At 44.2% G+C, this 144,179-nt stretch overlaps 1 long non-coding RNA gene across 1 annotated transcript; it reads left to right on the forward strand.

The window, feature by feature from the left end:
- The first annotated feature begins 30,662 nt into the window (after nucleotides 1-30,662).
- Nucleotides 30,663-92,424, forward strand: LOC109283577 (uncharacterized). The gene is made up of 6 exons (XR_002090800.2): nucleotides 30,663-30,725; nucleotides 66,604-66,660; nucleotides 66,940-67,020; nucleotides 88,471-88,528; nucleotides 90,346-90,400; nucleotides 91,178-92,424. It is a non-coding gene; the product is annotated as an uncharacterized LOC109283577 (long non-coding RNA).
- Nucleotides 92,425-144,179: the final 51,755 nt, after the last annotated feature.

Raw genomic sequence — 144,179 nt, forward strand, 5'->3', positions numbered from 1 at the left:
ACCAGGGTAGGATGGAAAGATGTTGTCCTATCAAAAGTGTGGATGTAGGTTGAAGAAAGAGTGAAATAAGGATAAAAATGATGGCATAAAACTGCTGTATGCCAATGACAGAGGAAGCGGTAAGGAATAAGAAATAATAGAATGAATAAAGCAGAAATAGTTTGGGTCATCATATAAAATAGATGGAGGGCAGTGCCAGGGAAGTTTCTCTCCCACTGGGAGCAAGGGGCTTGTCTAAAACTCTCCCTTTCAAAGAGGCAGCCCTCTTGCTGGGCCACACACTGTTCACCTAGTTCTCTTCTATCCCTTTCTTGGCTGCTGAGGGGGCCAGCTTCAAAAGAAGTAATAATACCCAAGTAATGGCATAGTGGTTAGAGCACTGTACTGAGAAGTCAGAAATGCATGATTAAAACCTCATCTGGGTGAGGGCAGCCTAGAACTTCTGGGCATTTATAGACATGCTGGGGGGGGGGCATGTTTAATTAGCAAGTTCTGTTAATTAAAAGTGTCCAAGTGTTATGTGTATCAGTGTCCCTGTGCTGAAAAATGGTGGCAGGGCACTTTCAAACTCAAACGAGGTTTAGTTTACAGCACCCCACTGCCATTTTTCAGCACAGGGATGCTGATACACATGACGCTGGAGGCTGCTGGAGCTTGTTAATTTCTGCGCTTTGACGCGCTGGATTTACAGCACTTCAGAGCAGCCTTGCTGCACATTTGTAGGAGCCCCTAGTCTCTTATTAGCTAAACAAATGCCCTAGCTATTCAGCTATTGGGGCTAAAGTGTAGGCGGGTCATTGTCCTCCTCCATTTAATATCTGTAAGCCAGGGGTTTTTGCCTGGCTACACTTCTGAGGCTTACATACATTTATGCCTCCATAACGAGTGCATGTACATGGCCAGTGCACAGCTTACTAAGCACAGTCAGTCTCATGGCCAGACCTAGGATTTTGGAAAGGTGGAGTACAGGTGGTCTTGTGCAACATCACACAACACAACATTTTTCTCCAGTTAAAGAGAAACTGAAAGATTTACTAATATGCTAGAGGTACAGAGCTATATTGTTCAGCTTAAGATGAAAGCAATAACACATTGTAACTTTATAGGAATATGTATGAAATATGTAGGTTATACATTAAGTTTAAAAAGCACAACAAAGTAGGCCAAAATAATCAAAAGATACTGTTTTATTAGTCCTGAAGTTATCATTAAAAGTGCATCTCATTCAGATCCATAAAACAAAGGCTAGACTCCTTGAGTTCTTGAAAGTATATCTAACACTTCACTGTCAGTCATTTTGACATCTGAGCTAATGTGCACATGAGTTTAATATTACCATGCCTGAGTTAAGGTTTTTAAGCTAGAACTAAAAACAGTGAGCAGGGCTATGAAATAAATGATTGATATTATCAAGAATGACTAACAGACAGAAAAACTGGAGAAGAAAGGATAATTTGATTAATTGGATGTTAAGACTAGTAAAAGGGAGAGGGTTAATAACACTTGGAGTAAAGAGAGCTTACCAGTAATCAGGAACATTATAAGATCCATCAAATCAATTGACTTCCTCAGCATTGCTTGAATAGAAATGCTGATGCCCCTCCCAGGCAGTTGGTTTTAAAATTTGAGTGGAGCAGGAAAAGAAGGGGTGTGCAACTGCACCCCTGCACCGCACCACACCCCTTCCCCTCCACCCACTCTGATCTGCCCCTGGCTAGTCTAAATGCATAAAGTTATACATAGACAGTGCAGATGCAACATGTGCATTAATGCCAAAAAATACTGCTTACATATTTGGAAAACTGCCATTTATATGCTCTAGGGCAGGGGTGGGCAATTAGTTCGGGCAGCGGGCCACTTACTGAGTTTTGGCAAGCTGTTGAGGGCCACATTTTTCTCTCTGGCACAGGGAAGCAGGAACAGCCCCATGGTCCCAGGCCAGAAGCCTCTGCTAGGCAGAAGTTTCTGGTTGGGGGGGCACGGCCGGGAAGGCCTTGCTGCTGGGTCCTGCCACCAGTTTCCTCTGGGCCCTACTGCCCCTGGCTCCTGTCATCTTTTACAGGCAGCTAGGAGCAAATAAATATTAATTTTCTAAATTATTTAGGGGCCCCGCAGGTCAGATAGAATGGCCTAGTGGGCTGGATCTGGCCCCCGGGCCATATTTTGCCCACCCCTGCTCTAGGGGAATAGAATTCTGTACTAAAGACAATCAAGCTATGGCCTAAAAACTAAATGTATGCTTTATTTAAGTTTTCAAGAAAGGGTAGCTGGGCTGGAAGGGATCACATGAGGCCATATAATTCAGCCCCTGCTCAAGGCAGGATTGCACCTGACTAAACTATCCCAACTAAGTGTCTGTCCAACCTGCTCTTGAAAACTTCCAATGATGGAGATTCCAACGCTTTTCTAGGTAATCTGTTCCAATGCCCAAGTCACTTCCTTTAATTTGCAAGTGACATTCCTGTTGGAACCCATGATGCTATTGGTTTTTTTTGGCAACAAGAGCACACTGTTGGCTCATATTCAGCATATGGTCCATTGTAGTCCCCGGGTCCTTCTCTGCAGTATTGCAGCCTAGCTAGTCATTCCCCAGTTTTTATTTGTGCATGCAATTTTTTGATCCCAAGTGCAGGACTTTGTACTTGTCCTTATTGAATCTTAGCAGATTGGAGACCACTTCTAAGTTGGAAGCAAAATTCAGATAACTTCATGTGCTTAAACTGGAGAGGACTGAATTATCTCCATCCTAGAACAATGGAAGAAATAACATATGGCATTTGAAGTCCAGTAAGGTTTTCTAATAGATCTGGCAAACGTAGCATTCATTTTTAAGAAAATATGAAAAAGTGGTCAGGGCAGGAACGGTCATTAATTTGACCTTAGTAGTGCATAATGCTTTCATTTAGAAGGAAAGAATAATTAAAAACATGGAGATAAATGGAAATGGGAATGAAATGCCGCAGGGGTTTTACAGAAGACAGATTATGCTAGACTAACCTTATATCTTTCTTTCATAATATTTTAGATAAAGAAATTTATAGTAGATAGACTTTAGTAAAATATTATAGATGTATTGCAAAACATGGGTTAAATTGAAGAAGATGCTTATAATTTTCAACTTTATTAAGTTAAGTAAGGAGTTGGCTAAATGGGAAATGACAATGGGCTATGCTGAAAGAAGATGACCTGGGTTGGAGTGATATTATAAGTAAATTTCCTAAAGGACTAATTTTAGTACAAGATATAGTCAGTAGTAATTTTAGCACTGAAAAGTAGGTGTGTGCTAATGAAATTTGCTGATGACACAAAATTGGGAGGCATCATTAGTACAAGGGAACATTGGTGTATTATATGTGAAGAACTGGATGCCCTTGAGGACTGTAGTAGAAGAGCAATAGACATAAGAAGAAATTTAATAGTGCAAAGTGCAAGTTCATGAATTTCAATAATGACCTAGGAGCTCATCAGCTAGAAGTGACAGAGTAAGATAAAGACCTGGGTGAATTATCTGCTTACAAGGAGGCTGTAAACTACCAAGATGATTCCTTAATCCATGAAAAAACACTTTTGTGGTTCTGCAAGTGAAGTATTTCTAATGGAGATATAGAACTATCAGGCATTGGACATATGGAATATTGCACTCAAATTAGTCCAGATGCAGAGAAGAGCTAAAAGGAAGAACAGGGGAACAGAAAGCCTATTTTATGAGCTTGACATGTTTAGCTTAACAAAGTGAAGGCTGAGAGGGAAAATGATCTAATAAAATTGGGATAGCATACACCAAAAAGGGAGAAGACTAAAGGACAATATTACCTCATGACCAAGTGTGCTACCCACGCACACATTTAGGGTAAAAGTGAGAAGAATGTTTTTCTAGCCAGTCATGTTTTATAGATCTTAAAAAAATACAATAAATTCACTAATCAACTGGCCAGAAACCTGGACCTCAGAGTTGACTGGCCTTGATAAGGAAGTGGGTGTGTGGCCATACAGGGTGACAATTCACATTTTTAAATGCTCTTAGAAAAGTGGTATAAATGCAAAATATTATTACTCCTCACCTGTGGGAGTTGCTTCTGAGTAAGGTGTGTTTTTGGCACTTGTTTTTTTACTCTGTTTTGTAGACACAGTGAAGTGTCATTTGTACTGTAACAGGGTGGGGCCTGCTCAGGGCCCACCCACCTGTTATGGGCCAACCACCCACCTTCTCATCTGCCATGCCTTGTTGTTAATTAATTATTGTTAATTAAGCAGGAGGCTGCCCATTGTATGCCCCGATGCCAGGGGACACTATCTGCGGCTCCCCTACACCATAGTCCAAGGCTTGCAGATGGTATTTGTAAATTCCTCTTTATGTTGGGTTCTTGGCCGCTGTGGGCCTACCCCTTCTCTCTCTAGCTATGTCTGTCAGTGAAAAACCCCCTCTAATCAGGGTTTGACTCCCAGGCTCTAGCTCTCAAAAAAAACTCACTCGTGCTCCTGCGCCCTCTGTGGTGCTGGGGTCTACTCAGCTCCAAATACTGCACCCTCTCTGGCGTTAGGGTCAGCTCACCACCAAATATTGTGCCCTCTCTGGCATTAGGGTCAGCTTACCTCCAAATATTGCACCCTCTCTGGCACTGGGGTGCCTACACTGCAGTGGACCCCCACTGAGGCCTCCTCCTTCCCCAAATAGCCTCACCCAAACCACTGGTCTTAATGTTCAACACAAAACATAGGCTTTTAAGGCCATATAATGGAAAAAATGATACTACAGAAACAAGAGAGGCAACATGCCTGCTTACTTTAGATGATCGTGAGGATGGCTCACAGCATGGCATAGGCTTCCGACAGAGACTGCAGCCGCAGCACCATGGTCTTTGGGAATCCCCCTTCCTGCTGCCCCTCTGGCCTTCTCCACTTGCCATTTGTAGGATCCTGGCCTTCCTCTTCCTGTCACCTGACCGGCTGGCAGGTCTTGAGCCTTAACCCCTACTTGACCAGCTGGCCGTGACTGGAAGGTTCAGGATTTAAAGGGACCACCCTGTCTCCTAGTAACAGGGTTAGGGTTCTCTGTTACAGTACACATGCATGCACACCTGCACACACACACGCACTGAGATCTGCAAAAATTATTGTGAAGACCTTTGGCTATTTTTGTGCCTTCTGTGTATGCTCATGTTAGAGGTTGTATCATTTCAGTCCTAAAATGAGGAAAAGGGTCATATATAAGTTAATAAGGCTATGGAGCCCTCCAGGCAGTACAGGGATATAGCCAGACACCAGGGTCCCAGGGGCAGTGGTGACTTCTGGTTGCTGCCACCAGCAAAACTGCCCCATTGATGCCCAGGGCACTTGCCCTATTCACTCTGTCCCAATTATACCACTGGATCCCTCCAGAAAAACTTGTGAGTTTTTACCTTGTTGTATCACATAGCCCACCAAACAATAACTAGCTCAGGTCAGACAGCAGTTTGTAACTATATGGTCTATCAAAATGATGTCTGTATTGTAGAGTAATCAAGCAATCTGTACTCACAGCTGAATGTGCTGTACAATATACAATGGAAAATCTATTACTAGATAAGGAAAGAAGCCATCATTATCTATTAATACCACAGCAACAAAAACATACTATGATTAGCATTCAGTGAAGAGAAATCTCTCTTGCAGTATGCTCTGTCACTTGTAGATGATGATTGTGTTTGGGCACATCTGAGGCATCAATGAAACATTACTCCCTCTGATATTTGGAGGACAGCACATTTTGTTTTCTGGAAAATCCTGTCAGGACTGTGGGGATGCACTATCTTTTGATGGACAAAAGAAAAAAAAAGACTGCTCAGTGTTCCTGAGACCCAATAAAAATAACAAAGGAAGCTGCATGGACTTGAGAAGAAAGAACTGGGCAAGGAATAGACCTCTAAAGATATTCAAGGCATAGTAGGGTAGTTTAAGCCTTATTGGAATGCAAGGATAGGGGGAGGAGTTTCCAGTTCTTGCAGCCACCTTTTCACAAGGATTCTTGAAAGTTGCAAAATGATCAAAGTTGAAGCCTAGTGGCAAATTCACATCAAAGAGGCATTTTAACAAAGTAGTGAAAACTTACTTGATGTCTTATGTATTCTTCCCACAGTTACACAAGAACCTTAGTATTGTATTGCTAAATTACAAAATGACGGTAATAACATGCATGTAATTTAAATGAAGGTTGAATTAGCCTGAATTTATATTTAGCAAACAAACAGCTTTAAAGTATGGATTAGAAAGACTAATTTCTTAACTTCACATCAGAACATCAGTTTATTTTAGGAAGACTCTCCAAATGCTTTACGAACTTTAAGTGGAGTGTCCCACACCATTAGTTATAAGACATTTGTTGTTATGAAACACAGCAATTTGTGTTTTTTATAAGCTTCTTGTAAGACACTTTAAATGAGTGTTCCCGAAATCTGGATGGAAAATGGCAGTAAACTAGATGAGATAACTTAGAAAAGTGGATGAAGAAGTTAATTAAAATAAAATGTAGCTGGATATTATTCCCTTTTTATGAAGAGGTTAGTGAAGTGATTGAGATTAAATATACACTTAAGGGGGCTGGTTCTGCAAACCTTATTCATGTAAAAATCCACTTCTTGAAAACAATAGGACTGCTTGCAGCAGTAAAGATTTGCAGAGCTGGAGATGTCAAAGACCTATAAAATAATTGTACTTGTATACTACTCACAAAATTAAACATTTTAAATAAAACTGTTAACAATTTTTATTTCTTTCCTCATACTTGGAATATTTTATGGGAAATGATGTTAACTGTCATGTTCTATGTTACTGGGCTATCTGTTTAGAGTCTCTCCATGTTGAAGCCTGCTGTTTCTAAAACTGTATACATTTTTTATAACCGTGCTGAAAGGTCCATCAGAGGCTTGATTTCTGCTCTCTGTGTTAAACTACTCCATTCTTGCTATAAAATGTCACAAAGGCATTTTGCTTAAAGTAAAAGAAAGGGTTTTTTTTTTAAAGAAACAGAAATTGAACTGTGCTGCTATCACCATTTGGATGAAACTCCCATTGAGTTGCTATTTTTCTTTCTGTTTATTTTCTCCTTCAAGGATCAAAACTGTTCAATCTGTTTATTTACAAGTTGCATTATATTGCATTTTATCTTTGTGCTCATATGAAGAAAACATCTTGTGATAACTTTATTTTTTAACTCTTTGGAATGTTTGTTTTTATGTTGTATTTTCTAAGATTTTCATTTTCCTGCCTTTACAAACTAGTATGCTACTTGTGACTCTGTGAACCTCTGTAACAGCAGCCTAGGGACCCTTTTACCCTAAGAGAGGGAAACAACTGCATAGATTCTAGGGTAGACACAAACCACAGGCAGGCAGCAGTTGGGAAGGTCAAAGCCAGGTAATGGTAATGGTCTGAAGCCAGGGAGACTAAGGCACAGGGACTGATCAAGATGCAGTTAGAGCCAGAGGCCCAATGCCAGAGAGGCAGAGCCTGGGTCAGGGACCCGTAGCCCAGGAAGGTGAGAATTTAGCCCGATAGGGGTGAGGACCAAAGCTAGCAGTCTGTAACCCAAGAGGGGCAAACTGAGAGCCCCAAAAGGGTGAGAACCAGGACCCAGGAGCCTGTAGCCTTAGAGGGGCAAGACCAGAGCCCTAGAGGGGTGAAACTCAGACCGCAAAAGGGGCAAGAACCAGGGTCAGGACCCATAGCCCAGAAGGGGAAAACTGAAGAGCCCAAAAAGGGACAAGGCCAGGACCAGGAGTCTATAGTCCTAGAGGGGCAAGAACAGAGATGAGACTAAAGCTATGATGGACAAGATGAGGGCTAGAGCCTGGAAGCCAGATCTGGCATGGTAGACTTAGGCTAGAAGGCCCAGCAAAAGAAAAGGGGTGGAGGCTGGCAATGTTGAGGCCCCAACAAAGGGAAGTGACAGGCTATAACACCTGAGAGGCATGGGCAAGGCTATAGGGGAAGTTGGAGGTCATGAATAGCTCATAAGGCACCTGGAGCCTGGGTGGTACTTATGGGCCAGGGGGCCCAACCTTTGAGTGAGGGCAGGATTATGATCAGTAGAGTCCGAGAGAGATCCATGATCAGGAAGACAGACTAAGGCTTGCTCTAGGGCCCTATTGTTTTCCTTTTTAAATTAGTCCAATAAAGGTGTGGCAGTTAAAAAGGGAGGCCACCCTACAGCAGAAACAAAGCAGGATCCACAAGACCACTAGGGGGGTCCTGGCTGCCCAGGACTTGTAGGTGGGACTTGGTCTTGTTACACCTCTATGACATAAACATCCATATTACTATAGTTATAAAAGATGCTTTATGTCAGCTTTCTGCAAGGGTTCTAAGTATTTTAATTTTAACAATAACATATGAATGTTGCTACAAAAAACTAGTCAAGTTTATGAACCAACTTTTATATTATCTTCATAACGCTGAATTTAGTTAGAATTGCTGGCATTTTTTAAAACCATAGCTTATAAGTATTGAAGTCTAATAACTTTATAATTAGTAAGTTAATTATAAAAAGAAATGAATCATGGGTGGGAAATTTTGCTAAGCAAACTTGGGCTGTTGGGCTGGATAAGATTGGATATGAATGTTTGGGTCATTATCCAAAATGAACTACTAAACATCTGGTCATTTGACTACCTTCAGCCAAGGTTCTGAAACTTAATATCTTAGCTGAGGCTTTCAAAATGGCTGAGGAGCACTGGCATATTTTGTGGTTGCATTGTAATAATCTCATGGTGCAATAATTCTCTCTGCATTCAGATCACAAGGGAGGGCTCCAATCTGATGATAGAGGGTAAATACTTGATGGAAGTGAATGGAAATAGTTTGAGAAGTCCCCTTAAAGAGTCAGTAATGTTCCACTATGATGATGTAATCTTGAGGCCATCATCATAATGCAGCATTATTGGCTCCTTAAGGAGACTTCCCCAGACTGTTTCCATTCATTTCCTACTAGAATTTTACCTTTTGTCAGGAGAATAGAGCTCAAGATGAAAGAGGTGATTCTGAGAGATGTCCTGTTTGTGGATGACATAGCCTTGGTCATACACGGTGAATCTTCCCTGCAAAATCTCCTGAACATATTTTATGCATCATACAAGAGCTTTATGTTGACAATTAGTCTCAAGAAGACTGTAATCATGTACCCAAGGGGTGGAAGAACCAGTGTCTGACCTGACTGGTGGGTAAATCTCTTGGTGTTGTTGACCGCTTTGGCACTTGAGTTCTACAATCAGCAGGAATCTTGGCCTTCAGACTGAACTAACAGAATTAGAAAAGCAGCTAATGATTTTGGACTGTTACAGAAATGTGCATGGGCTATCAACTAATGTGAAGATGTGAACCTACAAGACTTGCATGCTGTTGTTTTTGCTTTATGGTTTAGAAATGTAGACTACGTATGCTAGGCACATCAGAAGACTAAACAGCTTTTACATGAGATGCCTGTGCAAGATCCTGAAAGTAAAGTGGGAAGTCAAAATGCCAAACATATAGGTGCTGCAGTATGCAGGACTGACGCACTTAGAAACCTCTCTCAAGGAGAGGAGGTGGCTTGGCCATGTCAGGAGAATGGGAGGAAACCATAACCCCAAGAATATTTTGTACAGCAAGATTTGAGATAGCTCTAGGAAGCAGGGTCATCCTCTATGGGAGTAACACAATGTGTACAAAAATTATATGAAGTCATTTAACATCAATGGAGAAAGCTGGGAGGAGTGCTCAGATTCCCATCCAATCTGGAGGGAACATCTGGCATTGGGTGCAGCTCAGCATGAAGCAGCTCTAATCCAGAGGATGGAAGCAAAGTGAGAAAGAAGGAAGAAGCATGCAGGAAACTTGGACTCCAACTCAGAAAAATGTATGGATCTGTAAAACTTGTAACAAGCTGTGTCACTCTCTAATTGGGCTTGTCAGCTACAAATGGATTCATCAGGCATCTGACTCTTATGTGTACACCATGATTCAGAGGATTATATATAGAACCCTTCCCCAGGGCCGATTGCTCTGCTGCCTGTTTATGTGGGAGGGAGGGATGGCAGGGGGTAATGACAGGGTGATGGCTTCCTTACTCTCTTGAATCGCTTTTGTCTTATGCCACAATGAGCAGCTCCTGTGGATGGACAGAGTGCATGGAAGGCAGCCGAGAGCAGGAGCCGGATCTCTAAGTGCTGGGAGGAAGCTACTGGGATGAAGCTTCATCCGTCCTGGAGCGGTGTGGCGCGGCAGGAATAGGAGCCACATCTGAAGATGCAGAACAGCCTTGCTGGCCCTAGCCAGCTTTGGTGGGACTGTTCCCAGTGCTGCTCTGCTCTTCTCACCTCCAGGGGCTCTTCCTCCCACTCCTGCCCCTGCTGCGCCATTGTGGGCTGCAGGGGTAGGGGAAAGCTTCAGCCTGACAGCTTCTGCCCAGCACATGGAGATCCGGTTCCAGCTCTGAAAATAGATCTGAGTATGATGTATATAAACTGAAGAAACTTTGGGCAGAAACAGTCCAGGAAATTGTTATGTCAAAAAACTAACAAGTGTTGATGGACTTTACTTAAATCTATGTGGAAAGAACATCACTCAAGGAGAAGACAGCTACCAAAATTGTAATTTCAGTTTAAAAAAAAAACAAAAACAAAGAAAAAGTCTGAATTGACAGCTTCCTTACTCCCACATTATTCAAGTTCTAACGCAGCTGATTTCAAAGGCGCTATGCAGTTGTACAATTAAAGTAACATAGCAGATAATGAGTCTGAAATTATAATAATGCTAAATAGCCTTATAAAGTGTAAATTACAGCTCCTAGGCTGGAGTAAAACATGATGATAGTCCCAATTCCTGTTGAGTTCTTTTGGGTTACAATAAGGTTTTTTTGTGTAAACTAAATATTTTTATTTGGCTTGTTCTATGAGAATCTGAACCCCTTTTTTTGCTGTTATCTTCCAGGGCGCTGAGCAAATCCAGTGTTCCACAGGGCTAATTATTATTGAGCATTTTTAGAAGACCTGTGGTAAGTGTCTTTTTTAGGTTTATACTTCAGGAAAATTATTGTCATACACATTTCTTTGTTCTGTAATATGACTTCTCATTCACTTGCATTTACTTCCTTTTTCATGGCATTATTCATAAAAATGGAGTCTTGACAAAATTCAGTGAGACAAATTGATAAAACTCAGATGAGTGTCTGGATTTGTTGGCTTAGTGGCAGTGTACAAAACTGTAAGAGAAAATTTATTAGCAGAATAGTTTGGCTGAACCCACTCAATATGGTCAGTGTCATGTGCCAGATTTTTTTTTCCTTAAACTGTTAATTGGAAACATACTATCTGGCAAAGCAGGGGGAATATTTAGCAAGTAAATTTTTTCTTATGCAGATTTCTAAGTAAACTGCTTCAGGAAAACTGATCCAATGAGTCATCCAAATATTACACAAAACTGGTTACCAAATAGGTTACAGAGAAAGCTGGCTTGACCGGAGAGATGCTATTGTTTTCTCATGATCAAAATGAAAAACATATTCAGAAGTTACCACACTGTGCTAAAGTAACTTAGGAGCAAAACAATGTTTTACCATATACAATACAATAATCATTGCACTAGAAATTGGGAAGGCTGCATTACAGCAGAGAATTGGGATGGAGAACTGGAATCTATAGTCACTTCTCTATGGGCGCGTCTACACATCACTGTATGGTAACATTGCTGTGGCGCTGTGCTTTAGTACTTCCTTTTGGTGCAGTGCGGGTGGTTACTCGCCTTGTGCATGGTGCGTGGTTAGATTTCGCCACTATGTCACCATAATAGTGCTCTACTATGGCGGTGTAACTGGCAATTACGTAGCCCGTCACTATGGCACTGTAGGGTAATGTGTAGATGTGCCCTATGTATCAGATTCTTCCTAAAATAACTTCCTAACCTATCTTTGTAAAATCAGTTTGAGACTCTTGGCAGAAAGGTACTATACAGATGGAAAACCCTACTATTTCAATTTATTTTTCTTTGAAAACATACTACAAAATTATGGGATGATTTTATTTCTTGCTCTGTTATATCTGAATAATACCTGGGACATTAGAATTTTTTAATGGCTGGACAACAATTGGCTTTTGTTTGCTTTCTTGTCACAATAGAGTAGCGTTAAAGAATAAAAAGTAAATTTAATTATTGCCTTGGAAAGAGAGACACTTTCTCTTGCATTATACTTCATTTGACTTTACTGGGTGCTGCGCACTTACACTGTACCCAAGTCAATTGGCTTAGACTGCTCATTTTTGTTCGTAATCATTCAGAAAAAGGAGTGGGGAGAATAGCTCAGAGCAAATAAAAATACTTTCCTTGCCCTGGAAAAAATGATGGCCTCTGCCAAAAAGTCATGAGATTGTCTACCCTATTTTCTTTCACTAAATAACAAAATATTTGTTTTTGAGGAGGGCAGAAAAGTGTAACTGTGCTTCTCATAGCTTGGCAAGAAGCTGCAACATATATACAAAGTATTCACATTACAGGCTAAGTAGGAGGATGAAACTCTAACCATCATCCATGGTTATTCCACTGACTTTAACAGAAATACTTATCTGTATGAAATTAGGCATGTGCAGAGGAGCCTAAATCAACAGATCAATAATCATTATCTAATTTTATTACCAAATCTTTCACCTTTGCCAAATAAAAATAATTTGCACAGAATCTGAGCTGAGTAAACACAGGAATTACATCTAATGCACAAAAATTCTAGAACAAAGATTTCAAAATAAACTCTTATCCTTTTATATTTCAATCAATGCAATGGGTCAACATATGGATTTAATTTGAATAGGCTTTTCATTCTGGATGACTTTACAGTCTCAGTTTAGCTGAAAAATAATGATCTCATTTTATGGTTGTCTAAATGCTGATTATTGGGATCTGATTCTGTAAGATACCGTGTGTCCTCGACTCCTATTGTCTTCAGTGTTTTCATGCAGTATGTTGTGAGACTGGGCCCCATTTTCATTGTAAGCTTGGGTAAATGTTGCCAGGAAGAAGATGGGATTAGAAATAAAAATCAGTTTGGTGTTTACTTGTAGGGATCTCCAGAATTAGCTTTGTGTTTGGGAAATATCAGCTTTCAAAATTTACATCTGGAGAGTATCAAAATAACATCAAAATATAGTCAGACAAACATAAAATATTATTCTTGCTTCTTATTAAAGCCATGTTTAGGGGTTGGAATTTCAAATTAGCAGGGGCCTGAACTAAAATCCCCTATTTGAATCAGTTCTGAAATGTAAGCAGGTGAGGTTTCTTTTCATTTCCACAAAAAGTTTCTTAATAATAAACTACAAAGGACTGTTTTAGAATATATTGCTCTAGCCTATTAATTATTCTGAAGTCTCAATTATGTTAATTCTTCAGTATAATGTTGTGAATGTCATCAACTGCCTGCTTCATAATATAACTTTAATTACTTTAATTACTGAAGGGTTCAGTAAGATTCTTTCCCTTAGGGTTTCAAAAACACAGGTTAAAGACAGAAAATATATTCTTAAAGTGATCACACTTTTTCCATTAAAAATGTGCAAGAAAAATGGGGGAAGAAGAGGGTATGCTTTCTGTTTAACATTTTTCCACCCATACAACCACTTGCCAAACTGGGGCATTTATAGCAGGAAATTGTATCTGTACAACTCCAGAGTGCTTAGTTTGCATCCAAGCTGGAGTAGTCCTCTGTTAAAGCTATGGAGGAGAGAGGGACTGATGCAGGAGACCTCGCATGCTCTGTGTGCTGTCCAGGTGTCTACATCCTGTACAGCTCTGTGGGAGCATTCTCTGTGTCCTAATGGGACCCAGATTTCAAAAGCAGGGCAGGAGTTGGTGAGAGGAGGAGGGAGGTTGAGAATGAAAGGTCCATTGTTAGAGGATTTTGTTCTCGTGCCTTTGTCATAAACTAGATGTTTTTCTGGAATTGTGCACAAGTGAAGGCTCTTTCTGTTGCTGCAGCAAGGTCCTTCTTCGTACAGGTCTTGCCAAGGAGTTGGCAAATGACCATGTGCTCCATCCATAGTCTGCACTTCACTGCACTTACATATATTCATGTCATTAGATTATCCCTTTTGATCATGCTTGCTTTTGATCTTCCATTTTGTGTGCACAGGTGATATCAGGCATTGCCAGGTTGTTCATGTAGATCCACCCCTCTTGGAAGGTCCTCCTGGGTTTCCCTATCCATTTCATAGCACCTGATTGCATATAATCTTTCCTTCCATAACCTCAGTCACGCCCTCTCAGCCATGTTCAATGGTGCAATACTGATTACAAAACTCTTTTGTGTAGTTACTTCTGTATGACCATAGTGCAGATGCCTGGGGTTTTCCATCTCTCACGATATTTCTTTTTGTCTTGCTACCTTTCTTCTGATATCAAGTGGTATGTTGCTAGTCAGGAAGTATAAGCTATCCTTTGGTGTTGGCTTTTGGACATCCTGTTATTTTATGACAGCTGGGTCTATTTTCTTGCCATGAGCTGATTGTTCCCATACTGAACATGTATACTCTGCAATAGAGTAACACAAGGCAATAGCAGTGGTTCATAATGAGCAGGCTTTGCTCCCCACTTCGTTCCCCACTTTGAAGTGACCAACTTTCTCAGTACATTGTTGCGGGCACTGATTTTTTCCTTTTGTTTTCTCTACATGTGCTTTGAAGGTAAGTGTTTGCTTCAGTGTAACCTCCAAGTATGCAGGGTTCAAGTGATTAGTCAGTGGGGTTTATCCTAGGTGATGTCTAATTTCTGTGGCTTTTCTATGGCATAGGTAAAAAGCTGTGACCTGCGTCTTGTTTGGGTTGGCATAAAAGCTTGTTCTTGTTGTAGTAATCTGAGAGGTTGTTCAGTGCACATGACAGCTGTTCTCGACAGTGGTGAAGTCCTTCTCTTGCTGTAATGCATAGATAATCAACATATATGAAGCTCCTTGTATTACTCTGTATGGGTTGGTCATTGGTATATATGTTAAAAAGGATCAGTGCTAGCATACTACTGTGGGATGCCACTTCATTGTCATCTCTGGTAACTCTGTCTCTTGCACAGGTCTATGTAAAAACATGTATTTTCCAAAAGAGATTGGTAGGTCGTAGTCGTGCTTCATATTGTAGATTTTGGCAAGTTGATTTTGGTGGTTCACTGTTGTATGCTGCTGATTGGTCTATACATACAGCAGTGGTTATCATCTGTTTCTCAAATCCATCTTCTATATGCTGGATGATGTTTAGTATTTGGCCAGTGCAGGACTTGACTGGTCTAAATCCAGTTTGTTCTGGTATTAGATGTTGTTCAATATGAGTTTAAAGGTGAATTGAGAATAAGGTATTGGTAAAATTTATAAAGATGGCATGGAAGTGGCACTGGCCTAAAGGTCTCTGGGCTAGAGGCATCTTTCCCTGGCTTTAATAGCGCTATTACATAGGCCTGTCACATGATTTAGGTATTCTAAGAGGTGATGAGCAATTGTTAAAAAGGTGAAATACCCATAACTTGGTTGAAGGACCAAAGTGTTTGATCTGCTCTGTGCATATGTTGTTGAGTCCAGCTGCTTTGCCATTCTTCAAGTGGCTTATTCTGGCATAAGTTCATCCATTGTGTATGGCATACTAAAATGATTTTCCTCCTGATTAGTTTGCTGTCTAATCCTTATTTTAGGCTGTTTGAAGCTTTACTGTTTAACAGAAGTTGGTGAGCCACCTGGTTGGCTGTGTTGTTCTGGTGCTGCTATACTTTATTCAGGTTGTTACTAAGCTTGCAAATGGTTTACTATGCTTTCCTACCAGTGTGGGTCATATCTATTTTTTTTTTTATCAATTCTTTCCATTTCTGTCACCTTTCTTTTTGGAGCTTGTTAGATAGGGCTGTCTCTGCTGCAATAGTGTCTTCTGAGAAAGCATCTCTTTGAAGCATTGCTGGTATTTTTTGTATTTGGGAGTAAAGCTCGTATGGGAGTAAACTCTGGTATATACTTAGTTCTACATCCTTGAGGTGTATATACCCCTTGGAGGTTTTGCTCAGTGAATTCATGAAGAAGTCATAGTTATCCAACACTGGTTCGATGTGTGTCACTTTTTTATCAAAGTCTTCAGAAAAGCCTCTCCAGTCTGCTTTCTTAAAATTGGTAACTTTGAGTCATGGATCGGGCTTAGGTGATACGCCTTGGCCCACATCTCAACCAAGTTGCCATTCTCATAGTTTTTGCTGTAACCCATTGTGACTTTAATGTGCTGTTAAAGTCACTGACAATCACAAAACTTCCCTGGAGGTTTATAAACATGTTATTGAGATGTTGTCCGTACTGATGGTTAAGATTTCTAAGTCATTTTGTTCTGTCTTCGATGTTGTGTTGATGACGAGCTCTGGTTTTACCAAGATAGCACTGCTGTATTTCTCATGCTGCCTTTCAATGGCTAATCTCATCCCAGGGATCAATGGCCTATTGCTGATCAATGATCTCTGTGTGTCTCCTGGAGATAGATTACATGACTGTTGTTGTTGGTGCAAATCCTGGAAAGAATGTCCTGTTTGACTCCTGTGAGTCCCTCTGTGTTTACATACTGCCAATGCTGACCCTGAAAAAGGCCCATTGTTGTGACACAGCAGGTTAACCTATTGTGAGTTAGAGGTTTGCATTATATATCTTCTAAGATTGTTGATGGCAAGGTTTTAATAGAATTCGTATACTCATTGGAATTTGCCAGGGGCTGTGTTGTGAACGCTTCTGCTGTTATGGCAGTTGGAACTGTGAGCTAGAGAGTGAATTGTTTTCATTCACATGCATGATATGTTTTCCCCCCACAAATGTGCTTTGGGACATAGTAGTAAATGGTTCAGTTCCTTATGTTTCACTAATTATAGTGAAATACTTTCTTCTCTTTAAAAAAAGCATGATGGTGAAGATGCATTCTGTTGCTTCTTTTTTCCGAACTATATTTGCATGTACTTTTAAGGGTCTAAGTTGGCCTTTCCAAATCTTCATAACGGAGTAGAAAGATGATCTAGCCACTTTAATGGAAAGTTTATGGGCCTGTAGAAATATGGCCTGGTGACATCAAGAGGGTGAAACACTGAATTTGTAACAACTAGTAAAGGCTTGGGTTTTTTTTCCTTGACTTTTTAGCTGAAAGGATGGCTGCTGGGAGTGATTGCTCTCAGAGGGAGCATAAAGTGGGAAGGAAAGTACTTAAGTTTCTCCACCAATTAGTCAGTACAGCAGTGTCTAGTATTGCAAGATTGTTCTAGAGAAAAGACATTTCAGTTGACTGAACCCATGCGAGAGTGCTAGTGCTCTGTGGTTCAGTAATTTTAATTTCTTTGGAACAATGCGCTGTGAAATGTGTCACTGCTTTTTCTCAGACAGTTTTTGCATAAAAAGTGGTGTAGAACTGAAAAGGCTTTTTTGTTTCCTGTTTTCCTTTTGCTGTTTCTGTTTAGTTAATATAGTTAATAATAGTTAATATTTAGATGAGAAACAGCTGAAGAATATGTAGATGAGTAAGTAAGAAGAAATCTACCCTCTTATTCACTATTTGTCTAAAATATTGATATGATATTAGGAAACAATTAGGCACAGAACAGCAATGCCCCATCCAAGTGTAGTCATTAAAGATCTAATGATAATTTTGGAAAGTAACAAGGCCAACTCTGTGGCGCTATCTGTGGGATTATCTGGCATGCGTGGGGTGGGGTTGGAAGTGGGATCTGGTTGGTGCACACAGGGCTGGGGTGGGGGTGGCAGGCTCAGTGCAGAGAAGTCCAGAGACAGGTCCTCCATTGAGGTCTATGCAGTGCAGTTCCTCAGCCTCATACATTTTTCTTTGCAGAATCAAGACCAAGATATACAACCAAAATATTAGGTCTATGCAAATAGGGAAGTATTCAATTCGGATTTAGGGGACAGTGATTAAATTTGGAGATTTGGATCACTGTCCTGAAATGATTTGGCTGAATTGGCTTCAGAAGATTCGGCGCAAATTCGGAGAGATTTGGTGATTTGGTTTGGCAGGGGAGAGGCAGGCACAGCCAGGCAGCTGCAGGTTCTCCCATGGCTCTTCTGGATGTGTCTGCCTCTCCCTGGGTGGAGGGAGCTGTGGGAGAAGCCCCCATGGCAGCCTTGCCTGGCCACATACCCCGCTCGACCCCTGCCTAGTCCCAGCACTTAAAAAAAAAAAAAGCCCTGCACTCACCGGCCACAGGAGTGGTGATTGGGGCCACAGGGTGCTCATGGCAGATCCCTCCTGCACAGTGTAGGGCAGTGGGGGGTAGCAAGGATCACCTTCCCTGCCTGGCATCCATGAGGCTGCTGCCCCAAGGTGCAGGTGCAGTGCAGCTTGGAAGGGCACTGAGCTGTCTGAGAGCTGGGGTGGCTGGGGCTGAGCACTACGAGCCTCCAGCAGACACATGAAGCAGTCCCGGCTCCCAGGCAAATTAAACAGGGGGGCTGGGGAATTGAACCAGGAGCTGAGGGAATGTTCAGGTCCCTGAACACTCCCCCAATTCCCTGATCTTTCCCCTAGCAATCTTACGATCGCTTCCCCCAGCACTTCCCAGGGGGTGCGGGCTCCTGGATGATGCAGGATGACAGCAGGCTGTTGCTGTCAGCTGAGGATGGTGGTGGCTCTGGGCTATTTCCCCAGGTGGCAGCAACAGCCTGCTGAAACCCTGCACACAGATCCAGGGACTGCACCCTCCAGGAAGAGATGGGGGAACAATCAGAGCTGGGGAATTGAACTGGGAGCTCCAGTTGACAGCTGGAGTCACCCCAGCTCCCAGACACCACACGGCACCCTGCCATATGGGTGTCAGGTGGGGGGGTGTTGATCCCTGCTGCCCCCCACTGTGCAGGGGTGGGGGTTCTGCCATGAGCCCCCAGAGGCCCTAACTGCTGCTCCTGCAGCCACCACTCATAGTGCTCTGACGAGGTGCCGGAGGACTGGAAAAGGGCCAACGTGGTCCCCATTTTCAAAAAAGGGAGGAAAGAGGACCCAGGAAACTATAGGCCCGTTAGTCTTACCTCAGTCCAGGGGAAGCTCTTTGAGGAAAATTATCCAGGAGCACACCTGCAAGGGACCAGCAGGGGAGTTTATGCTTAGGGGCAACCAATACGGGTTCATTAGAGGCAGGTACTGTCAGACCAACCTGGTTGCCTTCTACAGCCAGGTCACAAAATCCCTGGACGCAGGTGTTGCAGTGGACTTAGTCTTTCTGGACTTTAGGAAGGCCTTTGGCACTGTCTCTCACCCCATTCCCATTTAAAAAGTTAGGTGACTGTGATGTTGACGCCTACACAGTCAGATGGGTTGCAAATTAGGGGGGAGGGCGCAATCAGATAGTGGTAGTGGATGAGTCATTTTTGACCTGGAGGGATGTGGGCAATGAGGTTTCCCAGGGCTTGGTCCTCGGCCCCCACTGTTCAATATCTTCATCAGCAACTTGGACAAGGGGGTGAAAAACACCTTGTTCAAGTTTGCAGATGACACTAAGATATGGGGAGAAGTGAGCACGCTAGAAGATGGGTACAGGTTGCAACTAGATCTGGACAGGTTACAGAGGTGGGCAGATGAGAATAGGATGGGTTTCAATATGGACAAGTACAAGGTATTGTACCTGGGGAGGAAAAACCAGCAGCATACCTACAGGCTGGGGAACTCCCTTCTTGTCAGCACAGAGGCAGAAAAGGATCTTGGAGTCACTATTGATTCCAGCGTGAACATGGGCCGCCACTGTGGGGATGCAGCCAGAAAGGCTAACCACACCTTGTCATGCATCCATAGATGCATCATGAGCAGGTCCAAGGAGGTGATCCTTCCCCTCTATGCGGCATTGGTTAGGCCGCAGTTGGAGTACTGCATCCAGTTCTGGGCACCGCACTTCAGGAGGGATGTGAATAGCATAGAGAGGGCCCAGAGGAGGGCCACTCATATGATCAGGGGGCAGCAGGGTAGGCCCTATGAGGAGAGGCTAAGGGACCTTAACCTGTTCAGCCTACACAAAAGAAGGCTGAAAGGGGATCTGGTGGCCACCTACAACTTGCCAAGGGGGACCAGCAGGCAATGGGAGAGTCCCTGTTCCCCTGAGCACTACTGGGAGTTACAAAGAATAATGGCCATAAACTGACTGCGAGTAGGTTCAGACTAGACATCAGGAGGCACTACTTCACAGTCAGGGTGGCTAGGATCTGGAACCAACTTCCAAGGGAAGTGATGCTCACCCCTACTCTGGGGATCTTCAAAAGAAGGCTAGACAATTACCTAGCCGGGGTCGTTTGACCCCAACATTCTTTCCTGCCCATGGCAGGGGGTTGGATTTGATGACCTGCTTAGGTCCTTTCCGACCCTACCAACTATGAAACTATGAAACAGTGAGTGTGGGGATTTTTTCTTCTTTTTTTTTTAAGTGCTGAGAGGCTGGGGCTGGGTGAGGTATGGGGCTGGGCAGGGCAGTCATGGGGGCTTCTCCCTCCAGCTGTGCCTGCCTCTGCTCTAGCGGGGGCAGCTGCAGGGGCTCTGCCTTGCTGCAAGTTTCCCAGCTGGTGCAGGGGAGGGGGTGCGATGCAGGTGCAGCTGACTCCAGGTGGCAGTAGGGCATAGCCCCTGCTCCCAGCGTTGCCATGCTTGCATCAGCTCTGGGAGCAGGGGCTCTACCCTACTGCCACTTGCCAGCTGGTGCAGTGGGGGTACGGGATGTAGGCGCGGCAGCACTGGGAGCAGGGGCTGTGCCCTGCTGCTGCTTGCCCCCTTCTGTCTGGAGTGAACCGCGTCCACATCCTGCCCCCCCTACCCAGGTTGGGCAATTGGCAGTAAGGCAGAGCCCCCGTGTCCCGTGTCCCCCCCACCTCCCTCCCTGAATAACGCACCCCCCTGCCCCAACTGGGCAGCTTGTCCCAGCCCCAATCCCTTCCTCCCCCATGCCCCTTCTCTCCCCGCTCTCCCAACCCCAACAGACTTCCTAGCTGAAGGCAGCTGTCAGTTATCTGTTTAGTTTATGGCTGAATCTCCGAATCAGATGAATCTTTTTCCAAAGCTTTTCCAAATTGATTTGGATGCTTCAAATCAATTCAGAGCTTTTACTTGGTCTCCTGATTCCCTTCGGATTCGGAGATTCAGTCCCTGAATTGGGCTGAGTCTCCTCCAAATCGAATCCGCTACCGAAGCTTCGCACAGCCCTACGAGATATACAACTCTGAAGATGTGGAGGCTAAAACCAAGACAACAATAATTAAGGGAATTTCTACCTCCTTAATATCTAGTACACAGGATATTGAAATACAGATAACTCACGGTCAGATTTTGCTTTTAGTTGCGCTTGGATCACAATTTAAATCAAAGTATTTACTCAAGGTATATAACATGTGCCTGGCTAATCATTTTCTTTATCTAAGCCTATATTTTCTAAGTGTTTGGACCACACATGATTAGCTTAGCATTATAATTTGCTTCTGTGGAAGTTTTCATACCTTATAGCCCCCAACAACCTGTATTTTTTCTGAAATAGTAGAATTATTATGATGAGCACACTACAAAATTATTTCTATGTGCAGAGACCATTTGTAATGATTGATGTTCTTTGATATCAGTTGTAGTAGACATCAAATAAAATGTATTAAATATATCAATCTGTTCTATAGCCAAAAGAGAAAAAACATCAGATACAAAACTGCACACAAAGATTAATAGCTGAAAGGCTATCTTTAGTAGCCTTTTGTCATTCTAGGACCAAGCTTATCATTGTAGACTATGATCATATCATTGCATGCCAAGCTTCATCAAGAAAAGCTTGTAAAATACAGCGTATACTGTGGAATATAGTACCTGTGAGCCAGGGAAATGGATTGCGTGGGAAGGAAATGCAGGGCTAAAGGAGTGTAGGTACATTCTTTTTGAATTGTGGCTTGCTTAACATACTCCCTTAATTCCTGCAGTTATAAATGTGGTTGATGAAGTATTTAAAATAATGAAATGCAGGCTTACTAGCAGTGATGTCCTAGGTAGTTTGGCAATACAATTTCTGTAAATTCAGAACGCTATGTGGTAAGTACTGTAGATCGTTATAACAGTAGGAATAGATTAAGGTCATCTGGAGAGAGAGGCTTAGCCAAAAAAAAGAGAATAATTAAATGGGACATGAGTTCCTGAAACTGAGTCAAATTATGTGTCTTTTAAACCATTATATCATAATCTGAGACCAGACTTGTATTGCTGGGAGTTGGTATAGTGCATGAGTTCTACAGTGAATAGAGGTAGATGCTGGAGCTACAGCTGTGTGTGCCTTGGTTTATTTCCAGGAAAACACTACTTTAAGCAAACTGTAGTAGCCAGACTAAGAATTGTCCTACTGTTCTTAGAATTATTAGACTTCTAAGAATTACTATGTGTTTTTTGCACGTGCAAACTTTAAAACAGAATTTCTGGACAGTGTTCTTTCACAGCATAAGCTGGGTCCAACTTTCTTTGAAATCAGTGGAAGTCTTTCCAGTAACTTCTAGGGGTGTCAGATCAAATCCTATAAAAAGCAAATTCAAAACTAGAATTCATATCAATCTGTAGCACATGCTGTAGTTTATACTTCAACACTGTTTGAAAAACACTGTATCTTTACAAAGAAGTGTTTGTGGTATCCACGACACTTCTGCACATGGAGACAAGGATGACAGTGCTTGTTTGCAAGAAACTTTGGGCCTTCGGTGTTCATAGTTGATGGAGCTACTGTACCTACGGTAATGTGGAGTGCCTTTATTTATGTTATGCAGATGACTCCAAGTTCAGCAGAGCTGCAGACACTCTAAAGGGTAGGGCTAAGATCCAGAATTACCTGGATAGACTAGAGAAATGGTCTACAACAGGTGTGGGCCAAATGGTGGATTTGGCTGGCAGCTGAACTTCATTTCCCAGCAGACCCTGTCCATACCGCTCTGCCTGGTCCCCATGGAAATCCTAGGTGGTGAGCTGCTCTGGGGCTGGGACTGTGCTCTTGTGCTAGTGACAGCACAGTGCTGAAGCCAGGTCAGAGCTGCAATCCCCTGCCTCCACATCTCTGCCCATGGAACCCGTGCTTGTTGCAGGGATGTGTGGGCAGGGGATCATAGTTCTGCCCTGGCTCTGGCCCACACTGTCACCACTGCAAGATCCTGGCCCCAACCCCAGAGCAGCTCTCCACTCAGCCATGCATCCTGCCAGTGCCGCTCTGCATCGGTGACCATGGAGACCCTCAGAGCATGGGGCCATCATGGCCCTGGTGCTCCTTGGGTCTTCATGGAGACCAGGTGGAGTGGCTTGGCCAGAGGCTGCTGGGCAATGGAGTCTACCAGGGGCCCAATCCGCCCTGCAGGCTGGTCTTTGCCCACCCATTGTCTACAATCAATTAGATGAGATTCAGCAAGGACAAGTGCAACATCCAGCCCTTGGGATGGAAAAATTTTATGCACAAATACACACTGGAGAATGACTGGCTAGTCTGCAGTGCTGTAAAGAAGGAACTGAAGGTTACAGTAGACCATAAGCTGAATATGAGTCAACAGTGTATTCTAGTTGCCAAAAAATCCAAAGCTTACTGGGTTATACTAACAGGAGTGTCACTTGCAAATCAAGAAATGTGAGTCTTCCCCCCTATTCAGCACTGGTGGTGTCCTGGAGTACTGTGTCTAGTTTTCAGCCCTATGTTTCATGAAGGATGTGGACAGTTTGGAAAGAGTCCAGCGCAGGGTAACAAAAATGATTAAGGGCCTGGGAGATGAGATTTACAAGGACAGGATGAATGATTTAGGCTGGAGAAGAGAAGACTGAGGGGGGATTTAATAACGATCTTCAAATATCTGAAGAGTGAGATTACAGAGAGGATGGAGATGGACTTTTCTCTATGACTGCAGGGGACAGGGATTAGAAAGAGCTTTCTGGCTATGAGCATAGTCAAACATTGGAACTGGTTATTTAGAGAAATTGCAGACTCTCTATCCCTGAACATTTTCAAGACCAGTTTAGACAGACACTTACTTGACTGGTATATTTTAATCAGGGGTGATCTTGCCTTGAGCAGGGGGCTGGAGTAGGATCTCATGAGGTCCTGTCCATTCCTACTTTTCTATGATCCTGTGGTGGAGACCCTCTGTTTGTATGAGAAAATAGTGACTCAGTATTGGGTTTTATACGTGTTAATTGTTTATATGCACTGAGGGACTATATTGCACATCCCAAAATGGACGTAAGGTGCCTAAAGTAGGTCTTAGGCAGAATTTAATCACCTAAATCCAACTTTTGATCCTGAAAATCCTACTTAGGGGGCACTTAAAGGCATCTAAACTTGGTAAGTGCCTATGCTTAAGAAAGGAAAGGGTAAGGATCTGAGAGCGTGTAGACCAGTTAGTTTGATTTTTGGTATCTGAAATGCTCTGAAGCAAGTCATCAAGGAATCTATTTCTAAGCACCTAAAGGATGCCATGGTGATTAGGAACAGCCAACATGGATTCATCAATGGCAAGTCATGTTTGACCTACCTGATTTCCTTTTATGACAAAATGAAGGGCTTGGTGGTTTGGGGGAGAGCAGTGGATGTGATGAACCTTGATTTTTAACTAGGTTTTCAACACTGTCTCCTATGACATTCTTATTAGTAAGATAAGGAAATACAGTCTAGGTGTGCTGTAAGGTGGATATATATACCTTGTTGTGCGCAAATTGATCAATGTCTAACTGGGAAAAGGTATCAAGAAGGGATCCCCATGGATCTATCCTGGGTGTAATACAGTTTAATATCTTCATTAATGGTTAGGATGGTGGGATTGAACGCACATATATAATTTGCAAGTGACACTTCAGACAAAGCAATAATCCAGACCCATTTCTTTCCCCCGTATGAGATATGTTATCCTTTGATAATTGAACTAGCTTGGCAAATACTGAGTATAGAATCCTATTTCACTTTATGTGTACACATGACACTTATACAGGTCCATAACTGCCATTTTTGGCACTTCTACACATCCTATTTCATGTGCAGTGTGCATATGGTTCCACATAGACATGTCCGAATATAAGTTCCAAAGTTGTTGCGCAGCAAGAAAGAGAGGACTCTCCCATGGCGTAGCCCAGTGGTTAGGACACTCACTTTGGAAATGGGAAGGGCAGATTCTAGGCCCTGCTCACCCTGAGGCAGTTTGAACCTATCATGCCAGGTAAGGCACAGAATGATCAGGGTGGGATTGACACCCTTCTCACCATTGCCATAGAATGGGTGTATGATCGATTAAAGAAATTAGACGTATATAAATCAGCAGGACCAAATTAATTCCACCCAAGAGTGCTGCAAGAGCTGGCAGAAGTAATCACAGAGCCCCTGGCAAAGGTCTTTGAAAAATCATGGGCCTCTGGAGAAATCCCAGAGGACTGGAAGAGGGCCAGTGTTGTGCCCATCTTCAAGAAGGGGAAGCCTGAGGACCTGGGAAACTGGAGGCCAATTAGCTTAACTTCTATTCCAGGGAAAATCCTAGAAACATTCATCAAAGAGGATATATGTTACAAACTTGCAGAAGGCATGATATTGAATGACAGCCAGCATGGCTTTTGCCATGGGCAGATCTTGTCTGACCAACCTCATTTCTTTCTATGATCAGGTGACTCATCACCTGGATGAGAGAAAAGCAGTTGACATTGTATACTTGATTTCCAGAAAGCCTTTGACCTGGTATCCCATGAGGTACTGATCAGAAAACTGGAGGATATCAGGTTCAACTGTGGGACCATCAAGTGGATGCCAAACTGGTTACGGGGTAGGACTCGGAGAGTCTAAATGAATGGATCGTCCTTGTGAGATGTGGGCAATGGTGTACCCTAGGGGTCGCTACTTGGCTCATTGCTGTTTAACATCTTCATCAACAACCTGGATGAGGGGGTGAAAAGCCAATTGGCCAAGTTCGCAGATGACACCAAGATATGGGGTTGTGCGGACACACCCGCAGATGGGCTGCAGATACAAGCAGACCTAGACAGACTGGCATGTTGGGCAGAATGGAACCAGATGAGGTTCAATGTAGAGAAATGCAAAGCGCTACATCTGGGAAGGAAGAACCTCCAGCACACCTACAGGCTGGGCGTTGCTAACCTGACCAGCACTACAAATGAAAGGGATCTGGGGGTAACAATAGACCCCAGCATGAATATGAGCTGGCAATGAGATGAAGTAGCTACTAGGGCCAATAAAACTCTGGCATGCAACAATCAATGCATCTCCAGTAAAACCAAAGAAGTGATTCTCCCACTTTATCCAATGTTGGTGTGGCTGCAGCTGGAGTATTGCATCCAGTTCTGGGTGCCACACTTCAACAAGGATGTGCTAAAGCTCGAGAGGGTCCAGAGAAGGGCCACTTGCATGATCAGGGACTTGCATGGCAAGCCATATGAGGAGAGGCTGAGGGACTCCTCAGCCTAAAGAAAAGAAGGCTGAGAGGGGACCTGATTGCGGCTTACTGCTATATCAGAGGCATACATCAGGGGCTCAGTGAACAACTGTTCACCAGGGTGCCCTGGGGGGAAAACTAGAAACAAGGGCCACAGACTCCTGGAAGATAGTTTCAGGCTGAACATTAGGAAAATCTTTACAACTAGGGTGTTCAGACTATGGAACAAGTTCCCGCCAGAGGTATTGCAATCATCTACCCTAGAAATCTTCAAGAGAATACTGGAAAGTCTCCTGGCTGGTGTCATCTGACCCCAGATGTCTTTCCTGCTCATGCAGGGGGGCTGGACCCGATGATCCTTCGGGGTCCCTTCCAGGCCTATGATTCTATGATCTATCTATCTATCTATCTATCTATCTATCTATCTATCTATCTATCTATCTATCTATCTATCTATCTATCTATCTATCTATCTGTCTGTAGATAGATAGAGAGATAGATAGATATAGATATCAGTGGTGTTTCATTTTGATCATGGAAAAATGTGGATTTTAGGTTACTTTTCTTAATCTGAAAATTGGGGAATTTTTTTAATTGGGAAAACCAGGATCCCTGCTTATCAGGAACAAGGGGACAGGCTAGAACTCAGGGCTGTCTGTCCCACAAGGGATCCATTTCACTGAGCCATACAACCTCTAGTGTCCTATGCCCTGCACCTGGCAACATATTGATATTACTTGTGTACCTCCATGAGTTTACAAGCTCATTGCCTGCATAATGAGACTTCTTATGGTGCTATGCTGGGCGCACCTTATATGCAGTGGATGTGTCAAGTGATAGGGGATGGCCTCTGAAAAAAGATGGGTCCGTGTTTGTGTCCTTGGTCTGGTTTCCAGTACATGGTTCATATGTTCTTGTGCTTTCAATAGGTATAAGTTCTTTGGAGCTGCTCTTGACTGAGGGTATTTTTTGGTCTGGTCTATTGGTGTAAGTATGGAAGTTTCCCTGTGTCTCCATGTACAAAATGCACTGCATGCAAATCCTTTCATCTCCTGACTCCCTGCTCATCAGATTGGCTGTTTTGGGAGACCTTAATTAGCAGCCTAGACTTCACTCTAGGGACAGTGTACCAAAATACCCTTTTGGCTCTAGCTTTCTGACCCTGAGTCAGGAAAGAACATAAACACATGATTAATTTTGAACATGTGCTGCTCTTACAAAGTTAAACATGTACTTAAGTACTTTGCTGGATCAGAGCCTGTGATAGGCACATTTTATTCATCAAATGAGTAAATAAAATTTTCCACTATGAAACAACACAGTAGGAGACTGGAATCTTGGCCTTTACGTCTTGAATGAGGAAAATAATGTTCCCCTCCAGTAAGTGCTGATGAAGCAGAAGGCTTATTTCCAGTATTATAAAACATTATGGTATACAGTTTTTTGCAAATTAATAAATACTGTACAAGAGAAGCCATAAAAATTACCTGGAGAAAAGATGCAATACATTGAAGAATGCAAGAGTTATCTGCACAATTAATTACAGCAACTGTTAATTAATTCCATACAGGGCCCAATCCATCCAAGAGTAGTTGTGGTTTCTAGATTCTGGAAGATACTAACTGAACTCATCAGAGGAAAGGTTCATTAACCTCATGAGTCTCCTTTCTGAGGCAAAATTGTTGTTTAGAGATGAGACTTATTTCTACAGTCTTATTTTGTATTGTACTGTGCCTTCAATACTGTACCTTACTTTACTGCAGGCTTTCAGGCTCCTGCTGTTATTAGTTGTTAACAAATTTGTCAAGCCAAATGTCTTTGTCTTCTCTGAGACAGTGGGAAACCCGTGGGAGTTGAGTTTTGTCTACGTAACAACTGTAGGATTTGACTCATGCTGTAAGTCAATAGAAGTATTTAGGGGGGAAAATAATTCAGTATCCTACAAGTGGACTCTGCAGTTCTGTGGAAGAGCTTGTAATAAATGTTCATTTATTTAAGAGTAATAAATGCTTATTTATTACTGAAAGTTTCAAGCAAATTGAAGTGAACTAAGTGACATTTTTCTGCCTGCTATGACCTTCCCCTTTTAGTATAGAAGCTAAAAAACAATCAACCAATAATCATTACCTTTTCAAGAAAAGGTCTATATAAGCATTTTAAAACAAACAATATAGCAGGAAGTTAATGGATTAACAATAACATTGCTAAATGCTGCAGATCACCGGAATATCAATGGTAATCATTATATGGTCTTATATAATGCCTCTATACTTTTCAAAACAGGAACAGTTCTTCACCAAGGGGTTATAAATATCATTTTACATATAAGGAACTGAGGCTTAAAATATTTTGCCACAGTCAGACCACATGTCAGTGGCCGAATAAAGAAATTAGGTCATACAAATCTCACAGCAGTGCCCTATCAATTGCATCATACTGCCTCATTTAATAAGATATGGGAAGTGTCATGCACTAATGCTATGCTTACGCTGCAAATGAAAGGGCTGATTAGTGATGATTACTCCTGTAGGCATACCCCCACTAACTTTATATTACTTAATTGAGGTATAAATAATAGTATGGTTGTGGCAGTCTAGATTTCAGTGCAGGTTAGAAATCCTACCTTGGACTGAAAAGGCTAGCAGAACCTTAGCTAATTAGTTTAAAGGTAGCTGATTTAGCAAGTATACTGATTTAGTCCGATCAGTTTAAAAGCTTGTAGCTTTAGCCCAATCAGTGTAACCACCTTGTGTGAACACTTTTAAATTAGTCTAACATTGGCTTGTATTGATTTAACTTAAGCCAGTTCCTTACCGAGTTAAACCTGGTTAACACACACATTTACACTAAACTAACTAAATTAATTAATGTAATCTGTTCTTATTTTGTGGCAGTCTGTATGCAGATAGTAAAAACATCTGATTTTACTTCAGCCTAATGGTGAAACAAAATTAAAATAGGACGTTCTTCATCTGAAATAAGATTTGCACAAGCAGATTTACACTACGAAATGTAGGAGTGACTTACGACATTTATTGTTTTCTTTTATGCAAATACTATTTGTGTAGAGCAGCCCCTACAGAACTCATAAATCCTACAGGTGCCTACCCAAAAGGACTACCTGGATTTAACTGTAGTTAAATTGGTATAACATTTGTTTCTACATAAGCAGTAAAATACATTTTAATTGTCTGAGTCATGAACTCATTTAAATTAGTATATAATTTGCATACATTGCTTTAACTTAAGTCATTTGTGAGCTGATTTAAGTGTACTTCCAGAAAGGTTGTGCCAATTTAATTGAAATTTAGTTAAAATGGTGCAATATATGCAGGATGTAAACTCTATAGTTACTATGGCAACTGAACTTATACCTCACAGTTCTTGTGTTCTGCCAACTTATGTTCAATGTGGTTTTTAAAAAAAATGTTTTTCAATTAAAAGGACTGCTAGAGTTGCATAAGAATTTATACGCAATAATTTGTAAGCTTGCATGCTCATTTGCTGCCTTCGTACAGCGGCTAGCACAATAGAGTTCCAAACCTGATCAGGTCTTGTGGCCTGATAACTATGAGATAATAATGACATTCAAATACTCTTTTGAAAATTTATCATTAGTTTAGGAAAATGCCATTTGTCTCAACTGCAGCTGATGCTCTTGGTCTGCTCTCCCCATTTACAAAGTTGAATGCAAATAATGTTCAGTAGGTCTCCAAAAAAAATCCAGCATCCTATTCTATAGCTAGGAGGCTCTTAAATGTCCTGTTGGAAAGATGATACATCCATTGAACTGCATTTGCACTTTAACACTAAATACTGAAAAATGGCTGATAGCAATGCAGATTAATTACTTGCTTGATTTTAGTTTTTTTAAAATTAAACACATTTTGAATAATGTAGGCTAATGATTTATTTTTTCACAGTCCTAAATCTTTAAAAATAGAAATGAAAAAGAACTGAAAAAATATGGACTCTGATGGTAAGATTTTGTGTGTAGCAGAGTAGAATATCAAACTCTTGCTCTCAGAAGCAGATTGTTGCCTTGTAAAACAATAACATAAGAATATTATCTCTTACACCAGGGTAAAAAGCAGTGATACAAACTGCTGTGCTTGGCCTTATCATTAAAGATAATGTTTTTCTTTCTGAGTGCTAAAACATTTTTTTATGTGCATGCAATAGGTCTCCATGTCCCTGATCTTGCAAACATTTACGTATGCATTTAATCATGTGAGTAATCACATGGATTACAAAAGTTTAAGGATAAGGATGTGTCTACAGGCTTTCAGGATTGGTGGGAAGACTTAAAAATGCTATTTCAAAGGTAAACATTTATTGAAGTATAGAAATATTTTGACTTTACATAATAATTGAAAGGATAGCCAGACATCTCAGAAATGTTTTAATTTAAGTCAGTTTTTATGACAGTGGTCTAAATTTCACATTGCTCCCTTTTTCATTTTAATACAAAGAATATTTGCCTACAGTATAACTGAAATTACTTTCTTCTATTGTATATTTATTTCATTTTAACTTTTTTAAAATAGTCACCTATTTGATGGTTGAGTTCTGTAAAGCACTTGGCTGTAAGAACAGAAAAGTTGGGATTACCATACCAAACCAAATGACTAACCCACCTATTCCAATATCTTATTTCTGACAGGGCTAGGATGCATATTCCAGGTATAAGACATCCATTTCCATTTGAACTTGTTTGCCTCAAAAAACTGGGGTTTGCATTTTAATTTTGTATCCCTTGAAAATGTGGATGTTTTATAAAGCTTGTTTACTAAGGTTTTTGTTTTGAATCTGGCCTACTAAGGTTGGTACCTCTGTGATACTTTGTATTAGTGAGTTTCACAAAGTACTTGTAGACTGTGTTAAAAGAGAGAGAGAGAGAGACAGAGAGAGAAATCTGACATTGCTGGTATGGTGTATAATCCAAAGAGTAGGTTAACATCTTTGAAAGTGAGTGGAAAGCAATTGAAAGTAATTTTTCTCTTCAAAAATCATGGGGAAATGGCGAGAGTCTGGAGACAACATTTTACCAGCTCAGTTGTGGGTCGAATGCCATTCTGATTGTTGGCATACAGGGTTCTTTGGGTTATTGTGATATCTCTTATTAACCAACTAAATAGTTTGAAAAATTGTTCTATCCAAGCTTTTGGGCACAAACACCCTTCTTCAGGCACAAGGAGAGCATTGGTGTTTGTGTGTTCTCCTGGGTAGAATAGAAGCCTATATGCAAAATGCAGGTCTGTAAAAATGCAAATGCATGGCAGTGAGGATCTGAGGGAATGGGAGGCAATAGGCGAGAGACAAATGGGGATTGGGGAAAGGAAGAATGTACAACTGATGATAGAATGTAGCTGGTATATTGCAGGCAGGTTATAATGTGCCATAAATTCAATGTCTATATTTACTCCATGATTTTTTGTATCCAGTTGATTTATGAAATGAAGTTTGTAGGTTCATCTATGAAAGGTGTTTTGTAAATTCCCTTTGAGGATTTGGACTGAGAGATTGGAGAGAGAGTGGTTGTCTTGTGAGAAGTGTGAACCAATGGGTAATTGGATATTTTTGTCTTTGATAGATTTTCAGTGTGCATTCGTTCTGGTACGCAGTTGTTTGGTTTCTCCTACAAATTTTCCATCAGGGCGTTTAGCACACTAGATGAGATGCCTTACATTCTGGAGGTGCAGGTGTAAGATCTAGGAATGGTGATGCTTCTGTTTTGGGGTGTAGTTATTGTGAGAATGATGGAGATGTGTTGGCATATTTTACACTTTTGTCTTGTCATGGTCTGGATTCATTTGGTGTGCTTTGGGCCATAGGAAGTTTGTTTTTGGTGATGAGGTTGGTGAGGTTCAAAGGCTTGTTTAAAGGCTAGGATGGGCAGTTCTGGAAAGATCTCTTTAAGAATTGGGTCTTTTTCTAGCATGGGTTGCAATTGTTTGAGGATTTTCTGTATAGGTTCCAGGGAAGGATGGTATGTTACAACCAATGGTGTGTGACTTTAATAATATCTGTTAGAAATGCAAAAGTCCAAGCATTTTATCTGAATAAACTTTTGTTATTTAGCTTGAAAATATTATGTTTCTGCAAAAGGGATCTCTCCTACTGGAAACCGGGATAAATACATTTGTTTTCCCAACTGGGATACTTTATTTTTTGTCAAGCTTCTGTTTCTGTTGTTTCTGACTTTTCTGAATTGTGAATCATTGATCTTCCTGTGCTGCCTCTTTTTAGTTTTTTCTCACACTGTAGGGAAATTCATAAGATGTTTATAGACTTTACTGTATCACAAATGGACCCAATTCTGACATATTCACATATGCCATTATCACACCTAGGGGATTTAGGATTTTGATTTGCCCCATAACAGAGCCATGACAGGCTTAGAGTCTACTCTCCAACAAAGTCCTGAGTTTTGATTTGAGGATATCTTGACTTTATATTGGGGTGATGGTGTTGGATATGGATGAGAGGGGAGGAAGAAGAGCATAGGTGCCTAATTGTCTGATGTGGTGGCTCTGGCAGGCAGACTGGAGATGAGTGTGTTTCTTGGGATCCCAGACGCATGCTCTCTGGGAGTTAGGTAGTTGTACCAGATCAGTTGCTTATGTAGTTCATTACTTGTCGCTTATCTGTCTGTCTTTTCTGTCTCCTGTTCAACCTTGATTCTTCTCTTGCACTCTATCTTATTTGTGGCACTGAAGGCCTTATATGAAAACTAAAATGTATGACAACTGAAAAGTAGTAGGTCTTAGATGTGCTTAGAGCATGCTTCTGGGTTCAGGCCATGTGAACAGATAGGCATTTTCCTACTTAACTATTCTGCTTTAGGGCATCCATGGCTGCATTTTAAACTAGGGCTGTAAGTGCCATATTGCTGTGGTTTATCTACATCACGTATCCTAGAGTTATTGTTTCAGTTCTATAGGCTATACCTGTTCGGGTTTGTTTTTTTTTGACATACATACAAACATAATTTGTTTCGACATCTAAAAATATAGAATCAATAAGAAAAAGCCTCTTTTTATTTGCTGAATTCATTAGATTTAAACCACAATTAAACCATAACAATAACAGCTTCTTTTGTATTTATTTCTCTTCTCATTTGCTAGCCTTATGGTATTGGCTCAGACTTGGAGAAGGCATATAGGTCCACAGACATCAGCAAGATACAAGTAAATTATATTGCTCTTTGATAGATTTCTTGAGCATTCAGTAGGAAATAACTGTCAAGCATCTAGATTTCATTTTGCTTTTTGGTCTCAAGAGTAGGAATTTGGAGCTTGCTGCCATGGAAACAAATTATTATGCTAGCCAGTTCTTTTGCAGTCTTTCCTCTAAAGACCTTACTGATTCTCTTGAAGGTCAAGCAGTAAAAAAGAGGTAGATGAAATGTGGATTAATTTTTTATCTTTATTAAAGTGGAAATTCTACCAAAGTCATTAATGAATAAGAAGCAATATTAATTGCTTTGGGGATAAAAAATGACATATTTGATTGTCATTACAATTGTTTATTTTCTTGAACCATGCACAGGGTAAAAAGAGTGTAAGGGATTTATTCCTTTACAAAATATTCAAACTACATTTAGGAAATGTTTTGATTTTTGTTCTTTTATTTTTTTCCTGTGATTTTATTGTTCATGGAGTCTGTCCCAGATTGACAGCATAGTAACTGAATTACTTAGGTGGTAATGGGTGTATCTTGTGTTAATGATCATTTTAAAAATATGGACACCAGTACCAGGAACTGGACCAAAACAATTTCACAACATCCAACAAATAGCAAGCAAGTGGTAATAACTCTTCAGTTTTATTGACCTAGAATAAATGCTTTTGGATCAAGTACTTTAAGCAGACTCCTGCCACCTTACTATACAGCCTTTTTTTTTTTAATTAGGAGTTTTAAAACTATAACCGCAAGGCAGCTGTCCAGGCATTCTGACCACCTGTCATCTAACAGTTAGTTAAATCTATCAAAAAGAAAAATAGGAACATATTCATTGACAAGTTTTTGAAATTCAAAATAGTCATGATCAAAAAATGAATGTAAAAGGATAAGGATTTTCAAGTTTCTCCCAATTCCTCTCTGCATCCCTCCTATGAGATGCATATTTTGGCACATGTATTCTTCAAAATGGTCTGTAAAGGAACACAGTACATCAACTTGGGTAGTCAGCAAGAAGCAAAGGTGATTTATCTGAGAGCACTGGCACAGCTACTTCAACTCCAAGCCTCAGTGTGGCAGAACATTCTTGGAGCCTGCTACTTTAAGGGCTTAAAGCAGACAATAGGGTGGCTGGCAGGTGTGGGCCAGCCCTGATGAGGCAGTCACATGACTGAAGGAGGGCCATGTGATTGAAGGTGGGGCTGAGTAGCCTCCATTTTAACTCATGCCTTCAGAGGTGAGCCAACAGTTTGCTGGCTGCAGCTGTGGAGAGAACACCACCCAGCTGGATCTGCTGCTCACAACATCTTGGAAGTATATGGGAAGGAGCTATGGGGAAGGAGGAGGCTCCAGGTCCTGGGCATGATCAAAAACAACACCCTGCTGGGGAAGGATGGTCTGGTGGGGCTGCCCATGGCAGGGTAGTCTTGAGAAATGCCAGGCCAGTTGCCTCCCCAGTAAAAGGCGAGTAAGGGGCACCTTATAACCCCAGCCCCCACAGCCTTGTGGATTGACAGAGCCCTGAGCTGAGTGGGTATTGACAGGTCTGCAGCTCAAGCATCTGAGAGCCCAGCAAAAGGGCAGAGGAGTGTGAGGGAGAGAAGGCAAGCTGCTAGCCAACTTGACTGGATGGACCCTCAACTGGTCAATGCTGGGGCCAGGACCAGAACAGTTAAAAGGGCCAGGGGCCCACTGCAAGGGATGCCCAGAACCGGGGGTATGGGTTCTGATTGGCCTAGAAGGTCAGGCCAGGGCCAGTGTAGCCAAAGGTCCTGGGGCACCATACCCTAGAGGGAGAAGGGTACAGAAGAACTTGGCTGCCTAAGAAGGCCAGGGGTTAGGCCTTGGGTGCCATTTGCGAGGCATGTAACATGATATAGGGGAGGTTGAATCCATGTACATAGGCCCTACGCATCAGGACAAGTAAATGGGAAGCCTCCCACCTGATTAACATCTTATAATCATTATCATCAAGGCATGGCAAGCAAGCAAGGTGGGTGGTTAGCCTGGAGACAAGTAGGTGGGTGTAACAGGGAACCCTAGCCCTGTTAGTAGGAAGCAGAGTGGCCCCTTTAAGGCCAGAGTCTTCAGAGCATGGCCTGCTAGCAGAGCAGGGTTAAAGGGTAGCCCTGCAGGCCAGTCAGCTGACTGGGGTGATCACATGGCTACATGAGAACTCAGGCCAGAACTATATAAGCCCTGGGCTGAGCCAGCCAAGGGGCCAGCTCAGGCTGTGGCAGAGTGTAGACTCCTGAAGGCTCCAAGAAACTGAAGCAGCCCTGCCAGTGAAAGCACCATTGTTAAAGCCCAGGAGCTTAGTATTTATGTTGTAGTTCAATCCGGTGGTTTGCGGTTGAGGCTGTAGAGGAGGTGGAGGCCTCATTAGCACCTACAGGGGCCAGAGGGAGCCCAGCACCACAGAGGTGCAGCTACAGGGGCCAGAGGGCCTAGTGGCACAGGGGGCTCATCCACACAGGGACAGGGGCCCAGAGCAGATTGAGTGAAGCTAGTGCCTCAAAGCTGGCCCCAACTCTGTTGGTCTGAGCAGGACAGCTTAGCTACATAAAAAGGGGCAGAAGCTGCATTGGCTGGGACCCCAACAGAGTGGACAAAGGATGAAGATAACACCCATGAAGTGTGGGGCACAGTAAAGCGGTGGTATGGAGCTGTGCAAACAGTCCTTAGGGGCAGACCCTTCTTACCTGCAGGTGTCTGAGAGCAAAGACCAGATCTGGGAAGCCCTGGGGCAGCCTTTCTTTTGAGAACCCAAAGAAACATCAATATGCGGGCAGGCGAGTGAAGGGGAGTTTGTTTCCTGAAGTTACTTAAAAAAAAAAAAAAAAAAAGACTTTGGGATGCCTCCAGGCATTCTCAAATGACTCTGGGGATGGAACCCTGTTACAACGGGTCAGCGACTGACTGGCCCCAGGACGCCCACCTGTTACACTCAGGTTGCAAAGATGTAGGATCCTCAGTTAATACTCTTTCTCCAACCCCATTTGTTATATAAGTAATAGGTTTCTAGGGGCAGAGGGGAACTTTTTAAGATCTAGAGCAGGGGTTCCCAAACTTTGGTACATGTAGCCAGGGGGTATGCAAGGCATTTTTGGGGGGTACGTGGGATAAATTGTGTAATGGTGGATTTAATTTTCATTATAATAATAAATGGCATTTAAGGGATTAAAATATAAAACATGTGCTGGTAGGGGTTATGTGGGCAGCTGGTAAATCTGGAAGGGGTACTCAATAAAAAAAAAGGTTGGGAACTTTTGATCTAGAGCACAGGTGGGCAGATGGTGATCAGAATGCCAGTGGACAAATGTTGGACCTCTTAATCTGTAACAGTGACATTGAGGTACTCACCATAAATAGCTGTTCCTGGCAATTCACAGATTCATAGATGTTAGGGTCGGAAGGGACCTCAATAGATCATTGAGTCCGACCCCCTGCATAGGCAGGAAAGAGTGCTGGGTCTAGATGACCCCAGCTAGATGCTTATCTAACCTCCTCTTGAAGACCCCCAGGGTAGGGGAGAGCACCACCTCCCTTGGGAGCCCGTTCCAGACCTTGACCACTCAAACTGTGAAGAAGTTCTTCCTAATGTCCAATCTAAATCTGCTCTCTGCTAGCTTGTGACCATTATTTCTTGTAACCCCCGGGGGCGCCTTGGTGAATAAAACCTCACCAATTCCCTTCTGTGCCCCCGTGATGAACTTAGGCAGCCACAAAGTCGCCTCTCAATCTTCTCTTGCGGAGGCTGAAAAGGTCCAGGTTCTCTAGTCTCTCCTCATAGGGCTTGGTCTGCAGGCCCTTAACCATGCGAGTGGCCCTTCTCTGGACTCTCTCCAGGTTATCTGCATCCCTCTTGAAGTGCGGTGCCCAGAATTGCACGCAGTATTCCAACTGCGGTCTGACCAGCGCCCGATAGAGGGGAAGTATCACCTCCTTGGATCTATTTGTCATGCATCTGTTGATGCACGATAAAGTGCCATTGGCTTTTCTGATGGCTTCGTCACACTGCCGACTCATGTTCATCTTGGAGTCCACTAGGACTCCAAGATCCCTTTCCACTTCCGTGCCACTCAGCAGGTCATTCCCTAGGCTGTAGGTGTGCTGGACATTTTGCCTCCCTAGGTGCAGCACTTTGCATTTCTCCTTGTTGAACTGCATTCTGTTGTTTTCTGCCCACTTGTCCAACCTGTCCAGGTCTGCTTGCAGCTGTTCCCTGCCCTCCGGTGTGTCCACTTCTCCCCATAGCTTTGTGTCATCTGCAAACTTGGACAGAGTACATTTCACTCCCTTGTCCAAGTCACTGATGAAGACATTAAAGAGTATCGGTCCAAGGACCGAGCCCTGCGGGACCCCACTGCCCACACCCTTCCAGGTCGAAACCTACCCGTCCACCACGACTCTCTGGGTGCGACCCTCTAGCCAATTCACCACCCACCGGACTGTGTAGTCATCCAAGTCACAGCCTCTTAACTTGTTCACCAGTATGGGGTGGGATAGCGTATCGAAGGCCTTCCTGAAGTCTAAGTATACGACATCCACCCCTCCTCCTGTGTCCAGGCGTTTCGTAACCTTGTCATAAAAACAGACTAGATTAGTCAGCATGATCTGCCTGCTACGAACCCGTGCTGGTTTCCCCTCAGCATAATTTGTCCTGCCAGGCAGGATTCTACCTGTATCTCTCATCTCTCATTGGTAATGAGACAGCTCAGTTGGTTCAGTTGAATAAAAAAGGTATAGTTGCAAATACAAAGGCTTAAATCAACACAAGGCATTTAGGGCATTTATAAACATGGTCCAGGAGTGAGGGGTGGAGAGGGGAGATGTTTTAATTAGAGTGGCTCCAAGAGCTGCTTTAATAAAAGCACCCAGAGTATCACTTGTATCAGCATCCCTGCACTGAAAAATGGTGGCAGGGGTGCTTTAACTAAAGTTCATTCAATGAACTTTAGTTAAAGTGCACTGTGGCAGAGAACCTCTGGTGCCTGCCACCTTAAGGGCTGTGAGCAGCCCAGCTCTGATGAGGCCAGCTCTGATGAGGTGGTTACATGACTGCAGGAGGACCAAGGGATTGGAGGAGAGGGCTGAGTGGCCTCAGGCCATTTTAGCTCAGGCCCTCAGGGCTGAGCCAGCAGTCTGCTGCTGGCATCTGGAAGAATACCACCCAGCTGAGCTGCAGCTTAGAACATTTTTGCAGATAAGGACAGGAGCTATGGGGATGGCAGGAGGCTCCTGGTCCTGGGTATGATTGAAAAATGCACACTGCTGGGGAAAGGTGGCCTGTTGGGACTTCCTGAGGCAGGTAGTTCCCCAGAAATGCCAGGCCAGTTGCCTCCCCAGAATAGGTGGTGGAAGGGTGGGCAGGGGAGGCCCTAATGGGGCGTAGCCCCTCCAGAGGCATGGCAGTCCAGCCACGGGCTTCTGGCAGCTGCAGCAGGGGTGGGGAGAGGTGCAGAGGCAGTGGTGAGGGAAGGAATGGGGCTGGGGCAGGCACTGCACAGCTGGCAGGGCATGGGATGGAGCTGCCAGTGGCTTGTCTGGGGGGTGCAGCTCCTGCTGCACCCTGGGAGACATGGAGGTGTGTGTGCCCCCAGATCTCTGTGGGGTAGGGCAGGCTGCAGCTATGGGCTGGGGCCAGGGCTGTGTTGGGTTCTTCCTGGCGGAGGGGGCTGGGCCAGGCTTTGCTTGGGGTGGACAGTGGCAGTGCTGGGAGGGGGCTATAGCCACCCCAAAATTCACTGTAGCCCCCCCAAACCTCCCCCCCAGCACCACTAGTGCCTGCCGCAAGCACAGCCCAGCCCAGCCCCTGTTGCTAGGAAGAGCCTGGCACATCCCTAGCAGTGGCAGCCTGCCCTGCCCCATGCAGATCCACCATGTGGCCTCCTGTGGCCTGTGAAGCTGTGGGAGCTGCCACCCCCTTCCTGTGCCCCCTGCATGAGCTGTGGCTCCATCCTGCGCCCTGCCCTGCCCTGCCCCAGTCCCAGCCTTACTCCCTCTCCTGCCCCTTCCCTTGTAGACTTACCTGCATGTGCTCAGCCCCTCCACAAATTTTTTTTCTTCCTCCACCTATGCTCCCTAGTGAAAGGTGGGTAGGGGCACCTTATAACCCCAGCTCCCACTACCTAGTGGGTATTTTAAGATCAGAATGTGAGAAAGTGAGGGTCAGGCACATCTGTGGACACCTGAGCCTGTGGGGTGTAAGACTCCGAGGCCCAGTGTGGGGGCAGAAAGGGGCCACAATGAGGGACGAAAGATCATATGGAGGCCCACACAGAGTAGGGTGCATGGTGGCGCATGAAGGGCTGTGTGTTTGGGTGTAGAGTAGGGTCTGCACAGGTGGACCTGAAGGGCTGCACCAGGTGCGTGCAGAGTAGTTTTGCTTGGGCAACCTGAAGGGCTGCACTGGAGCCAACCCCTACTAGAATGAGAACTTGGACGACTTGCCTGGTGAGGGGTTGTGGGCAGAGTTCAGCCCAGTGTGAGGTATAAGGCCAGTGCCGTGTAGAGTAGGGTTGCTTGAGCGACACGAAGGTCTGCATGGGGACTGGCTGAAGTGCAAGTAGGTAAACCTGATGGCCCAAGTGGGCTGCTCATGGAGCAGAGTGGGTTGAGAGTGGCCCAGTGAGAGGCAGAGTGAATGATACCCAGTGAGAGGGAGTGGAGTGAATGGGGCCCTGGGAGAGAGGGTGGCATGTGAGAGTAGAATGTGAGAGGCCCAGCAAATGGTAGAGTTTGGCCTGGCTTCAGGCCGGAGTTATAAATGACATATGATACCATCTGCAAGGTATGGGACACAGTATAGAGAGGTCAGAGCTGTGTATATTGGCTCAGGCATTGGGACTTTAAATTGGCAGCCTCCCACATTTTTACATCAAGTGTATTAACCAGCAAGTCATGGCAGGAAAGGTAGAGCAGACTGCCCTAGGCAGGCGGGCAGGCTGATAGTGAGACCCAGTCCTGAATAGGTCCCCCATCACATGCCCCCACTGCCATTTTTTAGTGCAGGGATGCTGAAATACATGATGCTGGAGTCTGCTGGAGCATGGTAATTACCATGCTCAAACAGACTTGATTAATTGAGTTTGCTCCAATGCACTGTAATCATAACACATCGAAGCAGCTTCCCTGAATGTGTATAGGCTGCCATGTTTTTATTGGTGCTGCTAGCAGATGGCTCCAGTAACATTCAGTTTAGTTTGTGTAGCTCCTAATTTCTATATAGGGATATAGGACTCCAAAATATCAGGTCACATTAGAAAAAGGAGGCCACTAAGTTTTGTGGTATGCATTTTGAGACTTCTTACAGGCTCTTCTAGAATGTTTGTCAGTTTAAAATCTCATGTTCCCAAAATCACTAGAGAATATTTAAATCATAATATTCTACCCAGAGAGATTTTTTGGTGTTGATATATTTTGTTATAACTTGCTAACCCATATGTTTTATAATACTAATGTAGCAAAGGCTTATATTATTAAAGCTTCATTATTTTTATTAAATGTAATAAATTACATTTGCTATGACCTTGTCTTAATTGCAGTTGAACTACAGTGATCCAAGTACATTAACAGAGTAAAATGGATGCATTTTACAAGAAAAATGATCAGAAGCTATACTGAAGTCCAGTAAAGACCATATTTTTGGTGATATGGTGCTTTTGTGGAGGACCCTTTTTAGTTATAGATTGATTATGATTACGTTACTGATTATAATTAGCTAGTTTGCACTCATGTCTAATGACAGAAACACTGCACCAAGATGTGGATCTTGATCTTTGCTTTGAGCACGGTAAGGGTCAAGCTCAGCTTGCTGATTTGGTATACTTATTTTGTCAACTGAGAACATTGTTTCCAGACCTTGAGGCTAGGGACAGACATTACACATAAACCAGTTTAAGTGATCAGAAACTGGTTTAAACCTGTAACAGAACAGACGTTCAGTGTAAATAAACCAGTTTGAAAATGGCTGAAACCGAGTTGAGATAAACCTGGTTGAATGTAGTATCAGACTTAACTGATTTGGCTCAAGCTGATTTATGCAATGTCTTTCCCAGACCCCTTGCTGGTTTAAGTTAAACCAGACTCCCCCAGCATCCTGGCATGCTCTCTGGGCTGGATGGGGCTCTCTGTTCCACAGCAGAACTGGCCCCTCCCCTCTCCTCTCTGGCTGGATCTCAGCAGAGAGTACAGGTGTCTGCCTGGCTTCCCTCTGCTCTCCCCCCCTGTCCCCCTCCCACTCCCTGCTAAGCAGGATTTCTCCTGTCCCCTCTGTCTTACACCTCTCAGCATTAGCTAGCAGACCACATTAGCTAGCAGATCATGTGCTGTGGCAGATGGGACAAAGTTAGAGTCAACAGGCAGCTGGTAATATCCCTCTGTTGTTTTCTTAATGGGGTGATATACACTGTGTTATGAATTCCCTGCTGGGCTGGTCAGAAGGGAAGAGGGGAACCTGTCCCTAATCAGAGCATCCTGCTGGCTTAGCACTGTGGAAGGGAAGGGAGAGCTGTTCTAGCATCCCCCAGCTTCTAGCCTGAGCCACTGCAGGCATGTGCCTGCATTTCTGGGTTGTCTGTATGGTTACAAACTGATTCAGCCCATCCAGGTTAGACTAACCTGCAAAGATTGAATCAATTCAGCCTTAGGCATTTTGAATGTCTGTCCCTAGCCTGAGAGTTTAGCCCAAAGTATTGCCAGTCTCATTATATCTCTTCATCAATGGAGAGAGAGTGATAATCTAGAAGGCAGAAAAACATGCTCTACTTACCTGCTTTCATGATGCATGAACCAAAACTGGAAATGAGGTGGGAAGTGATGCTGTGGGTGCCCCGCTGTATGCTCCTGCTGTATACTCTCAGGCATACATGAGCTGTGTAAAAGGGCTTTGTGAAGCCAGTTTTTTGGTCTATTTTTGGATTTGGTGTGCAAAGAACAGGAGTAGGCAGGGCAGGGCCATGCTTATTTGTTATGACATCTGGCACACTGAGGAAGCAGTATAGAATTTCTTTATATGGTTCTCACCCCAGGGTCAAGGTTGAAATCTGTACATAAGCAAGGCCAAACTCAACATTCTGGCACAGGGTTTGGTTTTATTGGTAACCTGTTTTTTAATTCATTATCTTACATCTTTGCAACTTTTATTATAACCCATGCAGTGATCCCCTGATATACCATTTCCTGGAGTCCCTTCTGTATCTGCTAGAAACAGTCTTCTTATTTTAAAACATAAGGACAGGAAAAGGACCATTAATAATATGCCCTGAAGAACATAGCACTTTCACAGATCATAATTTTAATGGAGTCCAAGAGTTTGGACAGACAAAACAATTATGTTGATTGAAAAGGGAAAGGATTTACTGCAGTTCAGAGGAATCCTCTATCTGCTCCATGGAAGCTAAATCACAATATTTTACTACTTGTTTTATTAAAGGTAAGTCAACTCATTTTAGCTTCTTTTATGGCAGGATAGGAGCAGATAGATGAAACGGTTAGACTGGATTAGCTAATATATGCTTCTGAGCAGCAAGTACTTCCCTTAAAGTGGTGTAACTTTTTGTCTATCCATGCCCAGACGTTTGACAGAAGTGCATCGACACAGGCCAAGTATGTCTGTAGAACCTCTCCATTCATCCTTTAATGTTCATGTAAACTTTCTGTCCAGTCTATTCTTTCATGTATCTTTGACTTGTGCTAGATTGTGCTATTTGGACACAGTTAATAGTAGGGGTCTGCACTACCTGAGGGAAAATGTGGGGAAGCTTTCTACCTCCAAAAAGCAGAATGTCTCTCAAAGCTTATTGGTGTGCAGGGTAAATTTGCCTATGACTACGTATAGGGTCTCTCCTGTTGTGTGGGGATAAATCTGTTCCTAGATTCTTCTGTGAACCATCTGATACTTCATCTTTGCTTGTCTTTGGCTTAATTTACAATCGGTTTTGTTTCATCACAGACTGCTAGCACACTCCATTTAAAAAATGAAACACACTCCACTCCATGAAAATCTCACTCCATTTAAAAAATGAAACACAATTTAATTAGTTGTAAAACAGATGTGATGTTACAGGCTTTTTAAACATCAAATTTGTTTTTAAAATATTGACTTGTTCAACAAAGCTTGATAGATGAGAATTACAACTGAGAAGTAATTATATAAGGGATAGTAATCTTCAAAATCAAGATAGAATTTTCAGAGCAGTTCAGGGGATTGAGTCTTCTAGCTTTGGTTGATTTTAAAGGTAAAGTGGCTAAATACCCCAGAGAGCAGTTGGAAATTGCAAACTAAGTTTGTTTTCAAGTATCTAGTTCTGTTGCATAAATCATTAGTTTTTTTAGAAAAAGGTTCTGCTAATAAAGTCTGTACTGCCCATTCATAAATAATTACTGCATTTACTTGAGCGTAAAATGACCTTGAATATAAAAGGACCCCCAGTAATTAGGTTCTATTTTATTCCATTCTATATATGGAAAATGTATAAATGTGTCATAATTTTCCAGGTATATAAACTAATTATTGGAGGTTTCCCTTGAATTTGTTAACCTTCCTACTGCTACATCAGGGAAAATAAATCTGGGGGTTGGGTAGCCTCCTTGCCCTCTGCCCCTTTCCTTCTTCTTCTCCTTACTATCAAACCCTGCTCTTTCTAAGCACGTGGAAGAAAGGGATAACATTTGCATAAAGGGAAATTACAGGTACCTATAGACTTAGTTCATTTGAGGCATTTTGCCTTTTTTGAAACTGCTGCAAGTTTTAGCAAAGGTATTCCATAAATACATTTTTAAACAGAATTTTGTACCTACTTGTCACAACCCAAGGGTGTGATTTGATGTGTGTGCGCTTCGGCACTGCTAAATTACTTCCTGCCACTCGTAGCTTTCTTTGCAGGGTGCATTTCTAGGTTGCAAAAGAGAAATGCACGGTGCAAAGGAGTTCCCGCCACCCGCATGCAAATTTGTGTCCCACTATTGGCCAGTTCTAAATTATTCCCATGTGGCGGCTAGCAATTGGCTTGCTAGCCGTATAAGAGGCTTGAGCGGTTTCCACCCACGTTGGAGATCTCTGGAGGAGAACCCTGCAAGGGGGGACTCCGTAAACATCTTGAGGAGAACTCTAGGTGCACTGCGGAGCCTATCGGACCCAGCGCGTGTGCCTTAGAGCTGGCTATAGAGGTCTGATCAGCCTCTGGCCTCTCCCTGTTGCCGAGCGCAATCCTTCGACGAACCCCTCTTCCCTGCGTGCAAGTTCCACAGAGCCTAGCAAACTTCGTGTGAGTGTATTCAGAGCTCTTTTCTCCGAGTTGTTTTCTTCGGTTGACACGACGGGCTCGCAGTTTTAGAGCCTTCAACTGGATTGGGCTAGAAGGTTCGCGTGGAAGGAACTCTAGTCCGCCTCTCTTCTTTTCTGTCTGTAACCGCAACTCAAGCAAGTTTTCCTGCCTGCACCGCGACCATCTTCGGTGTAAGTAAAATAATCTTTAATCAACCACTAAGCTTCCGTGCCTAATTCTAGCATGCCGCCTGCCTTCCCCGACCCGGCGTGTCCGGGCTGCTGGCCACAGCCCGCCACGCGAAAAAAGGGCCTCGGACTGCTCCCGGTCCGCACACTACTTACTTTTTTTTATTAATATATTTTGTGTTCTAGGTCAAATCAGTTCCAAATCATATCAATTGAGCAGAACTCAGTTGTTCCAAAAGGCGTTGACTGAGCAGGCAGAACTCAACCATTCTAAACACTCTGTATGGCGCTATAGCCAGAGAGCATCCTTCATCCCATGCTTTTACCCTGGGACTTCAGATACTCCCAAATCCATTGGCAGGCATCCTATGTGCAGCCCAGGCCCAGAGGTCTGGGGATTTGGATGCCTCCATTTGATAGAGGCCAAAACACTTGATCCTGAGCCAAAAGGCTGAGAGATGATTTTTGTACCTACTTAAATACAGTACAATCATATATAGGTTATATTAGTCCAAAATTGAAACGTTCCTGATTTACTATATAGTTATTTGGGCTGGGGCCCAGCAGAGTCAGCAGGGTTGCAAGCCACGGTACCCCACAGCTTAGTGCTACTCAATATGTGTATGTATCCCAGATATCCGCCCCCCTTCCAAAGGATCCATGTGCTAATTTGCACTCCCCTGCCCCAACTCATGACTGGAACTAGGTGTTCTTATCATGAGTCCTGGGATCCTCCAAAGATTTATATGCAGATGAGGTGCGGGGCAACCTGGTTCGGCTTCAACTCATGGAAGGCAGGGCCATATTAATCATATGCAGCAGGCTGAGAGAAGGGGCAACAGAGGGATTCTAGGTGAACTGTTTGGGGCCCCATATGATGATGTTTGCCAGACATTTAAGGGTGGTGAAGAAGTACGAATAATTGGAAATGGGAAAGAAAGATGCATCTCAGCTATGGTTTCTAGTGGGAGGATCTCAGCTACATGCTTACTTAATGGAAATGGGGGACTCCTCCCCAGTTTGCTCCTGTGGCCTTTGGTTAAGGGCAAGTGAGACTCGGGGGCATCCAAAGCCCAAGCCTCTGGGCTTAGGCCTGCACATGGATGCTGCCAATGGATTTGGGCTGAAACGTCTGGGGTGGAGGATACTTGCTGTTTGTAGTGTCACATATGGTGTTTGAACAATTGAGTGTTGCTCAGTTGAAAGGATTTGGAACTGTCAGCTAATTTGAACACAGAAAAATTCCTCCTCCCCCCCCCCAAAAAAAAAAAAGTTCCCCTATGGGTCATTTGTTTTATAGTCATGCCCAGTGTTCACTGCATTTAATCAGCTTCATAGCTGGTTTCTATTACTGAGCACATGTTGCTTTTGGCAGCAGTTTAACGATAGACAATGTATTTAATAAGGTTTCCTTGTACATTTGTAAGGTGAGGGGCTTTTCCCGTCATACTGACTGGGGGTGGGGGAAAGGGGCAACACCTCACTTTGTATTTGAGAAAATATGGTATTTCTAGCCTATATTAAGTAACATTTTTCAAAATGTTACCTACATCTCTTAGGAGGCCTAAGGAATTTAAGATTTTTTTTTTGGTAATATCTTTTATCAGACCAACTGTAGAGTTGGGAGAGGTTTTAGACAAGCAAAAAGTACCCTACTTCAGATGTAGGGAAGAAATAAGGGGCTGGAGCTTGTAGAGCTACTTATATTTAAAGTTTCCTGATGCTTCCCAATATAACAACTTTTTGCTTACAACTTTGCCAAACTTTAACTCTTTGAGCTGAAATTTTCCATGCATTTCCATGACTTGGCTCAGTATGAATTGTTTGGGAATTTTTTAACAAAAACAGTTCAGCTGCCTCTGAAAATGATGTAAGGGAAAATATGCTGCTTGTCAATGTTGTTGAAATTCTGCCAACCTTTTCTTTGGAAAACTCTAGTGCTGCCATGTTTTGGTGCAGGGACTTGAAATTTGGCAAGGATATGCATATTGTTTACACTCAAAAACCTGCCCAAATTTGGCCGAGCCCTACAAGCCTTTGAAAAATCACAGTTTTCAGAATCAATTCTTGCTAGTTTTTAATTAAAGTCTCTGCATCTCCCTGAGCAAGCTCAAGTACTTCTAGCGCTGCCCAGACTTTGCATGTACATTAACAGAGAGAAGATGAGCAGTAGGGCTGTGTGAAGCTTTACGTGCTGATTTAATTTGGATGAGATTCACCCTGATTTGGTGGCCGAATCTCTGAATCTGAATCAAATCAGGAGACCAGTAAAAAGGTCCAAATTGATTTAAAGCTCTCCAAATTGATTTGGAAAAGATTTGGAGTGTTTTGGAGATTTGGGCAGTTGCCGCTTGCCACTGCAGGGAGCTGGACCCGGGCTCTGTGCCGGTAAGTAGGGGGCATCGGGGGGGGGGTGCTGGAGTAGGGAAGATGGAACCATGGGGAGACCCCCACCAGGCCCCATCCCCTGCCTGCTCCCTTAGATTCCCTGAGTGCCCTCTGACCTCTGCCTGTTCTCCCAGCCCCTCCATGGCTGCCCAGCCTCAGCCTCAGCCTCTGGTTCTTTATACATTTTTTTTTAAAAAAAGCCCCCACTCACTGGCTGCTGCAGTGGCCATCAGGGCTTCTGGGGGCTCATGGCAGAGCCCCCCATGCAGTGTAGGGTAGTGGGGAGCAACGGAGATTGTCCTCCCCACCGCCTAGCAGCAGCTGGCGAGTGCTGGGCTTGTTTTTTTTAAAGAGCCAGGAGGCTGGGGCTGGGTAGGGCAGCCATTGACAGGGCTGGGAGATGGGGTGGGGGATGGGGCATGCTTGATTTGGAGATTTGGCTGATTTGGCGGTGGCTGAATCTCTGAAATAAGAAATGCAAGGTTCTCCACCTTGGGACGAAAAACCTGCAGCATGCTTATAGATTTGGCAGTGCTACACTGGTTAGCACTACAGATGAAAGGGAGTTGGGGGTCATGATTGACCACAAGATGAACATGAGCCTTCAATGTGTTGCTGCGGCTAGTAAAGCAAGCAAAATGCTGGCTTGCATCCATAGATGCTTCTCAAGCAAATTCTGGGACGTCATTCTCCTGTTGTACTCGGCCTTGGTGAGGCTGCAGCTGGAGTACTGCGTCCAGTTTCAGGCTCCACAATTCAAAAAGGATGTGGAGAAGCTTGAGAGAGTGCAGAGGAGAACCACGCACATGATCAGAGGTCAGGAAGACGGACCTTATGATGACAGGCTGAGAGCTATGGGACTCTTCAGCCTGGAAAAGCACAGGCTAAGGGGTGATCTGGTGGCCACCTATAAGTTCATCAGGGTGTTCATCAGGATCTGGGGGAAAGTCTGTTCACCAGAGTGCCTCAAGGGATGACAATCGAATGGTCATAAACTCCGCCGCGACTGATTCAAGCTGGACATAAGGAAGAACTTCTTTACTGTCCGAGCCCCCAAGGCTTGAAATGGACTGCTGCCAGAGGCGGTTCAAGCACCCACTTTGAATGTCTTCAAGACACATTTGGATGCTTATCTTGCTGGGATCCTATGATCCCTGCTGACTTTCTGCCCCTGGGGCAGGGGGCTGGACTCGATGATCCTCCAGGGTCCCTTCCAGCCCAAATGTCTATGAAATCTATTCAGGACAGTGATTCAAATCACTGAATCGAATGACTGTCCCCTGAATCGGCTGCATCTGAATCTAAAGTGAATACTAGTTGCTTTGCACAGGCCTAATGACCAGGTATTTGAAGTATTTGGGGTGAAGTCAGTATTGGGCTGTAATGGCTGTCATCAGCCATTCTGTACGGGTATGAAAGCACTGAAAATGAAAGTAACAGAACCTATTTCTAGGTTTTCCATAACTCCCTGCTGTCACACAGGAAGTGTGGAAAAATAGCGGTCTGATTTATCAAGGAAAAACTTGATTATAGGGTAGCTTGGGACAAGGAGCTGAGGCATAGGGAAGAGCAGGACTGGAGGAAGGCAGGGAAATGGGTAGGGACCACAGGTGGAGACTGGGAATGTTTGGGAAAAGAGACTGGATCTTGGAGCTAGGGTTGAAATAATGTAGATGGAAAGAGGGAGCCAGGATGGAGAGGAAACCAATTGCATTAGGACCTTGTCAGAGAGAATGAGGGTGACATGGAAAGGAAATTGAGATGGGGAGAAGGATGTGGGAAGAGGGGAAGACATATTTGATAAGGAGGTAGAGTGCAGGGTGTAAGGAGCACAGCAGAGACCTTGGCATAAGCATTTCCATTTTGTATGCATCCTCTACTATATCAAGATCAGAATTGTATGTTGTTGCTGTTAATGTGCATTTAAATAACAGAAGTTCTGGGTTAAGCTGCAGAAGTGTGGCTATAGCTGAGGGCCCTAAAAGCCTGTTTTTAGCCAAGCGTAACATAAGCCTTTGCAAACAATTAGCTTGGTAAAGGAAAGAAAGCAATTAACATGTCCATTTCAATTAGATCAGATTAAACAGAGCATAAGGTCTTAAATTAGATAATCCAAATGTATTATATCATAGTTTATACATATTAGTAGGAATAACTCATGTAACCAAATGTATTAGATGTTGTTGTAAAAGCTGTAAAAAAAAACAACCCCAAACCTCCCCCCAAAACCAGAGCAGCCTTGTCAATGAACACCATTGCGTTAACCAAAACAAACTGGTGGCACTTAACTTTCCATTCAGGTGGAGGAAAAAGATAAGAAACCTTTTCTTTCAGAAGTATATCTTTTGCAAGATCATAGAGTACTGGTTCAGTTCAGTTCCTAAAGTTTCAGTGAAACAGAAATTTGTATATATCCAATCAAAGTGCAGATAAATGCATGTGGTTGTAAACTCTGAGGAGGTTGGGGAAAAATGGACCTAAGTTGTTGTGGGACTGAACAACTAACGAGCAAAAGAGCTCCCAGGCATGAGTTTGTTTTTTTGCATTTCCATTGCTTGATCCAAAAGCTTTTGTTTAGCTTTCCAATAAAGTGATTCCCTTGAGAAGAGACTGGCGTGGGCTCTCTTTATTTTAAGGTCCTATCTGACAAAGAAAGCTCTCCTTTGTCCCAATTTGGTGATAGAAGGTTTCTTTCACAGGAAAGAACTGAGAGTTGCTTATAAAGAGACTAAGAAAAGGAGTCATCTGGCAGGATGTGTAGAAATTTTGATTGAATGAGAAACCAGGGAAGAGAGCACAGGTACTGACTCTGTGGGTGCTCTGGGGCTCAAACACCCACCAAAAAATTTAGTGGTGCTCTGCACCTGTGAGCCAGGTCCAAGGCTGCTTGCAGATGTTAAAAAACCAAACCAAACCCCCTGTGCTTTACCAGAAGAAGCAGCATATTACTTCAACTCGGCTCTGCAGCATCTGTAAAAATCAGGCGCTTCAGCGGGGCCTTTTGGCAGTTTTAGCTAAAGCTGATTCAACCAGCTATTAGATAAAAGTGCCAAAAAAGTCCCAGTAAAGTGCCTGATCTTGACAAATGTTGCAGAGCTGGGTTGAAATAACATGCTGGCTCTTCTGGGCATGCATGGAGCTTGGCATGGGAAGATACTGAATTTAAAATAAAGCACTGGGTTTAGGGGTTTTGTTTTGTTTTTTTACATCTGCAAGCACTCACTAGAAAAAACAAAAGTTGGTGCCTGTGGAAGAGAGCCAGTGTGGCTGGGATACTTGAGTAGATGGAGCAATTAGAGGCCAGGTTGGAGAGACATGAATGAGGGAGTTAGGGAAGAAAATGAACTGCCTGGGCAAGAAGACTGGAAGAAAAAATTTTGAACAGAAAGGAGGAATAAGTATAAGAAGTCTGGCAGGTCTTGTCTGACCAACCTCATTTCTTTCTATGATCAGGTGACTCATCATCTGGACAAAAGAAAAGCGGTTGACATCATATACCTCGACTTCCAGAAAGCCTTTGACTCATGGTATCCCATGAGGTACTGATCAGAAAACTGGAAGATTTTGGGCTCAACCGTGGGACTGTAAAGTGGGTGCAAAACTGGTTGTGGGGTAGGACACAGAGAGTCCAAATGAATGGCTCGGTGTCATCCTGGTGAGATGTAGGCAGCAGCGTACCCCAGGGGTTGGAACTTGGCCCTGTGCTGTTCAATACCATCATCAGTGACTTGGATGAGGGGGGTGAAAAGGCCACTGGCCAAGTTCATGGATGACACCAACATATGGGGTTGTGCAGACACACCCGCAGATGGGCTGCAGATACAAGCAGACCTAGACAGGCTGGCATGTTGGGCAGAACGGAACCAGATGAGGTTCAATGTAGAGAAATGCAAAGTGCTGGGAAGGAAGAACCCCCAGCACACCTACAGGCTGGGCATCACTAACCTGACCAGCACTACATATGAAAGGGATCTGGGGGTAACAATAGACCTCAGCATGAATATGAGCTGGCAATGAGATGAAGTAGCTACTAGGGCCAATAAAACTCTGGCATGCATCAATCAATGCATCTCCAGTAAAACCAAAGAAGTGATTCTCCCACTTTATCCAACGTCGGTGTGGCTGCAGCTGGAGTATTGCATCCAGTTCTGGGAACCACACTTCAACAAGGATGTGCTAAAGCTCGAGAGGGTCCAGAGAAGGGCCACTTGCATAATCTCATATGGCTTGCCATGCAAGTCCCTGGAGAGGCTGAGGGACTCCTCAGCCTAAAGAAAAGAAGGCTGAGAGGGGACCTGATTGCGGCTTACTGCTATATCAGAGGCATACATCAGGGGCTCAGTGAACAACTGTTCACCAGGGTGCCCTGGGGGGAAAACTAGAAACAAGGGCCACAGACTCCTGGAAGATAGTATCAGGCTGAACATTAGGAAAATCTTCTTTACAACTAGGGTGTTCAGACTATGGAATAAGCTCCCCCCAGAGGTGCTGCAATCATCTACCCTAGAAATCTTCAAGAGAAGACTGGACGGTCACCTGGCTGGTGTCATCTGACCCCAGATATCTTTTCTGCTCATGCAGGATGATCCTTCGGGGTCCCTTCCAGCCCTATGATTCTATCAATTGTTAAACAGATTGGGATTGGATTGAGAAGGCTGAGGCTCCAAGGCTAGACCAAACTGCATGAGGAGCATGGTGATGAGATGAGAAGTAAGTATGGGTGACTGCTGCTTCCTGAGCCGGGGGGGGGGCACGTGTCCCCCCAGTGGCCAGTCAGTGGCTGGGGGGGCGGGGTTCCCCCCATGATTGATTGCACCAAGTGAGGGGGGCTTTCCTGCGGCCAATCTCACCGACTGGTGGGGAGCATGGATGATCAAACTGATGGGGGGGAGAGTGTCCCTTGTAGCCAATTGCGCTGACTGGGAAGTACGATTGGGACACCTGGAAGTGCCAGCAGTGCTTCTTCTGGAGCCCCCACTCCCCAGCTGGCCCTCACAGGGTGGGGCATTGGTGCTCCCGCCTGCCCCCATTGCCTGTTGCCTAAGCGGGGAGTGCTGGCTGTGAGGGGGTGCACCAACACTCTCAGGGGGTGTATGTGCACTCCCATGCACCCCCTACGCATCATCACTGGAAGCAAGTTGTGTGGTAGAGACAGGACTGGGACTGATACCCAAATAGATCAGTTGAGATAAGGCAGAATAGGTAGAAAGGTTGCAATAGTCTGTGCCCACCTCATTATGCTGCCTTCCAGAGAATGGAATGGAACTCAGTATCATTGTGTCCCTTCTGTCGGCAGATGGTTACAAAACTCACCATCTTATTCCTCTCTTGTGCTGGTCCATGAATGGAATAACAACCCACTACTGCTACCATTAATGCCAAAAGACAGTATTTGAGTGGCGAGTCTAAATGTTCTAACTTTCCTTATGACCCATCTGGGTGTCAGTCTGATACCACCTGATGGATTCTCTTTTGGTTGAAAACCAAGCATTCCTAAATAGAGATGTGATAGAATGAAGGTTGCCTGTACAATCTTAGCTTTATCTCCTGACTATATTAATTATAGCATAATCTTTAATCATTTGCTCGCATGCTATTTTATGTCTATTTCATTCATAGTATAAAATTGATGTTTCTCACTTAATGAAGAACTATTCAGTGTTTTATTTCATAATGATCATTTCATGAGTCGCCCCACATCCTCCTTGCCACTAGCCATTCTCCAAAGACAGAATTATTATTTTCCTCCTGGATTTTTCTATGGTGCTCAATGCTAGTGCCTGAGTTCTTCACAAACATTTATAAGTTTATCCTTACAATACCTGGCTGAAGTGAAATGGGTGGTATTATTTCCATTCAACACCTGAAATGCTGAGGAAAGCTTAAACCTAAAATTTTCTAGTAGTTTAGGGTGCCCAATTTGGGACATGTAGGACTTGTTTCTTAGAATGCATGTAATTATATAGCACTTCAACTGGTCAGAGCATATCTCCCATTGACATCAGTTGTGGGTGTAAACTGATGTTACTTTAGGATCCCAGGCAGGCATACAGAAAATGAGGAACATATAATTATGGTGGGGTCCTGAGAAACAACCAGCATGGCTTTGTAGAGGGGAGGTCATGCCTAAGAAACCTGGTGTCCTTTTATGACCGTGTAACTAACCACCTGGACATGGGACAGGGGGTGGATGTCGTCTACTTAGATTTCAGCAAGGCCTTTGATACTGTTTCCCATGAAATCCTCTCAGTTAAGTTGGAGAGTACTGGCCTAGACAAGGTTACTGTGAGGTGGGTTGGGAACTAGCTCAGTGGCTGATCCTAACTAGTTGTAATTGAAGGGGTGGTGTCATCCTGGAAGGCCGTCTCCAGTGGTGTACCCCAGGGATCAGTGCTCGGGCACGTGTTCTTTAACATTTTTTATTAATCACCTGGACGAGAGAGTGAAAAGTGCAATGATTAAGTTTGTGGATGATACTGAGCTGTGGGGACAAGTGGACTCATCAGAGAACAGGTCAAGGATTCAGGAAGAGCTTGACAGGCTGGTCCTATGGGCTGAGCAAAACCATATGAGGTTCAACAGGGATATCTGGGTAGGAAGTACCCTCACCATATCTATACAATGGGTGGTTCTCTACTGGCTGGCATTGCATCCAAAAGGGACCTAGTGGGGTCAATTGACCAGAGGATGAATATGAGCCACCCGTGTGACAAAGTCACCAACAGAGCAAATAGAACTCTGCGATGCACCAGTAGATGTCACCAACAGATCCAGAGAGGTGCTCCTCCCCCTCTATTTGGAGTTGGTGAGGCCACACCTGGAGTGCTGTGTCCACTTCTGGGCACTGCATTTCAAGAAGGATGTGGACAAGCTCAAAAGGGTGCAGGGAAGGGCCATCTGCATTATCAAGGGCCTGGGGGACAGGCCCTATGAGGAGAGACTTTGGGATCTGGGTTTGTTCAGCCTGAGCAAAAGAAGGCTGAGAGGTGATTTGATAGCCGCCTACAGATATGTCAAGGGAGAACACCAGGTTCTAGGAAAACAACTTTTCAGAAACTTCCCCCCAACCCTGTCTCCTAGGAAGACACGGACCAATGGACACAAGGTAGTCAAGGAAAAGTTTCAGTTGGACATAAGGAAAAACTTCTTTTCCATATGAGTAACTAGAATCTGGAACACACTTCCAGCAGAGGTGGTGCAGTCTGGTGGTTTTAAAGAGGAGGCTGGACAATACCTTGTTGAGCTTCTCTGAGCCCAATTACCTCCTGCCCAGGGCAGGGGACTGGACTTGATGATCTTACAGGTCCCTTCCAGTCCTTTCTGTGATTCTATGATTAGTGGCTGCCTGCAGTTTAAATGACTTACCCAGCCTCCCATGGAGGTACACAATGGAGGCAAGGAAATACAGTATAACCTCATAAATATGACATTCAAAATTCCAGCATTCTCAAAAATCTGGTATTGCAGACAGGTGGTGTTGGCCACTTCTGGGGCTGCAGCAGGGAGCAAAATGGAGGGAACTGTAAGTGAGTAGTGGGGTGGGTGAGGCATGGCTCTTGCTGCTACGCATGGGAGGGCTGTGGGCTGGGGGGCTGTGCTGGGCTCTTCTCGAGGTGTGCGCCCCGGATCTGGATGCTGGATGAGAGCAAGCTGCCACCTGCCTTGAGCACTGGGAAGAGCCTGGTGCCACTGCTTGACCCAGCCTGCAGCAACAGCCTACTCTTATCCCACATGCAGATCTGGGGGCACACGCCTCCTGGGAAGAGACTGGCGCAGCCCCCCAGCCTGCAGCTGTCTCGGTGTGCATGTAGCAGCAAGAGCTGCACCCTGTGCCCCGTACCCACTAACAGTTCCCTCTACTTTACTCCCTGCTGCAGCCTCAGGAACGGCTGATGCCACCTGCCTGCAGCTGCTGGGCTGCGCCACACCTCTCCCCCCGCCCCTTCCCTAGCCCCAACCTCACTTATTCAAAAATCCAGAATTTTCAAATTTCTGCAGGTGCTAGGTCCCAAGCATGCCGGATTTATTAGGTTCTGTAATCTATGATGTTTCATAGTTTCATAGTAGTTAGGGTCATAGTTTCAAAGTTTCATAGTAGCTAGGGTCAGGAGGGACCTGAACAGATCATCTAACCTGACCCCCTGCCACAGGCAGGAATGAATGCCAGGTTCACAAGACCCCAGACAGGTGATCATCCAACCTCCTCTTGAATTTGCCCAAGGTAGGGGCGAGGACCACTTCCCTGGGAAGTTGGTTCCAGATTTTGGCCACCCTAACTGTAAAATATTGCCTTCTGATTTCTAGCCTAAACCTATTCTCCATCAGCTTATTACCATTGTTCCTCATCATCCCAGGTGGTGCTGGGGAGAAAAGGGCTCTGCCTATTTTCTGTTTATCTCCCCTGATGAGCTTGTAGGCAGCCACTAGGTCTCCCCTCAGCCTTCTTTTGCTGAGGCTGAACAGGTTCAGGTTCTTCAGTCTCTCCTCGTAGGGCCTGTCCTGCTGCCCTCTCACCAAGCGGGTGGCCCTCCTCTGAACCCTCTCCAGACTGGCCACATCCCTTTTGAAGTGCGGCTCCTAGTACTGGATGCAGTACTCCAACTGCGGCCTGACCAAATTCGCGTAGAGGGGGAGTATCACTTCTCTGGACCGGCTTGAGATGCACCTTTGGATGCATGACAAGGTATGCTGGCTGCAGTCTGGTATTGGTGGCTCATGTTCATCTTGGAGTCAATAATGACTCCAAGATCCCTTTCTGTCTCTGTGCTTTCAAGAAGGGAACTCCCCAGCCTGTATGTATGCTGTGGATTCCTTCTCCCAAGGTGCAGCACCCTGCATTTGTCTACGTTGAACCCCATCCTATTCTCATCTGCCCACTTTTGCAGTCTGTCTAAATCTAGTTGCAGCCTCTCTCTCCCTTCAAGTGTGTCCACTTCACCCCACATCTTAGTGTCATCAGCAAATTTGGACAGCGTGCTTTCCACCCCCTCGTCCAAGTTGCTGATGAAAATGTTAAACAGCGCAGGCCCGAGGACCGAGCCCTGGGGTACCCCACTGCTCGCATCTCGCCAGGTTGAGGACAACCTGTCCACCACTACTCTCTGGGTGCCCCCCATCAGCCATTTTTTTTACCTATCCAACTGTGCAGGCATCAATGCCACAGTCGCTTAATTTATTGATGAGGATGGGGTGAGAGACAGTGTCAAAGGCCTTCTTAAAGTCTAGAAAGACTACGTCCACAGCGACACCGTCATCCAAGGATTTAGTTACTTGGTCATAAAAGGCAATCAGGTTGGTCAAGCAGGACCTGCCTTTGATGAACCCATGCTGATTGTCCGTGAGCATGATCTCCCCTGCAGGCCCCCCACACATGTGCTCCTTAATGATTCTCTCCAAGATCTTCCCGAGCACCGAGGTGAGGCTTACAGGCCTATAGTTACGTGGATCGTCCTTCTTCCCTTTCTTGAAAATTGGGACCGCATTAGCCAGTTTCCAATCCCCCGGCACCTGGCCAGATGACCATGAATGCTCATACAGCCAGACCAAGGGCTCCACAATGACCCCTGCCATCTCCCTCAACACCCTTGGGTGGAGGGCATCTGGACCTGCAGATTTAAAAATGTCTAGCCCTTCCAGAAGATCCCTAACTACATCTGCACTGACTGAAGGCCTGACAGAGTTATCCCCAAGATTGTCCCTACCTCTGGTAGGTGGGATATCCCGGTCCCTGTTCAAGAACACAGAGGCAAAGAAACTGTTAAAAATATCAAAGAAACATTCTGTAATCTATTTCTTTAGGATAGCCTTCAGCTGCCTGCAACATAAGACTATCCTTGCTCTTTCAGCAATTCCTTTCCTCATTCACTACACATGTTCCACTTTGCAGCAGATCAGGGGAGGGGGTCCAGCACTTTTCTTCATTATACAACTCTGATTCAAACCCAGAGCAAGTTCATCCTATACCTGATGGAGGGGAGGGTATTTTCTGTAGAAAAAATAATATGTAATGACATGATTAGAGACAGTATCTTAATGCATATACTTATGAGAGCTGAATTAAGCTTAAAGACTATCATACTGTATATGTTTAACAGCTAAATTGAGGATAAACAGACAATCTTGATTCTAGAAGTGTTTTTTTAGCAAATAGTTTTAAAACATCACAAATCTGGATCAAATTTGGCCAGTAGTTTCACCTGAAAAAAATGAGAGAACTTTTGAAGTGTTTATATTCTTCAGTTTGAAATGATCTTCTGATGTAAATATATTTCCAGAATTTAATGATGAAAAAAAATAGAAAGCAAACAATTTAGATATAGAAAAAATTAAATATTTTAGTTGACTCAGTTTTTAAAATATCTTTCTTGTTTCTGTTTTCTCAAGGAGAGAAATTTTATTTTTTGTTAACCTGAAGTTAATTTTTTTTGTTCACCTTTGGCTCTGAGCTCTGTTTAATTTTGGCACTTCCTAACTTGAGTATTTGATTTCATCACTTTAATAATATTCTCTTAGCATACTGTTTTGTGTGTAATATTCAGTTTAATTCTCTATTGTTGCTAGACTTAAAGTTTAATTTTATTTAATGTACATTGCTTTATATATATATTAGGTTAGGAGTCATAACCTCTGAAATTCTGCCCCTCCCCCAGCTGTAAATAAAATAACTCCTACTAAAATTGGCTGTTTAGTGAGGAGGTGCTAATGAAACAAGGGCTTTCAAGCAAAGACACGCATAGTATGTGATTGGCCTAGCTTGGGAAAAACAAGGTAAGTCATAAAGGGTGCCTGTAGATGTGCGGGGATGCTACTCTGACAGCATGTTGGAGCAGACTTAATTAATTGAGTCAACTGGAGCATGCTAATTAGTGTGCTCCAGCAGCCTCTGTGTCTTGTGTATTTAGTGTCTCATGCTTCAAAATGGTGGTGGAGGCGCTTTAACTAAAGCTCATTGAATGGGCTTTAGTTAAAGCACCCCCGCTGCCATTTTGAAATGTGGGATGCTGAATACACAAGATGCTGCTTGGAGCCACTCTATTTAAGCCCCCCCCCTGTGTAAAGATGCCCAAATTTCCTAGTTTGGGGTCAAATCCAAATTCAGTTTGTTATATTAAAAAAACCAAAACAAATGGACCTAAATCTCATAGCTTCCCCCAAACTTTCCAACCTTTTCTACAAGGATAACAATTTTTATAATGCATGGAAGAAGCTCATTTTAAATTCTAAGCAGTCATTTGTACATCCAAAACAAATAAACCTTGGAGTTACAATTATTGCTTTTCTATTTGCTTCCAATGAATATAAACAGTTTTAAATTACCCTGAGATGTTGAGCTTCACAGTTATGTATCAGATACCTTTTCACTAAGCCCACTTCTGTGTTAATATTTGGTGCGCTATTAAATCACTTATTAGTAACAGATACAATTAAGTTATTACATTTCTTGCCAGCGCACTGGTTTGTTTGCATCTAAGCAGGTAAAAGAAGTTTATTAAAGAAAAACCCTGCGGCTGGATCTGTTCTACAGCAAGTCTTTGATAATTGTTTTAGTTGTTTCTCTGTCTGATGTAGTAGTATGTTGTTTGGAAGAGGTTTGTCTTCCTTTGTGTTGGAAAGCACATACCATATACTGGGCACTACTTTAGTGTAAATAATAATTTAAGTGTTTTTGATCAAATATCTGAAAAAATTTAGCCTGAGGCAGGCTAAAGTTGGAAAATGTTGGCCCCAAAGGTTAAAGATGCAAACAATTGCAAATGAAAGTGTTATGGAAAGTGTTAGGCAAATGAAATATAGGAGGGGGTGATTTTGTGGTAAAAGCAATGGAATGTTCTAAGGAGATCAGGGGGTATGTGCTGGATCTGACACACATTTCCTATCTGGCCCTGTGCAAGGCATGTAGTTTCTCTCTGCTTCAGCTCCTTGTGTATAACATAGAGGTAATATCATTTCCTTTCATCATTTACTTATTTAAATAGTAAACTCCCCAAGACAGGACAACTTAGATGTGTTCTGCTGGTAGTGTAAACATAACATTTATATCCTATTATAAGTCAATTTCCTGTATTTTCAAGACATAGATTTAAAAATCAAACTAAAGATGAATCATTGCAAAATACCCAGATTTTTTTAAATATGCACCAATACTAAAAAAGTCTGACCATTATTGTGACCATATAGAAGAAATTATTTGGATTCCTTTGAAATACACAGACCCATTATTTTAATGGTGTTTTGTTTTGCAAGTAACAAATATATTATGCATAGTTAAACTGCTGTTGTGAAATCCTTGTGACTGATTTTACTTTAGAAGGTCATTTCTTCAGAACACCAGGCAATATATTACTTTCATAATTAAAATATGATTATGTACAGTCAAAGACTGGGCAGAAAGCCATTGGGAGCTTCTTAATGGCTTTTAATTATGTTTTTAACTTCAGCATGTTATCTAGTTATTTTATTCTATTGTTATTAATAGGAACTAAAAGCCATTACAGAAAAAATGAAGCTATAAAACTGAAATTGGAATAATTCACTAAGCTGTAAAATCCAGAGTTATTTTGCTGTGATTTTCTCAAAAATAGAAGAATTAGGTGGGTTCATGTCACCTCTTTCTGCCAGAGAATGAGTTTGTTTTTTTTTCAGCACAGTGATCCATTTCAAAATCAGCATCTGTGACATATTAAGTAAGTATTGATCCATATTTTGCCAGTTCTAGAATTATACTGCCCAGTTCTGATCTCATTGACATAATTGGAAATCAGGAGCAAGCTGATTTTAATTTTATGCTGACATAAAAATTAGTGCAAGATCAGATTTGCTTTAAGCATTGCATGTTACCAGTTATTCATTAATATTTTCTACATAATACATGAACATTAATTGCTTGTTTAATCTATGTAAAAGTCCTTACTTGGAGGAGTGATGTGGGTGTTAGTAAAGATGGAAAAATAATGAAGATGAATGTTGAAATAATAGTGAGTGTTCAGATAAGACTGTTGGCTATCGGAACCAAAAGGGAGAGCTAGATGAACTGGCAAGATTTACCCATATTCTAGATATGAAAGACATGGAGAATGTAAGTCAGAGATGACTACCAAACTCTAGGCCTGAGTAACCAGGAGGCTGATGGTAAACAGTGAAGAAGAATGAGGAGACTGTAGCAGGTGTTAAAAGACAGACTGGAAATTTAGTCCTGGACATGTTATGTTAAAGTTGGCAATGAGCCATCCAGGTGGACATGTCAACAAGACCAGACTGAGATTAAGCAAGTAACCATTAGTGAGAGAAAGCAAGCTATTCACTGCCCTATTTAAGAGTTCAAACTGTGAAAGATGAGATTCCCATGGGTAACAAGAGAGGGCCAAGGATGGAGCTTTGTCCGACACCTACAATAGATCAAGGAGGAATAACTATTGAAATAGGTATGGAGGGAAACATCAGGAAGGTAAGATAAAAGACATGGAGACAAAATCATGAGAAGAAAAGAAGGACAAAGAAAAAGGGCTTGATTGAAATGATCAGATGCAGCAGAGAAGTTAAGAAAGAAAAGGATGGAGTACAAACTCTGAGATTTGGCTGGAATGAGAGATCCAGATGAAGCCAAGAGATAAAGTCATGTTAGAAACAGGCAAGACATGAGTGACTGGTGCCTCCTGAATCTGTGGGGGCACCCGCAGAAGCCGCTGACCCTGTCAAGGGGGCACCAGCCCTACCAACAGCAGTGTTGACCTTTGAGGGGGTCACTGTCCCCGTCAGGGGGGGCACGTGCAGCCCCGTGCACACCATACCAGTCGCATATGGGGCAAGATGAATTCAAAGTGAAAAAAAAATGGTACATTTAGTGAATTTGGACGCAAAGTGAAGAAAGCAATAGCTGGCGGGTGTGGCTAAAGCTGATTTTTATGAGCATGAGAGGCCAGTGTCTTGCATTCATTAGAAGAAGATGATGTGGGAGTATGTGAGAGTAGGATCTCCAGGAGTTTTATTTAGGAAGCATGCAGGACAGTGTCTCCCATATTTAAACTGTGTAATCTAATTGAAATAGTGGCACAGTTGTCCCAGTGGTTGCAGGAGACTGAGACTTGGAGCCCTCTTGTTTTAAAACAGAAATGTTGGCTGAACATTTTCCAGGGAGGCCTTTTGCCAAAATTGTCCAGGCAGAGTTCAGATTGGCTTATCTCATGGATATGCCATAAGCTCATTTTTCCTCCTCCAGAATTCTGGCTGGAGGTGCTTGCTTTGTGATTTGGGGTGCAGTGTGGGATTTTCAAGAATGATGGAGAGCCTGCTGGTAGTATGAGGAGCAGATACTTTAATTGACATGACTTTTGAGTCTGTGTGAAACTTTGGTCCCTGATTCACTTCAGTGGAGATTTGGCCCAATTTGGTGGCCGAATCTCTGAATCCAAATTGAATCAGGAGACCCTTTAATCTCTCTGAATCAAATTGGAACCCTCCAAATTGATTCAAAGTGAGTTGGAAAGATTTGGAGATTCAGATATAGGCACAGCTTTAAATGTTTTTTTCTACATACCTCAAGGTACCAAGTGGCTCATGAATACTATGATGGTGAGGTGTTTGGAGCATTCCACAGGAGCACGGAGCGCTCCCCAGCATGCTCAGCAGCAGACCCGGAAGTGGACCAGAAGGACTTCTGATCCACTTCTGGGTCCTCCAGGAAGCACGCTGGGGGACTCTCCTGCACCCCCCTGGCATGGTGACTGGTGCCTCCTGGGTCTCAGGGGGCACCCAGGGTCCCCCTGTGGCCAATTGCTGAGCTGGGGGGCTGTGGAGGGCCCATCCAGCACAGTCCCCAGCAGACCCAGAAGAGAACTAGAAGTACTTCTGATCCACTTCTGGGTTTGCCACCGAGCACACAGGCCTCCCCCCCCGCACTCCTGTGGGATGCTCCATCTGCCCCAGCATCACAGTAATCGTGAGCCACACCTGGTAACTCGAGGTATGTAGAAAAAACATTTAAAGCTGTCCCTACAGCCAATCAGCATCGAATCTTCAGATTCGGTTTTGGCCGAATCGAATCAGGGACAGTGATCCCAATCAACGAATTGAATCACTGTCCCCAATTCAGGCTAAATCTGAAGTGAATACGGCCTGTTTTGCACACCCCTAATCATTTTTATTACAAAGACTTTTTTAATATTTTGCTTTTTAATTATTTATAGACTTCTCAGTGCATTTGGATGGGTCTTTGTTATTTGCTTGAAAAGCTAATAAAGAAATCATATGAGTTGCATAATGTATGACATGTACTTTTTGGATGAACTGTGTCCAGTATTCACAATGAGATCAGAGGCCAGGGAAAAAAAATCACTTCCTTCTCCTGTTTCTTTTTCTGTTTCTTCATGAATTCCAAATCTTGTTTACTTGACTGTTCCCCAAAGTTTCTGAAATCTGGAATGTAAATCTGGACCCACTTTTGAATAATTTATAATTTGCATGAAAATTATATAAAATTCATGATTTGGGTTGGTTACAACAGAGGAATGCCAGGAGTCTTGTAATTTTTAAGCTCTTGCTCTCAAATGTTATATTTGTACCCTAAAATCAAGACAAATGCCACATCACCATCTGCACTGGAAACTGATGTGCAAATACCCTTCTACAGTGAGACAGCCATATTATACACACCTCCAATAAAATGCTTGGAATCACATTTTTTGTGAGCTTTTGAAGGTCTGCTACAAACTTGTTAAAAGTTATTTACAGCTGTTGAACACATGGTTTGTAAATGTTCTATTTTTCTTTGGACAGTTACTTTCTTTAAATATTTTAAGGAGTGTGTCAATTCAGTAATTTTTGTTTTTAGTGAATCACTGGGGCTTGATTTTCTGCAAAATCCAGGAAATATGAAGCCTGCAGTTTTTTTTCTGACTGGCAGTCAATCATAGGCGTTAACTTCCACTTCACCCACCTAGATCATGCTCAGTGGAAAGTCACAACATGTAATGGATCTTCAGTAGGTTGCGGAAAAAACAGTTTGTAATCTCAGTCCAGTTTCTAGAGGACTGATATTCACAACACCGGTCAGTATCTTACAATTACCTTTCAATAATAAGTGATGTGTCTTTGCAGCTGTAGAAAAGACATTGCTATACTTTCTTTTTGAAATAAAGTAACCTGGGCTACCCACCCAGAAAAGGGGCAAGCATAAAAAATTCTACCTGAGAAGCAGCATAAATTTTAATGCTTTTTTTAGCACGTATGCAAAGAAGAATTTGGAAGAGTTTCTGAGCAGGAGAAGAGCTTACAGGACTCAGATTCATTGCCTTACCCTTAATTTTTCCATAGAAGCATGCTACTTGTTTATGGAGACTTTAAATCCTTTGAACAGGAGAAGAAACATTTGGGTTGAAATGTCAGGTTTTTTTATAGCGATGTAATTTAATTTGAAAAAAAAAGGATGCATTTTGTGGCTCTGGCTGGGGAGTGAAGACAAAATGGAGTAAAAGATGCAACTGAATAAATGGCATTTGTCAAGTAGGCAGAAATTTCTTCTCCTGGCAACACAGGCTATTGTAGGAGAAGATGACATTGAGAAAGAGCTAGAAATTTCCAGCACAAAGTTTCCTGGCTGGCATCCAGCCAGAAACAGCAGCAAGGAAGCATGGCAAAACAGTAATTTTTAGAAGCCAAACTGAGTTGACATTTAAAAGACTTTAAAAAGTTAGTAAGAACTAAGATGAAGTAGCTTCTGTAGTGGTAATATTTTGCCTAGTATCAGAGACTTAAAGGAAACTTTAGTTTCTCTCATGAAACCAACTCAAAGTGAAGCAGGAGAAGCAAATAAACATTTAATTTGATCTCACTGCCTATCAGTGTCCAACCTTTTCTTGGCTCATGAACCACATATCAATTTCAAATGCAAGCCACAAAAACAGATTTCATGGTGAAGTCTGCACTATATTCAAATTTAGCCAGATTTAGGAAGTAAAATAAGCAAATTCTAGGAGGAATCTATTGTTGCCAGAGACTGTTTCTGTCCCACCGGTTCCTAGAGGGGCCCAAGATGATGGGACTTTATGGGGACTGACAAAAACAAAGTGCTATAAAGAACACTTGAAGAACAGCTACTTAACTCGGTTCTGCTGAGATGCTTAAGCCAGCAGAAACCCAGTTCTGGTTTTTGTTTTGTTTGCATTGGTTCATTGGGCCCCCTGTCATATTTAGTATTTTTTCTTAAAGCTGAAGCTGCTGGAGTCATGGGGATCATGTGATAATTTTAACATACATTTTAAAAGTAAGTTTCTAGCTTATTTGGCTATAGAGAAAAGCCTAGAAACAACTTAGGCAGACAAGATTCTTTGGGTAGATGTGATATTTTTTATTAGACCAGCTAGAAAGTTGGAAAAATTGTTCTTTGCAAGGCTTTGGGCACGAACGCCCTTCTTCAGGCATAGGGAAAGTTTGCTGGTGTTTGTGTGCTTTCCTGGATAGAAAGCACACAAACACCAACAGACTTTCCCTATGCCTGAAGAAGGGTGTTTGTGCCCAAAAGCTTACAAAGAACAATTTTCCCAACTATTTAGCTGGTCTAATAAAAAATATCATATCTACCAAAATAAACTTGTCTACCTATGTCCTTAGACCAACACAGCAACAACCATCAACCCTAGAAACAACCTAATGGCTCAAAAGCTAGGAATTAAAAAACAAACCCCAAAACATCCCAAAACATTTATTATTTTTGCAAAATTTCATGGCTTTTGGAGGTGGGCAGGGAGATAAATTGATTCATGAATTGAATTCTGCTGTCACCTGAAGGCATTATGTCTTTTAGCACCCATAGGATCTATGTAATTCGAGGCAAATAAGTAAGCTAGAAGTAGTCAACCTGGAACTCCTGGAAAAGACAAGAAAGTCTTAGCTTTTTGGGAAGTCTGATGACCATCTTAGGCTAGAAGCATGCATTTGGCTCAATTGCTGAAAGGTGGCTGACCTTGCCCAAGTATGCTGCATTGCCTGAATATGGTACACATTACAAGTAGGGAAGAACGTCGTTTTACTACACCACACCAAATGTCTTTGAAGCCAACAGCAATGGTGGAAATGAAAGTAGCACGTAGGTCCCCATTACTTCAGGAGGAGGACCCTGCTTACACATTACTTCATCCAAATTTCTTTAGTCCCCTGCAGGCATCTTGAGGGACATACAATTAAATAAGCAAATTATGAAAAATGTAATTTAGGTATTACCCACACTGATGCCCTATTTCCTTTATACACGAGCAATCAGCTATCTGTTTCTAAGGACACTTTTGGTTTATACAGCTTTATATATCAATTCTCTGGTGACTGTTTTTCTGCCCCTACTTGCTTCATCGCCTTTGATAGCACTGCATCCTGCTTTTTCAGCATCTGTATTCAGGTGCAGTTTTAGTGTTTCTCACTGCTAAAGTAAATTCATCTGTGTTATTTTATGGCACATAAGCTTCAGGCATGACAGGCTCAGTGGAGGAGGAAGGAAAGGGTACACATACAAGGTGCATATCATACTAACACTAGGCAATGTGTATTTTGGATAAATGCCTTTGTCTTTGGTAGAGTCTTATGAGTCCCATTTTACTGCCTTATGAGCAAGTTGTGGCTTGCAACCTATGGTTGGCTGCTCCTGTTATAATCGTTAGGCAAAGAGGAATCTGCAGGAGGGAGAAAGCAGGGAACTGCCAGCCACCAGCAGCAAGCTAGAGTTGGTTTAAAGTATTGTCCATTGTAATCTTCCATGCCATTCACAGGTGCGTCTGGTCTGTATGGGTTTTTCGGACTTTGCTGTCGCTTGGGGAAGGGACAGCCTGTTATTGAGTCAGATTCCAGATGGTCCTCAGGGATTCTCTCCCACCATGTCTTGCTGTAATACATTTGTTTAGTTGGGAGGAAGATTCATGTCCCGTCCCTCCTGGTCCCCTTCTTTGATCTTCCTGCCCATCTTCCCATTTGGTGCTCCACCTCTCCTACACCCCTCCTAATGCCAACCAATGATGTTGAACCCCAGTCTTCTGGGTTTGGTTCCAGTATAGTTATATGTATCTTGGCCTTTTGAATTGGGATAGATGTATTAAAATGTCAGTTCGTCCTGCTTTGCCTCCTGGTGCCATTTCCTCTCTCACCGGCTCATGGTCACTGATGTGTAGACAGCTGTGTCTCTTTCTCTCCTCAGGTTCCTCCTGGATCCATTCCAGTCTGGAGATGTTGGGAGTCCACGGCTCTGTCTCAGGTGAGTATTGTAGCTCTCCTGGGCTTAGGTTATTCCCAAAGGTCCCTTCCTGGGGCGGCCAGCACTTTCCCTCAGTGGGACTTTGTTCTGTGCCCACCGGAGAACCCACTTTGGGTTCCTATTGCCCCCTGTCCATTGGGGTTTTTATTCCCCTTTCAAGGGGCCAGCCAGCAAATCAGTGCCGGCATACTGCCATTAAATGTGTCCATGCCAGTGTGGGAGCCGGTCTTGTCTCCTCCCGGATCAGCTGCTCTTTGCTTTTTTCTTTGTCCGGTACAGCGTTCCTCTCAGCTGCGGCTCCACTCCCACCACTCTGGCTTGGCGCAGCTTCCCGCTAGCTCCATTTGTCTTTCTCCTCAGGTAAGTTTTCCTCCTTGGCTCTGTTTCTGCCACATCCATACACAGACATGAACTGAAATAACCAGAGATGTGAACTTCTTTTGAGTGGGTTATTTTAGATTAATTTATCACAATGATAAGCATCCCACACTTCAAAGCTTGCAAATAGAGCATCTACTGCAGGAGATCTTTAATATTGTGAAGAAGGAGAGAAATCAGGTGGCTGGGGCTGTATTTGGAATGGGGGAGGAAGTTGAGAAACAGAGAGACAAATCAGACAATTGAGATAATTCGAGTAGAGATGTGCATGATAAAAAGAGATTTTCTCAGTTGTCCAGTGAATGAGAGACCAGAATGAAATAACTGACAATAACAAATCTCTTGAGACCCATCTCTGTCCCTGTGATTAACTTTCTTGTGTTTTCTTCTGATGCTGGCTTTCTTTGTTATAGGAAGGAGGCAGGATTTAGATGAGATAACAAGGTTTTATTGATGTTTGCTCCATTAATTTTGAAAGTGGAGGTAGAAGGAGTGTAAAGTTCACGTGTGCTCATACTCTGAAAGTGTATCTATGTGAAAAGAGCATCTTATTTAGCAGGACTGCTTCCAGTGTGTATTCAGAGTCACATCAATTGAAATTTTGGAATAAGTAACTTTTAAAAATGCTTTTTGCTCCTATGGGCCTTTCCCCCTCCCCCTCCTGCGAAAATGAATCTAACTATGAGAGAGCAAGACAGATCATTTCTTGACTTCCGTGTCCTATCATTCATTAAGTTCCAGTTACCAGGCCACCTGTCCAGTTGGACAAATTCTGCCCCAGGTAGAGCTCACAAACAAGTTGTATAGGTCCATGCCTGATCCAACACCCCTTTAAATCAATAGATACATTTATACTGAATTGCATGGGATAGAGACAAGGATCTAACCGGTCATTTTTCCTCCCAACTCATTATCGATGATGAATCCTGGTCAAAGAGAGCCTGCCAATTGTGAGTTTGTAGGTCTGGCAGCTGTAAGATAATGAATTTGCCTGTTGCAAAGTGACTTTTGGAGCAGGACTGCATGTTCAATGATAATATGTTAAAAATTCTACTAAAATATTGTTTATTGAATTAGAGAGTAGAAAGGTATAAACGAGTAAAAAAAGAGCTACTGCTGAAAGTGTCTGGAACATTGCAGGGTAAAGCTCAGAGAGTCTGCAGTAAGTTTCAACTGGGAACAAATTCCTTGTAAATCTAAATGGGACAGAAGAAACTGACCTTTAGGAACAGGGAATTTTCCTGTTTGATGAAAACATTTACTTGAGTTGACTAAGGATTTTTACTAGAAGGAAAAAGGAAGGCTGGAAAGTATTGAATGATACTTTGAAGCAGAAGTATGACAAACTACCTATAAATTGAGGTATAGGTCCTCAGCTAAATCAGCTTAGTTCCACAGATATCAACAAAACCAACAGTAGTTATAGTTAATATTTGTGCCCATATGTCTTTATGGCTAGATTAAGTTGTCAGCATGTGCTACAATTGCATCCTCATTTTGCTTAGACCTACCGTGGCAAAAGAGGCAGTGACATCTCACCTTGCAACTGTGAACCATTGGGCTCGTGCTGCTGCTACTTTTTTGCCTTCCTCACTGTGGGAGCTTCTGCATGGGTGCTGGGGGACAGAGGTACCAGGAGCAAGAAGATGTAGGCTAAAATTCTGGTCTGATGGCCATGTTTCTATTCTTATGTTTATATATTAGTTATTGATTTATATAGTAGGGAGCAAAATTTAATACACGTAGATTAGTAAAGTGCAATTTTATGAATATTTTTCATTCAGCATGGTGCTAGAGATCCACATGGAATTCTTCATTAAGTTGCCACATGTGCAGGGACAAATTTGTAATATTTCATATATTTTCTTTATTAGAAATGAGTGTGTCCATATTGCCAGCTAATATTCCCATTTAAAATTTCAGTTCTGAGCTTAATTTTGGTTTTTATCTCATTTTATGGTTTTATCTCATTCTAGAAGTACAACTTCTAGACACATACTCAGAAAATCTGCTCATAGTCCCTTTTTACCCATCTGTTTTGTTTTGACTTTGACCCTCTTTGTTCTCAGAACCTAAGCAACAAATCATGCCATCCCTTTTGTAAATACGTAATAGATATTAAATCCATAAAAAAACTGTTTAGTACATCATTGGTTTTCATGAAAAGTTTCATTAGTTTCTTCCTATACATTAGCCTATTACATACAGAATTTCTTCGTAAAAGAATGTAAAGCCTCATTTCCTTGATTTGAGGTTTTTGATTATACACAGGTATGAGTGAATATAAAACTTCCTTTCAGCAATATATTTAAAGGATTAGAAAAATGTTTGGATAAAAAGAAAATAAGGTGTTTTTAATGGCAATATTTCTTTTGGCTCAAGAATTTGCTATTTTCAGCTCTCCCTACTTTTTCATATTGAAAAGCTTATGTTAATTCCAAAACTACACTTTATTCTGTGGGACAGGATATCAGAACAGAGTGTTCCCATATCTCCAATGAAAAAGTATGTGACTTATGTACTAAAAAATACTTTGGAAATGGTAAATTAAAGAAAACATGCTGATAAAGAGAACTGATGATTATTTACTATACTTTATAACAGCACTTGAAACTTAGCCAAGATTATTTTTAAAGGAAATTTATAATCAAAGAGCATATTATCAGAAATAGCAACTGTACACAAAATTTAGCCAAGTAAACCTATTGTGGCTAATGCCAATTACTTGATTTAGTTGATAAACCCATATGCCATCTCTACTTCACAACTCTTCTTTCCTTGATCATCTGACCTTGAATTCCAGATGAAATCCTCTTTTAATATATGCATGGTCTTATCCTGCATGACTCAGACCAGTGGTTTACAAATTTTAGCATTTGTTGGTAGGAATGTTGCAGCAGTTTAGCTAAATATTTTTAAATCTATCTAGTTAAGTAAGTACAAACCCTAAAATTACTGAATTAAGCTGATTTAGGTAAGGGCAATATCATTTATACCTCCTGTTGTGGTTCAGGGGTAGAATCCTTGTCTGCCATGTGGGAGACCTGGGATTGATTCTCAGAAGCACATATCACTACAACCATCCAGGCATCAAACATCTGGACTGGGTCTGGCCTTTGGATGCTGTCTCAATGATCTAAAGGGAAGATTGAAGGTCTGGGCAGCCTCTACTCCTGCCCTGGCTTATGGGTCAAAGGTCCTAGTGATCTCTCACACATACACCATGATTCAGAAGGAATGACAGTTGCCTGCTAATTCTATTTAAATGCATCTGTATTAAGGATTTTATCTGGTTTAACTAAACTGATTTTGTGCTGGGTTAGTTAAAGCAGTACAACTCGACAAAACCCAGCCCTTACAGTCAAAAAACTCATTACACCATTGCCTAGTATTTGTATCCCACCCCAAGTAAACAAGATGAATTCATTTTAATCAAAATACCAGACTGAAACTCATTTGTGATTCTGGCAGTTGGCCTGCTTTTCAGCACAGTTCGACAGTACTCAGAGCAGGAATAGTGGCAGCTATGCTTTCCAGGAGATCTAGTATGAGAACTGTTGAAGATCTCCTTGTCCCTTTATGCTAGAGCCTCTCATTAGAAGTTGCTTGGATAATCCCATCTCTCATTAAAGTCAAGAAACACAAGTGCAGGCCCATAATCGAACATTGGAACTGTGCATTTGAAAATATGATTTAGACATTAATACTCATTAGAAGTATTGTCTTGTAGCAAAATGTTGTTAGAAAATGTAGCAGACACATATGAAACAATTTTCATTAGTAAATGTCTGGACATTGATTCATCTGTAATTGTCCATAAATATATGTTTCTGAAATATACTCTGCTCAACATTAATTAAAATCATAAAGCTGAGGGAGGTTTTCTTACTAAGCCTTTTCCTTATGGTAAGTTAAGATTTATGCCTTTTTACAAACATGACCACTCACCAATAAAAATACTTCCATTAAAAACATTTCTGAAGCTGAGTGATTTCCATCTACCTTGTGGGACTTTTTTACCATTGCATTCAGCATTTTAGATTAATACTTTTAAAATGCAGTATATATTTCATAATAAATATTGTGGCAAAGTGGGGCTCCCCGCCTAGCCACAGTGCTAGATTCCCCACTTGCCTTTCCACACCTCCCACCTAACTTTCCTGCCACGCTTTCTTCTTAAATAATGAGGATATTAATTAGGCGGGAGGCTGCCCATTTTATGTCCCGATGCCAGGGGGCACTATCTGTGGCTCTGTGCCTCCCCTACACTGCAGCCCATGCCTCGCAGATGGCATCCAGCTGTTACTGTGCTCCCGGCCTACCACCAGAGCAAGCTTAGGTCACGCCATCAGGCCTCAGTCACATGCACATTCATACCGCCCGCCTCTCACTCAGGCCTCACACACTCCATCCTCTCTCATAGGGTGTCTTTCATCCATTGACAACTTATTCTGCCTTGCTTCCTCTTGGAGTGGGCCCCTTAGGCCATAGGCTTAGCTAGTCCATCCCTTGGGTGGCAGACGTACTGTCTTTTGGGCCTCTCCCATGACCCTCACCGGGGAGTGGCCAGTCAATTCCCCAACCGGGCTTAAGCTTACTCTGGCCTCTACCGTGGGCAACTCTCTCTCTCTATATAAACGTACTGGGTTCTCGGCCCTCTGGTTCTCCCCCCCCCCGCTGGGGCTCTTCATCTCCACCCCTTTCTGGGCGTTCTGTTCATCTCCACTTCATAGATTGTAGAGTCAGAAGGGACCACAATGGATCATCGTGTCCGACCCCCTGCCCCTGGCAGGAAAGAGGACTGAGGTCAGATGACCCCAGCCAGGTGACTATCTAGCCTCCTCTTGAAGACCTCCAAGCTAAGTGATAGCACCACCTCTCTTGGAAACCCATTCCAGATCCTGGCCACCCTTACTGTGAAAAATTTCTTCCTAATATCTAACCTAAATCCATTCTCAACTAGTTTACACCCATTATTCCTAGTCAGTCCCTGGGACGCCTTAGTAAACAGCGCTTCCCCTATTCCCCGTTGACCTCCCCTAATAAATTTATAGGCAGCCACAAGATCTCCCCTCAGCTGTCTCCTGTGAAGGCTGAAGAGATTCAGCTCTCTCAACCTCTCCCTCTAGGGTCTATCACGAAGGCCACTAATCATGTGAGTGGCCCTCCTCTGGACCCTCTCGAGATTCCCCGCATCCCTCTTGAAGTGTGGCATCCAAAACTGGACACAGTACTCCAAATGCAGCCTGACCAGGGCCGCACCTCACCAGGGCATTCTTATCCCCTCACTCGGGGCTCCACACTGCCCCCTTCACTTGGGGCTACTTATCGTTGCCCCCTTACTGGGGCTCCACGCCGCCCCCTCACTGGGGCTACTTATTTCTGCCCCCCTCACTTGGGTCTCCACACCACCCCCTCACATGGGGCCACAGGGCTTTGCCCCCCGGTGGTCTCAGGTGGCTGTAGCCAAGCCTGGTCCCAACTTTCCCTCTCAGGGTTTTGCACCCCCACAGGGCTCAGGTAGCTGCAGCTGTGCCTGGCCCTCACTCTCCCTCCTTGGGGTCTTTTGGGGTCTTGCACCCCACAGGGCTCAGGTGGCCTTAACCATCCCTGGCCACAAATCTAACTCCTTGGGGTCTCGCACCCCGCCGGGCTCAGGTGGCCGTAGCCATGCCTGGCCTCATTCTCCTTCCTCAGGGTGTTGCACCCCACTGGGCTCAGGTGGCCTCAGCCATGCCTGGCCTTCAACTACCTCCATTGTTACTTAACCCACCCAAAGGTGAGGGCTAGGTTTAAGGTGCCCCTACCCACCTTTCACCGGGGTGATAACTGGTCTGGCATTTCCTGGGGGCTCCTACACCGAGAGCCCCACTAGGCCACCCAATTCTGGCAGGGTGCAGTTTTAGGTCATGCCCAGGACCAGGAGCCTCTAATCCATCCCCTACAGCTCCTCCCTTACCTCCAGGATGCAAAGCCTCACAACCAGGCAATGTTACTGCCTTCCCAGCCAGCAGGGAACTGAACTTTTATATGGGTGACCAGAGGTCTAAAATGGCCGCCACAACTAGGCACTTGCTGGCTGTTTGGCCTAGGTCTTAAAGTGTCAGGCGCAAACAATGCCCTGCTACACATCTTCCCCCTTTAAATGGTACCAGGGGAAGGTTTCCCCTGCTTCTTCTCCACAACAGGCTCCCGTTGGAGCCTGTGAGAGCCCTCAAGTGGTAAGCACCTGCAGAGGTGCTCTACCACACACCTCCCCCCTTAAAATGAGATCTGGGGGGGCTTCACTTGGCTGCCTTCCCTGCTGGGCTCTGCTCCAGCCTACTGCAGCCCCTTCCACATGGCGAGCACCTCAAAGGTGCTTTGCCACAAATATAAATATTTTAAATACATTTTTGAGATACCAAAAATTCTAGGCACGAGCTAGACCAGTAGTTCTCAAACTGTTTTGGGTTGTATATCCCTTCTTTAGTTTGTTAGTACCCCTAGGATGTTGTACTATGGATTATTAAAAAGCCCCAACACTTTGCCATTACAACCGTACTAACTTTTTCAACAAACCAAGGATATTGTGTCAGCAGTTTGGGCAGAACAGCATAGGAAGCAGAGATCCAGTGGTCCAGAGATATTCAATGGTATTCTTTTTAAGGGTGATGACTGCTGAATCCTTCATTAGAATAGCAGTTGCCTTTTGTGTAAAGGCAAATGTCACTGATTATCATATTTACTTAAATATAAGACAAGCCCCCAACAATGATCAGTGGGGAAAAAAGTCCCTCATCTTATAACATCTTATTTGGGGTGCAAATACTAAGAAACATCCAAGAAACTTCACTAAATACATTGTCTATCTTTGAACTGCTGCTAAAGCAGCATGTGCTCAGTAATGGAACTAAACTATGAAGCTGACTAAATACAGCCAACACTCAGCATGACTAAACTACATGACCCATGTTGGGCAAACATACCAGTGGGAACCTACTACAAGCATAAATTAGTGCAACCCATTTGAATAAGATAGGTAGTGCCCATAGAGTGCAGCTTCCCCCCTCCCCCCCAGCACCTACTCTATTCCAAGTCATGGTGAGTCACTACGTCGAATACAGTTTTACTTCCTCTTCACTCCCATAGCTGAGATGTACCTTTCTTTCCCATTTCCAATGCTTCCTGTTTCTTTATCAGCCTTAAATGTCTGGCAAACATCATCAAATGGGGCCCCAAACAGTTCACCCAGAATCCCTCTGTTGCCCCTTCTCTCTCAGCCTGTCACATATGATTAGTGTGGTCTTACCCTTCATGAGGTGAAGCCAGACCAGGTTGCCCTGTGCTTCATCTGCATATAAATTTTTGGCGGTTCCCAGGATGCATGACAAGAACATCTAGTTCCAGCCATGAATGGTGGGGGCTAATTAGTACATGGATCTTTTGTGGGGAGTATCTCGAGTACACACACATACTGAGCAGTGCTGAGATGAGGTCACCATGGCTTGAGATGCTGTTGACTGGTGGGGCACAGACCAACGAACTATATGGTAAATCATGAGCCTTTTGGCTTTGGATTAATAACATGACATATAAGAAGGCAATAAAGAAGAGCCCTGATGCAACCAAGGGATAGATTCCAGCTGAACTGAGAAAGAGAGCAGAACATAACCATGCTGAACCTGGATCTGGAGAAAAAGCCGATGACAGAGTATCCCACTGTTCCTCTTCGATATGCTGAAGCAGATGGGAATCCCCCTGACCTTCATCGGCTGGATAAGGACCCTGTACATGAACGTGAGCAGTGAGGTGCAGGTCAACGGGTTCCCGAGCACGTGGATCATGGTAAAGTCAGGGCCCATGAGGGCTGCTCACTCTCCCCAATCCTTTTCATCCCTGTCCCAACGCATCAGGCAGGACCCCAGGATATGCAGAGTCTGGATCCGAGGCAGCAGCGAAGAAAAGATGAGGGTCCAGGCCTACACGGATGATCTGAACATCCTGTGCTGAAGCAAGTTGTCAGTGGAAAGAGCGCTGTGGCACACGCAGGTCTACGAACTGGCAGCAGGGTCCAAGGTCAACATGAGTAAGAGCACCTGTCTGACCTTGTGTGAGCTCGGGGATTTGGTGTCCCTGTGGGTCTCTGTCCCCCGTGAGTGGGTCAAGATCCTCGAGATAGAGTTTGACCCTGAGGTGAGTGGAAGGAAAGCATGGGAGAAGACGGAGACTAAGGCTAAGTAGAGGTTGGGTCTGTGGCACTCGTGCTGCCTCTCTATGGGCGGGGATGCATGGTACTTATGAAGGTAGTGTTGCTACCATTGCTGTTGTACACTGCACTGATGTTTCCCCCTTCTAAGAATCCAGAGAGTGATGGATCTTTTAGGGATCCAGATGGGAGAAGGTAGCAAGAAAGACCCTGTATAAGACTAAATAAGCCAGGGGCAGGGGAATGCCAGACATCCTCCTGGTCCTGTGGGCAAGGTACACAAGCCAGATCTGTGAACTGGCAATGGGCGTAAAGTCCAAAACAGCCTGTCTCATAAGATATTTTGCAGGACACCTCCTGAGACTGGAGGTCTAACCACAGAAAAATACAGGAGGTGGTGAGTACCAGGGACATACTGTCGCCTGTGGACCTGCTCCTGGGTGACGAGTGCCAAGCCGTGTAGGAGTAGATCTTCCACAAAGACCTGTGGAAAGACCACAGACACCTGAACTGGCTGATAGCCCCTTGAGCTCTCCCAGTGAAGGCATGGAAACACAGGGAGAGGCAGCAAGGTAGACCAAGCTGTCCGAGGGCAACCTGCTAAGGGGCCACATCGACCACCTCCTATGGCTCTGCTCATACACCAAGGAGGTGTGGAAAAATGTAAAGTAGCTCTGCAAAGCAGTGATAGGTTTGGCAGCTGATGAGAGAGGTGCCGCTGTATGGGCACCTGACTAAACACCAGGGGAGCTTGTTGACCTGTTTTGATCAGTGCATCAGGAGTGCCCTGTGGAAGTCCAGGAATCTGATATACAGGCACATGAGCCTCAAGGTGGCAGACTGTGTTAAAATGTTTCTGAATGAACTGCAGACCTACTATCGGAAATCGGTAGGAGAGGATGGGGAGAATGCAGCCAATGCCACCTGGCAAAGGAACACTTGGCATGGGCTCTTCAACCCCCACCCTCTCCAGGGGGGAGTGGACTGTGATAATGAAGAGGGCAGCAAGGTGACCAGACCTGGAGAAAGCGATGAGGACAGCAGCAGTAGAACCTTCAGTGACAGAGACAGTGGCAACAAATGAACTGAGATTTTAAAACCCTGACACCAGGGCTAAGACTAAGGGATAGTGTGATCAGGTTAGGGAAGGCCTGTGGGTGGGTGCACAGGAGCGAAGATCTGTGAGTGCATGTATTGTAATGGGTGTGCGGGTTTTTGATTGTGGTATGTGAAGGAAACTTGCTAGAAGATGTGTATATATATAACTTCTGTGTGTGTGTGCGCGTGCGCGTGTGAGCGTATTTTTTACATAAAAAAGAAGGTGCTAAAGTACTACTTAAAAGTGTATTTATAGAGTACCTGTGTTAAAACTTGCAGCAGTTTTCCAAAAGGCAAAATACATCAATTCTGGATGAACTAAGTCTATGGGTGCTATATGCAAATTACTACAGCTATGTTTATTTTAAGGTAATTGTTTTCAAAATTGCTTCTTACTTCCATGTGCTCTGGGTGAGCAGGATCTGACAGTAAGGAGGGGGAAGGAGCTGCAGGGGGAAGAAGTTGTCAGGGCAGAGGGCGAAGGGGCTATCTGACCCCCATATTTATTTTCCTTGCTATAACTGTGGCAGGAGGAGATGACAAATTCAAAACAAACCTCCAATAATTAGATTCTATATCTGGAAAACTATATCAACTTTTGAATTTTCCAGATATAGAATCTAATTATTGGGGAGTCATCTTCTACTTGAGTAAATATGTGTGGACAAGTGGTCTTCGTTCTGCAGTTCCTGTAGTCTGGTTCATATTTTAAAATCCTGATAGTAATGAAGATCTAGGACTACGTATCTGTAGGCTACAACATCCCAGGGTATGTGACAACTTTTTAGATACAAGGGAATAGTAATTCTGGAAATTACATTTGATATAAATTCTCCTAGGCAAGGTGGGAAATGGACCAAGTGCCTTAGTGACATTTCATAAATCTATTTTGTTTTCATACACTTTTGCAATGTATTCATTTTCTTTATCAGAAATGTGTGTCTAACTGCCTTGACTTGCTTCAGTTATAAAACCAGCTCTAGGTAGCCCTCATAAATATCCTGATAATAACTGTTATTGCTGACCATTTAGCTTTTATTAACAATGGTAGTTAAAACAGATATTGACATACATGTATACGTTTGTGTATGGCTCCAATCACTTGTTTATCTGCGTGTATAAATGTTTCGATCTGTCTAGACAGCATAGACCTACATGGCTGATGTAGTACTTTCATCATTGTTTTGTTTGGGGTCTCAGTCTGATCCTAAGTGCACTGCAGTCATGTAAACGGGGAGGGGCACTGCCTTTGGAGCGGGGAATGACAAAAAAAAGCTGCTGCTGTAGTGCCCTATGCATTGTCCAGGGCGTGGAGCTGCCCTGCTGTGCCTCTGGTACAGTATCATTGAGCACACCTGCTTTATACTATTTCCACATAGTAGTCTCATCTTGGGTTACTTCTTGACAAGCTGTTTACGAGTAATGTGTCACTGACTAGGTAGGAGTTCCAAGTGGATTTGCATAGACTTAGCATTTTTATTATCAAGTAATAATTATAGGGACTCAGTATTTGTTAATCCAAAATTAGGATAAACAAGATATATGGTGACAGGGAAAGCAGTGGTGGGGGTCAAGCAGCCCTTGCCCCCTTACCCCTTTCCCTCTCTGCCTGTCCCCCTTTTCACCTTTATGTGCCTCTGCCCATCTCTATGCCACCCGTTGTCTGCCCCCCATCATCTACCTCTTTCCCCCCATCTCTTACCCTTCCCATGCCTGAGCCTACTCCCCTGCTGCCTATCCTAGGTACCTACACCCCCATTCCTGTACCTGATTCCAGACTTGCCCCCCACATGCCTGCCTCCTTGTCATCTGCCCCAACCCTGCTCCCCCTGTTGCCTACATCCCCCCACAGCTTATCTTTTGGGTGTCTCTGCTCTGGCTGAGGCAGTCTGCAGTGACTCTGACCTTGGCCCAGGCTATCCAGGGAGAAACAGAAGTGGAAGCTTCAGTTCTGGCAGTGTTGGGGCCAGAGGGGCTGGAGCAGGAAGAGAAGGTAAGCACTAGCAGCCGGTGAAGGCAAGCTGCACAGTCTCTCCCATGCTCACCCCAAGCTGCACACTTTGGGTCTCCTTCACATTCCCTTCAGTCTCCCCCATGCACCCTGCATCCCCATCACATGATCCCTCCCTGCCGTAAGCCGCTTCCGTAGTCTCCTGAGCCACCCCAGCCTTGGGGCCAAAGCCAGAGCTGAGATGCCACCTGCTCCAGGCTGGTACTCGAATCTAAGATGAGACTCCCCTCACATCATGTTGACTGGGGAAAAAAAAATGTCTTGGATTTGAGCACATATGGTAGGGTTTTGCTTCATATGATCACACCCACAACATAAAAAAATGAAGGAGGACCACAAACTTTTAAAATGCCACTTCAGTGGGCGTTGAAACAGTCTTCAGTTCTAAAGTATATCTATTTTTAGTCTTTTTCATAAAAAAAATTCAAGGGGCAGAGATTATTAAGAGATACAATTATTTTTCAAAAAACAGCTAACATGATATCTTACTATATCAATTGGCAGTATGTAACATAAAGTTCTCAAATTATACCAATAACATATTTCCACATATTCTAAATATCCGTAACATTAAAAATATAGTTTTTTATTTTTTCACTTTAACAATGTATTTTAACTTTTTCTCTTGCTTATTTTTAGTGTCTTTAAAATATAGTCTGAAGTTTTCAAATCCCCATTTAAAATATATTAATATCTGACTATTCTGCAAGCTAACATTGGTATATTAATAGTGACATCTTGTTGGATGAAGCTGTGGATTATTAGGAGAAGTGAATATGAAAGAACTACATCTGCCTTAAAACTAGGTTGACATAACACAAATAAAATATGATGTTGACAAATGGAATAGTGCGCACAGGGCTCAGTAATGAATATGAGTACAAGATACAAGGGAACATTGTGTAATAGGGACATAATGGGCAGATAATGTTTAGAAAAAAAAGAATATAACAAAATCTTAGATTTCAGTACATACAGTGCCTAGACCAGTAAAGTATTCAGGGCTAGATTTTCTGGGCATTGTTCATGTATTGTTATTTGTAATTTGAATCTTATTTTGCAGTTCAGGAGCTGTCCATACCAATGAACAACTGTCTTGCTGATTTAATCCTTTGCCATACATAATTACCATGAATTCATATGCAGTCCTATTCATTGTACATAACATGTAAGCACACCAAATAAGAATATATTTTATGTCCATTTATGCCTAGACCCTGCTGTAAAGACCTGGCCCTGTCAGCTTACAGAAAGGAAGGAGCAGATAGAATAGTAATAATTACTAAAGCCTTCATGCTTTTCTATATGGATGTCCCTTGGGCTGGGAAATTCTAAGAATTCTCAATAAGTTTCCTCCATATTCTTCCTTTGCAAGGGGCAGGGTCTGGCCACCAATAGAAAGACCAGAGGCTTACCTTTGAAAGGCCTGCAAAGCATCCAGATGAAAAGATCATTTGTCCTGTGCCTCCATAATACAACTGGGCTCCTCCTGTCAATTGCTTCAAAATTACATAGCTTCCCTAAAGCTGGGACTTCCCCAGTTATAGTAGTCACAGAACTTCCCCAGCAGTACTAACCAAAGAATCTTCCTTTCACAGTTTGACAGCATGGAGGTGAAAGCATCTGGATGTTGAACAGGTCATCATTAATTTGCATGATCATGGTGAGCAATAATTTAATGGGCAGCCTTATGCCCTCCCCCCTTCAAACCTTAAGCTGCAAGCTTCTGCTATTTTAACTGTCATATAAAGAAATAAAGCTATTGTTATTGTGGCTAGGAAGAGATTTCTTTTAAGAAAAAAGTGGCAAATATTTCCTGAACTGAAAGTATGATTAAAATAAATGTAGTTCTTTGTAACTTTTAGTAAAGAATAAAGAGAAGTAATCAGGTATACCAGTGCAAATATACATTAATGGAGGCTATCTGTAACCCTAGGAAGGAATAAAAGAAATGTTAGAGATAATGAATATAATAAAATACTTTGTCACCACAAGGCCCAAATTGATAAAACCTAAGAGTTTATTGCTTAATTGCTAGTGCCTTCAGTTTTCTCATGGTGCCCAAGAACAGTTGTGTGGCCTGCAGTCTCCTTAAATTATTTTAAATATATATATATATATTAATATTAATATTAATAGCTTATTTAAAGATATAGAAAAGCATACTTTGACCAACTGTTAGGTTTTACTTTATGCACGCTGACAAAAATCGATCCTTCAAATGTAAATTATTAGCAAGAACACTTGCTGTATTAAATAGAGAAATATTGTGGTCACATTAGACAGCTGGTCAATTTTTTTCAGAAAAACAGTTTTCTATTAGAAAATGCCAATATGACCAGACTGATCTCCCCTCCCCATGAAATCATTTCCCTTTTAACGAGGTTGTGCATAACAATTTTTTGTTAAAACGTCAAATTATTCCATTTCAATATTTAGAAAACAGATTGTTTTTCTTTTGAAATATAAACAGTTAACATAAAAATCTTTAAAATATTATTTCTAAAAAGATTAAGATTTTTTTAACTTTGTTTCTAGTTGGGATGATTTTTTTTTTAAATTTCAAAGTTTCCTGCAACAGAAAAATCCATTTTCTCTCCAGCTCTGCCCATACTCTTAAAAGAGACCATAAAAAATTCATTTACTTTAGTGGGTCATGTGCCAGTTTGCACCAGCTGAGGATCTGGTTTATACATTTCAATTTGAAAATTCATATGCACCGGTACTTGGTAATGAGCTTCTCAGATTCTACTCATCTGCTTTAAATACTGCTCACAAATATACAGACCAGCTTTCCTTGTCTTTGGCACTTGACTGAGTTCTTTTAAGAACCCATGAATAAAATTGTTCTCTGTCTATTTGGAAAACTTTTCAATTCATTGTTTTAATTAGCAGTTTATTATGAAAGGAATGGCTGGGCCCACGTCTCCTTTTTGCGTTATGCATTATTATGAAGTCGCTTTTATATAATAGAACTAGATTAAAGTTGGCAGAATGTGAATTCTTTGCAAACAGTTGTCAGGACAAATAGAAGACATTGCTAAAAGATGGTAAGATGACACTAAACAATTTTTCCCCCAAAACTCTTCAGACAGGATACAGGAGTTAATAAAAGCTTGGCATATTTTAATTTACACAGGGAAATCTTCAAACAAGAAATTTTAATCTGAGGTATCTAGAATGGCAGGGGTTGTTGACTTGCATTTGAAACTAAATGGAAAATAAATTTTGAAATCTTTGGCCAGATTCTCAACAGATAGAAATAAGTACAAGTCCATTGAATGCAAATTCTTAGGATGTATACAGGCAGGTTTACCCCAGATTAAACCACCTCAGCCAAGTGTTTGTCCAACCTGCTCTTGGAAATCGCCAGGGCTAGAGATTCCACAAGTTCTCTAGTAGTCCATTCCAATGCTTGACAACTCCGATAATGAGAAAGATCCTTGTAATCTCTGAACTAAATGTCCTCTGCTGCAGCTTGAGGCTACTGCTCCTAGTTCTGTCCTGTATGACCACAGAGAAAAGTCTCTCTTCATTTCTTTATAATCACCCTTCTGGTACTTGAAGGCTATTATCAAATCTCCCTCTGTCTTCTCTTCTCCAGGCTAAATTTCCCTAGTTGTTACAGCCTGTCTTGAAAAATCATGCTTTCTATACCTCTAATAATTTTTGTTACTCTGTGCTAGACCCTTTGCAAACTGTCCACATCTTTCTTGAAACATGGGGCCCAAAACTGGATACTGTACTCCAGGTGAGGTCTCATCAGTGCTGAATAGAACAGAAGAGTCATTTCCCTTGATTTGGAAGTGACATTCTTTCTTGTTAATACAACCCAGGATGCTATTGGCTTTTTTGGTAACAAGAGCAACTTTTGGCTCACATTCATCTTATGGTCCTCTGTAACCCCCAGGTCCTTCTCTGCAGTACTGCAGCAGGGCCAATCTTTCCCTGGTCTTTTTTTGTACATGCAATTATTCTGTCCCAAGTGCAGGACTTTGCACTTATCCTTGTTGAACTTCACCTGACTGTGGACCATTATCCCAATCTATTGAGGTCATTCTGGATCCAAGCCCTACCTCCGGAGTGTCTGCAACTCCACTTAACTTTATTGCTGCATTACAAAAAAAAAGTGATACATGATTATTTGGAAATCACACAAACGATTTTGCCATATTCCAAATTAGCGTAAAACTAGCCAATGAAAAAAATCTAGATCATGTATGAGATAAGAAAACTCATATATTTACTGCTTGGCAGAACAAACAGGAAAGGTCCTGTAGTCAGGGAAATTTTGCTATTGATTACAATGGAACTATTACTTCACTTTAGGTATTTCAGGTCAAAACTACAGAGCAGTGTGAACTCTATGGCCATAAGAAAGCTTTCTACTCCCTCTATTAGTGAAATGAGAAAAGCACTGCAATAGAAAGCTTCATTTCCATAGGATAAATACCCACAATTCCATTAATACAGGGGTGGGCAGAATACGGCCTGCGGCCCAGATCTGGTCCTCCAGGCACTTTTATCTGGCCCACAGCACCCCCCCACCCCCAATGAATTGTACCCTGCCCAGCCCGTCTGCCCACAAGGGTTGGAGTGAGGCGCCTATGTGTACACCCCCCCAACATACCCTATTGGGCCTCGCTCCCACCCTCTTGGGCAGAAGGGCTCTGCCCAGCTAGCAGCTCCAGGTGAGGCTCCTTCTGCAGCCAGAACCTGCTTGCTGGGGGCAGCAGGTAAGGAAGTGCAGGGCTGGTGAAGGGGTGGAGTTGTAGCTTGATGGAAGTGGGAGTGCAGCGCAGAGCCTGCACCCAGAGGGGCAGCAGGAGTGCAGACCTCAGCCAGGCAGGGTATGAAGGTGGGGGGTGTAGGGACCCTCCACACACTCCTCCCATGGCAAGCAACCCCCCTTGCTTGGCAGCAGCAGCAGGCAGAGGGGTCAGGGTGCTTGTGACTGGCACAGGTGCCCATTAGGGCATGACTCTGGCCAGCACTGCATGCCATGGAGGGAGCAGATCCCACCCTATTGCTGGGGCTCTGTGCCACGCACCTGCAGTTCCAGCTCTCACAGAGGGGGAAACCCCATGCTGGAGCCTGCTGCCTGCCCTGTTCCTTGCTGTGCAGGTCCCTGCACTCTGCTGGCAGTGGAGGGAGCCCTGCTCCCTGCTTTCCCACAGTGTCCAGTGTGGGGCTTCGTTGGTGCAAGTCCAGAGCTACAGGCATGTGGCGCAGTGCCTATGCTATTGACATGGCAGCACACTCCTGCATAGCCTGCCTGGCCACTTCTATTCCAGGGGCTCTGCGCTACATGCCTACAGCTGTGTACTCACAGTGGAGAAGCCCCATGCTGGACACCACAGGGAAACAGGGTGAGGCTCCCTCCACTCCCAGTGGAGTGTGGGGTCCTGCACAGCAGGGAGTCGGGGAGGCAACAGGCTCCAGTCTGTGGCTTCCTCCTCTATGACTGCTGGAGCTGCAGGCATGCGGCACAGAACCCTGTCAATAGGGCAGGCTTTGCTCCCTTCTCCTGTGCAGCACTGGCCAGAGCTGTGCCCCACCAGGCGCCTGCACTGAGCACAAGTTCCCTGACCTCCCCGCCTGCTGCTGCTGCTGGGCAACAGGGGCTGTATGCCATGGGGAGAGTGTGTGGGGGACCCCTACCACCCTGCCCTCTGTCACACCCCACACACCTACATGCTGCCCCCACAATCTCCCCTGACATATATATACATCTCAACATTGCCTATTCCTCCCTACACAGCCACACCCTCTCACAAGCCCCCTACACTCTCCTATACACCCACCACACTCACACAGTATAAAAGAGTGACACTTTATTTTTGAGTCATTATATAATCCCTTCTATATACAGTCAACAATCATAAATCATACCAAATATTTTTTGTAATAAAATGTAAATATATTATAGTAGGTGTTTGACTTCTAGTGTATGATTTTTTTTTTCTGGTTCTAAGATGGCAGTCTCCCCTCTGAAAACTAGTATTGGGGTGGGCAGCAAGGGGAGGGACTTCCAGTGGCAAAGGTCAGGGGCTATGGGGCAGGACTTCTGGTCCCAATGTGGTGACCAGGGGGCGGGGCAACAGTCAAGGGGTGGGGCTACCTGTGCAGCCCCTGACAGCTCACCAAACTTGTTAAGCAGCCTGAAATTATTGCCCACACCTGCACTAATAGCACTTGAATTCAATAGAATTAGACATGAGCTTGGATTTGGGGGAATATTAGATTCTCAGAGAGACTTGAGATGGAGATAGAGTAAGGGTGGGCAAAATATGGTCTGCAGGCTGGATCAGGCCCACTAGCCCATTTGGCCTGTGGGGCCCTAGAAATCTGCTCCTGGCTGCCTATCAAAGGTAACAGGATCATGGGTCAGTAGACCCAGGGAAAGCTGGCTAGACTCAGCAGCAAGGCCATCTAGGTCTGGCTTTGGCCCCCCCATCCCCTTCCCCCCCCCAACTGGAAGCCTCTGCCTGCTGCCACTTTCAGTCCAGCACCATGTGGCTCCTGGCTGCATCACTGAAGTGCAGGAGCACAGGCCTGTGCTGGTACCCCAGGGCCAGGAGCAGGAGGGGGAGAGTGTGTGTGTGTGTGTGTGTGTGTGTGTGTAATGAGGGAGGAAGACACAGTGTGGGTGTGCATGCACGTGTGTGCATACACAACGAGGGACAGACTTTGTGTGTGTGTGTGTGTGTGTGTGTGTGTGCGCGCGATGAGGGAGGGAGAGACAGTGTGTGTGTGTGTGTGTGTGTGTGTGTGTGAGCATGTGTGTGCAGTGAGGGAGGGACAAAGTGTATGTGTGTGTACAGTGAGAGAGGGACAGAGTGTATGTGAGTGTTTGCGTGTGTGCATGTGTGTGTGTATGAGTTTGTAGGGTGAGTCCCACATGCACACTCCACCATAAACATGCACCCACAGCCCCCCTCACACTACCATACATGCAGACCCCCACACCCTCTTTCCCCACAAACCCCATACCCACTCACACACCACATCCCTACACCCTCCCCCACACCCCACATACCCACACACCAACAGCCCCCCACAAACCTATACCCACCCTGTATGCCCCCACAATATACAAGAATAAGACTTCATTTTAAGCTATTGTGCAATCACTTCTATGTACACTAAACAAACACATGTAAATCAGGAAAAAAATATTTTTGAAACCTAATTAGTGAATGTTGTAGATGTTCTATTTTTAGAATATAATTTGATATTTTTCTGGTTATGAGGTGGCAAAACATCTTGCTGAAAGGAGTATTTCCTGGGGCAAGGGGAGGGACTTTTGGTGGCAAAGGTTAGGGGAGTCACAAGATGGCGACCAGGGGGCAGAGCTCCTGTCAAGGGGTGGGGCTACCTATGGTGACCTCAACAGCTTGCCAAAACTCAGTAAGCGGCCTTCTGCCTGAAATAATTGCCCTCCCCTTAAAAAGAGAGTTCCCTTTGAACATTTTCCAGCATTTACTTTTTCATTTTTCAAGACTCTTCCTCAAGAGTCTTCAGTGTTCTTAATTCCCTTCCCTGGAGGATTTTGCTGTAAGAGATGATATATGATAGTGATCATACCTGTTCTAACCAGCTGCTTAATAAATAAAGTTGGATTAGGTAGTGATACCTCCCAGTTGGACCAGACAAGCATCTCTCTTGAGACTGGAAGCAGACCTTGTAACTTGGCCTATAGTTCTGTTTGCTGAGTCAAACTGGGATTGGGGTTAGCTGATGGACAAAATGTTATGGCCAAAGGGCTCTTCCACCTTTGGTTATTCTCAGCAGTGGGTGGGAAGGGACTGCTGCTAGAGTGACTGGAAATTGTCAGGCACAGGGTCTTTTACTATATACTTTCCTGTATGTGTTCTGCTGCTGTGTTTCCTGCCTGAGTTTGAGTGCTCCTTATCTCCTAATAAGGATTCATTTTTTTGCATACAGTCTTGGAGTGCTAGTGAATAGGAGGGTTGTGCCTGTTAAGTGCATGCAGAGGAGAGTGTACTGAGTTTTCCTGGGTTTTTGGGTGGGGATTCAAATTACTTTAGTAATGATGGGTTGAACAACAGCCATTTTTATAGCCATTAATCAGGTGGAAGTGGTATTATTCTTACCTTGACAGCCAAGTCTAAAAATAAATGAGAATTCTAGCTGGTTGAAATGAGTTGGCTATCAACAGCTGGCTATTCTAAAGTGATACAGTTTAAACTACATATCAGGCACTTTATGTGCTCAGTATGTGGTGATGTTTAACTTTCTTTGATACGGGCACTATAGGTGCATTGGGAAATTGATAAAAAAGGTTGTATAGTTTAATGATACCCTTTAGAACTCTCCACATTTTGAACTATTATTCTATAGTTTATACAGAAAGACTCTTTGGCCACGTCCAGACATGTGTGGACGTTTGGTTCCCAGGGACAACTAGTGGCAGTGCACCTTGTGCCGCTGCTAGTTGTCCCTGGTGAACGCTTGTGCCATGCATGCTCTGGTGCATGGGTGGGGTAGGGGAGGCTGGGGCCAGTACTGGGCGGGCCCCAGCAGCCTTACCTGGGGTCCTGGGGGCCTCCTGGGGCTGCAGCAGTGGAAGTCCTGCCATGTGAAGCCTGGCCGGCAGTGGAGTGTGGCTCTGGCTGTGCAGGCTCTGGCTTTGGGCTGCGGATGCTGCTGCCACATGCTTTACTCCACTTTTTCCATGTTTTTTTTTGACCCCTGTATATCCAGGGGTCAAAAAACCCCTTCATACTGCTCCCTTGCAGCACAGAGAACAATGGAACACGTGGTATGTGGTGCCACATACTACACAACTGCGCTTATCTGGACATGGCTTTTATCTCTATTGCTTCCTATGGCAATGACTCAAAGGGGGACAATTACTACCGTAATGGAAGAGCTCTCTTGTCAAAAAAACTGTTCTAAGTCTGGATAGAGGCCATTGCTAATAAATATAAGGCCGACCTTTAGGGCATGTCTATATCACCTCCTTGCTATACTAGGGAATGCTGCAGTAAAGAACATGTCCATCCTGCAAGTATGTTACTTTAAAAGGGATGTTACCTTAGAGAGGTGCTGGATGAATGCCATAATCTCAGAAAACGGTTGTGGGAGGTGGTTATGCAAAAGCTAGGGAATAATATTAAAATGGTGTGAACTTGAATGTTGGATAAGATCTGGAGAAACTTTTTCAGGATTTTGTTGCCTGGGCTTACATTTGCGTAGCCTAAGGAATTGGATGGTTTGCTTGATTTTCCAAACCGAAAATCATAGGGAACATGCTCATTGCAAAATGTCTTTTCCTATCCACCTATTATTGATCTGATGAAACACTGAAAAAACAGCAGTCTTTCATGTGGTCAGTTCTGATATTTACTTGGTGTTTGTTGTAAGGATCAGATCCACATTTTCAATTGACCCTATATCTGGCAGGCTTTGGTTTTTGAGTGGTCAGCTGAGAAACATGGAGTTTGATTTTTTTCTTTTAAGAGTGACACACACACAAAGCTCCTTATTGAAGTTAACTGGAGATGCGAGTGTCCAGCAGTTTTGGAAATCGAACCTTACTTACTTCTGACTGAATATTTTAATATTGAAACACCCCAAGTTTGTGAAGTACTGAAACTTCCCTACAGCAATATGTTTCTGACTTGACTGGAAGCAAATAGTATCAGAAATGTTATCAAAATCACTATTTTATGGATTGTTTCCATCTAAAATTGCAGATGTGATAAGACCCTTTTGAAAACTGTCCATATTTTTACCCATTCATCTCACTGATCTGAACCTCTAATAAAGGTTGTAAAGTTGAAAACAAATAAAAAATCAGAGAAATTGATTAACAATATCTAACTGGGATAGTCTTCTGAATGAGATACTTGCTTTTCTGTGTCGTCTTTTCAAAATAAATAAAATGTTCTCCAAGTGATTTTCTCTGTTTATTTAGGGAAGAAGAACTGGCAAAGGAAATGCAAAAGGGTTTGTTTAGAGCCGGAAAAGAGCAGCTATCCAAACACTAACAGAATCATGTGAAAGAGTAAAAGAACAAGCGGGATCTCTGGTTAAAGGTGAACAGCTGTCAACTGACAACCAAAGCCCCAAACTAATTTCCTTTTATTATTTTTTTAATTATAAACAGGAGAGAAGGAAGCTGACTGGTGGAGTCTTATAGAAGAATGGCAGGTGATGCTGTGCCAGTAAGTAGAAACTGTGAAATCAATACCATGCCTTAGCATTTGGTCCTGGGGCTTCATTTCTGGTAGCCTCCTGGGCTGGGGTCAGAGCTCCATATGGCTATTTTCTTTCCATGCATTTTCAAACAGTGAGACAGAAGGAAATGTTGAAGCTGCAGCAGTAGCTGCCAGAGTAGCAGCAGCAGAAAAATGCTACTGCTAACAGTGATGCTATAAACCATCTGACAGAGTCTATATAGACTCTGATGTGCTGTGCTATCACACTGCATGAAGCTTTCTATGATTTTTTTAACTCTGCATGGAACCCAGATGCTGCAGTAATGGGCAATATATAAATAACAGTGTTTTGTTCACAGTGGGGATGGCTCAGGACACTAGTTAGACAGAGAATTATTCATATCCAGACCTTCAGACCTCCAGCAGCTGTAAACTAATTCTGCTTATCCTCAAAAACTGAAGGATCAGGGACCAGGCAAAATATTCAACACCCTTTCCTTTTTTTATATATTACTCTAAGTTAAGGTGTGGGCAAATGAATAACTATAATATTTTAGAATAATAGAAAATTAGGGTAGGAAGGAACCACAGGAGGTCATTTAGTCCAACCCCCTGCTCAAAGCAGGACAATTCTCAATTAGATCATCCCAGCCAAGGCTTTTTCTAGGCAGGTCTTAAAAACCTCCAAGGATGGAAAATCCACAACCTCTCTGGGTAGCTTGTTCTAGTGTTTAACTAATCTCCTAGTGAGAAAATTCTTCCTAAAATCTAACCTAAACTTCCCTTCCTGCAACTTGAAACTGTTACTCCTTGTTCTGTCATCTGCTGCCACTGAGAACTGCCTAGCTCCAGCCTTTTTCAAATCTCCCTTCAGTTAGTCAAAGGCTGCTATTAAATCCCCTCTCAGTCTTCTCTTCTCTAGACTAAATAAATCCAGTTCCCTCAGCCTCTTCTCAGAAGTCATGTTCCCCAGCTCTCTCACCATTTTTTTTGCCGTCTGCTGGACCCTCCAATTTGTCCATATCCTTTCTGTAGTGAGGGCCCATAACTGAACACAGTACTCCAGATGTGGCCTCACCAATGGTGAATACAGGGGAATAATCACTTCCCTTGACCTGTTGGTAACACTTCTACTAATGCAGTCCAGTATGCCATTAGCCTTCTTGGCAACAAGGGCCCACTGCTGGCTCCTATTCAGCTTATTGTCCACTGTAACCCCCAGATCCTTCTCTGCAGAGCTGCTGCCCAGCCGGTTGGTCCCCAGCTTGTACCGGTGCAGGGGATTGTTGCAGGACTTTGCACTTGTCCTTGTTGAACCTCATGAGATATCTTTTGGCCCAATCCTCCAATTTGTCTAGGTTACTCTGAATCCTAGCCCTAACCTCCAGCGTATCTACTATTCCCCCCAACTTGGTGTCATCTGGAGACTTGCTGAGGGTGTACTCTATGCCATCTTCCAGGTCATTGATAGAGATATTAAACAAAACCAGATCCCAGCACCAGCCCCTGGGGCACACCATTGATACCAGCTGCCAACCAGACATGGAGCCATTGATTACTACCCTCTGAGCTTGATGCTTCAGCCAGTTTTCTATCCACCTTACAGTCCATTCATCCATCCTGTATTTCCTTAGTTTGTCTGCAAGAATGTTGTGGAAGACTGTATCAAAAGCCTTGCTAAAATCAAGGTATACTACATCCACTAGTCTCCCCAAATCCATAGAGCCAATCCTCTCATTATAGAAGGCAATCAGTTTGGTCAGGCATGACTTGCCCTTGGCAAATCCATGCTGACTGTTTTTAATCACCTTCTTCTCCTCCAGGTGCTTAGAACTGGATTCCTTGAAGACCTGCTCCATGATTTTTCCAGGCACTGAGGTGAGGCCGACCAGTCTGTAGTTCCTCCTATTCCTCTTCCTTAAAAATGGGCACTGTATTTGCCCTTTTCCAATCATCCAGGACCTCTCCTGATCGCCATGAGTTTTCAAAGATGATGGCCAGCGGCCAACTCCCTCAGCACCCTCAGGTGCATTGCATCTGGCCCAATGGACTTATATATGTCCAGCTTTTCTAAATAGTTTGTAACATGTTCTTTCACCACGGCCTGCTCATCTCCTCCCCAAACTGTGCTGCCAGGTGCAGTAGTCTGGGGGCTGAACTTGCCAGTGAAGACTGAGGTGAAAAAGGCATTGAGCACTTCAGCCTTTTCTGCATCCTCTGTCACTAAGTAGCCTTCCTCATTCAGTAAGGGACCCACACTTTCCCCAGTCTTCCTTTTGTTATCGACATACTTGTAGAAACCCTTCCAGTTACCCTTCACATCCCTTGCTAGCTGCAACTCCAATTGCGCTTTTACCTTCCTGACTTCACCTCTGCATGCCCGAGCAATGCTGATATACTCCTCCGTAGTTGTTTGTCCAAGTTTCCACTTCTTATAAGATTCTGTTTTGTGATTTAATTTACTGAGGAGTTTCCTGCTAAGCCAAGCTGGTCTTCTGCCATACTTGCTAATCTTCCTGCACATTGGGATGGTTTGCTCCTGCACTCTCAGTAAGGCTTCTTTAAAGGGAAGCCAGCTCTCCTGGACTCCTCGCCCCCTCAGAGTGGCTTCCCAGGGGATCCAGTGGTAACACGCTCTTCTCCCCCTGTTGCTAGGGCTCCATATCTGTTCTCCAGAAGAACTGTTGCTGGTGGAGATGAAGATTTCTGCTTGCTGCCAGAGGTCACAAGCTTCCAGCTTGCACCTTCCTGGCAGTCCATGTCCTCTCCTTTCTCTAGTGCTGCCTCTGGCAGTCCTTCTATCACAATCCTAAAGATCTCCTCCAGCATTGAATTGATGAGCTCCTCATGGTAGAGGATGCTTTGGAGCCTCACCACCTCCTCCTGTTGCTCTCTCACCTGTTCCCTGAGAGACACCACAAGGAGGCACTGCAAGCACTGCCCCACCTGGCCATCACTGGAAGGAAACTGCAAGCCAGAGTCCCCACAGTGCTAAACCTGGACCTGGGTGGAAGCCTCGATGGTGAAAGGTCCTGCCTGGACAGAAACCTCATAGGTGCAAGCAGAGGCAGTGGCTCTGGCATTGCAATGTCCTCCAGCCATTTACCTGGATCTCTTAATCTGCCTCTTCTCTCTTACTGACCTACTTCCAAGCACACCTTCCCTAGTGAACTCACCTGAAAGCTGGCCTGTTTACTGTTCCTTGGCCCCAGGGTTCTTTTTTTCCTGCTTCCTCACACCAAGCTGAAAGGCTTTCCCCTCAAAGGGATGTGGGGGGCAAATTGACCTGTGAACTGACCAGCAAACTGCCTGCAAAGTGCTTACCCTGTTTCCTGTCCCTGTTTGCAGGGTCCCTGGTCAGTTGGGGGGGTCTCCTGTTATACATTGCTGGACCTGGAGTGGCTTCCCTCCCACAGTTGGTAAAAGATAAGATGGGGAATAACTAGAGGAGGATCCAGAGTGGGTGCAGTTGTATGATTGTATGATTGCATACCCCTTTCTAACCACGCAGCAGGAGCAGCAGCCAGGCACTTTAAGTCCCTGAAGGTTGGAATTCCCCCCAATCTCCCTTTCCCACCATGCTCAGAGTCCCATTCCTGCCCTTCCCATTCCCCACTTCTTTGTCTGCTGCTGACACTGACTTCACTTTCTTGGGATTGAAGGGAGCTCCAGAGCTGCTCCTGCCAGGTTGCACGGAGGTTGAGCTCATCCTGGGACAGCAGCAGCAGGAGGGAAGGTTTCTCCTCCTTGCCTGGTTACTCTAGGTGTTACCTACTAGCCCAGGAGCAGGCACAGGGAGGGTGAACCTGCTACTTCTGCTGCAGTCCCAGGCTGAGCCCAGCCCCTGTGCAGCCTGATTGAAGTGGTTCTGGAGCTCCTCTTGCCCTCAGGACAGCAGGGATAGTGGCAAGTGGGAAAAGGGGAAGGGAGGGGATGTGTCTCTGAGCTGGGGGGGAATTGGAAGATTTGAAGTCCCTGGCTACTGCTACTATGATGCAGTTTGCCCACCCAAGTTGTGGGGAGAGGATGAAGGCTGGGGTGGGGTGTATAGCCACTCCTGCTGCACTGTTCACTGCTCCCCTACTCCCCTTTGTAAATCCCTGGATTCACATCTGGGAATAACTGTTTAATTCAGAGGCTAAGGCCACATATAGGCATTATTTTCTCCCAGGAGAATTGCCACTCTCCCAGTAGAAACTAGAAGCATATAAGCTTTCATTCAATTTCTCCTGGAGGAAATATGCTCCCTCTCAGAGAAAGAAGATCTCCCCTGCAGGAGAGTTTCTTTTGTGACGAGGAAGGCCTGCACATTTCTGCTAGACTCCCCTGTGATCAGGAAGAGTCAAGTAGCAGCTTCCCATATGTCTTCCTCAGACTAGAGGACTCTGATTGGGGGAAGGTGGGGCATTTCCATGCAGCTCAGCTCCTTCCATTAATGGAATTGAGCTGTCATGGCCACCCACAAGCCTTGCCAAGACCAGCAACTTTTTGGAGAAGGCACAGGGTGAATTGTGGGCAAGGAGGGAAAGAGCAGCTGTTTGCTGCTCCATTCACACTGTTTCTCAGACTGTGGTGATTCCAACCTGGGGAATGGGTTGGGGTTGTGGGGGACAGCATTGCTGCACTGCTCTCTCCCTTCCCTCTGGCCTCTGGGTGACCCCAGTCTGGGGAAGGCATGGGGAGTGGGACTGACTGCAGGCTGAATGCTTGCACAGCTTCCTCTCCCAGAAAGATTTCTAGTTGTGGAAATTTGAGAATTTCTTTTCATACTTTAAGTCATCATGGTTCAGCTTCACTTACTGGAGCTAAATAGGAGCAGACATATAAGAATAAATAATAATAATAAATGGTCCAGCCCCTGTCCACACCTTCAAGTGTACTATTGTTTCAGTGATGTAAACTGCTACTTATGCATGAAACCTGAATAAATAAGAAACAGTTGTTTTGGACTCTTCATTCTGTAAAGACAACATGTGACTTCTTTTTGCTTTATGGCATGGCAACAGCATCTTTTCTCTTTTGTTTCTGGACGGTTAAAAATGATGTAACAGTGCTGTTTGCACTTGTGATTTCTTTCTAATTATTATGCAGTTCTTAACATGTTGGCACCTGTGGCAGGGCACTGTTTGTGCCTGCCATTTTAAGGGCTAGAAGACAGCAGCTGGCAGGTGCCTGATTAGGGCAGCCATTTTAGATTCAGGGCTGCCCATATAAACAGGGCATTTTGCTGCTAGGAGGCCAGGCAACAACATCGCCTGGCTGCAGGGCTGCTGGTCTGGAGGTAAGGGAGGAGCTGTAGGGTATAGTTAGGAGCCTCCTGATCCTGGGCATGACGTAAAACTGCACTCAGTGGTGTGGGAGCCCCCAGGAAATGCCAGGCCAGTTACCACCCCAGTGAAAGGTGGGTTGGGGCACCTTAAACTTAGCTCCCACAGCCGGGTAGGTTACCTCCTTGTAGGGTCTGGAAAGAGAGTGTAAAGCCATAGACTCAAGAATCTGTCTGAAAATCCCCTGACTGGTCAATGCTGGGACCAGGACTGGAAGGGTCAAAGGGCCAGGGGCCCACCATGAGGAAGGCCCAAGAGTTGCGGGTCTGGGGTTCTGACTGGCCTGGAGGTGGGTCAGGGCTAGTAGCCAAAGGTCCTGGGCGAGGAACAACACCCATAAGGGGGAGCAGCTCAGGGAGCTATGCAGCTGGGAATGAAGGCAGAATAGGCTGCCTGAATGGAGGGATCTAAGTGGGGTTCAACTAGTAGGGTTCTTGGGCGCAGAGTGGGGCCAGTGATATTGATAACATCTGGATGCCATCTGTGAGGCTTGGGCTGTGGTGTAGGGGAGGAACGGAGCCTCAGATAGCGCCTCCTGGCATCGGGGCAAGAAATGGGCAACCTCCCACTTTATTAACATCAATTAACAACAAGGCATGGCGGGCGAGAAGGCAGGCAGTTAGCCCAGAAACAGGTAGGCGGGCCACAGGAAAATCAGCCCTGAGAAGGCCTCCCTGTTACAGCACCATATGAGCCTCACAAAAAAATTGCATAATGTTCAGTTTATTTCTGTATGCTGAACTTAGGTCCTGTAAGTAAGTAATAGCAAAGTGTGTGAGATCAGGATGTTGTAGTGCTTTTGCATACTACATAGTTCTCTGATATCTGCCTCTTCCAGAATTCACATGCCTAATCTTACAAAAGCATCAGTGAAGACAACTTTAAGGCCCGCTGCACCAAGGCCCCTCCCCCACCAGAACTGAGCAACAGGTATGCACCTCTTGCTGCCCCAGCAGAGCCTGCTGAGTTGCCGGCCCCCACAGGCAACATGGGCCTAACTGCAACTCCCGCCCCTGCTCTCCCCAAGACAAAACGTAAGGTGTTTGTTGTGGGAGACTCCCTCCTGAGGGGGACAGAGGGGCCAATCTGCCACCCCGACCCCTTAGCCCGACAAGTCTGCTGCTTCCCAGGGTCCCGCATCCGGGACATTGCAGAGAGGATCCCCAAGCTCCTCAAACCCACAGACCACTATCCCATGCTCCTTATTCATGTGGGCACCAATGACACGGCTCGGAGCACTCCCAGCCAGGTCATGAGGCGCTACAGGGATTTGGGAGCGGGGCTTAAGGGTCTGGGGGCACAGGTGGTGTTCTCGTCGATCCTCCCAGTCTCAGGCTATGGGCTGAGAAGGGACAGGAGGATCTATGTGGTCAACCAAAGACTGCGGTGCTGGTGTCGTCAGGAAGGCTTTGGCTTTCATGACCACAGCCCGCTCTTTGGCGAGAGAGGCAGCGAGCTGCTGGGAAGAGATGGTCTCCACCTCTCTCCCCTAGGGAGGAGGCTCTTCTCAGCCAGACTGGCAGACCTGCTCCACCGGGCTTTAAACTAAGCCCGCTGGGGGACGGGGGGATGACCGCCACTGCTGGCCCGCTGAACAATCCTTGCAAAGCCAGCGGATCACGGCACTCAAGGGAGCCCACCCCAGCCCCAGCCCTGGTAAAATCTGTGGGCAAGGAAGGAGCCCCCCAGGGGGCACTTGCCTGCCTGTACACAAATGCCAGGAGCTTGGGGAATAAGCAGGAGGAGCTCATCCTCCTGCTCAGTACAAACAATTATGATGTCATAGGGATCACAGAGACCTGGTGGGACTCCACCCATGACTGGACCACGGGGATAGATGGCTATACCCTGTACAGGAGGGATCGTGTAGAGAAAAGGGGCGGGGGTGTAGCTCTCTATGTTAAGGAAAGCTATGCGTCCCTGCAAGCCGATATTGGCGACCAGGGTGGACGGCTGGAGACCCTCTGGGTTAAAATCCGTGGGGAACATGGCACAGGGGACACAATGGTGGGAGTCTATTACAGACCTCCCACCCAAAGTCCTGAGCTAGACCAGGAGTTTGCCCAGGAACTGGCTGAGGCAGCTTGCTCCAGGACCATGGTTGTCATGGGTGACTTCAATTACCCAGACATCTCATGGGAGGATCGCTCAGCAAAATCTGAGCAGTCGCAGAGCTTCCTCTCGTGCGTGGATGACCTCTACCTGACTCAAGAAGTCTATGGGCCAACGAGAGGCAAAGCGCTGCTCGACCTGGTGCTGGCTACTGGGGAGGACCTAGTCGGTGACCTAGTGATCGATGGGAAGCTGGGTGACAGTGACCACAAGTTGATCACCTTCACCATCTGCCAAAAAGCTGGCAAGTCAGTCAGCAACACGCAAGTCCTTGACTTCAGGAAAGCCGACTTTGACAAGCTCAGGAGGCTTGTCAGTGAGGCCCTAAGGGACTGTGACCACAGGGAGAGGGGAGTTCAAGAAGAGTGGTTGCTCCTCAAGGGAGCGATCCTCAATGCACAAACTAAGTCTATTCCATCTCGGAGGAAAGGCAGCAAGAGGGGACAGCAGCTCCCCTGGCTCTCCAGGGACCTAGCAGACCTCCTGAGGCTAAAAAGAAAGGCCTTCAAAGGATGGAGGATGGGAGTCACCTCCAAGGAGGATTATTCTGCACTGGTCCGGTCCTGTAGGGAGCAGACCAGGAAAGCCAAGGCTGCAACTGAACTCCAGCTAGCTTTGAGCATCAAGGACAATAAACAGTCCTTTTTCAGATATGTGGGGAGCCGGAGGAAAAGCAGGGGCAACGTTGGACCCCTGCTGAACCAGATGGGGCAACTGACAACTGACGCCCAGGAAAAAGTCAACCTATTAAATAGGTACTTTGCGTCGGTCTTTCATCAGCCCCATGGGACGCCTGTGCCTGCTACAGGGCCGGGAAGCCCGGGTGAGGGTGATCCCCTGCCCTCCATTAATGCTGACTTTGTGAAGGAACATCTTGAGAAGCTGGATACCTTCAAGTCAGCCGGCCCTGACAATCTTCACCCCAGGGTACTCAAGGAGCTGGCGAGCATCATAGCCCAGCCTCTAGCGCGGATCTTTGAAAACTCTTGGCGCTCTGGTGTAGTGCCCGAAGACTGGAAGAAGGCCAACGTGGTGCCTATCTTCAAGAAAGGGAGGAAAGTGGATCCGGCTAACTATAGGCCCATCAGCCTGACTTCTATCCCGGGGAAGATCTTAGAAAAGTTTATTAAGGAGGCCATCCTTAATGGACTGGCCGACGCCAACATCTTAAGGGATAGCCAGCACGGGTTTATTGCGGGTAGGTCTTGCTTGACCAATCTCATTTCCTTCTACGACCAGGTGACCTATCACCTGGACAAGGGAGATGAGATTGATGTCATATATCTTGACTTCAAAAAAGCCTTCAATCTGGTGTCCCATGATCGTCTCTTGGAGAAACTGGCCAATTGTCGCCTTGGGTCCCCCACGATCCACTGGCTGGAAAATTGGCTCCGGGGTCGGACCCAGAGGGTAGTAATTGATGGAAGTCACTCATCGTGGTGTCCTGTGACCAGTGGGGTCCCCCAGGGCTCTGTCCTTGGACCCATACTGTTCAACATCTTCATTAATGATGTGGACACTGGAGTCAGAAGCGGACTGGCCAAGTTCGCCGATGACACCAAACTTTGGGGCAAAGCATCCACACTAGAAGACAGGCGGATGATCCAGGCTGACCTGGACAGGCTCAGCAAGTGGGCAGATGAGAATCTGATGGTGTTCAACGCCGATAAATGCAAGGTTCTCCACCTTGGGAAAAAAAACCCGCAGCATCCTTATAGGCTCGGCAGTGCTATGTTGGTTAGCACTATGGAAGAAAGAGACTTGGGGGTCATCATTGACCACAAGATGAACATGAGCCTGCAATGCGATGCTGTGGCTAGTAAAGCGACCAAAACGCTGGCTTGCATCCATAGATGCTTCTCAAGCAAATCCCGGGACGTCATTCTCCCCCTGTACTCGGCCTTAGTGAGGCCGCAGCTGGAGTACTGCGTCCAGTTTTGGGCTCCACAATTCAAAAAGGATGTGGAGAAGCTTGAGAGAGTCCAGAGAAGAGCCACGCGCATGATCAGAGGTCAGGGAAGCAGACCCTATGATGACAGGCTGAGAGCCCTGGGGCTCTTTAGCCTGGAAAAGCGCAGGCTCAGGGGTGATCTGATGGCCACCTACAAGTTTATCAGGGGTGACCACCAGTATCTAGGGGAACGTTTGTTCACCAGAGCGCCCCAAGGGATGACGAGGACGAATGGTCACAAACTACTACAAGATCGTTTCAGGCTGGACATAAGGAAGAATTTCTTTACTGTCCGAGCCCCCAAGGTCTGGAACAGCCTGCCACCGGAGGTTGTTCAAGCGCCTTCATTGAACACCTTCAAGATGAAACTGGATGCTTATCTTGCTGGGATCCTATGACCCCAGCTGACGTCCTGCCCTTTGGGCGGGGGGCTGGACTCGATGATCTTCCGAGGTCCCTTCCAGCCCTAATGTCTATGAAATCTATGAAATCTTTACTACTCAAATGATCATCTGTCTGTTTAAGTTTTTCTATCATTATTGTAACAGAGAACCTGCATGTTACACCTAGAAAAACTGATGCCTGGAGGAGTAGAAGTGATTTGTCTTAGGTCACAAAATAGGTTATTAGTCAATGGAGTTGCAGAATGCAGGTCTCTCGAGTCTGAGTCCTGGGCCTTACCATGAAGAGAATTCAGGATCAAGTCCCCTGACAGACAATACATTTTTTAGATAATCATATGTTGTTGTGTAACATATGATTTTATTTTTCCTTTCTGGGGTTAGAAATTATACATACATTGGTATAAGTGATCGGAAACTGGTTCAAATTTGTAACATAACAGAAGTTCAGTGCACATAAACTGATTTCAAAATGGCTGAAACCAGTTTAAGATAAACCAGGATGGATCTAGTATCAGACTTAACTGATTTAGGTTAAAGTGGTTTATTGAACTTCCGTCTTAGATCCCCTTCAGATTCAAGTTAACTCACAGTCCCCCAGCATCCCAGGATGCTTTACACCTCCCTTGCAACCTTTTCTCACAGGATGGGCAGGCCTTGGCCCAAGCTGTCTGCTCCACCTAAGCAGGGAGGCATGTTCTAGCACCCCCTGGCTTCTGTCTTGGGTCAATGTAGGCATGTGAATGCATTTCTGGAAATAAAAGTGAATGTCTGTTCGCTTGCTTATTGGTTCAGTCTATGCAGTTTAGTGAAGACTGAATCAATTCAGCCATGAACTTTTTGACTGTCTATATTTACTTTTTGTGATAGCTTGATAGCTGTGATTAGAAACAAATATCTCTTATGACAGGGTCAATTCAGGAATAAAAATCCTCTTTGTTTATGCAGTCTGTAGAGCCATGGAAATTCAGCTTCTTTAGCTTTGCGTGGCATAAAATCCAGAGGATTATTTTTGTTGAATTTGGCCTTTGGGCCTATAAATGTCCTGATTCAAGAATAACACCCCCCCCCCCCCAAAACTAGTTAACTTACTCACAAAAGGTAAGTCCTAGGGAAATCACTTAAATGGATTAAGTGCCTTTCTAGATCATGCTTTGTAAAACATTTTAATGATGAGTCTTTGTTTTTCAATGACATTTTAAGGCCCTCTTAGAAAATTAACTTTTGCCTGGTTTTAATATTCCTTTGAAATACAGATTTTAACGTTGTTATCTAAGCTAATATTTTCTCAGTTAAAATTATTTCCATGCTTCCTAATAAAAAAAAATTCTATTTCATTAATTTCATCTGTATAATATAGTTTATAGCAAAGCAATGCAAAAGGATTTTTGTCAAACAAAGGGCGTGTTTACATGTTCACTTTAATGTACAGTAGCTTATTTTACTGCACATTAAAGCATCGTAAAAAAGTGCAATTACACTAATGCGTAGTAGAATAGGCTACTGCACATTACACATCACTTAAAGACCATGCACATTGATTACTGTGTATTAAGGAAGCATAATTCACATTTCTTTTGTACCTCACACTGGAGGTACTAAATTTAATGTACATTAGAAAAAGCACCTTAATGCACATATAGATGTGCCCAGTGTGATGCTATAATGAGACTGTATGTATCCTTTTAGAACATAAGTGGATTATCAGCATATCTTTTTGGTGAAAAATGTCCTTGGGTATCAGACTTTGCCACCCTGACTGGTTTCAGGCAGACTAATTTGCCCCTAGCTGGCCCTAGTTACCCAAGTGAGCCTGTCTGTCAGTGATCCAACTGCTTCCACCAGCTCCCTGCCACAAAACACTTTTCACAGACGAACCTATGAACTTCACTCCATCAACCTCTTAGATACAAAAACTCATGGACTCAATATAGACATTGGATTTATAACACACTATAACCTGCTTGACATCTGACTCCTCAGGTACCTCTCCACTATACCTGCTACATCCCCCCACCCTCTGCCCACCAGCTTTATTCTCACCCCCTGACGCCTCAATTTATATTTTCACTGACTGGCTTCCTTGCATGCATACAAGCCTCTGTCTTATTTACTATTTATTCCATCCAGGAAGAGCACACACCAACTACAGATGCTTACTCAACCTGATGCAGGGTTTTTAAACCCAAAAGCTTGCTACGATATATTTCTTCAACTATTCAGTTAGTCTAATAAAAGATATCAGATTGACTCAAAGAATCTTGTCTGCCTTTTGTGTGTTAAGGCAGAGCGGAATGAATGCAGCAGGAATGGTTGCCTGTAATGGGGCCTTCCTGGTTCCAGTTAGATCTCAGCCCGCCCACCTGTTTCTGGGCCAACCACCCACCCCTCTTTCTCCTGCCACGCCTTGATGGAAAACTGATTCAGATGTTACCCAGGTGGGAAGCTGTCCACTTAGGCCTCTGTTATCTAGGGGTGATACCCATTCCACAGCTCCATACCTCCCTACACTGCAGCCCTTGCCTCGTACATTGCATCCTTTACCCCCTCCAGCTGTGGTCCTGTCTCTTGGACATTTGGCTTCCTCTTAGGCCCTGTCCCCACCTTCAGGCCAGTCAGAATCCTGAGCCTCTTGCTCTGAGCATTTCTTGCAGTGGGCCTCTGACCCTTCAACCGCACTTTGGGTCCGGGCCCCAGCATGGACCAATCGAGGGTACCTCAGGTTACATTTGAGCTGCTTGACTGTTCTCACCCTCACAACTCCACTGCAACCAGTAAGCCTCAGGCCTCTCAAAGATCTTACAGGTCTGGCTTTTCCCCAGCTAGGACTGTGCATGCATGTGGTGGCTGGAGGTTATCAGGCACCCCCTACCCACCTTTCACCAGGGAGGTTTGCAGTCCTTGCATTTTCTGAGGCTGCACCTCTGGTGAAAGTGGCTTGCCCCAGCCAGGAACATCGATCCCCTGGACTTCTCCATTTGGTTCTCAAGCTCCTTCACTATGGGGATCACCTGGCTAGGGAAGGCATCACCAGCACTGAGGCTCTCAGTGACCTTGAGGAATGGTTTGAGGACCACCAAGATCTGGGAGATGGTATCCTACTCTGTTTTGTTAAGGGGGCCACTGATCCCAATCTCCTTGACCAAGGCCATCTCATGGATGGCCTTCTATTGCTTGACCACCCTTTCGAACATCAGGTATGTGGAATTCCACCAAGTCTCCACATCGTGCATGATTTTGTGCTGCAGGATTTTCAGCTCTGCCTATTTGTCTTGCAGCACCTTGTCCCCCTTGATGCTATGGTGGAAGTAGCTCACCACCTTCCTGCATTTTGAAATGAGCTGGCTGGTAGTGGTAGTGATGGCACTGTCACTGGGAGCCCTGTCCCCCTCCAAGGCATCCCTGACTATGAGGTGGAACTTGTGTGCCACACAGTGGATGCCAACAAAGTTGGCATCACGCACGGCCTTCACCATATTGGCCCTACTGTCGGTGACCTTGAACCTGTGGGTGAGCTCGTCCTGCCTAACGAGCCACTTCTGCACCATGCCGTTTATGGACACCATGATCTCCCTTGCCATGTGGGACTTATCCATCATCTCCTCTTGAAGGAGAGCCCACCAATGGCCTGACATTGCACCAGTGCCCTGTGAAGGAGAGGTAGGCACAATCACCACCCTGGGTGCTCCAGATGTCTAAGGTGAAGTGCAAAGCTACCTGCAGCCTTGCTTTCTGCAGCTCCTCCCTCAAGTACTCCCTGCATGCCTCATATGGGGAGGGCACCACTGTTCTGCTAAAGGTGTTGCATGCCGATACTTAGTAAGATGGGGCTGCAAGTGCCATGAGGCACCTGAACCCTGGGTGCTCAGCAAAGGAGAAGGGCTGGTCATCCAGAGCAAGCATCTCTCCAATGCTCTGGGTGACCTTACTCACCTTGGGAATGCATTCCCCTGTCTCCACCTTTCCCCCACTGGTCCAGTGTGGCCTGCCTCAGCTTCTTGGGAACCAGGGCTTTGAAGCAAGAGGGGGACTTCTTTTTGGGCATGCTCCCACTGGTGCCAGGCTGAGGAAGAACAAGGGCAAGGAGGTGCTGCCTCCTGAGATGCAGCAGCATTGCTATGATGGTGAAGTGTTTCACCTTCTTGCCTCGGCTGATCTGCTTTTAGCAGTGCTGGCAGGTAGCATACCTGGGATCATCTGCCACCTCAAAATGATTTCACACTACACTACCCACCCACTTCTGGGTTGAGGGTCGGGACCCTGCCTTACCCCCCTCCTCACTAGGCAGAGGCACAACAACAGGAGGAACTGAGCCACCTGCCCCCACAACCTCCTCCAAAGTGCCTTCCAGAAGAGACTTGCCTCTAGAGGAACTTTGAGGGGTGTGGAACACAAACTCAGATTCCCTCTGCTTCCCCAGAATTTCCTTAGCTATGGCATTCAGCTCTGCTGTTTCCAAATCCAGCTCCTCCTCTGGCACTGGAAGGCTCACACTGGGAACTGAAATTGGGGTGGAAACTGTCATGCTGGTGCTTGTGGTTATTACTGGCTTTAGTGGAGGTGGTGCAGATACAGACACTGTTCCCACCTCCTTGCTCCCACTAGCAGTAGAAGATTCATCACTGCCAGGAAAGAGGGTGCATCTATGTTTGGGAGGGGTAGGGGGACTTGTAGCTCTCCTTCTGGCCCTTCTCCGTCCCCTGCCAGAAGACCTGGCACCTGCCTTTCCAGCACGCTTCATAATGTTTGGTGTGCTGCAAAATGTGTGTATGTCTGTAATACATGTTGTGCTTTCCTGCACAGTGATGATATGCAGTCAGGGAAAACACAGTAAAAGAGACTAGCTACCTACGAAGAGACTAGATAGCAAGCTAGAGCCTTTCAGATGCTGCTGGTCCTAGAGAGAGACAGCTCAAAAAAGGCACAGATAACTTTACACATAGCCTTATATGTTGTTTATATGTCCCTCCCCCAGATCACCGTGATTGAAAGGGAACTCGGGGAAAGATCAGTCACTAGCCAGCTACAGATGTCAGCATCAGAGCAGTCCTTCCCCCCATCTTTCCCTTCCCTCTTCTCAGTTTCTGTCTCCTGCAAGCCTGCCTTCCAAATCTCTGAATCTTTCTGAATCTTTTCTGAATTGATTCAGATGCTTCCTTTTAATGGTTCTCACAATTTGATTTTGAGATTCGGCCGCCGAATTGGGCCAAACCTCCTCTGAATTGAATTGGCTACCGAAGCTTCGCACAGCCCTACTGGCCACTGCTGCTCTGAGTTTTGGGCACGCTACATGATATTTTTTTGGTATTCACTATGAAAGGAGTGGGATCAAGTGGGCAGAGTGTTTTCATTGTAGCATTTGGGACACCTTAACATCATTTGACACAGTGCAGACATACCATTCTTATCTGTTTGGAATGGCCTCTAGCACTGCTCAGTTTCAGGCCACCACATATGGGTGGCCTCATATTTCTTTGGTTACATGATCAATTAAATGATGATTTCAAAGCATGAGAAACATTCCTTGGAAAACTTAACGTGGTACCTATTTGGTGATCCAGTTGGTTCTTGGAAAAAAAAATCAAACATCCCAGGAGAAACTCATTTTGCTGTATATCATGGAAGTGCTGGTGTGTATAGAAGTGCTGACCTCTCTTCAGCCCACAAGGAAGAACAAGAAATATTGCTGTTTGTAATATGTTTTTTCCTGCAATTGATGGCATGAACTGGTTGGGATGAGAATTTAGAAACGAATGGTTTTGTTTTTCATGTCAGTATAGATAATGAAACCTAAAGAAGGGACCACAAGGGCAAAATTTAAGCTCTTCTCTAGACCTTACTACCAAACTGGACTGGCTTTTTTATTGTAACAGGCTTTTCTGTGACATCTCACTTAGTGCTACTAGCCAGAAATTCCATGAGGACTATCTTCAGAGTCCTCTGCCAGGTGTACCTCTGTGAAATCTTCATCTAAACTCTTAACTGCAACATCAGCATCTGTGAATGGATGATGTGCAGAGTTTGGAATTTTGTTTTTTTATGACAGCAGGTTGACTCTTTCTTCCTTTGTTCATAAACTTCCTGTGTCATAAACGTATATGTTGCATGAACTTGCATGGCACTTCTGGTTGGAGAGAGAGTATCTGGCTAAAAACCAACATGTCCTGCATGTTGTATAAGTGACATTGTTAATTAGTCTGCTCACAGCACAATCACTGTGTATGGTGTAGGTAATTCATGGGTGTCTGAGAGTGCAGGTCAGCTTGTGTTACAGATTGCCTTCTGTGTATGAAATTACTGTTCTGCTAGGATTCTGATGTTGTTTAATAAAACATGTGAGGGCAGTATATCTATCCTCATTTGCACTTGGAGATTCTCCAGGTGGGATGTATTTTGAAAAAATAGGGCAGTTTCAGTCCTAGAGTGCAAGTTATTCATTTATGGAGCAAATTGCTTTACCTTAATGTAATACTTCTATTGATTTTTTGTCAGTGAACAGATGAGACACATGGTTCTTGATGTAAGGCCGAATCTGTATGACTTCTGTTTTACTATTTTAAGTATCAGACTCACCAAGCTGCATTCATTTCCAAGAATGGTCACTTATTTTATCTTAAGTTTTGAGGTTATGCTTGTGGTGAATACTGTGTTTTTCATGACCCATTTGCCTTATTTCTATCATCACCTCAAAAAGGAAAGCTTGCTCTTTCATAACCAATGCTTAATTTTTTTGCATTATGCTCAAAATCTCACTTGTTCCTGCAAACACAGTTGTCACAATCATGCATGCAAATGGTTAGTTACTAGGGCTGTGCAAAGCTTTGGTCCCTGATTTGATTTCGAGGAGATTCAGCCTGATTCAATGGCTGAATCTCCAAATCTGTATTGAATCAGAGGACACTTTATTCTCTCCAAATCGAATTGGAACCCTCTGACTCAATTCAGAGAGATTTGGAAAGATTCAACGATTCAGACATAGGCACAACTTTAAATGTTTTTTCTACATACCTCTAGGTAGCAGGCAGCTCAATACTGTGATGGTGGGGCTGATGGAGTGTCCCACAGAAATATGGGGGGGCTCCCCAGCACGCTTGTCAGCAGACCCAGAAGTGGACCAGAAGCACTTCAGTCCACTTCTGGGTCCACTGGGGAGAGCACAGGAGGGCCCCCTGTGCCCCCTGCCTCGGCAACTGGTGCCTCCTGGGTCTGAGGGAACACCTGGGGTCCCCCCATGGCCAATCACCAAGCCGGAGGGACACAGGGAAGGGGGCGTACGCTCCCAGGTGGACTGGAACTACTTCCAGTCCACTTCTGGGTCTGCCACCAAGCATGGGGGGGGCTCCCCCCGCACTCCTGTGGGACACTCCATCCACTCCAGCATTGCACCATTCACGAGCCACACTTGGTACCTTGAGGTATGTAGAAAAATCACTTAAAGCTGTGTATAGGTCCGAATTGCTGATTCTCTAAATCAGCGTCGAATCTTCAGATTCAGATTTGGTCAAATCGAATCGGGGACAGTGATCCAGATCAACTAGTTGAATCACTGTCCCTGATTTGGGCCAAATCCAAATCGAATAGGGCCCATTTTGTACACCCTTATTAGTTACATGTGCAGCCAATTATTTGAATACGGAGTCATTCTCTTTACATGGCATTTCATACCAAATATATGCAAGTAATTGCTCCCACATTTTGGCTTTAGAAACCTACTTTTAAAACATTTGACCTGGGGTGTTTTTCAGGGCTATAGGAAGAACCAGGCAAAATGTTTAGCATGAGTGGCAGTTTGCATTGAGTGTAACTGATAGCATGTTGTGCAGAATAACAAAGAATTGGGACCGTTCTATGGTTGAATGCAACTCTGCTGTCACAAAGGAAGGGAATTAATGGTAAATTCTATGCTTGAAATTGAGTTAACAGGGAAAGACTAGAACCCCTGATTTTTTTTTTTCCCCCACTGCATTCAGGAAAAATGATGAAGCACACATCCAGATAAGGGATGGCTGGAGAAAGTTCAGATTACATTCACATGCTGCCACCCAAACTCATGTTGAGTTGTACTTTGTGAAATAAAGGGCACTGTGTGTAGGGATAAATTCTATTGATTGTGAGTAAAAACACTAGGAACTGGTCCTCAGGAAGCAATAATAGCTATATATCAGACAGTACAATAGGGAACTGGGCTTATTTAGTTTAGAGATGAGAAGACCAAGAGAGGATTCAATAGCAGCCTTCAACTACCTGAAGGGGGGTTTGAAAGAGGATGGAGCTAGACTGTTTTCAGTGGTGGCAGATGACAGAACAAGGAGCAGGGGTCTCAAGTTGCAGCAAGGGAAGTTTAGGTTAGCTATTAGGAGAAACCTTCCCACTAGGAGGGTAGTCAAACACTGGAACAGGTTACCCAGGAAGCTGGTGGAAGCTCCATCCTTGGAGGTTTTCAAAACCTGGCTAGACAAAGCTTTGTCTGGGATGATCTAGTTGGGGTGGTCCTGCTTTGAGCAGGGGGTTGGAATACATTATATCCTGAGCCTCCTACCCTCACTTTCCATGATTTTGTGATTCTTTTATATGAAGATGTTAGTAGAACAAGCTGTGTTGTTTTAGCTCAATGTGCCTGATTTATGTTCTCAAGATGTTACAATATTAGATTGGCATTTCATCAGTACCACAAAAATGGAAAGTTTTCATGAGATGCTTTGTATTAAAAACATTTTTCCCTTTCCATGCATTAGTGGTAAAATGAATTCTTCCATTGATACTAAGTTGTTCTCTACACTGGCACCAATACCTTTGGAATGTATAGGGCCAGTGCTATGCCTCCTAAGGTAGTCTTTAAGCTGCTTTTTTGATTATCAGGTTCTTAACTGCCTCTGGACTATTGCCTAAGCCTTTGGCCTTATTTAGAACAGGACAATAGACTAATTTTAATTAAGGCAGTCTGAATAGGTGGTGCCTATCTTCAAGAAAGGGAGGAAAGTGGATCCTGCAAACCATAGGCCCATCAGCCTAACTTCTATCCTGGGGACGATCTTAGAAAAGTTTATTAAAGAGGCCATCCTTAATGGACTGGCCAATGCCAACATCCAGAGGGATAGTCAGCACGGGTTTGTTGCGGGTAGGTCTTGCTTGACCAATCTCATTTCCTTTTATGACCAGGTGACCTATCACCTGGACAAGGGAGAAGAGATTGATGTCATATATCTTGACTTCAAAAAAGCCTTCGATCTGGTATCCCATGATCACCTCCTGGCAAAACTGGCCAATTGTGGCCTTGGGCCCACCACAATCCGCTGGCTGGGAAATTGGCTCCGTGGTCAGACCCAAAGGGTAGTAATTAATGGAAGTCAATCATCATGGTGCCCTGTGACCAGTGGGGTCCCCCAAGCTTCTGTCCTTGGACCCATATTGTTCAACATCTTCCGCCACGACTGGGCGGTACATATTGAGGGCTATAGATTGTACAGAAAGGACAGGTCGGGGAAGAAGGGGGGGGGGTTGCACTTTATGTCAGTGAGCAATATACATCAACCCTGATCAAGACAGAATCCAAGGTTGAGGAAGTAGAAGGATTGTGGGTTAGGCTACATGGGGGGCAAGGAGAAAGGGATTTGGTGGTAGGGGTCTGCTACAGACCCCCACACCAAGGGGAAGAAATAGATGCGGGGCTCCTGAGGCAACTCTCGGAGACCATAAAAGCTAAAGAGGCGGTAGTCATGGGGGACCTAAACTACCCGGACATCTGCTGGGAGACGAAGACAGCAAAGTCCCACCGCTCATGCAGGTTTCTAACCTGTGTACAGGACCTCCACCTGACACAGGAGGTACATGGTCCCACTAGGGGGAATGCCATACTGGATCTGGTATTGGCAACAGGGGATGACAATGGTAGGGGACCTCCAGATCGGTAGCCATTTGGGAGACAGTGATCACCTAATAATAGAATTCACCATAAGACGTCGAGTGGGTAAGGTAACTAGTAGGGTGAAAGTGCTAGACTTTCGGAAAGCTGATCTCAATGAACTCAGGCGATTAGTCAAGGACGCACTGCAGAGTAGGAGTTTTGAAGGGATGGGAGCCCAAGAAGGGTGGCTGTGCCTTAACGAAACGATCCTTCGGCGAGGCAAGACGATCCCCGAGCGAGGCAAAAGAGTGAAAGGGGTCAGGAGGCTTCCCTGGCTGACCAGAGAAATCCAGGGCAGCCTAAGGGCCAAAAGGGGAGCACATAAAAAGTGGAAACAAGGTGAGATCACTAAAGATGAATATACCTCCTCTGCTCGTGCTTGTAGGGAGGCAGTTAGACGGGCCAAAGCTACCATGGAACTGAGGATGGCATCCCAAGTAAAGGACAACAAGAAATTGTTTTTTAGATATATTGGGAGTAAAAGGAAGGCCCAGGGAGGAATAGGACCCCTGCTAAATGGGCAGAAACAATTGGTGACGGACATGGGGGACAAGGCTGAACTCCTCAACGAGTTCTTTGCCTCAGTGTTCCTAAGTGAGGGACACAACAAGTCTCTCACTGGGGTTGTAGAGAGGCAGCAGCAAGGCGCCAGACTGCCATGCGTAGACCCTGAGATGGTGCAGAGTCACTTGGAAGAACTGGATGCCTTTAAGTCGGCAGGCCCAGATGGGCTCCATCCGAGGTTGCTGAAGGCACTGGCCGACATCATTGCAGAGCCACTGGCGGGAATATTCGAATGCTCGTGGCGCACGGGCCAAGTCCCGGAGGACTGGAAAAGGGCTAACGTGGTCCCCATTTTCAAAAAGGGGAGGAAGGAGGACCAGGGCAACTATAGGCTGGTCAGTCTCACCTCCATCCTTGGTAAAGTCTTTGAAAAAATTATCAAGGCTCACATTTGTGAGAGCCCAGCAGGGCAAATTATGCTGAGGGGAAACCAGCACGGGTTTGTGGCAGGCAGATCGTGCCTGACCAATCTAGTCTCTTTCTATGACCAGGTTACGAAACGCCTGGACACAGGAGGAGGGGTGGATGTCGTATACTTAGACTTCAGGAAGGCCTTCGATATGGTATCCCACCCCATACTGGTGAACAAGTTAAGAGGCTGTGATGTGGATGATTACACAGTCCGGTGGGTGGTGAACTGGCTAGAGGGCCGCACCCAGAGAGTCGTAGTGGATGGGTCGGTCTCGACCTGGAAGGGTGTGGGCAGTGGGGTCCCGCAGGGCTCGGTCCTTGGACCGATACTCTTTAATGTCTTCATCAGTGACTTGGACGAGGGAGTCAAATGTACTCTGTCCAAGTTTGCAGATGACACAAAGCTATGGGGAGAAGTGGACACACCGGAGGGCAGGGAACACCTGCAAGCAGACCTGGACAGGTTGGACAAGTGGGCAGAAAACAACAGATTGCAGTTCAACAAGGAGAAATGCAAAGTGCTGCACCTAGGGAGGAAAAATGTCCAGCACACCTACAGCCTAGGGAATAACCTGCTGGATGGCACAGAGGTGGAAAGGGATCTTGGAGTCCTAGTGGACTCCAAGATGAACATGAGCCGGCAGTGTGATGAAGCCATCAAAAAAGCCAATGGCACTTTATCGTGCATCAGCAGATGCATGTCGAATAGGTCCAGGGAGGTGATACTTCCCCTCTATCAGGCGCTGGTCAGACCGCAGTTGGAGTACTGCGTGCAATTCTGGGCGCCACACTTCAAGAAGGATGCGGATAACCTGGAGAGGGTCCAGAAAAGGGCAACTAATATGGTCAAGGGCCTGCAGACCAAGCCCTACGAGGAGAGACTAGAGAAACTGGACCTTTTCAGCCTTCGCAACAGAAGGTTGAGAGGCGACCTTGTGGCTGCCTATAAGTTCATCACGGGGGCACAGAAGGGAATTGGTGAGTATTTATTCACCAAGGTGCCCCCGGGGGTTACAAGAAATAATGGCCACAAGCTAGCAGAGAGCAGATTTAGATTGGACATTAGGAAGAACTTCTTCACAGTTCGAGTGGCCAAGGTCTGGAATGGGTTCCCAAGGGAGGTGGTGCTCTCCCCTACCCTGGGGGTCTTCAAGAGGAGGTTAGATGAGTATCTAGCTGGGGTCATCTAGACCCAGAACTCTTTCCTGCTTATGCAGGGGGTCGGACTCGATGATCTATTGAGGTCCCTTCCGACCCTAACATCTATGAATCTATGGACATTGGAGTCAGACGCGGACTGGCCAAGTTCGCCAATGACACCAAACCTTGGGGCAAAGCATCCACACCAGAAGACAGGAGGGCAATCCAGGCTGACCTCAGGCTCAGCAAATGGGCGGACGAGAACCTGATGGTGTTTAACACTAAAAAATGCAAGGTTCTCCACCTTGGGAGGAAAAACCTGCAGCATCCTTATAGGCTTTGCAGTGCTACACTGGCTAGCGCTACAGAAGAAAGAGATTTGGGGGTCATCATTGACCACAAGATGAACATGAGCCTGCAATGTGATGCTGCGGCTAGTAAAGTGAGCAAAACACTGGCTTGCATCCATAGATGCTTCTCAAGCAAATCCCGGGACATCATTCTCCCGTTGTACTTGGCCTTGGTGAGGCCGCAGCTGGAGTGCTGTGTCCAGTTTTGGGCCCCACAATTCAAAAAGGATGTGGAAAAGCTTGAGAGAGTCCAGAGAAGAGCCACACCCATGATCAGAGGTCAGGAAAACAGACCTTATGATGTCAGGCTGAGAGCCATGGGGCTCCTTAGCTTGGAAAAGCGCAGGCTCGGGGTGACCTGATGGCCATGTATAAGTTTATCGGGGTGACCACCAGTATCTGGGGGAACTTTTGTTCACCAGAGTGCCCCAAGGGATGACAAGGTCGAATGGTTATAAACTACTGCAAGACCGATTCAGGCTGGACGTAAGGAAGAATTTCTTTACTGTCCGAGCCCCCAAGGTATGGAACAGCCTGCCATCAGAGGTTGTTCAAGCACCTACATTGAACACCTTCAAGAGTAAATTGGATGTTTATCTTGCTGGGATCCTACGACCCCAGCTGACTTCCTGCCCTTCAGGCAGGGGGCTGGACTCGATGATCTTCCGAGGTCCCTTCCAGCCCTAATGTCTATGAAATCTATGAATACCTTTGAGTTATTCTGGAGCCCAGAATTTCCAAATGCCTGGTGTGATAGTTGCTCCACTTCCTACCTCAAGTTCCCCTCTTGAATTCAGCTCCATTGCACCATATTCTTATCCTGGGAACTGAAGTAGCATGAATGAACCATAATGGGAATTAAGAAACCATTAGTAAAACTCTTTAAGGTGCTTTTGAGAGAAAGCTAAGAAATGCCTGCTCTAAATAGAAAAAATGCCTTGTTGGCCCATTGATGCAAAATATGTTATGTTCTGACAATAACTTTTTTTCCTATATTTTCTTGGTTGAAGCACAAGATTTTTTCTTTTATTTTTGTCCTATTCCTGTGTTAATGATGTTTGCCAGTTGCCATGGAGATAATTGTGATGCTCCACATTCATCATTATGGTTTCATTCCAGAATTAATTTCAGAACAACAAGAACATCAATGACAACAGTAACCACCACTACAAAAATCCCCAGTGGGGTTTAAATTCTGTGCTGAATACCATCCTGAGCAGGCTCATCAATATTTCTTTTCTCATCACTGACTTGCTTGGTTTGGCAGACCACAGAGCTTTAAAAAGTTGAGGACCAAACCCACTTAGTTAGTAAGGCTGCCTGGGGCATAAATCAATGCAGAATTCAGCTTGATGTAACAGTTCTGCTTCTTATACTGTATCACTTCAGGCTAGGATTTCCAAAAATAAATAAGGTCAGAGCTGATCAATATCTGGATGAGAGATCTTTAACAACAAAGTTAGCTAGTGGACATGCATTCCTCCAAGTCAGCACTCAAGTGGACATGAACTTCCTCAAGCCCAGTGTCATCTTTGGCTAACTGCAGCTAGATACATTGTATTTCAGTGGGTGCATCTACAAGTGCAACTAGCACATAGCAGTAAACTCTGGTGCAGTTCATGCTTGAGTTTATTGCTCCTGGGTACAGCGTTTCCACATGTGCCACATGCTGAGCCAGGGTGGAGCAGCCCCAGCTGGCAAAGGGTCCTGGGGGCCAGCCTGCCAGCCTGGAGCTGCTCTGCCCCAGCTCAACGTGCTGTGGAGGGACTGGCTGGAGCATGAGGTTGCTCAATTGCAGGGCTAGTTTGGCAGGCCGCCCCCACTTTGTAGCACCCTCATGCCCCAGCCAGCCCCTGTCACTGTCTACATGTGCATTTTGGTGCAGTAAATAACTTTGCTGTAGGATACTACTTGTCCCGGACTGTACTATCCTACAGCAGAGTTAATTAATTTACTGTGCCCTAATAGGTGCACATGTGTGGATGGTGATGCTTTACTGCAGAGCTAATTGGTTAACTCCACAGTAAAGTGCACTTTAGATGCACCCAGTAAGATGTAAAATTGAGGTCAAAAGGCTATTTGCAGCCACTGAAGTACCTTCAGCACAGACTTCAGGGGTGTCAGTTGCAGTGTTGAGGTTGTATTTAACCAGCTGCCAGGTACTCCTTTCAGTACTTTAAGTTAGATAAGCAGTGGGTTGAGTAATCCATTGGTATAAACACCAGTACATAACCACTCTGTCATCTTAGGAGCTAAGTTTTTTAACGCTACTCGGAAAGAGTTCTTTAGTTTTAAGATGTTCTGTTCTTCTGCAATTGTAAGTATTGCCATTTTACAATAAGCATGTGAATTTTTAAATATTCATCAAAAGCAAGTTTCTGAAGTTTAATCTTTATTAAACTGTACAGGTAACTAGCAAAAGGAAACATTTAATTTGGACAGAAGCTTCCCCCAAACACGAAACCGTATAAAAGGGCATTTAACTGGAACCATCCTGACTTTAGGGGGCAGTTTCCTTTTTTTCATGGTCCTTTACCTGTGTGAGCAGAGACATTTCGTGCACACAGTTTTGCTCTGTGGTTTCTTTTGGTTTGCCTACATTCAGTGAAGTATGTGAACATTAAAACAAACCACTGTTAGTCTCCCATTTTGTAGCAGAAACTCACTCTTCCCAGGCATCTTGAATTTCTTTTTTCTAGGGAAAAAAATATTTCATGAAGAAACTAAACTTCTGAGATTCAAATGCCCCTTACAGGAAAGCTTTTAATTGTATAGGAAATGTTAATACATAGAGCAGATGTAAGTTTTATTGCAGGACTTTATTGCCCTTATGACCCTCATCATAGGTTAGAGTTAACTCCTTGAAAAAGCAAGAGATTCTGATTTCTGAATGACAGAGCTTTTGTTTTAGGAGAAATACACACAAGAAATGCCAAAGATATTGATCTTCTGCATAATCTAGTCAGCAAATCCCATGTATGGCTGCAAGAAAAGGAATGCTAACTAATCAGATAATATGAAGGAGAGTAGTGTCAGGAAAAGTTTGAGACAGTAGTAGATCTACGGCCATTGCTTTGATGGTAGGGATGTGTGGGCAGCAAAGTCTCTTAGGAGTGGAGTTAAATGTGACACCTACTGCCATGGAGGGACTGGAACGCTGGCAGATCTTTCAGAGTGGGTAATTTCTGCATGGTTTAGACTTGGTGTAATAAGTAGCAATCCCATCTCCATCCCATAGCCTCCCAAAGACGTGTACTGAAAGGCCAAAAGCATGTGCCTTAATTGTAGTGCACTCTACAATTCCTGGCTGCCACATCAGCCCCGGTCCCCTTTGAGGCCATACAAAGAAAAAAATGGTTTAAGAGCTACTTTAAACTGTGGGGTACATCAGTTTTGGCTCCTTTGGTTCCCCCCATATAAACTCAGGTTTGTGCAACACTTATTGGATTCTTCGGTTGAGAGTCTCTATCTGTAGATACAAATTAGCCAGCACTATGTTAAGCTACAGCAATAGTCAAGCATAACACAATTTGAAATGGCTCACTAACCAGGAGTTTTGCTTTGCTGTTTTAGCAGTTATAGGTTAAACAACTGTGAAGAGCAGTTATTATAATCAGTGCTTGAGTAGTCACAAGTTGTGGTTGCCTGAATATAAACTTCACAATTTCTAGTCTTAAAAATAACTCAGGCTCAGTACCATGCTGAAGATGGACAGAGAACTCCCACTGATGGTAGCAAGAGATTTGCATCTGCAAAGCTTGAGAGAGGGTCTAGGTGAAATAAATTCAGATGTACCCTGTTCTATATTAAAACAAATTCCATCTCTTCCGCTATAAAGTAGCAGTGTTTTAAACCCAGGGCCACATTTTAAAAAGTACTTTGTCACTAAAATATAGCTAGGAGCTTACAGTGTTTCTAAAAAATACTTTTGTGTCTATTTACCTTTTCTGATGTCTAAATCCCTTTAAACATATGGTCCTTAAAATAAAAGTAAGCATTTTTTTTTCCTTATGAAGAGAACTTCCTTTTGTTCTTGTGTGGCATTAAAATTAATAGGAGGTCTGGTTTGTATTCTTTAAATATGACACAGTGTAATAACATATCTCAGTGTGATAGCGAGAACAGAGTGTATATTCTGTACTAGCCACTATATCAAATCTTTCTACTGACTTCACTTGCAGAACTTCTTTTAACTTATTAAATTATTTAAAATGTGGTTGTATACTGAGAGGTGATGCTATGAAAGTGCCATTATGCCTATCCTTATTTATTGCATCTCAGTGAGTGAATATAACATTTGCCTAGATGACAACTGTAAAAAATGTTCCCTTCTAATTGCCAATCCTGTAAATGCACTGTAGTATTTGAAAGCCAAATAGATGAGGATGATGACAAGCAAGCAAGGAAGAGACTATCTGGGGTGTTTCACATGTGCAGTCAAATATATCATCAGACTGCTTGTATTCTTAAATAAGCAACATCATGTGCTGATTTAAATGCAATTAGCATCTGGAGGTTTGAAGGTGGATCATATAAAAATTGTTATCAGGTCTAGATTCTGATGCATTCTTGGAAAATTCAGATGGACTTTTTCTCTTCCAATGGACTGGCTGAATTAATTCTACTCACCTACTTTTTAAAGATATAGGATAGAATCCTGAGTAATAAGATTCATAAATATATATTCCTGCAACTATAAGATAATTTTCTGTTACCTTCTTTTAGTGCCTACAACACCTATTCTACTTTCTTCTATTCAGCTATTTATACTGTGACATCACACTGGTATCCTAAGTGCTTAGGAAAGGTCACGTCTTTTGAATCTGGCATCTAAAAGCACCAGTGAGGGAGTCCCATAGATATTAGGCCTGTGCAAAGCAGCAAGTATTTGCTTTGGATTTGGATTTGGCCGATTTGGAGGGACAGTGATTCGATTCGGTGATTCGAATCACTGTCCTGATTTGATTTGGCCGATCCAGATTTGGAGATTCAGGGCTGATTCAGAGTTTTGGCCATAGATTCTAATGGGGACTATAATGGCGAATCACTAAAGTACCTATAACTATCATTTTTTTGCAGATTCGGCTGAAAACATCAGGGATGTTAGCCCCTTTCTGAGGGCGTGAAGCCTGTCAGGTTTCAAGGAGATAGGTGCAGGGGTTTCTGTGAAAGTGAACCTCAAACTGTTGAAAGCAAAACTTGTCTCACTTGTGTGTGTTAAGGCAGAATGGGATGAAAAGAGCAGGGATGGTAGCCTGTAACAGGGGGCCTTCCCACTTCTGGTTGTGTGTGGGGGGAAAAGGTCACAGTCACAGGCCAGCTACAGATGTCAATATCAGAGCAGTTAGATGTCAGTATCAGAGCAGTCTCCCTCCCCCGCCCCCCCCCCCCAGGTCTCCCCTCCCCTTCTCAGTTTCTATTTGCTGCAAGGCCTTCCAAATCTCTGAATCTCTCTGAATCGATTTGGAGGCTTCTGATTTGCTTTGGACCTTTTAATGGGTCATCCAATTTGATTTGGATTCGGAGATTCAGCTGCTGAATCGGGCTGAATCTCCTCCAAATTGAATTGGCTACCGAAGCTTCGCATAGCCCTAATAGATATGTATAATGGAATAAGGGACTGGTAGGTTTATTACATTTTGTAGCCTGGTGAATGAAACAAGAATATCTTGATCAAACAGACTGTTAGCCTGGCAGGGCATAGGTTGTCTTTCTGGGCTCCTACAGCACCAGCATGTACACTATTCCTGACAGAGGCCTTTGGGCACTATTGTACCCAATAACATTTAATAACGAGACTAGCAACATTAACAGTTCTCTAATCCTCCCATTGTTTTAAAAAGGAGATACATGTGCCTCTGGCAATGCTAAACCTTCTTACAAACAGGGCAGATAATACCACAATTGGCTTTATGTCCCAGTTGATGCTCGCTTGTCTGCCAGGTGCATTTTCTTCCTTTCCGCTCTTCAGTGTACAAGACATGAAATGGCCACACCTGTTTCCCACTGTTATTTTAATGGGCTGGTAAGTGTGTATATATGCCACTGTCCTTTTTGGGATGGATCAGAAATGCCAATATATTTTTGATAGGTATATATTTTTTGATAGTTTGTCATCTTACGCACAAAAAGTCTTTGTTTTTAAGAGCAGGAGGATATGAACTTTCTCAGCACCACTGCTGTCACATTCTAACCACAGATGGACTTCAGTAGAGTACAACCATGCAGTCTTGGTAGTCAAAGATTGCTTTTTAACTATTGCTTGTTAAAGAACTGGAAAGAATTAAGTGGCTCTCTTTATTTTCGCCCAATATTTCAACTGGAAGAAGTGAATAATCAACTAAAGGAAGAAAAATGTGCAAGTATATATTACTTTTTCCTGCAGTAACCTGCTTTATGAGGCGCTTCAACTGGGAAGATAACATGGGAGCCATATTCATTCAGCCACTAAATTGATTGTAAGCAGTATGCTGTGCATAGCGTATATTCTGGTCTTCTAAACAAAATTGTATGTGGCTATTGGGTACAAGAAGGCTGGCTGTGTCTTGAACAGTGATAAAATTTTGCAATTTTAGTAAAATATTTATTTTACTAAAATAAAATAGTCTCTTTATTCTCTAATGCAGCCTACCCATTATCAGTTAGCTTAGATGATCCACAGAACTCAAGATTTTGACATTTCAGATTTAGAGATTGCAAATGCATGTTTGCCTGAAACAGTTTAAAGATGGATTTCTAGAATTTTTGAAAAACACACATATAAAGGTATTCATAGAAATAGTAAGATTTAACAAATGAGCATCTGGAAGACAAAGACTCTTAAATATATATGTTAACACGGCCTTCAAATTGTTCATTGATGAGTCATGAGCTTTGCATAAGTTCCCTCCCTATCCAAGGGGGTAGGTGAGTAACCCACAAGTCACACTCCAGGTAAAATCCAATGACTCACTTTTATTGCAAGAACAGAGAAAATCAACAACACATATTTGATATGATCTTATAACTAGCTCAAGAGTAGCTAGCGCTTCGGGTTGGAGGAAAGGCACTCCAAACTCTCTTCCCTTATAGTTACCTGATAGGTCTTGAGAACCCCACCCAGTGTCCTGGGTGGCGAGACTACCTCCTTTATCAGGTCCTCAGCCTTGTCCTCCCTGAAGTAGTTCCGCCCAAGGCTTTGTTCTTGGAACCTTTATACCTTCCTGTCTCCCATCTCCCAAGACCCGCCAATCACACCATGCCTCTAGCCTTATCACCTTTTATGGGTTAGAGCAAGCTTCATTCGTATGCTGCAAAGCAGGGTCACCTTGGTTCTTGCTGCAGTTACCCTTTTCATGGCTGTTATTTCTGGTACTTCCAGAACAGTTAGTTGCTCAAAGCATTTCCTTTTTCTCCATTTTGGCCGATCAGCAGATGCATTAGGTCATTGTATCGTGGCCTCCGGGTTCTGCAAAGCTGACCCCAGCTCCGGGCTGCCAGCTTGGCCTCCTCCAAGAAGCCTCTTCGAGATGGGCCTTACAAGCTTAAAAAGTTGATATTTACTATGTTTTCAAAGTTTTTGACATTTTTCTTCCTAGACCAAAACTTTGTATTGACTATTTATTATAAAGTCACACTAAAACTGCTTCAGAAATGTTATAGTTTGTATAAAAGTTGTTTGCTAATGGTAACCCTCATTCTTAAGACATACATGTTTTTGTTGCAATGTGCAGAGACAATCCTAGTCCTAACCTTTGAAAACAATTGCTAATAATAGTCTTTGTGGCAAAAAAGCAACCAAAGGTGGCTTCTTCAGCCTGATGAAGGGTGTTTGTGCCCAAAAGCTTGCAAAGAAGAATTTTTTCCAACAATTTGAGTTGGTCTAATAAAAGATATCAGATTTACCCAAAGAACCTTGTCTACCAAAAGGTGGAAGCACTTTAATAACTGGTGTACCACTTACATGAGATTGATAATATAGTAAATTAACCCAACTTTTTTGGATATTTTGAGGGAAAAAAATTATAAAATAGAGACCAGAAAGAGCTTCTCAATTTTTATACAACCATAAGTACACACCACATTGTCTTTTATAAAAGTATAATAAACAGGACTCTCATTCTTAAATACAGTAAATGAAGAACAAACTATCCTAGTCTTGTGGATGGCCACACCAACTCTGAAATGTGCATTCTTTATTGAACACTTACAAATCAGACAAGCTCTACATGGAAGTAAAAGCCACTGAAAGGAAACCAAATGATCATCACTTTAAGGGGTAGAGCAATGAAATCTAAATTTCATCCTGTTTTATGTGAACTAATTAAGAAGTAGTGCCTTCGCTCAGATGGACCTGAACCAAAGGAGCTAGTTGGTTTACCATTAAAGCTATTAACTTTGCCAACATCATTCTCAAGCCAAGCAGTGTATTTTAGTAGCTGTAATCTCCAACCTTCCTGCCAATATGCACACTAAGATTAAATGTTTGAAGAGTGTGGAGGATAGAGTCAAACTAGAATACCTTAATGAGCTGAATTTAGAGCCCATGAAAGTCTGTGAAAAGATTTTTTGTTGAGTTTTGGATTAAATCCAATGAGCATCCTAAGAAAGGTTGACATTTGGAACTGAACAGATATTTACATTAGACTATTTTCAGGTCATCAGCGTGGCTGGGTATATGATAAGTATGGTGGAACTATTTCTGTTTTGGGACAACTCTGACAACTCTACCCTTTACAATTCCAGTTTTAAGATGAGATTCTCTTACTGTGCTTCAAAGAAGAGGGAGAATAACCCCCCCTCCCTCCTAAAGTCCTGAGGATTTCAAACACCACCCTAACCAAAGCACTTACCATCTTTCAGAACATAGAAAATTCTTTAGGGAAAGGCTTCTTATAATCAGGAATTTCCTTACAGGAGATTGCTCAATAATTCTTATGCAACATTTCCATTATGCAAAGTAAAACAAAAAGTTTTCAGTTTTCCAAGAGCACTCACTTGCTCTCAGTACCAGCCCTATTTTTTTTAACGGGATTACTATCAGTGTATTTAACTAGTGTGGTACCTAAATCCTGGATTACTTCCCTAAATGAAGATTTCAGGATCAAACTTCCTTTCTTTTAAATGATGTAAATAAATATTTTCTTTTTGCTTACTATTTTATTTTTGGTGGCTTGAAGCTACACGCTGAAGCTAGGCAGTGTGTACAAATAAAGGAAAATACCCAATGTGTGATTCATACATTTCTGGCCTCCAAACAGCAGTGACTAGGCCAAAGTAGGCACTAGGCAGCATGAACAGTGCCTGTCCTTTTTATAGTGATCTGCAAAAACTTCAGAGGAGCAAAAGGAATGCAACAGAAGAGAAAAAGGACACACCTTAGTTGTTCCACACTGTAGGATTTGCCTATCTATTGCCTAAATGTCATGAGGATTCAGTAGTTTTAAACTTAACCTCCGTTGGCATCAATCTAATTATGCACAGTTATATTGACATTGAATGTTATTTTTGAAGAGAAAAAAACCCATTATCTGTGCCAATAAAGATCTAAATCTCCAGAAATTTCAGCTTCTCTTTTGATCTGATTTTCCAAGCTGCTACTCCTAATGATCCTTGAGGCAAGTCATGTTATAAGGTGCCTTGTCTTCACACAATACTTGTCACTCTTTTCTTAGTCACTGCAGCATAATTAGCTGCGAGTCAAATCCTGTAGACAGAGTTCTACTTTAGTGGAAATTTTGTCTAAGAAAGGATGGTCCAACTTGACCCAACAATAGTAGGTACACAAATGTCTCAAATTTCCTCCTACGTAGACAAAATGTTGATGCTTGTGGTGAGTAAAACATCTGGCTTTTACTTTATGAGCATTTTGTGAATATTTCAGTGAGAAGTTTCCCTTGGTTTTATTGAATTTCACAGTTCAGCAAATCTTGGCTGTCAGAAATGCTTTTAGAATGAAGAACAATAAGGATTTTTGCCCCTTTTTAAATTAGAAGAACAAACATAGTACTATTTTAAATTTATGGGTTAACTATTATTGTTGCACACCCATAATTCCTTGACATTGATGTGTCTATTACTGATTTTACTCATTGGTCATGTATAATGACTAATTCTATCATATTTTTTCTACATTCTTGTAATTCCATTTTATAGGAAGGGAGAAATATGGGATTGGTTATTTAGGCTGTGTATACATGTGCTTGGGGGTTGGGAGGCATTTTAATTAGAGTGGTTCCTAAACAGCTGGTCCAATTAAAATGGTGCTCTGTCATGTGTATTAAACCCCATGCACATTTAAAAATGGCTGCAGGATGCTTTATCTCAACCTCAGTTGAAGCCATTTTAAAATGCTGGGGGGTTGGGGGAGGTTAATACGCGTAACATTGAGGTCACGCTGGAGCATTCTAATTAGATGTGAACAAACATATGCATAGACAGTTATAGTTTTTATTGTGGCTTATAGACTGTCATCCCTCTCCTAGTTGTTATATTTAAAGGGCCAAGTGAAATCTTTGCAAAAAAAATTCAAAATCACACAGGTTAGATTTTGGAAGAAATTCAAAATTCCGCCCAGATTTATCAAAAGCTTTGTTACGGGTCAAAACAAAGAAACTATTCTTCCCTCTCCCCCCACTCTTCCCCCAAATAAAAAGCAAGCCCCCAGCACCCTTTCAAGTAAATGTGGGTCAATTTGTATGGGCCAATTTTGTGGGCCAATTTATATGAAAATTGTGCAGAATTTATGGCTTGATGTGGTATTGACTAGGAGCTGTTTTTTTGACAAATAAAAAACTGAAAAATGTTTCTGCCAAATTAAAAATGAAAGAAATGATGTTTCAGTAAATCTATTTCTGAAATGAATCTCTTTGATTTTTCAGGCTTGATTCATATAGTGATTTAGATGGAAAAACTGAGGGAGGAATCATAAATATAGATTTATAACTAGGTTTCTTAATAGTCTAGTGGCTAGGAGAGAGATAAAACAGATTTACACTTCAAGAGAGTGCCTAAATGACTGGACTACTGGGTATAACACAACTGCTGTTGCTTCACATTTTTACTTTTAAATCTACTTCCCTCGTTTTATTAAAAATAGCTAAAAGTTGAATTAAAAATGTATTAATTTTAAAGAAAACAAACTTTTTTGTTTGTTTTCAATATGAAATTAATTTTTTTCATTTGCACAGTATCCTGAAAAAGTTCAATTTTGGTTTGACATAAACAGTTTTATGGGGAGTTTTTTTGTTTGGTCACTGAACCAAATTCAAATAAATTCATTTTCGCAGCCCTTCTTTGACAACATCACATTGAGCATATTTTGCTTAAAAACCCTTGGTTTGTTTGAACATGAAAGTTGAGGCCAGTTTTGGGCCTGCAAATGTGATATGAATTTTGATGTGAAAACAATGGAAATTAGGGCTGCATGAAACTTTGGGTGCTGATTTGATTTGAAGGAGATTCGGTCTGATTGGTGGCTGAATCTCTGAATCAGAATCTAATCAGGGGACCAATAAAAAAGTCTGAATTGATTCAAAGCTGTCTGAATCTTCGGAAAAGATTCGGAGAGCTTAGATGACTCAGGCAGTCCCTGCCCACTGCAGCAGGGAGCTGGAGCTGGACTTGGAGCTGGTAGGTAGAAGCGGCTGGACAAGGGGGAGGGGACCATGGGGGGACCCCTGCCAGGCCCCATCCCCCGCCCACACCCCCAGCCCCCCCATGGCTGTCCCACCCGCCCCAGCTCCCAGTACTTAAAAAAAAAAAAAAAAAAGCCCCTACTCATTGAGTGCTGCCGATGGGCAGCATTTAGTGTTTATTACTGCAGCCACAAAAGCAAGCTTAAGAAATAGCATACTGATTCAAATCCAAGATAGTGATCCACCCCCCCACCCATTCAGTGGGGGTGAGGAGAAGCCCCTTGTCTTGGATTTGAGTACAAGGTGGGGCGGGGGGGGCAGGTGGATGCTGCAACTCTGGCATTGGCCTCAACCTGGGCTCAGGGTCAGAGTTGGAGCCCCTGCTGCTGTTCCCTGCCATGTGTCTCCTGCAGCCTCTGTCCCCTACTGCCTCCCTCTGCCGCCCCAGTGCCTCTGCTGTCTCTCCAACTGCCGCTCCTCACCCTCAGTTGTGGCTCCAGCTCTGGTTTTGGCCCTGGCTCTGGCCCTGCTCTGGCCTGGGGCATGGAGCACATGGTGTGGTGGTGGCAGCTTCAGCCCTGGCCCCAGGACCAAGTTGGGGCTGGAGCTGCCATGACTGTTACCTGGCCAGGCAGGAAACAGAGCCACCATGTGGTCTGTGCCCTGGGCCAGAGTTGGAGTCAGAGCCACACCTGAGGATAAGTAGCAGAGAGGGTGGGGACAGGGAGCTGGGGGCAGGGGAGGGATGCAGAGCAGGTGGCAGAGGGTGGTGGTGGCTCTGACTCTGACCCCAAGCCTGATTCAGGGCCAGAGCTGCAGCAGCTGCCTGCCCCCCTGCCTTGTATTCAAATCCAAAATGAAGGGCTTTTTTTCCTCCATGTTGAATGGGGAAAAAAATCTCATCTTGGATTTGATTAACTACGGTGTATTAGACCATCAACAATCCAGGAAACTGAGAAACTGAAACAATGAGTGTTTTTGCTAAATGACTGTCGCAGGGCACCCCGGTGCCTGCTCCTAGAGAGGAGAAACTGCCAGGGAGAGAACCCTGGCAGAGCCAATTGAGCACAGCTGCGGGTTGCCGGAGCAACTAAGCGGAGCCAGCTGCCTGTAGGGGGGAGGGCCTGGCCCTTATGAAGCCCAGGGCTGAAGCCAGGTTAGTAGTTCTCTGCCAGCAGCCTGGGAGGGAGGATGTGGAAAGAAGCCTAGCAGCAAGTACCATGGTCATATGGAGCAATGTTGTTATGGCCATAGGGCTTCAGGTTTGAGTTATAGCCAGATGGCTTGAGCTTGCATTTGTGTTACAGCCTAGGGGCTTGTGGGCTTGCTTTGATGTTGTGATATTACACCCGGAGGCTTGGGTGAGGCTGTAGGGGTTGGAGGAGGCCTCAATCATAGGGACCCCAGAGAGTGTGGGGTGCCCTAGCGCCAAGAGGGCGCATTAATTTCACAGTGCCAGTGAAGGCGCAGCTTGCACGCCAGTGCAGGAGCAACTGGCGGCAAGGAGCGCGGCCAGTGGGTCGCGGGCGCAACCAGTAAGTTGCGGATGGGGGACATAGACCCCGGATCGCATGCGGGGTACATAGACCCCAGCCCCAGAGCGAGGGGCAATTTCATTGAGAAGCCCAGGGTGGGCATGGTGAGCCCCAAAGAGGGGGAGCGCCATACTGAGCAGCCCTGGAGAGGGGCAATTACTGAGCAGCCCTGGAGAGGGGCAATTACTGAGCAGCCCTGGAGCGGGGCGATATTGAGGAGCCTGAGAGGGGCCATATTGAGGAGCCCGAGACGGGCATAACGAGCCCGGCCGCAGGCTAGTGCGGCAACACCCCTCAGACTGAGGCAGGGCACTGCGGTTGCCCCCGAGAAGACAGGGAGTAGCAGCGTGGTGAGCTGGGGTCAGAGAGGGTATCCATGCGGTTGGCCAGGGAAGGGCCGAGGCCTGCTAGGGAGTCCCTGAGCGGGACCGCACCATCAGGGGAGGCCCAGCGGGAGGCTGGGCACGAGAGAGAGCCTAGAGTGGGCTACACTATAGAGGAGGTCCGGGAAGCTGGCGTACAGACCTAACAACGTCCATTACATCTGCGAGGCTTGAGGCGTGGTATTAGGGGTTGGTAGGAGCCACGCACAGCCCATAAGGCTGGGGTGCTTGAGTAGCACCCATCATATGGGGCGACCCACGAGGGGTCCAGGAGCTTACGTGCCCGAGGAAACACAAGGCAGCCTCCCTATTACATATTCCAGCAAGACGTGGCGGGTGAGAATGGAGGGTGCCCTAGGGTCGAAGTAGCGCGGTGAGAGAGCCTCGAGGAGATCACGGCCCTCTGAAAGGACCCCGCTGTGACACTGACCAATAGTTCAAAATGATTGTAGTTTATTAATTTTATTGTTATAACATGTAGAAGCTCCAGTCATAGAGAAGATCCCACTGATACAGACATTGTATGATCATGGGCAAAGACATGTTGGAATAATTTTAATTCTCATTATTAGACCTGAGTTGGATCCTCAATGAGACAAAATCAGAGTTCTAGCCATCTGAATCAGAGTCAATAGACTCTGAAAATGGAAAGCAAACCATCTTAATTATGACAAAAACAAAACCTGAAACTTAAATTCTCTGGAAACTGATGGATGAGTCAGTATCCACAATTTCTGGGATGGCTGTCATTGACAGAGAAGAGCCAGGTGGCAGAAGGCAGTTCTTTTGTTTGGAGGAAATTTTATCTTTTATACAATGTGATTGTGTCCTTATGATGTTAACTGATGGTTATGTTAAAATATTTGAATACATCTCTAGAGGCCAAAATTTGTTCCTGATGTTTTCCTTGGCCCGCCATCTCCCTGTGGTAATATTCTTGCTTTTGTTACTGCTGCCATGCTACATCAGGAGAAATGCTGTCCTTAGTTTCATGGCACTAGTGCTAGTTTTGTATGTGCCACTGCTTCTAGTAGATTATGAAGTTCTGAAGGTGGATCAGAAGATGGCTAACCCACCTCCCTGCCTATACCCACAGTTCTCAAACATAGTGGTACTGCAGAGCCAGGTGGGAAGGAAACTACAGCTTCTTTTTTCTCCTGTGACATTGCTTTTAAACTAATGTTCATTTAAACTTTACATTTTATCTTATTTGCTACAGAGGGAAGTGTGGTTAGCAGTTAATTGATCATTTCTGTCTCTCCAAGCCTTGTTCTTAAACCCCTTTTTTCTCTTTGTCTGTTACTTTCTTTAAAGAATATTTTTTCATGCAAAAAAAAAAAAAAAAAAAAGAAAGAAAAAGAGAAGCCCCACTATTTGCACAGATCTCCTCTACACTTAGGCACTAATCAGAATTCAAGGGGAGCTGGAGATTGTGTATTCACACTACATTTGTAGTTCATGCAGATCTTAGGAGAGAAGTGTATGTCATCAGAAAAAAAACCAAACAAATTTCTGCCTGCCTAATGCTTTAAAGGATATAGACAGATGTTACAACTGTATCAATATCAAGTTATACCAATATACCATATCTTCTTATATATCACATGCCTCCATATAAGAATAGCACTTTGATTTTGGGAAGGCAGAATGGATATATACATTTTTCCTCAGAGTTATGACTATATACAGCAATGACGGAGCTTAATCTTCATCTCTCAAACTCTCCCATTTCCTGATCTGGCAAAACCTAAAGCTTTAACTCTTTCATATGTGAATTGTCAGTAGATCTTGGCTGCTCAAGCAAATGCTGAAACTGTAGCTGCTGCTGAAGATTGGACTACATGGGTGGGTCTAGGATTTTGAAAAGAGGTAATAACTGACTGCAGGGCTGTGGAATAGATGACAGACCAGGAGGAGCTAAATTGCAAATTCTTCAGTCCAGCTGCTGTAGAAAGCATAGCTTGATTAGTGGACCACCAAATCCATTAAAAAGGATAGTGGGTCAAAATCATGCAGTGGATGAATAGTAATCCTTTCAAAATGAAAGAATACAAAAAATATTTCCATATATAGAACTCTAAGTAAGGAACATGCAGTGTGCATTGCATTACTTTGTAAAGGAGGGAGAGCCAACACATTAACAGGTGTGTGGTAGGCTGTGGTTGTTTATAGTCGCATCAAAAATTACCGCTTAACTTCAAAATTCACCATTAGCCTCCATCCTTAAAGCATCCTTTGGCTGATAGCCTAATCAAGGATTTATTCCAAAGAGGACTTTCACCTTCTTGAAGCTGAGATGCAGGATATATTGAGCTGGTGTGACAGAACTTTTAAAAACATTATGCCTATAGTCTGAGTCACCATTCAGCACTCTAAGTTTAACTTCCATTATCAGTAGCCCTGTGTACAGCTTTTGGTGAGTAGTTGGAAAGCAGGTCTAATAACTTTGAAGCAGGGTTAAGAAATGAAAAGTGTCCTTGTTTCAGAGACACCGGGTTAGAATCTAGAAAAGAACAAAACCTACAGCTCCGGGAGCTGGAGTTCCATTTTGTAAGATCCAAATGGGACTCTTGCATGTTTATTTTGTTTTCATGTAGGCTTAGACTCAAGGTAAGGATTATTTTCACACACTTCTGGTTTATATAGGATACATTTCCTTTTTGTTACAGTTGAAGTTTTAAAATCTGCCTCTCCAGTGCTTTACAATGTTTCCTGAATGCTGTGAAAATTATGCAGAATGCAAAATTAAAAAGCAAAAAAAAAAAGTTTTGTTAACTCCAAACATCACTGAGTTCACTCTCTTTAGTGTTATAGGTCACACTTTATATTACAACTATATTTATCACAAGTGTGCAGTTACTAATGCAAGAGGCAAAGATTTTTGTGGGTGATGTCATTTATTGGACTAATTTTATGATTGGTATAGATTTAGACATGCATTCAGATACAGTGCATTCTTCTTCAGGTCCTCAGTTATTAATACTTTGATTCTTCAGTTATTAATAGTTTCTAACCACTTCTAGCCATTGGTACAGCTCATTATAGAATCTGACAGATGTATGTTACCGGTGTTTATAACTAGTGATCTCTTCTATGGATATGTTTAAAACTATTAATGACAAGGTACTGATGTCTGTATCATGTTTATACTCTATTAACCATTTATGAACTATATATACATTTATTAAATGCTATGTGTGACCCTTTTAATATTTTTAAACATATATTTTATCCTGTTTGGGTCATCAGTCTGGGATCTTTTTGGATTTTAAAGTATAACTGTACTCATTGAAACTCTCTTGAAAATATTTGAGGCTTAATTGAAAGGAAACTTGGTCTTTAATATATCTTATAAACAGTAAAAACAAATCCTTTACTATTCCTAAAAGACTCCTTCACTACCTTAGTGCCAGTAAACTCACCAGACCCAGGTGTAGCCTAAGCCACTGGAAATGTTTGCTGAAGAGTGTGCAGACACATCTTGTACTGTAAATCTGCAAGCTGGGTAAACTAGGGTTGTCTTTGAAAGATCATTGTGGTTCTGGCACGGGACTTGAAATGCTCATTAAGTCACTGTTTTAAATGATTTAATTTATTTTCTTGTGCTTGTTATAGGGTTTCCAGAGGTGTCTAGAAGGGTGGCAGGGGTAACTCATTAGTCTTGATCAAGTTACCTATTGCTGACAGTAGATGTTAGCAATGGGTCCAGCTGCTGATGCTTTAGCTCCTTAGTGTAGACAAAACCAAAATAGGTTCAGTGCCATTTATGGGAATGCCACTGTGGTTTTAACCAGTTCTAATCAGAAGGGTCAGACTAAGGGAAGAAAAAGGTCTAGAGATAAAAGGAGAGGCATGCAATAGAAGAGGAACAAGAGGTAAAGGAAACAGAAAAAAATCAGGAAGGAAAGGCATTATAGGACCACAGGAAGTATAGAAAATGCAGTGTGCCAGACAAGTAGAGTCTTGTCTACATACAGACTGTACTGATTTAGAAAAAATGGTATTGAGCTGTAACTACATGTTATGGAGAGATGAGCAAATCATATCAGGGGACTTACTGTTTATCAGCTGCTCCATGGAGGCTGTTCCTTGTGTTGGTTCTTGCCTATGAGATGTGGAAGTTCAAGTACAGTCATTTAACAGTTGCTTTACTCTTGTGTAAACAGTTCTGGCTTAACTTCCACTCTCTGCCTGAAAGAATGTATGCATGAAACAATTACTGCAGGTCAGCTTTTGTTTTCAACTCTATATAATTTTGGTTTTTTGCCCACCCCACAATTATATTACCAGAAAATGCATATACCAGTATAGCTTATTCCTGTTAGGCAAGGGAAATACAACTACCACTCTGAGTACATTTATACTGCTATGGTTTCATCCACACTGGAAACTGTACTGTTTTAGCTAATCTAGAAGGTAATCACAACCTTCTAGAAATAGTTATTTTTCTATTGCTCCAGCTACTTCTGCGTCACTTCACTGGGACCCTTTACAGAGTAGTTATAGCCTTGTTACACCTTATGTTGTGAGCTGCACAAATGTGGATTAGTGTTAGTGCTAGCTCAAGTTGGAACAGTCACAGTTCTGCCCTGCAGGGGCTGGGGGATTGAAAGTTAAGAATACCTTCCCTCCCCGACCCTTCCAGGCATCCCCCCTGCCCTCTGGAGGGTGGGAGAGGGGACATTGCATCCTGGAAACTGTAACAAGGCCCTTAGTGTGGATAAGGGTAGCCAAGTTTGGCTTATGGTAACTGAACTTCAAGTAAAATCTCATTTTCCACTACAGAGATTTTTCTGTTTTCAAATTTAGTTTATAACAACATACAGTATTGTTTAAATTATTTTTTCAAACCTGCTTTGAATTTACACAAGCCAATATTGGAAAGGGAAAATATCAATGTCAAATGAAGTATCAAAAGAGAAAGTAAATACAACATTGGAAGGGCCAGATTCTCAGCTGGTGCACGTCTGTGCACATTAGCACAGCTCCATTGTTTTCAGAAGAGCTGCCTTAAACCTCCAGCATTGGTGTAACAGCTGAACAGCCCACAGTCCTAAGTACAGTTGGGAACTAGAAGCAGAGACTTTTTCAAGGTCTATGGCATAGCTGCAGACTGTTTCCCACATTCTAGGTTAATGTCCTAACTACCTTCTGCTCCCTTCTACTTGTTTCTATGCCAGTTTATATCATCTGATTATCTGTCCCTTTTGCTTACACTAATTTGAGGTACATTTATACTGTAATTGAAGTTCCTACATCTTGAACTGCTAGCAAGAAATGCATGTCAATCATAGTGGCAACCCAGTACAGGGGTAGACCCATGTTTGTAAAGAGCTGCTTTTTATTTTGGAAAATTGAATTGAGAAAGTTGTGAAAAGCTTCTGAATTAGGAAAGTCCTTATGCATAATTTTAATATGTCAAAATTATTTTCAAGATCATTCATCAGAGGCCAAAATTTGCTTGCCTTGCACAAATAGCTTATTGAAGCCTATCAGACTATTTTCATCAGGCAACAATCTTTAGCCAAAATAAGTTATATTCATTTATCCACTTTTTCTTTCTTGGAAAAACTAAATGTTAAAAATAAGTATTTGTACAATGGTCCTGATTTCCTGAATACTCCATGCTATAAGAGCCAACAGCCTCCTAAATACAACACTCCAAACTGTATGGGTTGCTTTAGTCATGTAATAGAAGAGTTGTGCTTTAAAAAGGATAAACTATTGATCTAATGTGTGTTCTGATTCCCTGGGCAGATCAAAAGTATCACTTAACACCTTAAAGTACATTAATGGTGCTCTCCCATCAGCAGGAGAGGTAGAACAGATGCCATCGATATATGTAGCTCATTGTTGCACGAGTAATATACTGTTTTTATTTGGACATTAGTTTTGATGTACTCCTTTGGTTCATAATTTGTATAATGTATCTTATGCCCAATGTTTAAATAATGCATCAGTACTAACAAATGGTGTTCACTTTGGATATTAAGATTTTAATGGAGCAGTGACTTCAAGCTCATGAGGTTAATTATCTTCACTGAGGTTACATGTATATGCAAACTACAATTCTGTTTTACTGTGTAACACATTTCAAACAAACTGTATTTCAAGCAAGCTTGATAAAGTTGCATTACATGTTTAGAAAGATGTGATAATATAACAGCAGCAGAGCCTTAAGGGGAATGGATGTGAGGGGAAATTATACATTATCAAAACCAATTTAAAAATAGATGGGGAGCTGGTGAGGATGAAGGACAAACAGGCATGTAGGAGGGGATAGAAAACACTTACGGCAAGAATGGTGCCATCATACTATATGAGAGAGGAGATTTTGTATCAGACGAATGGATAGAGTGGGGGTGCTGAGAAGGCAGTGCCACAGATGGCACTAGGCATTGGGTTGGGATTGCGTTATATACAAATCTTGTTACTTAACTGTCCACATAGTCCACTTATCAGTTGGCTAGGGTATTTAATCAAAAACCTTTAGATACAGTTGATACAGCAGCATTCTTCAGTTTCTTCAGTTCAGGGGTTGGCAACCCCCGGCACCTGTGCCAGTGGTGGCATGCGAAGACATTTTTCCCTGCATCCTGGGAGGCAGACAAATAAATCATTTATTTTTTAAAATTTGTTTTAAGTTGCTGCTCCAGGCTGTGCAGCCACAAATCCCAGTACCATGGCAGGCACTGGGGCCGAGCCAGAAGAACGCAGGCAGGAATGCTGTCTGTGCTCTACTGCCCCCACCCCTTGCTCCCAGGCTGCACCCTCCAGCCCAGCTGGCCCCTGCAGGGAGCTGCCCACCACAGCTGCCTCAGCCTGCCTGGGTCCTGGCTTGCCCACCCACAGCTCCCGTCAAGGGGCCAGGGCTGGGGCAGGCGCTGCACAGAGCCACTGCACTGCAGGCTCCTGACTGGCTTGGCCCTGAGCACCGACTGTGGCAGCTGTTCCCAGAGCCCAGGGAACAATCTGTGGCTGCAGCTCCCACTCTTAATGTACCCGGCTGGCACAGAGACCAAGCAGGGAGCTCCCTTAGTGTGGTGTCCTGCCCCAGCCAGGCAACGTCCCTTTGTGGGCAGGGTGGCTGCTCCCCACCCCCGCAGAGCTGTGCAGGCTGGCTGGGCCCCACCTCCAGTGCTGCTGGCCCTCCCCACTGTGGCCCAAGTCTGTGGAGCCCTGGGACAGCCCCCGTTCCCCTCCTGACTCCAGCTCTCCTCCAGATGCAGCCTTCCCAAGGGCCTGGCCAGGTGAGCCTGCCCCCAGTGACTCCCCAGTGTCTGCTGCTCCCTGGTCCTCTCTCCCTCTCTTCCCCCTCATCACAACATGCTTAACAAGAAAAAAAAAATCACAAGTACAAGGCAGTTCATGAAGTTTTATTTATTGTCACCAGGTTTTGAATTTTTAGAAAACCTGGTATTTACTGTAAAAAAAAAAAAAAAAAAAGGCAACATTAATGATTTATTAATTGTATTAAATATGCAGTGCATTCTGCTATGTATCCCTTCTGCCCCAGTTTTGTTTTTGTGGCATGCCGGCACCCCAGCACCTTACAAGGTAGACATTGTGGTTTTTTCAGCACTCTGGCCAAAAAGCGTTGCCTACTTCTGCCTTAGTTAAATGCCAATGAAGATGAATTTTTAGACAAAAGGTTTTACAGGCACATATCTACTGTATCTTTGGCTAAGGATCTCTAAGTCTTGAGCAACATATATCTAGCTTTCACTTGCTTTCCAGCTTTGCAGGCCAGTTATAGATTTAAAGTGTCACAGACTAATATCTTCCAGGTGTGCGAGGGGAGGGGGCATGTAACATGGAACTCTAGCCCTGTTATCAGGAAGGAGAGGGGCCCTTTTAAATCCAGAACCTTCCAGGCACAGCTGTCCAGTTGAGCAGGGGTTAAGGACTGACGCCTGCCAGCTGGTCAGGTGACAGGAAGGGAAAGACTAGAACCATATAAACCTCAAGCAGAGAAGTCCAGGGGGGCAGCAGAGAGAAAGACTCCTGATGAGGCCCCAACAGCCTGGCACCACAGGGGCGCAGTGTAGAAGGGCCAGTAGGCTTGGTGTCACGGAGAGTATGAAATGGGTTAGAGAGCTAGAGCCTTGGAGTCAAGCCCTGCTTAGTGGGTTTGAACTGACAGGCCTAGCTAGAGAGAGAGGGGGTAAGCCCACAGTGGCTGAGACCCCAGCATAAAGAGAAAATTATAAAACATCTGTGAGGCATGGGGGACGTCAAGCAGAGGTAGGAGTGTGCATTTTGTCCTTAAGTCAACAGCTCGTTATCCTAGAAGTGGTGAGCCTAGAGCCTGTCTGGGAACCTTTGGGTCAGCCTCCCTCTTTTTAAGAATCAAGTAACATCAAGTCATGGCAGGCGAGTAAAGGCGGAGAAGCTGATCCCCAGGGGAGGAAAATACAGCAAGAATTGATGGGTGTCCACTCACTGACCTACAAATAAATAAATAAATAAATGTAGCTGAAGATGGCACCCTGTCACAGGGCAGCATGTGGATGCTTTGTTCAAAGACAAATATTGTCACATGTAAGATGTAAGTTTCCATAACATCTAGATCAAAATCTATTTCTGATAGAATTCATGAGGTCTGGCTGGAGGGATTGTATGTTGGAGTTAAATAATTCCATCATTATTTTGAGACAATATTACAAAAATTATGCTTTTTCTTTGTTATATCTCTTGTGTTTCTGCAAGTGGTTTATGCACAAAAGTACTGCTCCAGGCAGCCAGCTATAGATGACTAACTCCTGGTGTCATAGTGTTTCAGATTCTCATTTGAAAGAATCTTTCAGCATCAGCAGTATTAGTAGCTAGTTCAGAATACTGCCAGTAGGAGAATGACAAAGGGCCAGATGGGCTGAGTACACAATTCCAGTTCAGACTCACTTAGACTGGTAGCTTAGTTGGATTCTGTATTGGCTTCCAGCTGTACTATTTGACTCATGATGTTTCCCGAATCATCTCAAGAACTTTCCATCTTTCCATCTATTATACTCCTAAATTCCAGTTGTAGTCACCAGCACCTGACCTATCTATCTACATTTCTGATGTTTGAAATCTTAGCTTCAGCCATTTGTCATCTTCCACATGGAACTCAGCACCTAACTGAGATGCAGTTACTTATAAAATCATATCAGTCTCAAGGTTCTTCCTTAACTTTAATAATTTTTCTGCCACTGGAGATTAGACCACTAAGTTATTGTACATCATTAGTAGGGCCTGATTTAAATCCAAGGCCCAGCTCACTAATATCATGGTGGGGCTACAATTTTTGTACCCTGCCATTTGGTGCCCTCCCATACCCCCTCTATCCTCCAGCATTTTTCCCATCTGCTCTTACTGCTGCAACCTGGGTCCTTGTGCCATGAAAGCAAGGGAGGAAGGGGTTCTGCAGAAACCCAAGCAGCCACAATCCCACCAGCTGCCACATGGTCTTTTAAACTCAGGGGTCAAGTGCGAAGCCTTTCTTTTGGCTTTGGTGCAGTGCGGGGCAGAGGGGGAATGAGGGAGGAAGTGGTGAAGCCTTGTCAGGGGCTCCAGCCTGCTTGGGAGGAAGCAGCTTCAGAAGGCACTGGCTGATGACTCCCACAGTGAAGTGAGGAACCCCCAACCCTGCCTGCTGAGAACACATGGAGAGAGGTGTCTCCAGGCATCTGAGCCAGAGACCAGCCCCGCAGGTGAGCACTCAACTGTCTACTCTCCTGGGGACCCTGCCTGATGCCCCTCTGCAATGCAGGAGCTGCAGTGCTGCAGCCCTTTCCTGCCCGGCTCCTTCTGCAGCACACTGTAGCCACTGCCCGGCCCAGGGGTGCTGCGCTAGGGTGCTGCCTGAGGATGGACCTCTTCCCACTCCACTTTGTGGCACTGGCTTCTCTCCCTTCCATTGCTTGGAGCATGCCCAAATTACATTTTTCATGACAATCACTTAATTTCATGATTTTCATGAAAAATGTGGAATCACTATTTAAAGCAGGCCCTAATCATTACTAAGTTGCTTTAAGCTGACCTAGCATCATAAGGCATAAATCTACCAGGAAAGATTTGGTGGCACAGATTTCAGTGTGAGCTAATTTCTAGAAGAAATATCCAGCCTGATATGGCTTTTTTGGAAGCTTGTGCTGCATTGGTTTCACTGCTGTTGTTATCCAAACTAACTAGATTACAGGTAGCTCCAGTGCATGTGCACATCCTGTAACTGCATCTCATGCTGAGTGTCACATTTACGGGTAGCATGCCACTCAGCATGATTCAAACTGTTTTTTCGCATGAAATATATTTTCTCACATCCGCTCTATTCCCTCTCCACTGCCTTATGAGTCCATTGATTTCCACTCAGTATTCTTTGCAATCACCATGAACTGATATCTGAATCCTCTCAAAGAGGGAATGCTTTTGAACAGGGTTTTTGTTCCTCATACTCTTTCCCTCTTTGCTGCCCTTTTCAGTTTCTTTCTTTTTTTAATTTGTCATTCTATGGTGTGTGTGCATATGTGTACTTTTTCTTTTCCTATTTATCTACTGGTTTTCCTTCTCTCCTTAGCAGCTCCACCATTATTTCTACATATTTTTCTTATTGCTTTCATCTTCCTCTTCCTGGAAGTGGCTCACTTGTCCTAACCCTACCCAGCTCAATTGTTCTAACCTTACCCTCAATTATCCCTCCTCAGTTCATCTGGCAATGACTACTCTCTGTTTCCCTGTCATCTTCTGTGGCTGTCTATTTTAGCTAGCAGTGCCCCAGAAGGTTGTTGCCAGGGTAGTCAGTAGACTGTACTGGACAGGGAACAATATTAAAGTACAGCTTATTGGAAAGAAGAGAGAGATAGGTGTCGAACAGCTTAGACACCCACCCATTTCCCACAGAGTGAGTCTGGTGCTTCTGCCTGCAGGGGAGGGGCCATACTACCAGAGCTTGCATAGCAGGCATTAAACATAGCAAAATCACAGATTGTCTTCAATTTTACCTACCACATTTGACTTCTTATTCAGGTTCTCATATACTTTGGGAGAATGCTAATTTTCTTTTATTCTATTATTCTAATAGTATTGTGCATAAGATTTGGTATGATCAATATCAGTGAAAGTATTATACTATGAAGCAAGAAGCAGTAATTGCCTGAAATTAATGGAGGACAAATTAAGAGAAACTAGCATAAAGTATCATATTACATAAGGATTATTAAAAGATGGAATAACCTGCCAGTGGAACTGTTGGAATCACCATCAATTTAATTCAAGATATTCAACACAAGATTATGCAGTGAGCTAATGTAGATGTTGTAAAAATCTATCTATTCTGTCTTGCAGTGATACAGGTGGCATAGCTCAAATGATCTGACAAGCTGTTTTCTGCTCTCACATTCATAAATCTACTTGCACATATCAGACCAAAGGATACATGGTTTTGTTGATCAGCAATTAAATGGTGATTGTTATCAACCTGTATTCCCTGTTCCCAGACCCACACTTTTGCCAATCACTTAATTCCTCTTTCTAATCTTTTTATCTATGAATAAAGTTCTGGACATGCCTCAAAAAAAAAAAAAAAAAAAAAAAAGCTCATCATTCTTCAAGACTAAAATGGACTCCACTACCTACTTTCCATTCCATTTTTTCCTCAACTGTTTTATGTTGTTCTTGCTACATAGTGGGTGCATGTACTTGAGAAGCTTAACTGCTCAGTAGCATTGTTTTCTGTGCAGTAAACATGCACGTCTACACGTGCACATGCTTACTGCTCAGTAAAAAACCCTAACCATGAGTAAATTTGATACCTGCATTTGCGATCAGTTACTGCGGAATAACACACATGTAGATGCGACCCAGGAGCAAATATGCTCCCAGGTCAGCCCTGCCACTAGGGGGCTGGCCTGAGGCTAGCCCAAGGGCTCTGGACTGGAAGCCTCTCCTGCCCCAGGGCTGGGTTGTCTTTAAAAGTCTGTAGGCAGTTTGAGCCCTGGGGCACATCAGCAGGCAGCCTGAGCTGACTCTAGGCCTTGTGTCCTCCTGGGCAGGCCACAGGCCAACTGCCCCAGCCTGTCTGCAACCTGGCACTGCTGCCTGGCACTGCAGTGCCACACCCCATAGCACCTGTGAGCTCAGGGCAAACTCACACAAACAGCTTCTTTTTCATGGCTCTACAGGGCCTGCAGCTGTACATGGGGGAGAGACCATGCTTTGCAGCTGGGATGCGACCTCGGGGTCATTGACACCCACAGCTGGGGCCCTGCAGATGCACTGGTTCTGCCAGAGGAGGACCCTGGACAGGACCCTCTTCCTAGCCTGCATGGTCATGGTGTCAGAGGACTGGCTGGCAGACACTTGGGGCTGGCAGGTAGAGAATGTGGCCCTCCAAGACAAGTGGCGGGCAGAGCACATTACTCACAAGGATACGTGGGATTGGGTTGACTGGGAGTTCTGGGTGCAGCTCCTGGCCCTGGAGTGTGAGTGGATAGAGGTGCTGCAGGAACAGGATGCCATCCTGGCCCAGGCAAGGCTGGCCATAGATAATGACTTCCAGGTGCTGGACACTATCCTGGCCTTGGCAGTCACCTTCGTGCCAGCTGTTACCCAGCTTCTGGCCCTACCCCTGCCTGCTCCCTGAAGTCACCCACTGCCCAGCAGCAGGCCCTCACCTGGGCCTGGGATGAGGTCCTGCTCTGCTTTCAGCATCCCCTGCTTTGGACTCCGCCCTGGATCCAGCATCACCCAGCCCCATCACTTGCCCCTGCTTCATGTGAGCACAGAGCCGGAGCTGCCTGCAGTCAGGCCAGGACCACATGCTGGCCCTGCTGGGCCTAGACACTACCTGCCAGAGGGTGAGGCACCTCTGCTGGGGAGCATCAGCTGCTGCTGCCCCTAGGTGAGTACTGCACCCACCACTCACTGCAGTATGTGCAGCCATTGGAAAACAGCCAGAGGGAAGTCCATAGGTGACAGTGCAGGCAAGCTAGAGTGGGGAGTGCTTTAGGAGGTGGTTGGCACCTTCCACACTTGGTGCCCTGGCCTTCACTGGCAGATGCATGAATCTCTTGGGGCCTCAGCAGCAGGGGGGGGGGGGGGGGGGGGGCTGCTGCTGCCACTGCAGGTGGTGCTCCTGCTGCCAGCTGTCCTCCATGCACTATGCCTCCTTCCCCCAGGCCTTCCAGAAATGCTCCCCTCAGAGCAAGCCTTCACCCAGGCCTTGCAGGTGTTATGAAGCACACAGGCCATGATGATGATCTCAGGAAGGTTGTACTCAGCAAAGTCGAGGTGGGTGGTGAGGGTGCACCAGTGTTCCTCGAGGCAACCAAAGGTGAACTCCACCAGGGCACAGGTCTGGCTCAGGCAGTGGTTAAAGTGGGCCTGGTGGGGGTCCAGGTGGCCGGTGTAGGGCTGCATGAGCCAGGTCAGGAGCGGGTAGGTGGGGTACCTGATGAAGAAGGGTGGGACAGTCACAGCACCCAGCTGCAGGTCTGGCACCCCTGGTGTGAAGTGCCCACTCTCCACCAGGCCCAGCAGGCTGGAGTTCTTGAAGATGCAGGCACCATGGGCACTGCCCACCCAGCCAGCGCTCATGTGTGTGAAGGTACCTCAGTGGTCCATGATGGCCTGGAGCACTGCAGAGTGAATGCCTCTTCGGCTATAATAGGGGCAGTCTCCATGGGATGGGCAGGTGATGGGGAATGGGTCCCATCCAGGGCCCCGATGCACTGGATAATCCTAGGGCACAGAACCCCACCACCACTGCCAGGGGTTCATACATGTGGAGCACAGTGTCCTTCAGCACATCCTGGATGATGCCACACACCTTCAGGACAGCCTCCCCAGTGGCGGCTGTGCCCACTCCAAACTGGTGGCCAATGTACTGCAGGCTGGTGGGTGTGGCCAGCTTGAGTTGGGCAAGGACCAGCCAGATGTCTGCGGGGAGTAGCAGCTGTATGCCGGTGTCTTGCCACTGCAGGTGTGGCTGGAGCTGTCCAGGAGCTCCTAGAAAGTGGCCTGGGTCATCGTGAAGGCCTCCAGCCACTGCTCGTCATTCAAGGTGTGCTGGATGATGTGCTGCCACCAGTCCTAGTTGGCCCAGTGGGCCGAGAGGTGGCAGGGCTAGAGGCCCAGGAGGGTGATAGCGGCCTTGGCGGTGGCATCTTGGAGCCTGTTGCTGGTGTCTCTGCTGGAGTCTGGCCAGGCAGATGGGGTTGAGGTGGCAGATGCATGGCAGTGGCCCTGGAATGGTGTGCGGTGGGCAGCCAGGCTGTTGCTGCACATGGGGAAGCTGCGAGGGGCGAGATGGCTGTAGGCCAACTGGCGGTCAGCGCCATGGGCCAGCAAGGCCAGTGCAGCAGCCAGCAGGAGATATGGGGTGCTGGTTGTCACTGCTGGGGCAGGGCTAGGAGCAGCCATGTTGCAGGGAGGCAGAAGCAGCGAGGAGAGCAGACTGGCCCTTTGCAGGGGCCCATTGCAGGGCCCCAGGAAGTGGGAGCAGATTGGCAGCAAATCTGCTCCCATCTACTTGCACGTGTAGACACCTGCCTGGCACTGTTTGCTCATGAGTCACTGGTGCTGCAGCGAATGCACATGTAGACATGCTCAGTGATAACTAATGTGAAATACTATAGCTGTCAAGTAAGTGGAACTAGTCCCATGCTTAAATTTAAGATTCACTTAATACTTTACTAAACAAGGGGTATAATTCTGATATTTGGGAGAAAACAAAGCATTAATTTGTCCATGGTAAGAATATACTAAACCCAGTCTTAATTGTTTGTCATCGTAAGGGCATGGGCACCTACACATTTAGAGCCACTTGAAAAAGTGAACATTTTGAAAGGGCAATATTTCTTACATTCCAACTGTGACATGTGGACAAGCTGGGAATGAAACAAGTATGGCAAAATTGCTCTAACTTTAGGTGCATTGTTCCCAGCTTGTTTGCTGCTACAGAGGGAGGGACCGGGCTGTCTTGCAGTTCAGGGGCTGCATGACCTGGTGGCAGCTCACGTAGACAGGCTCCACTGAGGAAAAAAAGAAAAAGCAGTGAGGGGACTGATCCTTTTTCCATCCCCCTTCCTGGAGTCTGCCCACATTTCCTGCAGCCAGGGGGTGAGCTGCTGGCAAGCTGAGTGGCCCCTGAGCTGTGGGGGACTCCGGTTCTTCCCTCTGTGGCAGCAGTGTCCCCTCAGGGCCACCCGGGTGGGGTGCTAGCTGCGTGGGTGCTGCCCCTGCTCACAGGCAGTGCCTGCTGGATCCAACTCTTTCTGGAGCCTGCGTGGGGAGCAGTGCCTGGTGGGCTTGGAGAAGAGTTGGATCTGGTGGGTGCGACCTGTGAGCTGGGGCAACACCCACACAGCTAGTACCCCACATGGGCAGCCCTGGGGGCTACCGCTACCATAGAGAGAACGACCAGGCCCCCCACAGCTCAGGGGTCACTGGCAGCTTGCCCCTCTGGCTGCGTGAGAAGTGAGCAGCCTTTAACAGAAAAAAAAAATGGCCCCCTCTCTGCCTTTTGTTTTCCCCCTCGGCATAGCCTGCCCTAACGAGTTGCTGCTGAGTCACGCAGCTCCTGAACTGCGGGGGGACCTGGTGCTTCCCTCTGCAGCAGTGGTGTCCCTTGGGGTCGCCCAGCAGGGGTGCGAGCTGCATGCGTGCTGCCCCAGCTTGCAGGCAGCATCCACCAGATCCAACAGTGCATGGGGCTCTGGAAACCTAGGCATGCTCGGAGAAGCTCAGGCTTAGCAGGCTTCCAGGGTCCCAGGCACACCATCCCTATCACCTTCCTGCCACCTGGAACTGCCCAGGAATGGGCTGGCTTGCCCCGGGGCAGTGCTGGAAGATGGCAGGAGGGTGGCTGCGTGTGCTGGTGGCTGAAGGAGGCAGAGGTGATGGTACATGGAGTGCTGGAAGCCCACCAAGCCTGAGCTTCCCCAAGCCTGCCTGGGCTTCCAGCACCATGTGCACCATCCCTGCCATCTTCTCCAGCTGTACATATGCACAATTTTTTAATCCATATCAGGACAATTTCTCCCCATCAAACTAAAACACAGCAAAAGTGGTCTAAGTTTCCATGCTCATATACATTTTTACAGTAAAAAAATCATGCACGTGTACATGGTAATGCCATTACGTTAGACAAGTGATGATTTCTCATCACTTTTTGTCATGTGTACATGGCCCTACCATCATATGTATAGATGCCTGTAAAGATTAACCATCCACATGGATGTTGAAGGCACTATGCACAATCAGCCTTCACTAGGATAACAGTGGGGAATCCAGTCAATTTGTGTAGGGATTCCATAGTATTTTAGGACTCTCTTCTCAGCCTTCAGAACTAGGGAAGATTTTGGCCATTATTTTTTGCATGCCATTATTAAAACCTTTTTGTTATATGTATTTAACCTGAGTTAAATGTGTTTATGATCCAGAACAGAGATGTAGACTTAAAAAAGTATTTAACTTATTGAAGTTAATCCATCTTTGTACTTGTGAAAACCACACTGTTTACCTGAATTTCTAAGAATCTACTTCCATTTGTAACTCTGGCCCTTAGTTATTTGTGCTTTTCTCTGTATGCTGCTGGTGGAGGTTCATGTGTAGTTTTTTTCAGTGCTATTAAAGCTATCTGTCGTCCAAGCACACAAGGAGCTGTCCCTTTGAGGCCCAAAGATGGAACAACACTACTTAAAGACAACTCCACCATCAATACATGGTAAAAAGGGTAGTTTCAAGATCTGAACCAAGCTTCCAGTGTTGAAAATGATACCATCAAATCTATTCCACAACACCTCATTAAAGATTGACATGCAGAACCACCAACTTAGCAAGAGGCTTTGAAAACCATTAAGTAGATGAACAACAACAAAACATGTGGTCCTGATGCTTTTTTACAGCCAAGCTGAAATTTATAAACAAGTGTACACAACATTTTTATGAAAATCTGGAAATGTGAACAGATTCCAGTGACTTGAGAAATTCCAGAAACATTATCATAGTCAAGAAAGGAGATAAGCCAGATTGCAACAGTTTTTATGGTATTGCACTCCTGTCCATATTTGGGATGAGCTTTGCTGTCATTCTCCTCAATAGACTCACTTTCCTCACTGAGGAAATTCATAAGTCCCAGTGTGGTTTCAGATCACTTGGACGTGCAATATATATGATATTTGTTGCTAGATAGTTGCACGAGAAGTGTTACAAGAAACACTGAGATCTTTACATGGCCTCCATTGATTTGACTAAGGCCTTTGATTGAATGAACAGAAAGGATCTTCTTTGGAAAATCATGATGAGATTTGAATACCTGCCAAAATGTGTTACCATTATTAGACACTTCACAATGACATGACAGTAAGCATCTTAAGCCATGTCTTGGAAATGGACCCCTTTGCTATTAGAGCTCAAGTCAAGCAAGGCCATGTGATTTCATTAACACTCTCTTCATCTATATTGCAACTATTCCTCATCTTATTGCTGCCAGGCTTGCACCTGGAATCAGTATCCCATCTCTTAAAGAATTTCTTTAATATCAACTGATTACATTCCAAATCTAATATAACCAATACGTCTTTTACCAATCTTCAGTATGCTGATGGTTGTGTTGTGTGTGCTAACTCAGTTGAAAAGCTCCAGGTCACTCTTGATTGCTTTTGTGAACATATGACGTGCTTGAACTCACTGTCAACTTCATGAAACTGAGATGCTTTACCAGCCCTCTCTAAACCAACCTGCTGTTCCTCCACATACTACAGTTAGAGGGCCATCCTTGGAGAACATTGGGCGTTTGCCCTACCTGAGTAGCCACCTTTCACAAAAAGTAAACATAGACAACAATATACAACACTGGATAAATTCTGCCAGTATTGCCTTTGTTCATCTCCAAAATTGTGTCTTTGCTGACATCAGGACTCGAACAAAACTTCTTGTCTATGAAGGCTGGTTTGAAGGTCAGTGGTGTTGAGGGTCAGGTGGTGGACAGCCTACCTGGAATTTCCTACACCTGGAAAAGCAAAACTTCATGGGTGAAGAGTTGGCAATGATTGCTAAGGAAAGACAAGGGAAACCTACAGCCAAGAAGACAGAATTGAAGGTATGTTTTAGCAGCTGAGGCAATGGGTTTTGAAATATATAGTGAGAAAAAGATTTGTGTAAGAAGTTGTGTGATGAGGTCTTATTTTTTCCTTCTTTTCTTTTCTTTGTTTTTTTTAAACTATTTTTTCTCCCATCATAAATAATTTCATAGGAAACAAACTTCTCATGAAGTATAGGCAGATTTAGGATATCAGTTATACACAATGAAAAGGTAAATTAAACTGCATAAAAAAGACCTTCAATAAATATTAAATCAGCCCAGTTCTACCTCTCTGAACAGCTGAAAAACTATATAGGTGTCTGTTAAAGGGAAGAAAGAATAGCATGTGCTGACCATTGGCACAGAAATCAAATGAGCCTGGCCCATTTATTTTAAAAGTTATAATTTTTATTTATTTTAAAAGTTATAATTTGAATTTCTATAACTGCCAATCAGTGTTCTGATAGCATGGTGATCATGGCCACATCATTTCCCATGTAGTTAACCAGGACAAAACTTCACACCCTGAGAATTGCTGATTGAAGCAGAATTAGAGTTTCTTTGATGTTTTAACCTTTGATTGTTTCATGCTATCTGGGGAAGGAAGTTTTAGGAAAGCTTGAAACAAATCAGGTAGGATACAGATTTGTATCAAATACCAAATTGAAACAGATAATAAATTGAAACAAATTACTGTATGTAATTCTGCTCTGAGCTAAGCTTCCGTATGTTCGTGGAGTCACTCTACATTTAAATCCAGGCAACTGGGAGCAGAGTTGGTAATTTACTTCACAACAATATTATGGTAATTTCAGTTGCGAGTTTTATAATCTCCATAAAGTTTTTAACAAAAGTAATGCCATCTAATTTACCTTAACATAATGAGAAAATTATTCCAACATGCAGAGCCAGAGTCTACTACATTTATGTTCAAACTGTTGGTTTTATTGTAGAAGTGCCATAGAATTTTTAAGTACCTGCTGTTTTCCAAATTCAACTAAATGCATATCTTTGGAGGGAAAAGTTCACAGCATATTGAAATCAATAAAAGGTTTCCATTGATTTCAATGGGCTTTGTGTCACGTCCCCAAATCAAACTTAAAGCCAGGAGCATGGAGCAATAAGTTTACTGGCTGTGAAGTAGAAATGTAGCAATTGCTGAATTATTTTCTTCTGGGAGTTTTGAGAAATATGGTAATTTATTCAAGTTGGAGTTAGCTACAGTTTAGCTTACTTGGAACTGCTAAATCTTTAGCAAGTTATTAAAAAAATAAAGTTGGCAGAGGAATGTAAAAATCTTTAGAAACATGGAGTTTCCCCCATGGTGCCACATAAACTCAACAGAACATCTCCGGAAAAAGATTCATGTTTTCAGGAAATATATTGCTCTGAACTTAAGTTGATTTTCTAACTCCCTTGATCTATTTGCTATTTTTAGTTCACTGAAGCAGGCAATACAGTTTGATTATTTTCCCCTTTTCTGTGAATCTTCTAAACCAGTGGTGCTCAATCTCCAGCCCAGGGGCCAGATTCAGCTTGCAGAGCCATGTCTCCTCTCAAGTCTGGAAATTTGGTGGTGGGGGAGTTGTGGCAGGCCAAATTCCTTATCCTGAATGATATGGTCTGACAAACTAGATTGTATTGGCACATGGAGGAGCCCATACATGGGGTCACTCTGTGGCCGGATCTGGTGGCCAGGCTGGCATAGGATCAGGTTTGCATGTGGCTGGATTCAGTGTGCAGGGTCAAGGTGGCACGTAGCTGGATGCAGTCGGTGTGCAAGGTCAAGCCAGCACACAGCTGGATGCAGTGTGTGGGGTTCGGCCAAGTGTACAGCTGGTTCTGGCATACAGGGTTGAGCGTGCCAGATCACTTTGCATGTGGAAACTGGCCCATGAACTGA

This window comes from Alligator mississippiensis, chromosome 5 (genome assembly GCF_030867095.1).
Source record: "Alligator mississippiensis isolate rAllMis1 chromosome 5, rAllMis1, whole genome shotgun sequence".
Taxonomy (NCBI): domain Eukaryota; kingdom Metazoa; phylum Chordata; order Crocodylia; family Alligatoridae; genus Alligator; species Alligator mississippiensis.